The sequence below is a fragment of the Esox lucius genome, chromosome 8 (assembly GCF_011004845.1).
Source record: "Esox lucius isolate fEsoLuc1 chromosome 8, fEsoLuc1.pri, whole genome shotgun sequence".
Classification (NCBI taxonomy): Eukaryota; Metazoa; Chordata; class Actinopteri; order Esociformes; family Esocidae; genus Esox; species Esox lucius.
In genome coordinates, this window is record NC_047576.1 from 33,355,105 (window position 1) to 33,481,849 (window position 126,745).

A 126,745-nucleotide genomic window follows, 5' to 3' on the forward strand; every position below is an offset into this window, starting at 1 on the left:
GACGTTTTTCAGTCTGGATGGAGTAATAACACTGACCAAAAACAATAACTATAAATGTTCTATTATTTCTAATTGAGTATTAATTCTGTATATATATATATTTTTCATACATCGATGATGGAGTGAGGCTGGTGGGCTTTGTTTTGCTACACATTCCACACATTTCTAGTAAGTCGTTCCGATAAGTCACTCCGTGTTTTCCAACATGCTCCATCTACCCCAGCTGACTGGCAGCTACTTGTTTACTGGTGGACAGACACAGAAAGAGACGAAACGGGGGAACCTGAAAGAGGTGCAGTATATGGGGATCGAAGTTTTTACACATGGCCGTTTATCACAACATAAAATTTCTTCAAATTCGTTTTTCAGATTCTTACAGACGTTATTTACTTTATTTAATTGCAAAATTTGAAACGTTTGTTTTTACATTAGCTGGTTTATAGCTAGTGAATCTGAAGAAAGATCGGCGACGGCTCGGAGTTTTACTCACACTTCAAAGCAATTAATGTGCTGAATCAACGGCTGTTGCTGTATATGTAAATACAGTAACATTTGTAAACAAAAATCAACGTTCGCAGTACTGTATCTCTTATGGGTGTTTTCATTTTTTGTGGCGTGGCTGTGGCGACTAAAGGAGTTCAGAGGAAGGTCGTTGAAAAAGCTACCTCCACGTTTTCCTGCACGTATCCAAAGGAGTTTCTGGGATGTTTTCATGTTTCTCGTCGCACGTCCTAAAAAGTGTTCTTTCTGTGATACCGAGAATACTTTGAATATTTTGAAGTGCATGAAATATTGTTCTCAGCGACCTGTGGATTACCTCAAGTAGCTAACGTTAGTTAGCTTCTTGGTTCGATAGAAGTTCGGCGAAATAACTGGATTTTTGGAAAGAAGAGTGAAGTATACAGATTTTTGATTATTATTTTATGATACAGGAAAAACTGTATTTTTGGTGTTTTATCAAATTTACGAGCGGTGATAATTCCCCTCAATTTCGACATTGGAACCTTGTCTATCGTGGAACGAATCCTTGGCTAGTAGTACCTCCTTACTACTAGCTTAGCCAGCGGTGGGGGATTTCGTTTTCTAGATTCGGAAGACTTCTGTCAATCAGATGAAAGTGAACTGTCCCGTACATTTGTGGAAAATGAAGATTATTATTCTTACACGTGTCACCAGAACCAAAGACCACGTTATTTAGTGGTCATTTTTTTTTTTATAAAAGTAAGCAGAGTGGACGGCTACTTTCCAATTTATATTAAGATACAACCACGTTGGACCCCCCAGCCCCTGTTTAGGGGGGGCTAACTGGGCTAGCTAGTTTGCGCTTTTGTTTGTTTCTTGTCTTTTTGGATACGTTTTAATTGTATAGTTTATATTGCATTTCTTGAACACATTTTAACAAACTTTGGATACCTTCAGAACAACACCACAGTTTTGGATAACTAAAAACACAAAATCGAAGCCACAATGCGGCGTGGGACCTCAGAGGTGGTTGTTTTGGTTACTTTTATCTACATTGTATGCCAGAGTGGGCTAAATGGAGAAAGTAAGTAGATATGTCGATTATTATTTTTTCATGCACTTTTATGTGGCTTGTGATGAATGTCACACTCTCTACACACAATTCTACAATTATTAGCTGCAAATGTATTTATTTGCTTTATTTTAAACCACACTTTATTTCATTACTTTTTTAATTGATTGTGAAGGATTATGTGCAGTGGTCACTGGAATGTGATTGTTTTGCCAGGAGATGGCTTTACCTTAATGGTGGGAAATGCATTTACTTCGCATTGTTCTACAAATATTTAGCAAGTTATTATTGAATACCCACCGCCCCGCCCCTTCATAAAAAATATATTACTGGGGCCTGGTTTGGATGCGTCAGCCCGAAGGCCAGATTAGCTCCTGTTACTGGACTAGGGTGGTCTGTTGCAGCGAATCTAAACTGGAAGTTGCAGGATTTGCCTGCACGCGCAGGCCTCTTCATAGCGACTGACTACACTTCACGTAACTGAACATGTAAACAAGTGTAGCCAACGTCAAAGGCCCCTGAAATACACATAAGTACAAGATAAGACTGCATTGTAGCTTTGCTCGAACTAGGAAGTGATGTAATAATGGGGGTTAGTAGTACGATGCTTGCAAGGTAATTAACTTAAGCGAGTTGGATGTTGAGCGTTCCATAGAATTGTTTACGGGAGTGTTTTGCGCCTCTCCCATGTACGTTCTAATGCAACGATAGCTAGCATCAGATGTTCATAATATAGCATATATAAATCACACTGCGCCCAAATTATCAAACAACTGACAAAATGGCGAGTTATATGATAATACGTAAGCTTGCCCATCCCTCAAAATAAATGCCTCAAATAATCTTGACATTAAGATGTTCAAATTGCACCAATATTCAGACAATTACTGTGAGGATGTTTTCCACAGTCAGAATTTCATGCTCAAATTAGGGAAACTGAAAATATTCCCGTTTGTTTTGTGTGCTTTTCGTTATGTTGTTAGGCATTTTATTTTATTTCTTGTGTTATGCTTGGCCGTTTTGTTGAATAACAAGGCAAATGTGGAATTTGTTAGGCATTATATCCTATAGGTTCAATATCGACTATATATATCTTGTTGCGCTATCCATCTCAGTCTAGCTAGTGCGGTTATAGTTTTTAGGGTGTTTTTTTTCTTTAGTTCTAACACCAAGATTGTCAGCCCATGATTAAATAATTTCACAATTTATGTTGATATTATCTCCTCATGGTCTCTTCAGCTTTAGTCTACTTACTACATTGCCCACACATCAAACTCTAGCTTTTGAATGAAAAAAGAAGCAACCTTTTGTTACATTAAACAAAAAAAAAAGTATCTTATTTACCCTGCGTCCTCATCCACTGCATCAAATCCGTTAGATGGACATACACGCAGCATTTTATTTTTATAGTGCTTTTAGAATACTCTCATTAAACTTCCCAACTGTGTGAACCTGTAGTCTATTTTTATTTCCCCTTTATTTAACCAGGTAAGTGGACAAAGACATAACGATATCAAGACAATGTAGTTACAATATGAAACTAACAATTAAAGACAGTAAAAAAACATGTGCGGTGGAATTGTATGTAAACTCAGTAAGAAACAACATATTGTAAGAATAAATGGTATAAGGTGCAAAGTTGTTCAATATATGTGGTGATCAGTACAAGTGGGCAAGGTTCTAACCAGTTGCATTGATCAGTTTGCAGCTCAGACCGTTTGAGTTTGAATGAATAATTGCTAATGAAACTGTCAAGTTTGAGAGACTTGCAGGTTCTGCCTGTATTTCGCAGCAGAGAATTAGGAACAAAATGACAACCAAGGGATGACAAGGTTGAGGTACAAGAGGAACTTATTAATGAGCTGGTAATGGGGAATCTGGCGCCACCATTACCAGAATGTAAAGATCCCATTGGTGGGTTTTGAAAAAGGAGGCTTTGGTGAAAACGTAAATGGCATTGTAATGGACTACATATTGAAATGAAAGTCAACAGCGAGTCTGTAAATGACCATAGTTTGTGGCTAGCAGATTTCACAATCATGTTTTCTAGCATGGTTTAGGGGTGCTTTATTGCGGAGTTTGAAACCAATTCTGGATATAATTTTAGTCTGGGGATGGCTAATGTGCATCTGCAAATAAATTGGGTGGTCTGACCTAATACATTTTCTCAGAATAGATGTACTCTTAACTCAGATCCATCTAAAGTCAATGTTTGTGGGCAGGTAAGTAGAGGTAGTTGGAGATCAAGGAAAACGTATGTTACCAAAGCTAAGCTTAAAGAAGGTCAACACAGAGTTGAATGTGGTGCCAGATGTGTATGAAATAGTAAAAATAGAGTTGTCATTGAAGAAGTGGATAAGAGACAACAGCAGCAAATGCAACATTATTTATGTACATAAAATAAGGTCGCCCCAAAAATCTAACCCTGATGAACACCCATTGAAACAGCCACTCGTTTAGATAACAGGCCCTCACATTTTACACATTGCACACAATGCCAGAGAAGTTGTTTTCAAACCTGGCTAGGCTGTTCTCAAAGATACCAAGGTCCTGAAGTCCATGGATAAGGATGCTGTGATATAGTCAAAAACTTAGGCTCGCTCAATAAAAACAACTGCACAGTACTGTTTGGTGTCCATAGATTGATGTGATGTAATTTAGGACCTTGAATGTTTGGTTGAGCTTATCACCCCTTTGAAGAGGGGAATTACTGCAACAGCTTTCCAGTCTCGTAGGATTTTGTAGGACAATTGAAGTGAAAAGTTGAGTAGGCAGTTGATGGGGACGGCAATGGTACAGGAAACTGGCTTTAAAAGAAAGGGTCTAGGTCAGATAAGGCCCCCGGGCCGGATCCGGGCCGTTGAGTCATTCTATCCAGCCCGCGATAAATCCCCAAAAATTTAAATAATAAAAAATACATGACGAGTCCGCAGATTACATTACTTTATTTACTGTTGCATATTTATTTTATAACCAAAAGTCCTGTGGCACTCCCAGTAATAAGTACAGCAGTCTCATACTGTCTGTTTAAAATACCTTTAAGTTGAAACAAGGTATTTGCGTTGCTATGATACGTAGGGACCAGCAACACTATCCACGCGCGGAAGTTATCATTTGTGCGTACTATGCGCAATTGATGGCTAGCAATCTCTGTAAATGAGCCTAAGAAAAGTTGATAACGAAAGCAGGGTATTTAAAAAACTATTGACAGGAAAGTATTTATTTGCAGATGTTGCAGGTGAAGCAACTTGCTTAATATGTTAAGCTAACATCACAGTTTTTAAAGAGTACAATTTGCAGAGGCACTTCCAGAGCAAGCATGCAGCGAAATACAAAAACTGTCAACCGATGCTACAATTCAACAAGTCCAAGCACAGATGCAGACTCACTGATGATCATCTTGCAGCAGTACCGCACTTTTCTTCAATAGAACCGCACACTTCTTCAAAAGAAATGACTCCTGACTTCACCTCACTTGTCAATGCCCATACGAGGCTCTCCTGTTCATATTGAGTGAGAAGCCCTAAAAGTTGATATCTTGGGTCTGGGCTGCTGGAATCGCTCTCATTAAAAGCACGTAGTACAAAAAATATACTGTATGAACTTAAATGATGGCAATTATACCAACATTTGCTTTGAGTGAAAATCTTCAGAAGTGATTTCATAGAGCTCTGCCCTAATAACTATTATACCTAATATAACTGTTATACACTATACCTTATACACTGTAGCTTACTCTGTTGAGTTGAAAATGCAGTTTTAAGGCAAATATGTGTTGCCACATTTCTGTTGAGTAATAACCCTCTAAAGGGATTTTTTTTAGGTCTTTGCTGGCCATAATAACAGTTGTTAACAGAAAATAATAATAAAAAACATTGTTAAAATAAATGTAAGTTCAATTATGAAAATAAATATGCATAAATAAAATATGCAAGTTAACAGAGTTAGCTATGTTGTGTGTGTGTTTTTTTTGTCATGTTGGTTAAAAAAGTAATCTGGCCCACAATGCTCTCTGGCATTTTCAGTGTGGCCCCTCAGTGAAAAATATTGCCCACCCCTGGTCTAGATCCTTCTGTCCAGCAGATTTGTAAGGATCTAAATGTTGGACATCCTTCTGAACCTGTTTAGCCGGAACTGGATGAATGAAGCGGGAGAGTTCCGGGGGAAAGCTCTACATGGACTAGGTGCAGCAGTGATAAGGCATAGCAAACTGGTTACTGAACTTCTCTCATTAGGGCTTTATCATACGGGACAGTGCTGTGAATTATTATTATTTATTTTTTTATAACTTGCCCTGGCTTTTCCAATTGTCCCCCACGGATGAAATCTGATGGGGGGCAAGGTAACAGGTTTGTTTGTTCGTGTGTGTAATAGGCGATTTCTCTGGCTGTACTTGACACCTTGGGTGAATTATGTCTTACTGTTGATTGGCACTTCAACATTGACCCAGTGACAATGGATTATCTAGTTGCAACATAAAAACAAACATGAATTGGCTTATCTTTTTATAATGACAAAGTCTGTATTGTGGCCTTATCATGCATTTTATTGTTTTGTCTTGACCATCTGGGCATACTATTTGCTGCATTTGGCAAATGTGCCTGATCTTACTGTACAACAAGCAATCTGTTTGAACTTTTGTTCAGTATAGTCAGCCGTATTGTCACCAGACTGCACAATGTTTTTGAACCAGACAAGATACAATTCTGGTGTTCCTTGCCAATAAGGTTTAGATGGGCCAATGCATAATATTTTGTTAAATAGCTACCAGATGTAATGTTCCTTATTGCCAAAAATTGTTAAACCTATCCCGATGCATGTCTTTCTGAAGGCATAGCATAAATTCAAAAGTTATAAAGATCTTATAAGCGATTATTTGTTTTGATAGCCAAGAGGCGTATAAGGAATTGGGGTGGGACGATATGAGAATTTCATGCCACGATTATCCTGGCCAAAATTATCCTGATTTACGATTTTATCCCGATTTTAATAACAATCCCAAAAAAAACGGCTGATCGGATATTCTTCCTTTACTTAAATATTGTTCTTGTGCATTTAAAAAGCCATTACAATAAAATGATATCAAAAGGTTTTTAATAATTAACTAATACTATAATAACATGTAAATCTCTAAATGTATGTGGTTGCCAGCTTCATTGACAATACATGTTTTTAAAATTAACTTTTCTTAGCAACAGTGCCGAAGGAAAACACTGATCATCATGACTAGACAAATGCCAATTAAATTAAACTTTTCACCTGTATAAAATCTGGTTTCTTTCTAAACAGAGTACCTAGTAAAATAAACAATGTATTTTTCACAACTGTAGAATAATATATAGTAAATCTAAATTCTGTTCAAATATAAAACTTGACTTTAAGCGTGTATACATTGCTCACTCAAACCTGAAGGTTTTTGGCCAAGAATACCAGTCTATTCACCATTACAGACTTGAGACATGACGGTAGGCAAGTGTCAAGCGTCTCTAAGGGGGAACTTGTAGTGAGAATGGATAGATACTTGCGGGCAAGCTTGGCGAGATGTGGAAAGCTTACTCTGTTTCCCCACCATGCAAGTGGATCTTCCTCTTTGTCTATGGAAGGTGTTAGCAGGTAGTTATTTAATTCTGCTTTCACAGCATCCTTGTGGGTCAGAGAGGAATCACCCTTTGCTGCAGCTCCGCTCTGTTTAAAGAAACTTCCCAAAGACTTCTTGGCTTTCTTTGCCCCGGATGTATCAGCAACTTCGGGCTCTACTTCAGTGCTGCTGCTTGACGTCTCCTCCTGGCATTCCATAATTTCTGATGCCACTCTGGCCTTGACTTGGGGCTTGTTGTCTTCACTGATGAAGTCCATCTTGAACCAGGGGGCCAAACAAGAAGCCGCAACTAGCAGCTCCTGAGTAGCTTCATCTCTATATTTCTCGATGTACTGCAACATCTGTTTTCAAGGTCTTGGTCAACTCTGTGTCTCCCTCTTGTGTTAGCAGCGTTGAAGAGGTGAAGAACTGGCTTCACATATGAGACACTAACATAGTCTTCTCCTGATAGTGCACCTGTGAAGTCCAGCAGTGGGCCCGGTGACTTACTGACAGACTCAGGACATCCATATCTTGCTAGGTTAGAATTAGATGCAGTGTCTTCCTGTCCTCAGACAGGACCTGAGTTATAGCCTTCTGCTCCTCTAGTATCCTGCTGATCATCTTCTGTCTGAAACCCCATCTTGTTTGGCATTCTGATATGAGGGAATGTGAAGGTAGATTGAGTTCCTTCTGGGTTCTTTCAAGAGCACTTCTGGCCTTCCAGCTGTGAGCGAAATGAACCACCAGCTTCTTGCAGACACCTGCAGCACGGTCAATGCGTCCATCCTTTTTCACTGCATTTTTTAAGGGACAAAAGACAAAATAAAGTATTTATTATACACATTTAATACATTTACTTTAATAAATGATTTATAAAAATAAATTGCTCAAACTGTTATGCAAATGATTACACAATTAGTTATTTACTGATACAATTTTGAGTTTCAGCATGCTTTCTTTGTTTTAAAGACCTATAATAAAACACATTCTCATATAACTTATATCTCATGAGTTAAGCACTAACTATTTTACTTAATAATAACCCAAAATATAAGGGCATTTAATTCCATTGTTTGTTATTGTAAACAAATGCACCATTTAAACAGAAAAAAGATAGCAGAGATGTATAGACATGAAAAATGTATGCCATAGGATATCAGCCCTGGCATTCAGAGCTTTGGCTATCAACCTGACAGTCTGTATCCTTCATTCTTCCCCAGCCCCATCCTCTACAATTAAAAATATATGAAACTTATGAAAATTATATTTCAGAACAGGTTGCTAGGTAATAATCTGTAACAGTAATAGTATAACAATAGCAACAGTAGTAAAATAGAATGCGCAATTGGGCAAGATGCAGTCTGTGGCCAAAGCACTGCGATCTGGTCCTCTTGTTCAGGGCGGCAGCCTTCACCATGTTCGCGGCAGTGTCTGTTATACAAACTAGACGACTCTCATCTAGGCCCCAATCGGCTAAAGCGTCACTCATCCCTTTTGCGATGTTCTCACTTGTATGATCCTCTGGGGAAAATGCAGTTTGCAAACAGCAACTTTTCAGGTGGAAGTCCTCATTAATAAAGTGTATGGTCAGACTTATTTAGGGCTCCGTTGTCCGGCTGGACCACAATTCCAGTGTTGCTGTATAATATTCCACTTGTGACAGCTCTGTTTCAACTTGTGCCTTGCATTTCTCGTACAACTCTGGGATGGCAACTTGAGAAAAATAGTTGCGTGATGGCATTACATACCAAGTCAGTCCTCTGTGGATCAGAGGTGAAAATAGATTTTATTTCTTACTTGTACTGATGTGGGTGCATGCACTTCCGTGCACATTTTATTTGCTTTATTAGCTAACGATAGGCCTATTTGATGTGTCGATTCTTCATAATAACTTTATAATTCATTATAATTAATTTTTTGCCGACTACTAAGTGTAATGGTCAGACTAGTACTGTTGCAAAGGAATTGGAAAGTATCTTTTATTCTTTAGATCATTACAATACAGACTCAACTAATGACTACATTTTAAGAATTTAATTTAGATTTTTACTGTAATTGACAATTCTATTTACGCTAGCAGAGCCATTCGGCTTCATTGACTATACATTGCAGAGGATGTTTGGTGGCGTAGTAAAACATAAGATGTGCGCTCTACTTGTAAAATAAAACAAGCAGTCAGGGAAACTTAAGCGACTGGCAGAACTTTTTCAAGTCACTTGTGAGGATTTTCCCGATTTACGATTATCCCGATTATGGAATTTCTCCACAATTTCATAATCGTGAGTTTTTTTCCATCGCGATTAGTACTAAAATCATCTATCGTCCCATCCCAAATTAGGTATATAGAATGTTACACTAGTTCATCAATTTTCATGTGTAATAAAGAATAAATTAATACTGTAATTGTTTGTGTGATCTCATTGTTTTTTAAATGTATTATATGCACTGTATGTTTCTCACCTCTAACGAAGTTGTGTATGAGAACCATAAAAAGGGCTATGGTCTTTTTCTTCTCCTATTTGTTGAGAGTGCAGGAGGCGGGATCTTACGCCTGTTGCCCAATATTACAGTTCTATTAGAAATAGCCAAATCAGTTTAGACTTTTCACTGTAACTTAATTTCTTTGTTATGGTATTTTGTTTGCATGAAAAAGATTTGCAAAAGATTTCTAGAGTAATAAAAAGTAAGTTTGTCCAGTAGCCAATTTTAGTCTTTGCTTTGGCATGTTTTTGCGAAAGGAACCTCCATTTACATGGAGAGAAAAAATCAGCATACTAATACACCAACATCAGTATAATGTAGCTCAAAATAATTAACATTTAACTGTGTATATATTAAAATTTTCTGTGACCTACTGTTGTGCCAGATATTGGGCTTGCGTATGTCCTGTTAAGCGACCTAAAGGATGAAAACTGGCCTTTTCTCTAATTAGCTTACAATCTCTGCAGAGGGAAAGAAAATGCCTGTCTCTATTCTTTGCACAATTTGGATGGGCATTCTGAAAGAATGGGTTGGATGAACACATTTAGAAAATATAATTGGGGCTTCACCGATATATCAGCCCGCAATTGGTATCAGCAGATTATAGGCAAAAAAATTTAATAATTGGTATTGGCCATAGGCGGAACTCCCAGGAGGGGATGTGGGGGACACGACCCCCCCCCCCCCCCCCCACAATATTTCACTGTAAACATAACTGTAATTTCAGTAATATTAATAATACGCGGTGTACGCACTTGTGCTGATTATAGACACTTAATAGCATGTTTTTAAGTTTCTAGCCTCTCCACTGCTTTTAATTTTCCATGGCATTCCAGCATGGCACACCAATTTTTTGTTAGATTCATGAATTGCCTTGTCTTGGTATACCGAATCTGTTGAGTTACAACACTGTTCTTATGGTTATTGAGCTTCTAGTAATGTTGTATTAATGTGTGACTTGAAATGCAGGGCAGTCAATCAATGAATAAAGACGTAAGTGAGGGCTGAACACAAAAAAATAGTAAAATTCAACAAGGATGGCATTTATTGACTAGTTAATCATATTTTTGAAAGTTACAAAAAGAATCTGTACTACATATTGACTCACTTATAGACTAAACAAATCTGGCTAATGGCCAAGTACAGGAAATTATCATGGCTAGCAAAAGCATACCTGTGCATCCAGGCAACATCTGTACCAGCTGAAAGGGTTTTCTTGGCTGTGGGCCTGATAGTCAACAGACTACATTAGCCTACTTGTCTGCTCCCGGAGCATGTGGACATGCACATTTTTTAAACAAGAATAAATGATCATAATAATATGGACATTGCTTAATGTTTCTTTACACATTTTTGCTAAGATCTTGCATCTTATGAAGTGCTAGTCAGATTTTGTTTGGTTTTTGTTCATACGTTTTATATAATTCATTCCTATTAAGCTTCTATCCAAGGATATTTTTTATTCACTGGAACTGGGACGCATTGGTAGATATGTTGGAATTAATGCCGACTGTAAGGTAACTCGGTTAGTCTATAGGCCTATTACGTGTAGTTTTGTTTGGATAGTTTTAAGGGACTGTATATATAAAAAAAATAGCTGGCTATTGTATAATACATTTTGTAGTTTGTTGCTATAACCAGAAAACATTGCAACAAAGACGTAAGGCAATTCATACATATCTCTGCGCTAATTAATGTGAGACAATGCATGTTTGTGATGACGTTTATACTTAATTAGCAATTGTAATTAATGGAAAAGCTGGTGACAATTTGAAATAAATCACTTATAATAAAATACTTGATTTGACATGCCTATGCATTAGGTTATTTGCTGCTGTTATGGCATTTCTGAATCTGAATGTCTCCCGAGAAAAGGTAGGTTATATCTAGCCTTATTATTTATACTAAAAGTTAATGAGGTTAACTTCAGTTTTAAATATTTTTTTTTATTGCATAACGTATTACAATTTACATTAATTTCATTTCGTACCTCTGTTTTTGCCTGAGTGTGTGTGGGTGTCAACTATTCGACGACAAAAGCTGAGGAATTATTGATAAATATATTTGTTATGCACATCCCTAATGTGAGCCACTTCCGAGTGTGAATGGTTTACAGTTAAAGAGTGGAAGAAAGTGTGCACCTACAACGTGTGGACTACTGTAACCTACAGGAGTGAATTGTTGAAAGGTTAATAACCAGCAACATACTTCTAACGCTTACATGTTATAGGTATATTTTAGTTTGTTCGCCCGCGTGGTGCATTTAAATGTTAGTTTGAATTTATACTGCAACAACAACGTCAAATTACAACAGCACAGATTCTAGTCAGCTAGTAAGTGGTGGCAGGCAGATGCTCGCAAGTGCTATTGCCCCTGTTTACACAGTAATCTTGAGCAAAGTAAATTGAGCAACAGTATACTGCGTTCCAAGCATGTTTGGAGGAAAAGGGTTGGGGGTTAGGGCTGAATGATTTAGGAAAAATATTTATTGCGATTTGATTTGCGATTTAATATATTTGAGTCAAGCTTCAGTTCAGTATTCACTGTGTAATAGATTTAAACGTGATTGAGAATTACCAAATGATACCATCAAAATATGAACTGCTCAATATATTCTAATTCAAGAATGAAAAAAGATATGAATTGCTTCCAACATTGAACAATCAAACAAAAATAAAACAATTCCAACAAGAAAGTATTAGGACTTTTCTCTAATCACAAATATTATTTACTGATATCCAGCGTATAGCTTATAAATTGACTAACCAGAGAATAATTATCAAAAAAAGTGATAAATAATTATAGAAATATGAATTTAAATGTTGCACAAGATATCTAAATATTGCTCATTCAACAAAAAGTATTTTCTGAGCATTTCACTTGTGAACTTTTTTCCCCATTAAGGCTGCTACTATAGGATGAAGTGCAGAACAAATAAAATCTTAATTACTCCAAACAACAGAAGTATTTTATACTTGCTTTCCTTACATACAGTTGTGCTCATAAGTTTGCATACCCTGCAGAAACTGTGAAATTATGACATTGATTTTGAAAACTATTACTGATCATGCAAAAAAAAAAATGTAAGGGTTAGTGATCATTTGAAGTAATTTATTATCACATAGTTGTTTGGTTCCTTTTTAAATCCTAATGATAACAGAAATCACCCAAATGGCCCTGATCAAAAGTTTACATATCCTTGCATGTTTGGCCTTGTTACAGACACCCAAGTTGACACATGCAGGTGAAAATGGCAATTAAAGGTGAATTTCCCACACCTGTGGCTTTTTAAATTGCAATTAGTGTCTGTGTATAAATAGTCAATTAGTTTGTTAGCTCTTAATTGGATGCACTGAGCAGGCTAGATAGTGAGCCATGAAATAACTGTCAAAAGACCTGTGTAACAAGGAAATGGATCTTTATAAAGATTGAAAAGGATATAAAAATATGTTCAAAGCCTTGCAAATGCCAGTCAGTGCTTTTCAATCACTTATTAAGAATTGGGAAATTCTGGTCAGTTAGACCAAGAAAGAATTCAGCAAAAATTGCTAGGAGGATTGTTTGGGATACAAAGAAAAACCCACAGGTAACCTCAGAAGAAATACAGGCTGCTCTGGGAAAAGATAGTGTGGTTGGTTGAGAACACAATACAACAATACTTAAACAAAAAAGAGCTGCATCGAGTTGCCAGAACGAAGACTTTACTGTGCCAATGCCACAAAAAAGCCCAGTTGCAATATGCCTGAACAATGCCTTGACACACCTAACAGCTTTTGGCGCACTAATTGGGAGTGACAAGACAAATGGAGCGTTATGGTCACTACCATAAGTGCTCTGTGTGGAGAGGGGTCAACAAGGCCTATAGTGAACAGAATACCATCCCCACTGTGATGTATGGTGGAGGCTCACTGATGTTTTTGGGGTGTGTGAGCTCTGAAGAATCTTGTGAAAATTGATGGCAAGATGAATGCAGCATGTTATCAGAAAATACTGGCAGACAATTTGCAATCTTCTGCACGAATGCTGCGCATGGGACACTCTTGGACTTTCCAGCACGACAATGACCCTACGCACAAGTTGACCCTTCAGTGGTTACAGCAGAAAAAGATGAAGGTTCTCCTGTCTCATCGAGCCACTCTCCTGGCCATCACAGTCTCATCGAGCCACTCTGGGGAGATCTCAAACGTGCAGTCCATGCAATATGACCAAAGACTTTGCATGACCTGGAGGCATTTTCACAAGACGAATGGGCAGCTATACCACCTGCAAGAATTCGGGGCATCATAGACAACTATTACAAAAGATTGCATGCTTTCATTGACGGTAAAGGGTACACAGTATTAAGAACTACGGGTATGCAGACTTTTGAACAGCGGTCAGTTCATTTTCTTTCTTTTTTGCCATGTTTTGTTTTGTGATTGTGCCATTCTGTTATGACCTACAGTTGAATGTGAATCCCATAAGAAATAAGACATGTTTCCCCGCTCTAATGGTATGCAAACCTTTAAGGCCAACTATATCTACAAACCCGATTCCAAAAAAGTTGTGAGTAAAAAGTAAAAAAGGAATGGAATAATTTACAAATCTCAAACTTATATTTAATTCACAACAGAATATAGATAACATATCAAATGTTGAAAGTGAGACATTTTGTAATGTCATGCCAAATATTGGCTCATTTTGGATTTCATGAGAGCTACACATTCCAAAAAAGTTGGGACAGGTAGCAGGAAGAGCCCGGAAAAGTTAAATGTACAGATAAGGAACAGCTGGAGGACCAGTTTACAACTTATGTCAATTGGCAACAAGATTGGTTATAAAAAGAGCCTCTCAGAGTGGCAGTGTCTCTCAGAAGTCAAGATGGGCAGAGGATCACAAATTCCCCCAATGCTGCGGCGAAAAATAGTGGAGCAATATCAGAAAGGAGTTTCTCAGAGAAAAATTGCAAAGAGACGCCATGTCCCGGACTAAAGAGGACAAGGACAATCCAAGTTGTTATCAGCGCTCAGTTCAGAAGCCTGCATCTCTGATGGTATGGGGTTGCATGAGTGCGTGTGGCATGGGCAGCCTACACATCTGGAAAGGCACCATCAATGCTGATAGTTATATCCAAGTTCTAGAACAACATATGCTCCCATCCAGATGTCGTCTCTTTCAGGGAAGACCTTGCATTTTCCAACATGACAATGCCAGACCACATACTGCATCAATTACAATGTCATGGTTGCATAGAAAAAGGATCCGGGTACTGAAATGGCCTGCATGCAGTGCAGATATTTCACCCATAAAAAACATTTGGTGCATCATAAAGAGGAAGGTTTGACAATGAAGACCTAAGACAGTTGTGAAACTAGAAGCCTGTGTTAGACAAGAATGGGACAACATTCCTATTCATAAAATTGAGCAACTTGTCTCCTCAGTCCCCAGATGTTTGCCGTCTGTTATAAAAAGAAGAGGGGATGCCACACAGTGGTAAACATGGCCTTGTCCCAACTTTTTTGAGATGTGTTGATGCCATGAAATTTAAAAGCAACTTATTTTCCCCTAAAAGTGATACATTTTCTCAGTTTAAACATTTGATATGTCATCTATGTTGTATTCTGAATAAAATATTGAAATTTGAAACTTCCACATCATTGCATTCTGTTTTTATTCACAATTGTACAGTGTCCCAACTTTTTCAGAATCAGGTTTGTACTTCTCAACACTCATTGTGATCTTTACAGAATATTTTGTCAAGAAAACCAACATGTCAACGTTCGCTGGTTTCAGACATGAACGCTGAAATTAACTACATTACCCTCTGCACTAAACACACTCACTGATGGCCAACTTGTGGCTGGAATGCACAGGAATTTGCGAGCCAGTTTGCTCAGCATCGGAAAGTTAACATTGTGGAACTTCCACCAGGCCAGGGGATCTTCCTCTCTATCAATTGTAGGAGTCATCAGCTTATCCAACTGCACAGAGGATAAAGCAGGGGGCACTGCGCTGCTTTTAAAGAAGCTGCCCAATGACTGATTTCCTACTTCACAGTGGATGCTCTGCCTCTGCTGCACGTTGAAGCACGGCATCTGTGGGGCTGACACCAGCCTTTTCTTGCATTGTGATGTCGTTTTGAGCAATTGGGCATTTTATGTAAACGTAAAAACATTGCCAATCCATAATCAAATAAAAAAACAAACTTATATTGCATGTGGCATCTTGTATTCACTCAAGTGCTCAAGTTCCCTTTTGTGCTACCTGTTCCATTTCAATCTTCCCTCTTGATTTCTGGGATATTGCGCTTATGTAGGGTTAATCTTGAACCTTGGAACAAGGAACAAAGTAATGTCCATAAGCTACTGTATGGCTGGGTCCCTCTATTTATCCCCTGTGTTGCTACGGGCTCTTGACTATATTTCCTTGGTGAAGGGGTGTGTCCTTGACTTTGAAATAGTTGCATTCTCTCCTCAGACTGGGTTAGAACATGACTATTTGAGGTTTTGGCTGTACACTTGTTGAAACAGCTACCTGTGGTGCTTTTAAGTGTTGATAAATGTTAGTGATTTTGCGACTGTTTCACGACAGGTTTTGCACAATACTTAATTTTGTTGCACATCTGTAGTCTCAAATCCAAAGTACTGCCACACCCCCAAAGTGCTGCATTTTTTCAGGACTAAATCCAACTCAGCGGATGGTTCAGCGAATGCCATTTTTCCGCACCTCAAATGTAATGTTTTTCTTGTATTTCTTGTGTTTGTTGTTGGTGGGTATATACGCAGTCACCTTGGCCTACTTCTGATTGGTGAGCATGACTGGTACACGAGGAGCACACTTGGTGAACATGACTTTCACACAAGAAGGAATTTGTCAAACCATTGACATGACAGTTAAACCCTGGGCCAAATGTGTCGATTTGCTTATTGCGTTGTTTCAAATCACAGTTTTAATTTGAAGTTGATTAATTGTTCAGCCCTAATGGGGGTTGGCCCTTATAATGAGTGGTTTGTAGATTTGGAATTGACCTTGCACATGTGCTGGTGAATCAGAAAGTTTACTTGATGCCATGCCTTGAGAATTGTGTGTTTTTAAGGCTGCAAACTGTCAGTGCAATTAATGATTTTCAAAAACAGCTTTTTAAACAAATTACTCTTTAGCCAATTTCAACCTATTCAAAGACCAACATTGGACCTACATTGATATCCAGGTATTGTATAATGTACATTTACAGAAAGGAAATATGTACAGGTGCTGGTCATAAAATTAGAATATCATCAAAAAGTTGATTTATTTCAGTAATTCCATTCAAAAAGTGAAACTTGTATACGTTCATTCCACACAGACTGATATATTTCAAGTGTTTATTTCTTTACATTTTTATGATTATAACTGACAACTAATGAAAACCCCAGATTCAGTATCTCAGAAAATTTGAATATTGTGAAAAGGTTCAATATTGAAGACACCTGGTGCCACACTCTAATCAGCTAATTAACCCAAAACACCTGCAAAGGCCTTTAAATGGTCTCTCAGTCTAGTTCTGTAGGCAACACAATCATGGGGAAGACTGCTGACTTGACATGTCTAAAAGACGACCATTGTCACCACGCACAGACGTATGCAAGACATGTTGTTGTTTCAGCTGTCGCATTCCTTGTGTCAAGCCACTCTTGAACAAGACACAGCATCAGAAGCGTCTCGCCTGGACTAAAGACAAAAAGGACTGGACTTCTGCTGAGTAATGTTTTCTGATTAAAGTAAATTTTGCATTTCCTTTGGAAATCAAGGTCCCAGAGTCTGGAGGAAAAGAGGAGAGGCACAGAAACCATGTTGCTTGAAGTCCAGTGTAAAGTTTCCACAGTCAGTGATGGTTTGGGGTGCCATGTCATCTGCTGGTGTTGGTCCACTGTGAGGTCCAAGGTCAACGCAGCCGTCTACCAGGAAGTTTTAGAACACTTCATGCTTCCTGCTGCTGACCAACTTTATGGAGATGCAGATTTCATTTTCCAACAGGACTTGGCACCTGCACAAAGCTATCAGTCCCTGGTTTAAGGACCATGGTATCCCTGTTCTTAATTGGCCAGCAAACTCGCCTGACCTTAACCCTATAGAAAATCCCTATAGGGTTTTGTGAAGAGGAAGATGCGATACGCCAGGCCCAACAATCCAGAAGAGCTGAAGGCCACTATCGGAGCAACCTGGGGTCTCATAACACCTGAGCAGTGCCACAGACTGATCGACTCCATGCCACGCCGCATTGCTGCAGTAATTCAGGCAAAAGGAGCCCCAACTAAGTATTGAGTGCTGTACATGCTCATACTTTTCATGTTGTTACTTCTCAGTTGGCCAACATTTCAAAAAATCCTTTTTATGTATTGGTCTTAAGTAATATTCAAATTTTCTGAGATACTGAATTTGGGATTTTCATTTGTTGTGAGTTATAATAATCACAATTAAAATAAAAATACATTTGAAATTAATGAGTCTGTGTGTGTCATGAATGAATATAATATACAAGTTTCACTTTTTGAATGGAATTACTGACATAAATCAACTTTTTGATGATATTTGAATTTTATGACCAGCACCTGTATATCATATAATTTATACTTTTTTTAAAATACTTTTTTAATTTATATTTTTAATTTATCAGGCGAGATAAATTAGTCTTTTATTATAATATAAAGATGTCTTTTGTATGATTGAATAAAAATTAAAAAAAAGCTTTTGTAAAAATAAAATAAAAATGGTTCTGCCATTACTGGTATCAGCATCTGGCAATTGTGGTATTTGAATATTGGCTATCGGTATCGGCCAATCATTTTCTTATAGATGCATGCCTAACTATATATTTTTTCCTGCATAAGTGGAGCCGGCCAAGATGACCGAATGTCTCCTACTGAGTGACTGACTGCCCCTTGTTAAATAGTGTAGTGGTTAGAGACACAGACTGCCATGTGGGTGACCAGTGTTCGATCCTCGTCATAGACAGAACAAAGTATGCATTAGGATTTGTTCAGGCTAGAAAAAAACGTTGCTGGCAGCATTATAGTAAGCCTAAAATAAAACCAGATTTTTGATATACGTATCCGAGCATGCTTTAGGGGGTAATATAGACCACAACCCCTTGCACAGTAAAATAGGAGGGGTTTCCACAATTAATCTTTTCACTTGACGACAAATCGGTTATCGTCACTTTATATTGATAGTTATTGTATCAATGCCAATTTTCTCATGAGGTAGTATGTCCCAATTGGTCCCAATTACTATGTACAAGAAGTACACTTTAGTTCCATTAATAACGTCCTGTTGTCCAAGTTATTTCAGCAAAAATACAACAGCCGAGGTAAAAGTTGCATTCTTGCTGTTTAAATAGCATAATGGTTAAAGACGTAGAAAACCACAGATCGAAACCAGCCAGGGACAACAACATTCATCCCTTCTAAGCACGGTCTGGCTGAACTAGGCATGCCTGGTTCCTTTTCTGGTTATTAACCGCAAGCAAAAAACAAGTATGGGTGTTTTGTTCTCTATTGTGAATGTTTACAGGTTATAAGCTTGACTCTGATGGTTAAAAAAAAAAATGTGCATGCATCACAAGTGTGGGCAACGAATAGGCTGGTTTTCAGGATATTTTTCACATGATAAACATTTCATAAATACCAGCCAACTATCATTATACATAGTGTCATGTTTTGTTTGCCCCGTTCTCCTGGACACATGTTGCTATGTTTGATAAATTCTGTTTATGTGCCACACAACAACCTGTCACAGATACTCCAGTCCTATTTTCACATGGACATTTACTTCACACTTATATACACTGTAGGCTACTGCTGACAAATTCATACAAGTTCATATCCAAAGCTCTACCTGTGATTTGGCAGAAATAAAACCGTAAGAGAATGCATTTGATTGTGGCAGTAAATAGGATAAATTAGTTTTCCTATAACTTAACACAATTTCCCTGCCTCACACACCCTCTTAGCTACTCCCTCTCTCACACACATTTGATGTTGTACACAAACACGACACTCTTTGACACATACAGCACCCACTCTCCCTTTCTCTCGTATACAGGCACAAACACAAGTCTACTAGAGCCCAGGTTGACGTTTGGCTAGATTTATTTACCTGCTAGATATTAGGGAAAGTTAAACAACAACAAACAAAAGGATCTAGTTAATTTAAAATAGCCCCAGAAATGGTTGATTTAACTACATGCATGTGCAGAGATGGTCTTTTTGTATGCATGTTCTTTTTTCTAATGTACCTTTCAATGAGTTCATACAGCTGTTAAATCAGCTGCAATGTTACGTAATTACATGAAATGTGCACAAATCTGTGGCATAAGGTGCATGACTTGACTACAGACATGGTTGAATTCTTTAGCAATTAGCCTAGAAGCTGTGCAACAGCAAATCCTACACCACTAACCAGTGCAAAAAGTTCTATCAGTTGAATTGATGTTCTCTCTTGCTGTCATCTATACACTATTGAGCGTGCAAATCAAGCATGTTATCGGGATGAGATTAAAGGATGACTGTCAAAAGAAAATAACTTAATTGTGGTGTTAGCATGTCTTAAAGGGCCATTTAAACGTAGCACAACTACTTAAGGTACTGATTACTAATGCCATCTCGAGATTCGAACACGGGTTGCCCACATGAAAGGCTGTGTCCTTAATCACTACACCACAGAGCTGTACATTTCCCGGCTGTCAGTATAGCCTCTTGTTTATACTGACACCCGGCATCTGTGTATCCTGAACAAAACCTCTTTCGCCACTGGCCGTTTTAATAGTTAATTGGCCATTTGTGAATTACATTGATACAGTTAAACTGACAAACGTTTCTTACTAAGTTTACCTCCACCACAAATAGCGGCTATGTATTGCGTTTGCCACTGGCCGTTTTAACAGCATATTAGCCAGTAATAAGCTTTACCTGTATCTACCATAGACTGTAAAAAAAATGGACGACGCCCTTTCGCTCTTTTCCATTGGGGAAAACTGAAGCCGCCAGTGTCCCGATACGGCGCTGACATCTTGGACTTGCGTCTGCGCAGATAGCGATCTTGGGACCAGTTCTGCGCAGTAGTTATGCGCAGTAGCGAGCAGGAAGTAAAGCCGTAAAGCCGCGAAATCAACGGCCCCACCCCTGTGCCCCGCCCTCACTCTCCCTCGCAGAATGCGCATACCGTAATCAATCGCAAGTCCAAGTACATTACAACCTTTGCTTGTTAAACCTAGACGATATGTTATAGCCTTACTTACATCATGTTTAACCTTCATTTAGAATAGGCCTAATACAAAAATAATTGGTAACTTCTAGCTAACGATCACCTGCTAGCTATTAACATGGCTATTAACGAGGCTTGTTGTCTTTTAGCTAACGTTAGCTAGCCCATTACATTTATTTACTAATTAAATAGCTTATAAATTTTACTTACCGAAAAAAATTCAAAGATCGATTGGAAATGCCAGATCGGTTAGCACAATGTACTGCAGAACAACCCATTATGTCCGTGTGAAATTATATAAATTATATAAATTTAGAGATTAAATGTAAAGTTCCAATCTCCTCAGTCCTCCGAAGATTCAGTGGCTCCTCGGCTCAGATAGCTGTCAATCACAGCTGTGAATCACGACGTCACACCACCGTTTTTAGAGCATTAAATAACTAACTAAAAACCAACTTATTTTAAAAACAAACTCTTGAATTTACATTAGCGTGATACAAACTACAGTAAATGACAGAAACCAGCTTCGGAAAAAAGATATTTGAAGGGTAATTTAATTGTTTAGTTGGTCTCGCGTCCCATTGAATAACATGGGGAGGGCGGGGTTTATGACCTATACTGGGACCACTCACCAGGGGGCGATCGAGACGTTTTGGCTTCACTTTTCAGGGCTTGTGCGGCACGCTTGGTATCTACTAACTTACTGAAATAGTCATAAGAATTGAGCAATTACTAGCAAGTCTGCCAAAGCTGTTTTATGGCTATTTCATGGCATAAGAACATTTTTATTTTATTCGTGAAGGACATTTATACAGAAACTATCAATGAAGGTGACGATAATTAACTTTTTAATCAAGTGAAAAGACGAGAATCTTGGAATCTACCAGAAATAATTAATAAATCTTGTTGCTCTCAGTAGATTCGAACTAAGGTTTTCCACATGAGGCACTGTCTTTAACCACTACACCACGGCATTGCACATTTCAGTAGTCGCTATACTCCATTGACTAACGTTTCTTATTAAGTTTATCTCCACCATAGCATATGGCTTGTTATCCTGTAATTGGTTTACTAGTATCTACTTACTTCCTAGGAATAATCATAAGAATTTAGCAATTGCTAGGGAGACTGAAGATGAACTTTTCCATGCCAGAAACAGTCGTAATATAATTGTATACAGTTTGGGTTAAGGCTTACTATAATGTTAAGCCAGCAAATGTGTTTGTCTATCCTGACCCAAAACGTATGCACGGATGCGTTCTTCAAAAAGCCACAAGGAATAGTCGCAATATAACCGTTAATTGCTTAATATCAGTCTTTCTATAATGTGGATACTAATGGTTTTTGCCAGCGAAGTTATCGTATATACGGTTCTATAGTTCACAAGCCCGCTTCTCTAACCACTACGCAATTTAACAAGGCTCACTCACTCACTAAGAGACATTCGCTCTTAGCCGGCTCCGCTTACGCGATCCGGCAAAAAGGACTCAAATCAAATACTGTTATGATGACAGTATCTACTGAAAGCATTAGGCGTTATATTTTGCAGTAGAATGCAGACCACAGAGCTCAATAGTTTTTTTTTCTTCTTTGGTCCTGTTTCAAACATGTATGGCTCAAAATTATCATGTAAGATCACTGCCAAAAAGGAATCCTTTAAATCATGAGGACAAGCCAATGTGTTGGTTATTGTAAAGTTAGCTAGCTTGCAGTATCCAGTCTACCAGGGTGATGTTTAAAATACCCACTAAGAAGAGGGACTATGTCAGAGCAATAAGTAATGCCCTTAGAGTTGTAGTCTCTTAGAAAGAGGAAAATAGTTGACACCTTTACACCTGTAGCTTTTATCAATGCAACTGCTAATTGGAACATTGCTGAAAGCCATCCAATGGTTCTATCAATCAAGCATAACTACACAACGATAACCTTGTGATCGGTATAACATGAAACAAATCATTGCTAAATTTTTCAGATCTTGCCCGCTCATCCGTCCACACTGTGATGTAATACAGTGACGTTTTTGGTGCCACAGAAAAATTCCTTGTTCCGTCTTGCCAATTTTGTGTAAACAAACCTGACTGCCCTAGAGAACTCTCAGACATGATACACACTATCTAGTGTCCCCCAGAGTGAAGTTCCCCTTCAACAGATTTAACAGATTTAACAGGTTGTGTGCCCATAAAACATACCAATTAACTTGACACTAGCAAAACAACCAACACTAGCAAATGGTGATATGGTTATATCAGCTAATTAGTCTAATCTAGTCAGACATTGTTTGAACGGGTTGTGTCTAGGGGTGTGCATTGGACCATATTTTACTATCCGAATAGTATGTGTTATTTGAGTAGTATTCGGTTAACCGAAATACATGTTTTTAAACTACCGGCTCAGTGACCGTTTGTGTGACTAAAAAGCGACTGCGTGCATGGAGGAAGCTGTGTGGTTGACACGCAAAACTACAGAACTAGAAGACTATATATATTAATCAGCACACAAAATTTAGGTTATTGGATGGAAGAGTCTAGAGAAGCTAGTTTGCTAAGCCAGCCAGCTATGTGCCATTTGCTTAACTCACCGTTCTCTGCCCTCTCAATCGCCTTTCTATTCCACAGCTGAACTTTACGTAGTGTTCTGTGGCCAAATATTCTTTCTTGGAGATCACATTAATTCATTGAATTAGTTTACTTTCATCTACTTGCTAACAGTAGGCTAAGAAGTATATTTTGCATCATTCTGAATGACTGGGCCGGACCACACTTCTTTCGCTTTGATTGAGGAATGTAAACAAACACTTGTGAAGGAGCGCATGTTTAAAAAACTACTTAAAACAGTATACTTTTAAAAAATGTAATGGTATATTGTCATATGTGAAAATGTTAGATTGGAATTCTAAAAGTATTTAGAAAAATAACATTCAAGTCTATTTGTTTCAACCAAAAAAATACATATACTTAAACTAAATTGGGGTTAATTGAATACACACAAATATTTAAATACTTAATAAATTTAGGGTATTCGAATATTCGACCATCCGTGCCCGTCCCTAGTTGTGTCCCAACATGACCAACAACACCAATCTAATGCAAGGGGTGTTGAGTTTTTCATAGTTTGACTCCATTTTCTAGTTATCTTTTTTCAGACCAGCAGTCCCAGATTGCAAATAAGTCATGTAAGATGTGATCTAGCTGTTGATTCAGCGGCAGGTGCTGGAGACAACCTTTCCTGTATCAATGTGAATCACTGTGACATATTCTGCATTACAACATGGTTACACTAACACTTGCAAAGAAATCATGTACATATGATATTATTACATAACATGCAGTTATATTAAGCCCTGATTGGTCAATAAGCTAATTTAATTTAAATGTATCTTTTTAAACATGCAGAGACCCAAAAGTTCCTTAACAGGATGCTTTTGTTTCAAGGGCTCAAGCATAGTGGATGTACCCATGGTGAAATCTAATTCGGACTTACATAGCCCACATTGCATGTAAGATTATCATTATTTTCCTTTATGACATAGTCACTCACATTTTGTATTCTTTCATTTGTGGTCTCGCTGTGTTGGCTTGCTACTGCATGCATGCTTGGAAATTAAGGCATGTGAGATTGTTGTGCTCACATTCAAGCCAAGCAAATTTTTGGATTATAGGGTGAACATATATTAATGACAATTCAATGGATGTAACGCCTCTGTCTAGACTAACTAGTAATATTTTTCCACTGTAAATTGACATTTTCTTCCAAATTCTCTTTTCAAAAAAAAATTTTAACCTCCCATTTGTTGCTGGATGTGGATATGTTGTTTATATGGGCATAATTGATTAGGAGAATCACTACTATACTTCAGTTAACCATTACTGTTTATTCCAAGTTGGTAAGCTAATGGTTTTCATGACATAGGGTAAGAATGGTATTTGTATGACCCAGTACAACATTTTCTGGGGACTGTTGGCTCAATAGTGCCACTTTTACAACCAGTATAAAACAATTGCCCACCCCATCTTTTAAAAGGGGTTTTATGCAGAATTGTTGCATATCAATATAATGACACAATATATCTGGAGTAATAGTGGAATGACAGTGTTTCACAACATTTACTCACCAGGATGCCTACAAAAGCACATTGTAAAGTGAAGAATATAAGGAAAATAAAGGAAAAGGACTGGCATTTGCATCACTAAGAATGCAGTGGCTCTGTTGTTTTGGTTCTCTCCATCACTTTCTCTCACCCCCCCCCCCACCCCCCTCTCTCTCCTCCCTCCCTACATGGCCTCTGTTTAGAAGCCTCAGACACTGCACTGAAGCGTGCAGTGACATTTTCCCACAATGTCTGTGTGTGGAATGTGTTTGAACTGGCCCACCCTGTAGGTGCTGTTGAATTTCAGGGGGGTAGGTCACAGCTTGCTGTCTTCAGCTTGGTTCTCTGCTGACCTCTCCTCTTCCGGGCCACGAGTTTCTACATTGACGATCTGACACAGGAACAGCATGAATTTGCAGGGGAGTCTCAGAGTTGTGCCTTCTTTGGCTTTTCTGCCCTTTGGGTGGCCAGTCTCTATCTAATCCAGTCTTCCATGTTAATGGATAACAGAATATCGGCTACCCATAAAGGAATGTACATTATTAGGAAATTAGTTAGAAATCTGGCCCAGGATTTCCTTTGTTTCTTAGATTATAGTGGGAGGAAATGGGTAGCTGTGAAAACCATTAGTAGTGATAGTGATGACAAGGGCAATAAGTGTTTCAGCAGCCTATGGACTGGATGTGGGAAGGAAGTGAGGTTCAGCTGTTCCGCAAGTGAAACTTTAAATCATTGCCATTCATTTGTTGGACACTCATGGTCAATGTTGCGTTGCCAACCTCGCTGGAGTGGATGCACATAATGGTGGAGTGGGGGCTATACCTAGTCCGGGGTAAGATGTCCATTTTTGTGTCTATGCAATAATATTACTCAATATTGCAATAATAAAATATTGCACTGCATTTGGAAAGCTTTCACATGCCTTTTCCATGCTTTCTTACACTACAGCCTTATTTTAGAATTTATTAAAGATCTACATACAATACCCCAATGACCGAGCAAAAACAGGTTTTTGTATACACATTTATTCCAAAAATATTTAAAGATATACGTTATCATCACTTATGTATGTATTCAGACCCCTTCAATCAATATTCTCTTGAAGCTCCTCTGGCAGTGATAAATACCTTGAGTCTTCTTGGGTATGACTCTGCATTCTCCCATTCATCGCTGCAGATCCTTCAAGCTCTGTCAGGTTGGGTAGGGAACGTCGCTGCACTGCCATCTCAAGGTCTCTCCATAGGTGTTCGATCAGGTTAAAGGCCGGCTTTAGCTGGACCATTCAAAAACTTGGCCCAAAGCCACTCCTGCGATGTCTTGGCTGTGTGCTTTGAGTTGTTGTCCGGTTGGAAGGTGAACCTTTGCCCCAGTCTGAGGTCCTTAGTGGAGGTTTTCATCAAGTATGTCTCTACTTGGCTTTGTCCATGTTTTCCTCAGTCCTGACTAGTCTCCCAGTCACTGCCTTTGAAAAACATCTCTACAGCGAAATGCTTCCCTCATCATGCTTCACCGTAGGGATGATATTGTTGGGTCCTATGCAATTGGTTTTATATTATTTATAATATTAAATATTAACCCTCCATATAAACAGCCTTGGCAGAGGTGGAAATTGAATGAGTGCAATGGGTGTGCACCACTACTTTTTATTTAGAGTATGGTCTTAAGTCGATTTTACCTGGCTATATCTTAGACGTGGGAGATCAGATAGCTATAGTACGTTTTCACAGAGGCAGTGGCTATGCCTCGCACCATAGTAGTGAAAGCTAAGCTCTGCCCCTGACCCAAGGCAGTGTTAGTCCGTAGGTCATATATGTGTTTGTGTGTATATATGTTATTATTTTTCACCAACACAATCCCATAATTGCAAATAACACATCCGCAACCACCAAACTATATGGATGAAGTGAAATTCTGAAGCCTGCACCGGACCCTAAACCCTGAACTATAGAAAATGCTGCTGTAACATACAGTTTGCTGCTGTAACAGACAGAAAGGCGTGGTCCTACTGCGCAGAAAAAATTCAATAAGACTCACTGTCCCTGCATCACACACACAACTCCCCCTCTCACACACACTAATAAAGCCCATATTGACACTCCCCAACACACACTCAATGGTCTCCCAAAAGCTAAAGTGCCATAGCTTAACAATACATTGAATTGACATGTATACATGACTGAAAACCTTTGTGGCCTGTGCATTGAGTATCCTAAACATCCGTTATCCAACTGCTATACTTATGCGTGAATATCTTGTTGCACTATATTTCACTGATTAACCTTGATAACCTTCTAGGCAACATGTTAAGTCTTGTTTGCTATCAAGGGAAAAAAAGCATTTTGTCTATTTGAAACAGCCCCGAAAATGGTTTATCAAACCGTGTGCAGAGACAATGCACCGAGGGCCTTTTTTTCATTTGATCTGAGATTAGAGGAAGACTGCCAAAATACGTGTTGTTTATGGGCACTGTAGTTTATTATAGTAGATTTGTCAGTATTTTTGGCAATAAAAAAAGTTGTTCATGTATGCTCTTTAGCTACCCACCAAAGTTTGACAGATTTACCCATGGCTAGCTACATTGACCCACATTTGACCGGTGTGTATTTTATTCTCTGTTCGAAACCCTCATTCTTACAAATATTGTTTGTTTGCTTATTTTCATGCCAACCTCCTTTTGCCATTAATGTAGATTCAGTGGAAGGGAACTTTGGCAAAAATAGATTCAAGCGTGGAAAAAGTGTATGCTAAAATCATAAAATGGATTCCCGCGTCCGATCTTAATGTCTTTGTTCAAACACGTTTTTCCACTTTCGCGTCTTCTTACGATTACAATTTCTTCCCAACTTCGTTCGCGTCATATGTTTTCTAAACCAAGTATTGAGCCTCTATTGGCGTGGAGGTGGGGCTTTATCTGGGCATTGAATTCTTGCTGTCGATTAGCCATGAATCACACCATTTTTAAGGTGAATATCATAGCCTTTCCATGCACTGCTTTCCCAATGCAATATATGGAGAGAAGAATAATCATAAGAATTGAGCAATTTCTAGCACGACTGAAGATGAACTTTTCCATGCCAGAAACCGAGTGAGTGACTGACTGACTGACTACCCCTTGGTAAATAGTGTAGTGGTTAGAGAAGCAGCCTTGTGAACTATCGGTCCTGAATTTGTATCTCCTCGCAGTCGAAGCGAAGTACGCATTATGAATGATTCCGTGTAGACGAAAGCTTCGCTGGCTAAAACTGTTAGTATCTACATTATAGTAAGCCTGAAATAAAACCGTTTACGATTATATTGTGATTTTCGAAGTACGCATCCGTGCATGTGTTTTGGGTCAGAATAGACAAACACATTTGCTTGCTTAACATACAGTAGTTAGGTTATAGTAAACCTTAACTGAAACTGTATGCGCATATATTGCGACTGTTTCTGACATGGAAAAGTTAATCTTCAGTCTCCCTAGAAATTACTCAATTCTTATGATTATTCTTAGGAAGTTAGTAGATACTAGGAAGCCTAACACAATCTGTTTAACACAATCCTCAATGGAGTCTAGTGACTGCTGAAACGTGTTATGCTGTGGTTGCAGACAGTGCCTCTCATGTGGAAAACCTAATTTCAAATCTAGTGAGAGCAACGACATCTGCTAGATTCCATGATTCTCTCGTCTTTTCACTTGATGAAAAAGTTAGTTATCGTCGCCTTTATTGATCGTTATTGTGTAAATGTCATTCACGAATGAAAGATAAAAGTATGTTGTTTTGCCATGAAAGAAAAAAATACATTCTTATGCCATGAAATGAAATAGCTTTTGCAGATTTGCTAGTAATTGCTCAATTCTTATGACTATTCCAGTAAGTTAGTAGATACCGGTAAAGCTTATTACTGGCTAAAACGCTGTTAAAACGGCCAGTGGCAAATGCCATACATAGAGGCTATATGTGGTGGAAGCAAACTTAGTAAAAATGTTAGTCAGTTTAACTGTATCAATGTCATTCACGAATAGCAACACTTTCTATTGCGGGCTGGCTGAACTAGGCTTGCCTGGTTTCTTGTTTTATACGATTAAATTTAGTTTTTTCCTACTATGAAATATTTCAGTTACATTTTTCTTTTCTTACATTTAAGCTCAGTTTGGCTCCATACATCAAGTTCAACATAGAGATCCATTGACACTGCCACTAACTAATGAGGATGATATACACTATGATCTTCCAGAATTGTGACACTTTTAGAACTTAAGTTGGTGTTGATTTTCTTTTTTTACGGGGTTATTAGAAATATAGTTTTATATGAAATAATTTTTTTAAATTCTGGATTTGTCAGGATTTTCCAATTCCATCCTCTGCGACATGGAATTCATAGGGCGCTAGCATTGGCATGTGACATTTGGCATTCAATCTTAGTTTCATCAAACCAGAGAATCTTGTTTCTGATAGTCTGAGAGTCCTTTCGGTTTCTCTTGACATACTCAACCTCAAGGACTCTTGTGCCTTTTACTTAATCTTCTGTGTGGTCACTTTACCATAGAGGCCTGATTGGTGAAAAGCTGCAAAAGTGGTTGACATGGAAGGGTCTCCCAATCTCCACACCGGCACTGTCAGAGGGACTATCAGGTTCTTGGTCACCTCCCCCATTACCAAGGCCCTTTTCCCCGATTAATGAGTTTGGCTGGACGGACAGCTCTAGGAAGAGTCTTGGTAGTTCCAAACTTCATCAATTGAAGCATGTGTTCTGTGTTCTTGGGGACCTTCAATGTAGATATTTTATTTTTATTTTTTAACCCTTCACCAGATCGGTGCCTTGACAAAAACCTGCCTCTGACCTCTATGGACAACTCATACCGCACAGCTTGATTTTATATCGAAAATGCCCGTGTGGTGTGATCCAACAGACGAGCTACTGGAGCTCAAATTGCTGAGAAAGTTAATGCTGATACTGATAGAAAAGTGTCAGAACACACAGTGCATCACAGTTTGTTGTATATGGGGCTGCGTAGCTGCAGACCAGTCAGGGTGCTCATGCTGACCCCTGTCACCGCCGAAAGTGCCTACAATGCACGTGAGCATCAGAACTGGACTACGGAGCAATGGAGCAAAGTGGCCTGGTCTGATGAATCACGTGTTCTTTTACATCACGTGGATGGCCGGGTGCATGTGCGTTGCTTACCTGGAGAACTCATGGCACCAGGATGCATTATGGGAAGAAGGTAAGCAGGCTTGAGGCTGTGTGATGCTTTGGGCAATGTTCTGCTGGGAAAGCTTGAGTCCTGCCATTCATGTGGATGTTACTTTGACACGTACCACCTACCTAAGCATTGTTGCAGACCATGTGTACCCTTTCATGGAAATGGTATTCCCTGATGGCATTGGCCTCTTTCAGCCGGATAATGCGCCCTGCCACCAAGCAAAAATGCTTCAGGAAAGGTTTGAGGAACCCAACAACGAGTTCAAGGTGTTAACTTGGCCTCCAAATTACCCAGATCTCAATCCAATCGATCTGTGGGATTTGCTGGACAAACAGGTAAGATCCATGGAGGCCCCACCTCGCAACTTACAAGACTTAAAGGATATACTGCTAACGTCTTGGTGCCAGATACCACAGCACACCTTCAGAGGTCTAGTGGAGTCCATGCCTCGAAGGGTCAGGGCGGTCTTCGCGGCAAAAGGGGGACCTACACAATATTAGGCATGTGGAGATAATGTTATGGTTGATCGGTGTACATAGACAGGTGTTATTATTTTTAATATAGTGTTATATGACTTAACTATTCCTTATTTATCAACCTATTGAAGTATTTATCATACTCAGCTGTTTACCAATCCTTTGCTGTACCGCTTACAAATGGCTATAAAGCCCCATGGGAGCTGCAAACTGGATCAAAATTGCCCAGAGAAGCTTGAGGGTTTGTCCGCTGGGTTTTTCTTTTCTTGTTGAATGAGTGTACCCCCCATGTGGCTTAAAGAGTAATACAAATTTAAAAAAAGCTTGGTGCACATACCTAGGAGGAAGGCTTGCAATTATCTTCAACTCTTCTGAGTTGAATTAACTGTTAACAGTTTAACAGGTGATTTTTCTTGATTTGGTGAGCTTAGTGTTGTCGGACTCTGTCAAACAGATGGCTGGTTGTTGTAGACCACAGCATGACAAAAGAGGTGGCAGATTTGCCAATGGAAGAAAGGAAGGATCCCGACTTTTCCATTTGATAACAGAAGCTGATGCACCTTCTGCCAACTAATTGAAATTCAGCATTTCAGGGTACAGTTTTGTTTACACCCAAATCAATTCTGCTCAGTAAATGTTGTGTAAAATGTAACTATTGCAGATATTATGAACATGTTCTTACAATACAGTGCAAGAAATTCAGCATTCTGTTTTTTGTGTAAAACATGAATGTTGTAATTCATAATGGGGCATGTCTTATCAATCTTAACAATTATTTCTGTCAGTTACAACAGAAGTAAAGGTCCATGTAAGGGTCCTTACAGAAGTAAGGGTCCATGCGAATGGATCATAACAGCCTTCTGAACCTTCTAGGCTAGCAGGACCCTTCTGACCCATATCTATGAGGCTGATAACCACTGATAACTCCCATTCAATCCACTGATAACATTCAAATCGCCTGACCTGTTAATGGTTGACAGTCACAAGTAAAATAGATAGAAATGTTCTTCCTTCATTATGAGTCTGCTTATTCCTGGATAGAAAAGATTACCTTTGTGGGGCCATAGTTACTGCATTGAAATCCGTCTTGATATGGGAGTTGCAATGAGCCCCAATAGGCCATTCTAGGACATTCTGTTTTGTGCTTTTTACCGTTTGTATGTGCCCATTTTAACTGTCATTGACTTCGCACTGTATACGATCCAAATGAAGCCTTTCTTGTAGTGGTGGGATTAGCCTGTCAGTTATGAAGCTGTTTTGGCAGAGGGTGACGTCAACCCGAGGCTGCTGTTGGAGCAGCAGTTGGGGCCATGGAGGCCAGGGTAGTGGGGCTGTGGACCGGTGTAGCCTTGTAACTGTACCTGATGGGTTAAATATATTTTGAGGTCCGTCATATGACTGAAAATTGGACCTTTGACTCACAGCCCACTCTCCGCTGTTAATCACTGCTGGTCTGCCTGGTGTACGTTGCTTCTGGTCATGCTCAAGGCTGCTTGACTCAAGACTGCTGATGAGCATTTTGATTATTAATACAGCTATTGTAGAAGGCATTTGTTTCAGTGGGCTATGCGAGGACGTTGTGATTCAAATTACCTGGATTTAATTGTCCCCCACAATAAAAAAACTAAACTCTGATGGTACTGTGGATGTCTCATTCCATATGTATGTCACATGTGATATCTCGGACATCTGTCCCAATTTCGAATGAACATTGAGTAAATGCATTCTGCCACCAAGATCCTATGTTCACAAAATTATCCAGATTGCAGATGGAGATGATATTACAAGTTCATATGAATCTAAATCTAAGTTCTGCCTCTCGACCACTTTGAAATAAAATTGTATGATTGAATAAAACTGTTATACTACAGATGCATAATCATGTGAAAATAGGGCTGTCTCGAATAAAAAAATGGGGGCTCCGAAGCTTCGCTAGTGATCAGCAGCAAATACTCTGAGCTTCGGTTTGGGGGAGGGGGGTTGTTGCGCTGCAACATTTCTCTGGTGTCGGCTGAGATGGACTGTAGTACTACCATGATTTTTTTTAGCATTTTGATCTACAATTTCGCATATCACAAATATAGACTGACAGAAATGCTCATAATAATAGCCTCTGAATCCGAGGCAAATACTTCTGTGAAACAAGTTGAGACACAGCATAGTCATAGTTGATCCAAGAATATTAACATGTATTTCTAAGATGTATAATTCTTTGTCATTTCCCATCCATACACAGCAGTGCGCAGTTGCAGTGCTGCGAACTGTAATAAATAGAACAAAGTAAGTAGTGCAATTAGCGCAGTTATAATAACAGCAGCAACACACACATTTCAGTAAACAAATAATATCTTTTCATTCTTGCAAATAAGCAAATGAATCCCAATGTTACATGCGGAAGGATGGAGAGCCAAGGAGCCGCAGGAGGTTGCACAAATGCCATTTTATTGCTGAATAAAAACCTCGCACACTGCATAAAACAAAAGGAAGGTACTGCATAATGCAGTTAATCCCAAATAATAATAATAAAAATGTTCATGTTAAATGTTATTTGTTTAAGAGTGAGGTTCACTGCTGTGAGTGAGAGGGATGTCAGGTGCTCTCACAAAATATATTCGGCGGTTCTTTGACAGCCTATGAAAAAAAATTAAATGAAGACCAAATATCTACCCGTTGAACGAATATCTGAATATTAGAATATTCGGGTCCAGCCCTATGCGAAAAGTACACCCCCTCTTTTTTTAATGTGTACAGCTCCGGAAACAATTAAGAGACAACTGCACCTTTTTCTTTCCTTTCCAAAAAAGTCAAACGTTAAGATTTTGAGTGAGGCACAGAAGCGTTCAATTTGCAGTGGTCTCCTAATTTTAACCCTTCTGTTCCTCACTCAAAACCTTTCTTTTTGACTTTTTTGGAAAGGAAAGAGAGGTGCAGTGGTCTTAATTTTTTCTGGAGCTGTATTTGGACACATTAATCTTTGCACAAAATTCCAACCACATTCATTGGTAATGGGAACCCAATGTAACAAGTGTAAAGCAAAAATATTTGAAGAAGAATATAAAGAAAAAGTTAGTAAACACCTACCATCACATAAAATGGCAAACATTTGAATCTGGTGCACAAATACAGGTGTATCAATTAGCGTGATTTGGGAGGATCCAACCTTCTATGTGGTTTAGAAACTTAGTCTGGGGAAACAATGTGCTCTGGACAGAGTTCTTTGGCTGCAATTCCAGACACCACATGTGTAGAGATCATGTGAATGGAGTCCAGTGCATTTTGTTGGAGGAGATGCACTGTAATTTTGTTTCTGTTGTATCAATGGTGTGTCAACTAATCGAGACAGTTGCGATAGTAAGGAATTTGAATATTGCAAATGTGAATATCACAGCTTTGATAAAAAAATATTTAATTATGCAGCTCTAGCACTTATTTTAATTAAGTTGTATACATTTTTTAAATGTGCTGTGATTGTGTTTTAGAACCATGCTACCTGTTTCTCTACCATAAAATATTTTACCGTAATATATCTCTACCGTAATATAACAAGCAAATTGGTTTTGAATACTCTCTTCTTTACTGTCCTGTGTGGTTCTATTTGTAACATGGCACTTGTTTTCAGTGTCCAATGCTGTATATTTTTTCTGAAATCCTGAAATCCACAGGCCCGGACTGTATTTAATGGCTATTAAAATATATTTTACAAAAATAATTTGTATGTTTTCGTGAAAATACATGCTTATTTGATGGCATAAATGCATGAAAATAACAATTGGGGTAATATATTTATGGTTATAAATATGGCGCACAGTGCTTGCAGTAGTTGGTTGATTGGCTTCTTTTTTGTCACTGCTAGCAAGTGCTTATTCAGGCATAGTTAACATGACACTCACTGTCCACAAGCCATGTCTGTATGGTTTATCTATCCGTATTCACGGACTATGTCTTGGACGTTGTCGACTGTTGGTTTTTCCGATAGGCGGTCGTAATTAGTTTTTCAATTTGGCTACTCGCCACCTCATTCATTCGGAGCAGGCAGACATTCATTGGTGCAGCCACAGGGTAGTCTTCAGCCCGTTTGGCCACAGTACATGTGACATGCTGCAGGGTCTTAAGAGCAGGTTTTCGGTAGTTGTTCGTTCCCTTGATAAATGACCCTGCCTTATTGGCTTTCATTGGGAACGCACGACATGTACAGCAGTACGTGTCCCTTGCATTATTGCTTTCAACACACAGAACCTGTTCTTTCCACAAAAACTAAAATTACCCTGTCTGCTTTACCTTGTACGACGCCATGTTTGGGTTCCTGTTCTAGAATGTGCTATGAAATATGATTGTACAAAACAGACGAGCCATCAAATATCATTGGACAGAAAGACGGCACCGGTACTGTACCACATCGAGGGTGGAGATGAAGCGCTACAGACTCATTTTAATGTGAGAACAGGCGAAAAATGAAGTGGAAAGAGTGACAAAGATGACAAGCAATAGGATACTATTCATTTAAAAGGGGAAATTGAGCACTGGCCTGTATATATCTTTTCTTACTGGCCTGATGTTAGGTCTTACTAGCCCCGGGCCAGCGGGCCATGTTAATGTTGAACCCTGAACTTGCATTGCCAGGGTTTTGTGTTCAATTCCCACAGTGAGTACAGTACAGGAAAGTATGAAAATGTGTGCACGCTGTACTTTAAGTGGCTCTGGATAGGAGTTACATTTAAGTAATTTAGCAGTATCCCTCTTCCTCTTTCCCCACAAATATTTTCCACTACCTTCCTTTGCCCCTCTCCCCTTCCCTCCTGTCTATCTCACTTTCTTCCTCCCCTCCCTCACTCCCCCTCTTTCCCTCCCTTTCTACCATATCACCATTCCATTTCTGGCCCTCTCTTTCCACCGCCCTCCCGTCCTACCTTTCTCTTGCTCTGCGTTTTTATGTAGGGTGAGAGGGTTCACTTTTGTCCAGTGCTTTGTTTTTCTCACACACTGCAGACACACACAGGCTGCTCAAATCTGTTAATCCCCCTCTGTATGGGGTCGGAAAGCCTACTCTTTCATAGTGCTTAAAGGTGTGAAAACTGACCATCTCTTTTTTTTTTTTTTTTCACTTGTTTTTTTTGTCTTTCATTAGACTGTCTGGCTGTCATGTGATGCTCAGTCTGTGAATTTGCATGCAATGAAGGAACGGACAACTACCCAGAGTCCCACATGCACATGATTACATAATGTCTGTGTTAGGTGCAGGGCTGGATGTTGGAGCTGATGTCCTAAGGTCCCGATTCGATTCCGATTTGATTTAATTTGTATATAGTGATAATTACAATAGCCAAATTGCTTTGCCAACTGCACAGGGAACTCTCACTTTGTATAACAATGCTAAAGATAAAATATTAAACATGGACGATCAGGTCCAGAAACCTCTTTGTATGTCTTCATGTCAGTATGTTTATCATTACAATCAATGATCAATTATCTCCATTAACTATTGCAACCTGTGTCCAATTATTACTTATTAACATTTATTTCTAATTCTGTCTAGTTTACTCTATTTTTCTCTGCGAACATAAACAGCTGTTGGTCGGGGCAGTTAACTGGAAGACCACATGAAAACAATCATGTTGTTGAAATCCACTGCAAACAGTTCAATTGAAGAATCATCCAAGTTGAATTAATCACTAAAAACAAACTAAAAAGGAGTCATTACACTCAAGTCAGTAAAGTCATTCAAAAGAATGTCCACCACTAATGCCTGCAGAGCTGCCAAGATTGCTGGCTGCTGCTCCAGAAACCTTTCTAGAAACTCCAGCACACTAGTCCACCGGTCAAACAGCAGCTTGTGTAAAGCCAGGTCTTGCAACTTCTGCTTCTCTTCAAGCACATGGCTGGCCGTAGTGCTACTGTGAATAAAGGTTGTAATATGCCTCACCAGACAAAGCAAGTGTGCTATCGCTGAAAGTTTAAGGGCAGCCTGTGAGGGTAAGTTGAATGTGTTTGCTAAAACAGGCAATGCGAATCAGCTCCATCAATTTGTGTGTCATATTAGCAGCATCTTCCATCACAATGCTGATTCTTTCTCTAGAAAATGCATAGATTTATAAAATTTATTTCTGGATTTTAAGAATCTACTTCAGATTGTCCAAACAAGAATCCCAATTAATCAGATGCAGTTTTTTTTTTTTTTATCTAGCCCTTGTTAGGTGAGCAGGACGACCACACAGACTCACGCACAAACAAACTCCCACCTTTTGGTGTTTTAGGTGTCTGCAAGCTAATTGTGGTCATTAGGCAGAGGAGTGTTTCATCCAAATGCATTTGGTCCTGTGTAACTTACTGGTTGTGTAAGCAGTTTGGATAGAGGGAAAATGGCTTATCAGGTATGTGTCTAAATACCTATTGAATCTATTTACATGCTTAGGCAGATAACCTGTCATTGTACTATTATTACCTTTTATTGTTATGTTGTATGGGCCAAAAGTTCCATCCCTTCTGAATAAGTAGATATTTCAGGCATTTTTTCCAAACAGCACTTAAAAAGACTTTATTATAGTTCTCATAACTTCCGAATGTTATTTTGAGGTCTACACTGTCCCCTCTAAGGCTTTGACTGGAAGTAGAAAGAGATGACACCCATCTGTTTTCTGACTGGGCTAGGCAGAAGTGTGTAAAATCACCAGCATACTTCTGGTTTGTGGGGTGGCTGTGTGTCCGGGCCCTAAGGGGAACTGCAGCTGCTCTGTGGCTGAATTGGGGGGAAATGGTTCCTGTGTTTCTCTGGTCATTCCTTTGTTTTGAGGCTGTTTGGAAAAATAAAAGATCTTCACCTCTTTCTGTGTTGTAGTTCGCTTCTTTGCATGTCTATGCACAGGCCCATATTTTTGGGCAGCCCTAGTCTGCCCTTGAATACTCTTTCACAGGCTTTTTGAGTCCAAACTATCCTGATTTTTTGAGGAATGCACTTTCCTGGAGTTAGTTTGGAGTAATAGCTGGTTTGGGAGTTTTGTGAGCAAAGTCCAGAAGTATTTTATTCTCAATAGAATTAAGGGGGCACTTTTTCAAGTTGGATTTCGACATTGTTATACAACAGGGCTCAACAATAACGATGGCCCCGGGCCAGTAAAAAGTAAAGTCAGGACTAATCAAATTAGCAAGTAACTGTCCCGATCGAGCCACTGCAAAGAAATTAGATTGTAAAATAATTATCGCATTATAAACTCGATGTCCTCCAGTTGCTTCGTAATCTGGCATGCGCACAAAACTGCCTTGCAGCTCCTTTTGCTCGCTGTTGACCTGCCGAGTTGAGCAGTGATGTAACGCATGGCAGTCTGGTATTTTTCAATAAAACAAGTCACTCAATTGAAGAAGGCAAAGAAGGATAACTGCGAGCTCAAATGGGAGCAACATTTTTTTACCTCAGTGCAAAAATAATTGACCTGTTCGACGTCATTGGAACTGCTCTGTCGTAAGTTCCCGGCTAGAGCGGACAAATGTGGGTCTTTTTACAAAGGCACTGACAACTTTTGCAAACAGTCCCTGACCAGCCATGCCAATAGCAAACAGCAACTGGTCAGCATTACAGCCAAGTTGTATGGCTTGGTTGTATCAGGAATTTAAATGCAGATGCCCAATGGGTGATTGCCTAACATAACAACCGCAAACCTAGTAACTGATGGACCAGCTGGTCGCCTTGTTCCCTGGGGTGAATAAGTTAGTTTTTTTGAAAGTCAAATGCTTTTTTTTTTACTTATCTTTTCATTCATTTTTATTATTAGAAATGTCATGAAAGAAATATACAAATATATTTCTCTATGTATACATTTTTTTTTTTTTTATATCCAAAATGCATTTCATAAATGATTAATCGTTTTAAGTAACAAATGTATTTTGTTCAATGTTGTAACACTGATAAATTAGAACTTTTGGAACGAGGGACAGGAAAAATATTTTTTTAAGTTTGAAACCCAGTGGGGCAAGTGGCAAAGCATTGCAAAGAATTTTAACGTTGAGCCCTGTACAATCAGGAAAATATTGTCAATTTCCTGCCTGTTGAAGACAGCTGAGAATAAAGAATGTTATTTAGATTTTAACCTAAGGAATTCAGAATACAAGCAGTTCATTTCTTATTTTGGAAGAAATCATTGGGTCAGTCCAGGGATGGTCACCCTAGGAGATGCTAAATGCAATTAAATGAAACCTTTTTTTTGTTCTAACTGCTATTGTGTGGTTTATGAGCATCCAATTACAGAATGATGCATATACATTGTTGTTAGTCTCAGCTTGTCATAGATATGTTTGAATAGTTTTGCATTTGATTACAAAATTTGGGCTCCAGAGATTTGTTCAATAAATCAATATATAAAAAAAACCCTGCCCAAGGCCCTTCTGGAATTATCCCTTGTCTTACAAAGCCACAAACTTGGCGCAAACTAATGGTTGGTACCTACAAATATGGATAAACTTTCAATGGTAGCACTCCGTAGCACAACCAGTGTTTTAAATGGGTTTGACTTGCGGTTGTCTCTGCCAAAACATGAGGAAATAGAATACAGTGGCTGTTCCCCTTATGGTAGATGAACTTGCATTGTAGGGTACCATTTTCCATTTTCCTGAGCAGTCGAACTATGCTAGCTGTCACTAAAGGCAATGTTGTGGTGTCACCATCACTGGTACTGTGGTCTGTGAATTAGTAGTGTCTTTATGATTTGAATAATGAGTGTGTTTCTGTAAGATGACTAGGCAGTTAGGCATAAACTAAGATTGTGAACCCACAAATATATGCCATATGGCAATTGAGTGGGCATTCATTTTCTTGTATTTTTGCTGCGACCAAGTTGCATCCTTCCATCGGTTTCCTTATTCCACAAGGTTTTACCTAGTGTTCAGTTAGGGGGCAGCAGCTGACGTGACATGAGTCTCAAAGTGCTATGTGTGGCACATACCTATCACCTACCCATGCCTCAAGACATACCATCCATATATTGTACGGTGGTGGCAGCATCATGCTGTGGGTGTTTGTAATCAGCAGGAACTGGGCATCAAAGTGAATAATAGATGGAGGAGCAATAACAGGGAAATACTACAAGAGAACCTGGTTCTGACTGCTTGGGAGGAAAACAGAAGCTTGGGAGGAAATTCAGCTTTAAGCTGGACAATGATCCTGGGCACAAGGCCAAAGCTACATTGGTTTGGCTCAAGAACACAAAGTTAATTTCTTTAAGGGGCCCAATCTTAACTTTCACCTTAACAATAATTGATTTTAATTCAAAGTATTTAACAGAAATACATTTTGGTGAACTCTTTGCAAAAAATTTTATTAAAGAATTGGTCACAGTTCTGAATGCTTTGCAAGGTGCTTTGTATAGAAATTGCCTCCAACATGCATTTGCCAAGCAGTGTTCTGACTTTTGGAGGATGAAACACAATTCTGGTTCTTGGAACACAAAGCAATTCAGAGCCAAAGTCACCACTGTGATTTAATTTAGGCCTTCTCTTGGCCACCCATCTGACAGTATGGCTCTTCAATGTTGCTCTTTTCTCAGTGCTGCAATCTGCCATGCCTTGGCACATAGTCTGTACACTAACCAGACACTCATTATAAATAGGCTCTGTCCCTCTCATTTTTAATGATGCTGAGGCCATCACTGTTCAACAGAACAGTTGCTCTGAGTGGTACCTGATGCCCTCACCATTATGCTACAGCAGTCAGCCATCCAGGAATGCTAAAGATAGAACACTGTTTGAATGTTGTACTAGGCAATTTTCTTGTCTGCAATTTGACTTGATTTCCCTAATGTAGCTGTCAATTGGCTAGTTGGGTAGATCATTTGTTTTATGCAGCTTTCTTGCAGTAGTCATTCCAGTGTTTCCCTTGCAATCCAGAATTGTTGTCGACACTTAACTTTTATATGTAGCAGGTTGCATTTTGTTTTATATATAATTTTCACTCATTGTGTGATGTCCTGTACATTATTACTTGGAACCATCTTGGTTCATTGATGTCAGTTATCAACTTGTGAAGCGTTTGAAGTGTTTTTCAGAAATTTAAAATGTTGGAGGTAATGGGTCCCGAAGGCAAATATGGTCCTTGTGAGGAGAGGACTTATTTACTTGTTTTTAAGAGTCTAGGTCAAACTAGGTCGTGTGAGCTTGTAAACTTGGCCTGTCCAGAGACACCACTGTGGTCATTTGTAACGTGCTTGTAATCCTTGTAATGTCTTTATTTGAGATGTCTACCAAGTTGTATTGTAATATGATTATTGGTGTCAGATTTCTATGCATTTTCTTTCAAAACCATGCTTAATTGAATGTTTAATGGTACTGAAGGAGTACTATTTAAAGCATTTTTTTCATCTTGAAAGTGGCTAAGGTATAATGGTGGTGGTAATTGGTCCCATTGGTCAATAGATGGATGTTGTGAGATGGGCCATGTACCAGTTGTGAAGACTGTATGTCTCATGAGCTAAGCTACCTTTGTCGCATTAGCTTGATTTACATTTTTTATTTATTTTTAAATAGCTCTCTCTCGTGTTCAATTGGGAAGGCTTTGCAAGCATTACACCTTGGCATTATTCTGAACATGTGTACCAAGATGTTTTATAATACAGTTATGCATGTTGGTGTTTGCAAATGTGTGAAAACCATACCCACTCAAATGTTATTTGTCAGTAGCTGTCAAGTTTTTAGACCTATTAACTTGAATTGAAAGACCTTTGTCAATATATGCCAAATGTCAACGTTTGTGAAGATTGCTTATTTGGTACTACAGGAGAAGGCTTTGAAGCTTTAGTCAAAATGTAACTTTGACCAACTTCAGTCCTGAAGATTCCTGATATGTGCATGTCCAGGCCTGTTGTATTCCAGTAACTATTGCTGGAACAAGCAGATAAAAATTATACACGGAATGCATTGCGAAATGTACACTGTGTTGGATTTTTGTATGATATTTGTAAGGGTGATGCTCATGTAACACTAGGCTATAGGGGCCTCCATTCACGCATGTCATCACAAACTCTCCTGCGGGCCTTACATCAGCCTTCTGGGGTTCAGGTTACACAGGAGTCCTCCTCTCATCACTTCCCTTCTCTCCCAGGATTTCAGTGCACCGCCTCCCAGGACTTTTCCTCACCAACTTCACACCAGTTAGCTGGAAGTTGTTTTAAAGTTACAGTGCCCCCTTCAGTTTCCTCAACTGCAAAACATTTTAACCCTCCTGCTCTCTCCCTTCCCTCTGCGCTCCCCCCACTCGTCCTCTCCTCCACTTCCCTGGGACTGTCAGTTGAAAACGACTCCATTTTGAAGTGCTCATTCAGTCACAGCAGAGCTGCAGCCCCTCTTGGTTCTGTGTTGATGTTCCTTTCAGGACTTAGTAACATGTAGCCTATTTTAGCTATCTTCTGCCCCTTCCTCCCATCCCACGTAACCTGTGAATGATTTTTCCCCGATTTTTGTCCTGTTTGTGATTGGAATGCAGGTGGGGGGTTGGCCACCATTTGGCAGCAGGGAGCCTTAGGGGTTAATATTGGACCAGCAACCGACATTCAAATTTCAAAGAACTCAGATAACAAGGTGAAAAATCTGTCATTGTGTTTTTGAGCAAGGCACGTTTTTTGGTACCGTATGGTACCAGGAGCTCTATACAGTTGCTTGTGAACATGAATGAATACATTTTAAATACAACATTTTAGTTTTGTGAGCTTTACTTAGTTTTGTGAGCTTGAATTGTTCTACAATGTTGAGTGGTGGTATAGATTAACCAACATTGTAGAATCCTCCAGCTTGTTTTAAATCTTAGGTGTTCTGTTGATAGCATTAGTTGTTTTGGCTATTGCTTGACGCAAGTAGCCTAAGCAGCAGCTAACACCTTAAATATTGTAGCGTGTGGCAGGCAGGGTCTGCATAGAAAGACAAAAAAACAGCAACAATTTGGTCTCCCCAGTGCATTCATGCGGCACTTCTCATTAGTTCAGCTGAGCTAAAGAAATGGATTTGTGCTCGTACTCAATACATTTTTGCGTTTCGGAACCGTTCCGAACCCTGATCCTAAAACCACAACACATACTGCATGGCAGGTTGGGTACAGTGAGCGATTGTTTTTATTTTTTTTTATCCCATGCTGATTTTGTACGTTTGCCAACTGACAAAGAAATGATCAGTCTATAGTTTTAATCGTAGGTTTATTTGAACAGTGAGACAGAATAACAACAACAAAATCCAGAAAAAGCAATGTCATGTTATGAATTGATTTGCATTTTAATGAGTGAAATAAGTATTTGATCCCCTCTCAATCAGAAAGATTTTATACAGGTAACGAGCACCCTCTTAAAGGGAGTGCTCGTAATCTCAGCTTGTTACCTGTATAAAAGACACCTGTCCACAGAAGCAATCAATCAGATTCCAAACTGTCCACCATGGCCAAGACCAAAGAGCTGTCCAAGGATGTCAAGGACAAGATTGTAGACCTACACTAGGCTGTAATTGGCTACAAGACCATCGCCAAGCAGCTTGGTGAGAAGGTGACAACAGTTGGTGCGATTATTCGCAAATGGAAGAAACACAAAAGAACTGTCAATCTCCCTCATTCTGGGGCTCCATGCAAGATCTCACCTCGTGGAACGGTGAGGAATCAGCCCAGAAGTACATGGGATATTTTTTAATGATCTAAAGGCAGCTGGGAGCATAGTCACCAAGAAAACAGTTGGTAACACACTTTGCCGTGAAGGACTGAAATCTTGCAGCGCCCACAAAGTCCCCGTGCTCAAGAAAGCACATGTGCAGGCCTGTCTGAAGATTGCCAACGAACATCTGAATGATTCAGAAGAGAACTGGGTAAAAGTGTTGTGGTCAGATGCGACCAAAATCTAGCTCTTTGGCATCAACTCAACTCGCCGTGTTTGGAGGAGGAGGAATGCTGCCCATGACCCTAAGGACACCATCCCCACCGTCAAACATGGAGGTGGAAACATTATGCTTTGGGGGTGTTTTTCTGCTAAGGGGTCAGGACAACTTCAAGCTCATCAAAGGGACAAATCTTGGGTGAGAACCTCCTTCCGTCAGCCAGGGCATTGAAAATGGGTCGTGGATGGGTATTTCAGCATGACAATGACCCAAAGCACAAGGCCAAGGCAACAAAGGAGTGGCTCAAGAAGTGCGTTAAGGTCCTGGAGTGGCCTAGCCAGTCTCCAGACCATAATCCCATAGAAAATCTGTGGAGGGAGCTGAAGGTTCGAGTTGCCAAACGTCAGCCTTGAAACCTTAATGACTTAGAGAAGATCTGCAAAGAGGAGTGGGACAAAATCCCTCCTGAGATGTGTGCAAACCTGGTGACCAACTACAAGAAACATCTGTGATTGCCAAAAAGGGTTTTACCACCAATCAGTCATGTTTTGCAGATGGGTAGCATACTTACTTCACTCATTAAAATGCAAATCAATTTATAACATTTTTGACATGCGTTTTTCTGGATTTATTTTTGTTATTCTGTCTCTCACTGTTCGAATAAACCTACCATTCTTTGTCAGTTGGCAAATATTTTTTTTCCCTCTCTGTATACTGTTGCACACCTATTTCAAATGTAAATATAGTTTGTTTTATTAAACTTAGTCAGCGGAAAGTGTGTGTGTGTGTGTGTGTTTAGCCTTAATTTAACTACCAACAACATCTCCTTTGTTATGGCCTGTTTGTTTTGTGGAGACCCCCCCCCCCCCCCACCTCTGAAATGCATTTTGGTTGTTTAAGAAATATAGTAACATTTTGACATTTTGTCTTTCTCTCTGCTGCTAAATAATTGTGAAAATGTATTCATTGTGTTTTCACTAGTGAAAAGGGTACATCCTAGGACTTGTCTGCATGTCGAACATGGAACAATAGAGAATATTACATCATTTTGAGGCAATTCCTTGGATATGACATTTGCACATCCCCAATGAAAAATAAAATGTCCCCCACCAAATAAAGTGTTGCCAAAGTAGCTTTAGAGTGTGTGTATACAAACTAAAAATGTTGCCTTTTTGTAGAGCAGTGTTGAACAGTATTGAATTTTAGCAACCAGGAAATAACCATGGAAATGAGCAAACCGGTCTCTGGGTTAGTGTAGACAAATCTGGGACACCATTTAGTATGTCATATGTTATATTACAGTGGTTAACATTACATTTGAATTTGCAAAACATTTTATATTTTATGTCTGCTATTGTATGGATGGGATTGAGTTGGATATGATCTTGTTTTTTTGAGTGGGATGTACAACTTCTGTTGACCAAAAGAAATTCAGCATTTTAGGTTGCACTTTTGCAGACAACCAAATTACGGTGGCCCGGAAGTGCTAATCACAACCACTAATAAAATTACACATCCTGAATGAAATACTCCCTACAATAGCGCAAATCACAACCACTAATACAGTTACACACTTCCAATAAAAAATCCACCAAATAACTTTTTTGTTAGGCTCGGCTTGTAGATCATCTCTGCCAAGTTCCGGGAAGATTGGACAACATTTGCGACCGGTTAACATTTAAGGTTTTTCACAAAATCCAAAATGGCGGAAAATCTAGTTAGGTGCAAATTATAATGGCCTCTAGGAAGGTTGTTCAGCATTTGGTCATGCATCATATAACACTGGTTTCATGTCTCTAGGCCAAACACAGCCTGAGTTATGTGTTTGAAAATCGCGACTTTGACCTGATGGTGGCGCTAGAGGCATTGACCTATGGACACTCATTTTTGTGAGTTTGGCATAGCCCTCTATGGATGTGCCAAGTAAAAAAAAAATAAAGTGAGTAGATGTTGGTAAACCTGCAAAAACGGTGGAAGAAAGAAAATAATAATAATCATCATAATAATAATAAAAAAACTAACAATTACAATAGGGTTCCTGCAGCTCCGCTGCTTGGACCCCTAATAATATATAAAAATATGCTCAATATAAATAAATGTTTCATCATTAAAAAGGTCCCCTGAAATAAATAAAAGTAGTCTTTTGAAAAACATAATTTTGAAACAAAACCTATTTATATGTTTATATATTAATATTCACATTTGTTTATAAATGTATTGCCTCATTTCCAAAAAAGTTGGAAAGGAAGGTTTTGAGTGAGGAACAAGGGTTAAAATGAGGAGACCACTGCAAATTGAATGCCTCTGTTCCTCACTCAAAACTTTCCTTTTCAACTTTTTTGGAAAGGAAAGAAAAAGGGGCAGTGGTCTCTTAATTTTTTCCAGAGCTGCATATAACGCTAACATATTTTATGCTGTGATGTGGTGTCTGAACTTAGGCTCTGCGCTTCACCACAATCCTTGGGTTGAACTTGAGAACCATGATAGACAAGATGCCTCCATTCCTTCTGCTTTCTCAGTAAAGGAATAGCTGTATAGTAATTACTGTTATATGTAAAATTACAAGATGCGATGTCTTTATACCTTGGCCTATTTTGAACAGAATGAGAATAAACGTCACCACGGAACACCCACCTGAATTCACTCACTGCTACTATGGTCACAAATGACGAGTAATTTCATGGAATTGCCTTGTGAAAGCCTAACCAGCCTAACAACTGTTGTCATGTCGGCAATAGCAGAGTCTTACAAATACTGCTCACCCTGACCCAGATAGCGTTTTTTTATGGGCTGTTTGTAGATTGCATAAACAGCAACAGTAATTTTGTGTTGAGAGCGATGCAGGCTTGTGTTCCAGACAAAAAAAGTACATGGGTGCTTGCTCTAGTTCCCGCAATGCCTCAGCTTAAGGAGCTCAAAATGAGTGTGACCATTTTGCAGAGGTCTGGGGGCACTTATGCATGGTTTCCACTGGTGCCAAACACTGGAGTTTTACCCTAAAGTCCAGAAATGCTTCTGTTTCCATTCTGTTTCCGTGTAGCCTGGCACTCACTTGGTGCCAAGCCCCGGAATTCAGGACTTAGGGTGGGGTTTGTAAGTTGACGCGTCATGTGCTGTGAAAACTCTGCATGTTGTGTTAATTCGAATAGCGATGTCTATCATTTGCTTTATCTTAGGCATCTTGTAAAGGTTTTCCTCCGATCTAACAAACAGATCCCTGATAAAATAAAGAAAATAAAGCAACAATACAGGGAAACATAGACTCAATGGAGAGAGTTGGAACGACCAAAGCTGGTACTATGCCATTGACTCAATAGTAAAATGTGGCACTGAGATCGAGACGTTGCCTGTAGAACCTATAACAACACAACATTACCTAAGAAATAGATATTTTTGAATAAATACTTGAAACAAAATATTTAATACAATGTCTTATAGTTTCAGTGTTCCATGTAGGTGGAGAAGGAGCCTGTCGCTGGAGTTTGAGGAAGAAATTAGTTTTAAGTTTAAACTCTGTATTATAAACAAACTGAGCATGGCGTTATTGTTAATTTTATTTTACTACTAGTAAGATATTGCCTTTAATTTTTCATAACCAGAAAATCCAATTGCATTGATAGTTTACTTCTCCCTCCCCACCTGAGCCCCTCCTTAAATACTTGGTACCAAATGTGTTGTTGAAACAAAGTCTAGAGCCAACATTAGCACAAATCACTGGTGTAGCCCTGGTACTGGGGTAAAGCACCAGTGGAAATGCTGTATTGGAGACACCACTTTCCCCAGTCACGCACATGTCAATTTTCATCTTATCTTCCACCTACCCCACATTTTCCAGGAATCCGGAGTATTTTATAATTTTATTAACAAATGTACACTCACCTAAAGGATTATTAGGAACACCTGTTCAATTTCTCATTAATGTAATTATCTAATCAACCAATCACATGGCAGTTGCTTCAATGCATTTAGGGGTGTGGTCCTGGTCAAGACAATCTCCTGAACTCCAAACTGAATGTCAGAATGGGAAAGAAAGGTGATTTAAGCAATTTTGAGCGTGGCATGGTTGTTGGTGCCAGACGGGCCGGTCTGAGTATTTCACAATCTGCTCAGTTACTGGGATTTTCACGCACAACCATTTCTAGGGTTTACAAAGAATGGTGTGAAAAGGGAAAAACATCCAGTTTGCGGCAGTCCTGTGGGCGAAAATGCCTTGTTGATGCTAGAGGTCAGAGGAGAATGGGCTGACTGATTCAAGCTGACAGAAGAGCAACTTTGACTAAAATAACCACTCATTACAACCGAGGTAGGCAGTAAAGCATTTGCGCAGCCACAACATGCACAACCTTGAGACGGATGGGCTACAACAGCAGAAGACCCCACCGGGTAACACTCATCTCCACTACAAAAAGGAAAAAGAGGCTACAATTTGCACGAGCTCACCAAAATTGGACAGTTGAAGACTGGAAGAATGTTGCCTGGTCTGATGAGTCTCGATTTCTGTTGAGACATTCCGATGGTAGAGTCAGAATTTGGCGTAAACAGAATGTGAACATGGATCCATCATGCCTTGTTACCACTGTGCAGGCTGGTGTTGGTGGTGTAATGGTGTGGGGGATGTTTTCTTGGCAAACTTTAGGCCCCTTAGTGCCAATTGGGTATTGTTTGCCACGGCCTACCTGAGCATTGTTTCTGACCATGTCCATCCCTTTATGACCACCATGTACCCATCCTCTGATGGCTACTTCCAGCAGGATAATGCACCATGTCACAAAGGCCGAATCATTTCTTGAACATGACAATGAGTTCACTGTACTGAAATGGCCCCCACAGTCACCAGATCTCAACCCAATAGAGCATCTTTGGGATGTGGTGGAACGGGAGCTTCGTACCCTGGATGTGCTTCCCACAAATCTCCAACTGCAAGATGCTATCCTATCAATATGGGCCAACGTTTCTAAAGAATGCTTTTAGCACCTTGTTGAATCAATGCCATGTAGAATTAAGGCAGTTCTGAAGGCAAAAGGGGGTCAAACACAGTATTAGTATGCTGTTCCTAATAATCCTTTAGGTGAGTGTATGTGAAAATAACATACAAGTCAAACGTTTTACCAGGAGAACATTCATAGACCTGTTATCAGGTTTGGTCTAATAATTTCCTAATCTCCTAATTGTTCCCTTTGATTTTCTAATGTGCAATGCATATATGCTTTTATTATTCTCTATTATTCTGTAAGATGATATCACCATGGTGACAACTGTAAATCTTTAGGGAAAGGGAACGATTGGTTTCCCCATTACAACACAGCACAGTGTGTTGAACCAAACACCTACTGCTCCTTTCCATCCATCAGATTTAATGGATTGGTGCTGGGGACAAGGGGAAGTATGCTATGCTAAGCATGCGTGAGAACAAATCGGTGCTAGAGCTCCCACCAGTGCCCACAGGAACTACGGATGGACTACTGACCCTCCCTAAGCACACAGGCTCCGAAACCCAACCCAATCTGCTTCATTTATCCTATAAAATATATATTTGTATTTCTTAATGTCTGTTTTCATTAAAATAAAAGCACAGGAAAAGCACATTAAAATAAATAAAAGAACAGGCCCTTTTCAATTTAGTTTTTTAATTTCTTTGGAGCTTACCCCAATTCTGGATGATTTTCCTAAATCTTTTGATACAAGAAAACAAGTAAAAAAAAAAAAAAGGCCTTTTAGCAATGGAAACACTACATATGCTGCATGTTAGCTTGGAAAGGGTATATTGTGAATGTTTTATACCTATCCAAATTAATGTATGCACTGAATACAGATTACAGTTTAAGGCCATTTTACTCTGCATTGCTTTTACCTTGGGGCTGTCTTAGGGCTTTTAGCCCTGGGCAAAGGTGCGGTGTGAACGTAAAATTATTGCAGTCAGTGAATTAAATGACTAAAAAGCATTGTTTCAGTCTGTTTTCTTCTATATTAGTTCCTCAAACACTTTGGTTATGTTGCCTGCACTCATCTCCTGTAGTAAACCAAAGACAAGTTGATCATTAATTTCTATTGATAGGTCAAGAAAAGTAAAACCATGCATCATCAAGTTATTTACCTGCAAGTTGCCTTTAAAACCAGAAAAGGAACCAGTCAAGCCTAGTTCTTTCAGCCTGCAATTGAAATTGATGTATGGTGTTGCCCGCACTGGATCAGAACCGGGCCTCTGGCCATTTTAACAGGTTATTAGCCATTCGTGAATGACAATGATACAGTATCTGTCAATATAGGTAATCATAACTGACTTTGTCATCAAATTAAAAGACAAGAGAATCGTGTAGCCAGCAAAGTTTTTGTCTATCCTGAACAAATTATAATGCATAATTCAAAAATCCATCAGAACTGTTTTATTTTAGGCTTCCTATAACGTAGCTACTGAAGGTTGTAGCCAGTGAAGTTTTTTCTGACCTGAACAAAAATTCTAAGGCGTAATGAGTTTTGACTGTGACGGGAATCAAACACGGGACCTGTTGTTTCATAGTCCACGTCTCTAACCACTACGCTATTTAAAAAGGGTAGTCTGTCAGTCAGTAAGAGACATTGACTCTTCTAGGCCAGCTCCGCTTATGCGGACAAAACAGGCTGTTGTTAAAGATTCCGAATATTATGTGGAAGGCTGTGCATGTTATGCCATTTTAGTTTTTTTTTTAAATGCGATTGTTCTTTTACCTAAGCTCTTATATAATGTCATAAAGAAAGGGATAACATGTTTATATTGTGTTGTAGAATTTGTCAAGAGAAAATAAGTAATTTGGGATCGTTAGCTAAACATCATTGGTCTACATGCTACATCACAATGAGTGTCTGTCCTGCAGTGTCATTGTGCTTACATAGACCTAGTTCTGTCAACTCATCTCCCTAAACCTTACATTGATGTCTGTCTTTGTCAGAGTTTGTACCTGGATTATTGACATTTGAGGGTTTAAATATTAACACAGTCAGTTAATAAGTGAGTGAGTAAGTACTGTGGGGGAGAGGGGTGGTGGTGTTGTTGATTAAGTTGAGTTGGCAATGCAAGTTTTCCTGGACTGTGTTTCTGTGGGAGAAAATGTAGTAGAGCAGGTCTAATTGGGGTAGTTAGGCAAACAACCTGTGACCAACCTGAACTCTTGTATTTGCTCCTAATAGCTAATCCATAGCATTTAGTGTAGTGGGTTAACACTGTTCTAACCCTTTAGACTATTTACCATGATTGTGCATTAAAAAAACAAGGCCTCTTTGCTTAATCAGCAAATTGTAGTCTGATCTTATATTATCATCTCTAATTGTCTCTGTGCTAATTTATTCTCCCTTCCTGCAAGGATTGTCACAGCCGTGTGCTCTGCACTCAGCATGAATGGGAGTGAACTGGGAGAAGTTTGCTTATATGCATTTGTTTCTGGTACAACTTTGTTTTCTGGTTCTTGGAGTGTCCTTTACTTTCAAGCTGTGGGAGAACCTCTGTAAATTATTTTAGTAAAAAAGGGTATTTTAAAGAGCTATTTATACTTGTTCCTCAAAGAAACATTTAAACAACAAAATCTAAACTTAAAGGCTATTCAACTGATTCTTTGAGGGATCTTTTTTGTTTAAATAATCTTCTGTAAAGGGTTTGTGGACAGTTTCACAGTGAAGAACCCCTAAAGGATATTCCAAGAACCTTTTCTTTTTTGAGTAGTTCTTATATGCCCATTTAAGCTCAATGGATATACAATACACGCAAATCCAGGCACTTAAAAATTTACCTTGGTGCTGTGTGGTAGCTATCTAAGAGACTGCATCAGTTTTATTAATGTGCATGTGATTCATAGTTGAAGGTCATGCTGGATGAGAAAAGCAGTGAATTATGTTCTCTTGCCTCTTTTTGGCACATGTTATTTTATGCTCCTCATGCCTGGTAAAACCCAACCCTAACCCAGCATGATGTCAATGTATTTACATTCTTGTGTTGTATTGGTGAAGTGTTCTTTTTGAAACCATTCATACAATTAAAAAGAAAAGAGCTGAAATGTCCTTATGTAGAAATAGTTATTACACCCCTTCCTTTACTATCGCAAAACAGCAAATTATTAGAAAATCATTATAGAGAAACTTGGTGGGTCCAGCCTTTCATAAAGATAATTACCTTGTTCTCTGTGGGTCCTAATAATATGGGTGTGTTTTAACATATTATGCCAAGATCAAAAGACCTAAGGCCCTCTGAAGAAAGATTATTGATATCCATGAGAATAGGAGGGGATAAAAAGCTATTTCCAAGGAATTCAAAGTACATAATTCCAATGGTCTGAAGGATCATGGGAGAGAAGTCCAGACCACTGGCAAATTACTTAGGACATGTCATCCCAACAAATTAATTGCAAGAGCTGAATAAAAGATGGTCATACAAGTCTATATGCACAGGGCAACATCAGGGAAACACTACTTTAAACAGAAGATCCTCATTCCAACAGTACCACAAACACTACACATACCAAGTGTGGAGTTTGTGGCATTACGGCTTGGGGCTGCCTCAAGGCAACCATGAAGAGAAACTCAAGGACAGTTACAAGAATCAACTGTATCAGTGTCTATCATAGTTATTTCATCCAAACGGGGTCGCAGTAGATATTGAAGCTAGGGGTGTATTCATTATTTTCAGTCCTATGACATTGCATTTCAGTTGATGAATACATGATTGCAAAGTAAAATCTTTCAGTGTCAAATTTTAAATTAGGTTACATTTATCTGTCAATAGTATTGCCGTGAAGATTATATATCCATATGCCCAGGGTGTACTTTTTCACAGTACTCCATACATTTTTTGTTGTGTGGTGGCAGATATGATTTTTCTCAATGAAGAAAGAGGAAATGTAATCTTTATATATTGTAGGTAACAGACATCTTTAGTGGTGTGTGGAATACTGTTTGCAATGGCATGTTCTGAACACAATTCCTTGTTTTGTCATTGAGAAATTGTCATGTAACACTAGTCCAAGGGCCCATTGTGTTCCAGCTATAGAAAGGATATTTCTTAAAATTGTGTTCATAGTTTTCTTGAGGCTTTTGTACAACTTTTTTTTTTATTTTGATAAAGTAAAAAAAAAAATGTTTTACCTTTATGAATATAGGGAATTCAAGCTGAACTCAACCGTTGAGCCCTTTACTACAGTAATAGTAAAATGAAAGGGTCATTTTGTAAACATTTCACCTATGGCTCAGCTCATTGTGAAACCATAAGCAGGTGTCTGTGGCCAAGCCCGGGATGTTTTTTTCCCCAGCAAAATGGAATGATAACCTGTAGCCAAAGCATTTGCATGTTGCAGGTTCTCTTCCTTGACACTTGTTGCGATGTCTTTCTCTATCAAACACAAAATGTTGTGTTTTCTGGCAATATTTCAGCCTTACCATGTCTCTGTAATGGGTGCTAACTTGTCTTCTCTCCTCCCCTCTCCAGTCTGTCAAAGTAAAGACATCCGTAACAACGTGACCAACCTCAAGCTGTTAGAGAACTGCACAGTAATCGAGGGCCATCTGAAGATCCTTCTAATGTTCAAGGCCAAGCCTGAGGACTTTAGGGGCCTCAGCTACCCCAAGCTGACCGTCATCACCGACTTCCTACTCCTGTTCAGGGTCTACGGTCTAGAATCCCTCAGCGACCTGTTCCCCAACCTGACGGTGATCAGAGGCAACAACTTGTTCTTCAACTACGCCCTGGTTCTGTTTGAGATGGTGGATCTGAAGGAGCTGGGGCTTCACAGCCTCATGAACATCACTCGGGGAGCTGTGAGGGTGGAGAAGAACCCAGATCTCTGCTACCTCTCCACCCTGGACTGGTCCAAGATCCTGGACACGGTGGAGGACAACTACATCGTGGCCAATAAGAACGACCGGGAGTGTGGGGACGTATGTCCGGGCACTGCTCAGGGGAAGACAATCTGCCCTCAGACTACCATCAATGGACACTTTGGAGAGCGCTGCTGGAATCAGAACCACTGCCAAAGAAGTAAGTACAGCATAAATATATATTTTTCTATAGGTACTGAAAGAATGCTAAAGGACACACAAAACAGACTAGTCTGTAAATGTGCATATCTCAAGCCATGGTAACCCACACATTATGAATACCTTGTTCTGTTGACAACATGGCTAGATACGTTTTATGACATTTCAACTTAATGTAAGGCTTTTACAATGCAATTTGGCAAAATGTATGTTTAGCAGTGCCATTCTTCACAAACAAGCTTGTTTTGACCAGTGCAAGTCCATGGGCAATTCGAGGGCCGGACCTCTTATGGACAAACCGTTATCTCCGTCTGGGTTGCAGTGGAACAGCATGTTGACGTGCACACTGACACCTCCCTGGCTTGGCTTTGGTCTCAGCCTGGAAGGTTCTCTACAATGTGTTCCATGGGACCAGACCACGCAGGCATTTTCAATAGAGGAGAGAGAGACAAACAGTAACAGGCAGGCCACCTTAGAAGCTGTTCTTTCTCTGGTAGCTACGCAGAGAGTATTGCATGAGTCAGTCCCCAGCCCCAATGTGCTTGTGTGTGCGTGTGTGTGTATGCTAATTCTGTGTACTGTGTGCTCGCAAGTAGTCGTGGTCTGCGTGGGTTTGAGTTCGTGTGTCACAGGGGTCTCCAACCTTTCGGGATTTAAAGCTACTGTGACAAAATGAAAAGTATTCCGAGACACTACTGCTTTTATTTTTTCCCTTTGTTTAGGCTACATTGATTAATCAAATAGAAATTGGAGGCATTGTGATTTACTGTAATTCCAGGATCATGTCTCCCAGTGAGAGGTGCAAGTTGTTTGGACCTGAAATAAGATGCCAACAAGAGACCGGTGCTGTGTATTAATTCAAACAGTTTGTGTATGATACACAAACAGACACACACCCACACAACCTCTGAGATCTGGGTATGCTGGAATAGACGAGGGACCCGTTACTGTGCTTCACACAAAATGGTGTCAACAGTACACTCACACTCAGAAATGAAAATGCCTGAAGACGGGTCTTGGATCCCTGTGGGTCCGTCGTGGAAGGGGTTGGCGCCGGTCAGTACAGTTGCGTCTGGTTGTGTTACTTCATGTAACGGCGGGGGAGAGAAAGTAGGGAAGGGATGGTGGGAAGAAGAGTGGAGTGGTCTCTCCCTGTGGTCTCTCCCTGTTCCTCGCTCTCATATTTTGGTAAATGGTTCATTAGGAGCAGCAGCCCCAGGTCAGTAGGTATTGTGTGTGTTTCAGACATGTAGAACCGGGTATTTTAAGAATATCAGATAAGAAACAGTTTTTGTACCTTTATGTGGCGCACTGAATATTGCTGGAATAGCCCTGTCACTGTAGCCCTGTCTGAAAGTAGTGCATGGTTAGCAGGGGTTTCTTCATCTGTGTGTGCATGTATATTACTTCAGATTCACCCTGGGCCAATCTCTTCGATAATGAGTGGGTTGCAGTCTACATTGTCTGAGGTGTATTTGTCTCTCCCAAGAGTAGTTGGTTGAAAATGTGGTCACTCCACTCAAACCCCACCTGGTGTCTCACTGAAGTCTAGAGGCTGACTGCGGTACTGCAGACATTCATTGGCTGACTACAGGATCCCCCAACGTGAATGGCAAAAGGGAAACTTTGTGGTTAATCTTTGTTTAATCCAGTCACATCTAAGACCAATCTAAGAGCAATACATTTTTGATCAGATTTGACAAGGTGAGTTACATTTTTTGTAATGCTGATGAGTGATACTGTTTTGCTGTTTGGAAACAGTCAGGGTAATGTACACCGATCAGCCATAACATGATGACCACTGACAGGAGAAGTGAATAACACTGATCATCTCGTTATCATGACACCTGTCAGTGGGTGGGATATAATAAGCAGCAAGTGAACATTCTGTCCTCAAAGTTGATGTGTTAGAACCAGGAAAAATGGGCAAGTGTAAGTATCTGAGCAACTTTGACAAGGGCCAAATTATGATGCCTAGATGACTGGGTCAGAGCATCTCCAAAACTGCAGCCCTTGTGGGGTGTTCCCGGTCTGCAGTGGTCAGTACCTATCAAAAGTAGTCCAAGGAAGGAAGAGCGGTGAACCGGCGAGAGGGTCATGGGCGGCCAAGGCTCATTGATGCACGTGGGGAGTGAAGGCTGGCCTGTGTGGTCTGATCCAACAGACTAGCAACTGTAGATCAAACTGCTGAAAAAGTTCATGCTGGTACTGATAGAAAGGTGTCAGAACACACAGTGCATCGCAGTTTGTTGGTTATTGGGCTGCGTAGCTGCAGACCTGTCAGGAGGCCCATGCTGACCCATGTCCACTGCTGAAAGCGCCTACAATGGGCATGTGAGCATCAGAACTGGACCACGGAGCAATAGAAGGTGTCCAGGTCTGATGAATCACGTTTTCTTTTACATCATGTGCATGGCCGGGTGCGTGTGTGTTGCTTACCTGGAGTTCACATGGCACCAGGATGCACTATGATACCTTGGGTCCTGCCATTCATTTGGATGTTACTTTGACACGTACCACCTACTTGAGCATTGTTGCAGACCATGTGCACCCTTTCATGGCAATGGTATTCCCTGATGGCATTGGCCTTGTTTAGCAGGATGATGCGCCCTGCCACAAAGCAAAAATGGTTCAGGAATGGTATAAGGAACACCACAATGCGTTGGCCTCCAAATTCCCCAGATCTCAATCCAATCGAGCATCTGTGTGACGTGCTGGACAAACAAGTCTGATCCATGGAGGCCCTACCTCGCAACTTACAGGACTAAAAGGATATACTGCTTACGTCTTGGTGCCAGATACCACAGCACACCTTCAGAGGTCTAGTGGAGTCCATGCCTTGACGGGTCAGGGCTGTTTTTGCGGCAAAAGGGGGACCAACACAATATTAGGCAGGTGGAGATAATGTTATGGCTGATCGGTGTACAATATACTAGATATCCATACTTTTGGAAATTAGAGTAAAACCTTTAAGATGATTACTTCTCTGAAATACTAAAGAGAATTTAGATTTCTGGTTCCATTCTTCAGACATTTCCTTTTTTTGGTGAACAGGTTCTAACTGCATGTGCCAGCCTGGCAAGTCAGAAGGACAATGTATGTTTACAACTTAAATGTTCCTAGTTTAGCCATTTGTCTAAGTCTAGTTTAGACTTAGCTGTCTTAGCTGGCTTATGTCTTCAATTCAGCCACTGTTAGGTAAATGTTCATGTTGCTAAGTAATCTTAAATGACCTGCAAGGTACTGCTACTATTATTGTAGTCATTTGTTGTCCAATTAATAATCACTCATATTTATGAAGTTATTTCATTTCAAACTTGACATTTCTCTCCATTAGGCTTTTTGTGGTAGTAAACGATATCAGCAAAATGCCAGCAATAGGTGGTTGGTAAGACTGTTTTTGCTCATTTCCACTGCACGGTCCTAGTTCTGATATACATCCCTTTAAAGCGTATGGTCAGTAAACCCAGGCTAGTGTATGGTCATTTGAGAGAACGGAATGACTCTTGGGAATACTTGAGGAGAGAAAAATGGAAGCCGATTGCCAAAATCCAACCAACTACTGTCTGGCCCCTGTAGCCTATCCTTCCTTCCATTCCCACCTGCGATGAATGTCTAGTGGCATGAATGCCAAAGGTTGGCTGGCCTGCCCAGCAGGCGCTGACAGGAATGCTGTGTGTACCTGGGAGCCTCACTTGAAAAGAGCAGGCATGTTTGCTTTTCATTATTTGTTTTGTTTTGGCCCCCACCTCTTCCCAGACTCTTACTCTTTTTCTCCCAGTCTGCCCATTTGCAGGCAGCACTTGTTTGAGGTTTTTCTTCCACCCATTCCTTGTTGTTTTCTTCCCTGCCTCATCTTTTTTTCCCACCCTTGACTGGGATTTTTTTTTACCCCCCTCACAAATGAAAGAAAACCACACTGGGCTACAAATTTCAGCGGCTGAGAGTGAGATGGCAGCTGCTCAGGGAAACAGGGTTCATCAGTGTAAATAACGCGGAGATGTCCTGTGGTGAGTTTGCAGGCCGACACTTGAAAGAAAGAATGATTAAGAGGTGCTGACGTGTGAGTTTTAGCGGGACAGAGAGGGTTGTGTGGGGGAAATCTAAAGCAGTCTCCCATCACTAGACTACATCCAGAAACTGTAGGCCCAGGGGGAGATAATGGTGCTTTGGGCGTCAGGCGGGCAATGCGACTGAAAAGCAGTTAGAGGCAACAAAGGAGCACAGCCCTCCATAGCCTACGAACTTTGACCTGGAAAGCTCCCTCGGTTGTGCAAGAGGAGACTGCCTAACAACATTCACAATAACAGAACACTGTGTGCCAGAGAACAGATATCGCTATCTAAACAGGAGATGTGCTGTTTGTACTCTCTCTGACCTCTCTCCCTCCCTGTCTCTGTCTCTCTCTGTCAGTCTGTTTGTCTCTCTCTGTCTCTCTCTCTGTCTTTATTCCATGTCTTTCATCTGTCTAGCCACTCACAATGATAAGCTGATAGGAAGATACTCTAGATCACTGTTTTCTGTCTAAGAGGAGAAAGAATAACTGCATTTACTTCAGAGATCAATTCATTCGTGAATATTTATCTTTGCCTATAATTTACCTAGAAAGCAGTTAGTTCAGGCAGTTGCACTACAAGTGAAGTATAAATGTGTGGCAACCTGGAAGAAGCTGTCCAATTTTGGTACTTAATATTTGTAACCCTCAAACTTACTTTATGTTAAAAAAATTGTAATTACTAAAAGGAAATGGTTAATGTCCAAGGAATTCTGACAAATTCTGGAAAACTTCAAAACCTCTGTAAAACAGTGCCTCAATCTCTCTACGACAACAGATCCTTTTTGACTCAGGAACTATTACTGATATTCTTGTGTAGATGTCTGCAATCACCCACAAATAGATGAAAATAGAGAAATCCTTGAAGAACCCTCTGTTAATATGCCACATTTTTCACTTGTTCAGGAAAATATACCTCAGGGCTTGATAAACTTGATCGTTGTCTGCTGGTTAGTGCTGCTCCTTTCATCCCTAGATCTGTAACACACATTTAAGACTACATACTTATTTAAGGGGTCTTTCCTAATGTTTGGAAAACTGCTTGTGCTGCCACTACCTAAGGGTAGGGATTGGCATTGTTAGTTAGTATTCATGTACTGGTGTGTGGATAAATTTTTGCCCCCCCAAATATTCCTTACATTTATATGTATTTTTCTGGTTTAAATAAATAGATCTGAAAATATTTGTTCACTACTATAATCCCCCCCCCCCACTACTATTAGATGAGATTAAACTTTATTGTCATTGAACAAGTACAGTACAACAAAATGTTGTTTGCATTTGACAAGTAGTGCAAATAGAGGATGGAAGGAAATGTACAAGTATTAAGAATATGTATGTACAAGTGTAATGTTTAGATGTGCAATAAATGCATTTCATATGGCAATGCTAAATGTGGAATGGAAGTAAAGTATGTAAGGAGTAAGTAAGGAGTAAGGTAGCATTTGCAACAGAAATGTACATATCATGACATTTAAAACATATACAAAGTTTCTAAGGGGTTTTTATGACCAGGCGGTCCTTCAAACGTGTGTGTTGTTTATGTCTGTTAGTCAAAGTGGGGAGGCACTCAGTCAGAATGCTGCGTTATACAGCTCTGGAAAAAATTAAGTGACCACTACAAATGTTTCTTAAATCTGCATCTCTACATTTATGGCAGCCATTCCATTCCAGTGTCTGTTAAATTCCAACACAGGCACATCTCATTTTAATTAATGAGGTACTGGTTAGGTGATTACCTGAACCAAATCTAATTTAACACTATTAAAAACCACTGCTGTGGTTATCGCTATCCTCTTGCAATAGGACCAGCTGGATGTCAAAATCAGTGCAAGTAGTACCTCAAAGGTAATTTGAATAAAGAAATAGCTATTCAGCATGACAAAAGAGTTGAAAAGAAAAGCTTTGAGTGAGGAAAAGAAGGGTTCAATTCTGGCTTTACTGGCAGAGGGATACAGTGAGCATCCGGTTGCTTCCATCCTGAATATTTCAAAGACGTCGGTTCATAAGGACAAGGTCAAGCAACAAAGCTACCAACTGGCAGAGGGCGAAAACAGCTGTCCACTGACCGAGATGACCGTCAACTCATTCAAATGTCACTCAACAACCGCAGGATGACATCAAGTGACCTACAAAAATAATGGCATACAGAAGCTGGGGTGAAGTGCACGGCAAGGACGTTTCGAAAAAGGCTCCTAAGGCTCCTAAAAAAACGTAATCAATGAGAAGCAAAGAAGACCATAAAGATTGGGCCGTAGAGGAATAGATTAAGTTAATCTTCTCTGACGAGTCAAATTTTCAGGTTTGCCCAAAACCTGATCGTCTAATGGTTAGACGGAGACCTGGAGAGGCCTACTAGCCACAAGGTCTAGCACCCACTGTGAAATTTGATGGATGGTCGGTGATGATCTGGGGATGCTTCAGCAAGGCTGGAATCGAGCAGATTTGTCTTTGTGAAGGACGCATGAATCAAGCCAAATAAAAGGTTATCCTGGAAGAACACTTCCTTCTGCTCTGATGATGTTCCCCAACTGAAAATAGTTTTTTGAAGCAAATCAGTTTCCAGCAAATCTTGATCAAATTCCAGAATATCGTTTTTTCCATCAAGGTGTGGATGGAGGACCACCAGATCAAGACCCTGTCATGGCCAGCCCCATCTCCAGACCTGAACCCCATTGAAAACCTGTGGAATTTGATCAAGAGGAAGATGGATGGTCACAAGCCATCAAACAAAGCCAAGCTACTTACATTTTTGTGCCAGGAGTGGCATAAAATCACCCAACAGCAATGTGACAGACTGGTGGAGAGCATGCCAATACGCATGAAAGCTGTGGTTACAAATCTGGATTATTCCACCAAATATTGATTTCTGAACTCTTCCTAAGTTAAAACATTAGTATTTGGTTGTTGAAAAATGTATATCAATTTGTTTTCTTTGCATTATTTGAGGTCGGAAAACCATGCATCTTTTTTTGGTTGTTTTGACCAGTTATTTTCTACAAATAAATACTCTAAATGACAATATTTTTATATGGAATTTTGGAGTAATTGTTGTCAGTAGTTTATAGAATAAAACAAAACTGTTCATTTTACTCAAACACATACATATGAATAGTAAAACCAGAGAAACTGAGTTTTGCAGTGATCTCTTAATTTTTTCCAGAGCTGTATGTAGCATAGCCTACTGCAAGTGGATGAAAGTAAACTTATTTCAGGGTAGATGGGATATATTTACTGAAGTGATGTTACCTGTGAATGAATGATTTGAATAAGTGAATTTAAGCTGTGGAATCTAAAGGCAGTTGAGAATGCAGAAAACGGGGAGTAAAGCAAGAAATCATGGCATCTCTCATCTTAGCATAGAAAGGTGTTCAAGCCGTTTATGTCAGTATTGGATTATGGTGATGTGCAATATATGCATGATTCTGGTTCTGTATTGAGATCTCTGGATTCAGTCTATATGCAGCTTTTTTTTATTATTGGTGCTAACTTTCATACACATTGTCTTCTATATACTTCTATTGGCTATAAATCACTCAACTGGCACATTGAATGACTTCTAGCATACACCCATCTAAAGATATTTGGAAGCTAGATATATGGATAACATTTATATTCCAGGTTAATCAGGCCATCATGTCAACACTTGGAAATGTGCCTAAATAAGAGTACACGAATGATCCAAATGTATTTGAATGTGAAGACACTTAATAACTCTAATGTATTTTTTTATTAAAGGTAGGCTATTATAACTGTTATCATGAGTATTTGGATGTACCAGAGGTTCTGTATACTTATATTTTTTCTGTGTTGTTGTTGTAGTCATTTGAATGTTTTTGATCATCCTTTCCCCATCACAACAACTGACCTCTGCCGCTTTTTTAAATCACCCATGACCTTATGGTAATATCCCTTAACATTTTTCTTCCTGATCGGCTGCTCAGTTCAGAAGGACGTCTTTATCGTTTGTGTCTTGTGGTTTAATCCTCCAGAACATAATTATAAACTTGACCTTGTTTAAACACATACTATTTCATTTAATGTTTGGATTTTTTCTAATGCAACCTCTGAAGCAGAAAATCTAGGAAAACCAACAGATATTTTAGACCTTTTATCCTAATGACCATTTTGATTTTAGGTATAATCAGTATCCTTACACAACAGAACATTTATGGTTACATTTACTTGAAAAGAGAAACACACCACACCAGTTTCATTCAGTCAACTACAAAACCCACAATGACTTTTAGCAGCTTTTAAAACTAGAGGAAATTACAGCCTGAACACAACCTACTGAATAGCACACATGACCACCTACATGTCTGCTAGCTACCTGTTCCTCACTGTACAGTGACACAGAGAGCTGAGCTAAAAACTAGGTTAATGTGACTTTTGTTGCCTTAGGCAGGCAAAAGGCTGGTAAATTGTTTCCTTTGTCCTGGGTGTGGGCAAGTGCTCTTTTTGATACGAAAGGAGGAGGAAGCATGGATCACTCATAGTACTGATGTTCACCTACAGTGTAGTCGAGGAATCAAACTTTGTGTTTGATCCCATATTCTAAGCAAACAAGTTTATTATTTTTTTTATTATTATTATTATGTTTAGCTCTATGCGCCAACATTTTACATTTGATATCTTATTGGTTAAACTTAATCTCAAACACGACCAAACCAAACTGCAAATGCATTCATGTTTCTAGAGTCTGGATGCTAGTTATCTGGGGACCAAATAATAAACTTTGGGCAACTTTTTAAACCACATTAATGTAATTAATTTGGTACCCCAGGCAGGGAACTGATTGAACAGAACACAGTCAAATAATGATGACCACTAGTCACCCCAGAGTTTCCACTTGGCCATTAAAGGCTTTATCATAAGTCCATGTGTGAAGTCTTCATTCACTAAGCCACAATATAATCAATTCCATGCTCAGCCCGAGGCGGGGTAGTGGGAGGGGAGGGCAAGCAGAGGTGGTACATTACACAATCACTCAGGTAACTAACATGTCCCCCACTCCATTAGTTACATGAGGTTCATTTCAGAACTCTGAAATGTGTGTTTCATTTTGACTCCCAGGGAAGTGGGCTATGGCAGACTACTGTAGTTGAGAGAACAGGTGTCAGAAGAAAGAAGGTAACTGGAATTCTCACTCTCTCATTGCCTGAAAGACTAGTATGCACACTCGCCAAAACACCCACAGCTCTCACTGTGTGCACAAGAAGCATTGCATCATGTTCTAGAAATGGCTCCTGCTGTGGCACACCACTTGACTAAACTAGTGCCTATCACATGACAGGGAGAGGGCTGTCATACCTGCTCCGCTGCCCTTTACCTAGTAAAGAACACAAACATCCCAACCTCTTCAGTTGCTTACCTTTTGAGCTACTTTTTTTTTTTTTAAACCCAGCAAACACACAGAACACACACAATAATTTGAGTATTTCACACAGCAATTTCTATGTTTTCAGAGACATTGATTTATTTAGTGGGTTGGGGCAGAGACAACAGAGATGTAATTGTGAAGGAATGTAAAACATGTGGCTGGTGGCACCTTCAATTGGGGATCACAGTCTCTAGTAATGGCTGAAATGGAATTAACGGAATGGGATCAAAAAGGTTTTCTGTTTTAATTCCATTTACTTAATTCCAGCAATTATTTTAAGCTATCCTGCCCTCCATGCCTCCTGGGATGTTAATGTAGACAGGAGCAGAGGTTTTTAAAGACTTTGAATGTTAGTCCAGAAATGACAGCAGAAGCTATAAACAAGGTTTTACCAAAAATATCTTCTGTGGGTATATTAGAACCAATATTTGATTGCATATGTGATAGAAAATGTAGGTGTTCGAAGTTATAAGATGAGGATTTCGCACAAGTGCTATGAAAAGCAATGCCCAGAATTAGGGAGTCTGTAGTTATAATCACACACAACTACAGATTTGATTATGCACAACTCAACAAGCCAATCATGGCGTTGCTTAGCTCGAGGCTGGAACTACCGCAAGGAGATGGATTCAACAGAACTTCGATCATTGATTAAAAATACTAAAGAGCCCAAGAAGACAATTCACACTAAAGGCCTAATCTGTAAAGGCCTAATCTGCTCTTGTTGCACGCGCTTCGTTTACTCTGTCCCAGCTGCGGAAAATATCTTGTAATGTAGCTCACAAATACATTCTGATGTAAATGCAGTTTACCGGCAAAAGTCTCATGAACATATTTCACACGTATCATACACTGCAGTCTCTCAGCTACTATATAATCAAAGCATAATTTAAAATTTCCCAAACCTGTTTTGCCATTATTTGCTGAAATGCAAAACCTAACATGATTTTTCTGCCTGTTGCTTGCTCTGTCTGTACTCCATGGGTTTGATTATCAGCTAATACGATCTACAGGGCTTGTCTGTGTCCAATCCTTAAACGTCACCTTATTGCACCCCAGTCCGGCGTCTCAACGCTACGCCAGTGTCTCGTACAGTAAGGCTCTAGGGAAAGGTTGCAGGGGAATGATTGTTGCAGGTGGAAAGTTACATTTTTCAGCATTAGATTTTTTAAAACTAGCTCTCCTACTCGAAAAAGGTTGGATACCCCTTTAAATACACATTTATACTATGTTTTACAGTTGACCCCATTCAGTCGAATTTTTTGGTCAGTAGGCTGTTGGTCGGCTTTATTTACTGTATTCAAGATATATTTAGTCAAGCATTGGCATGGCCAGTGACACCTATCAGACTCCTCCCTCTACCAGTCCACTGCTGAGGGCATAGGGATGGCCTAATCCATCCCTCAAAGAAAAGTATGCTGAAATTGTATATGGTTATATTCATAAGAATAAATGGTGCAACACTAATAGAAAATATAGCCTCTTAAATCAGGTCTGTCTTGTCACTAAGCCTGGGGAATACATATAGGGTTTTTGTTGCAAAGGGGTAGGAAAAACATTTTTTACAGTAAAGTCTCAAAACAGGTTAACCAAAATCAAATTCATTGATCAGGCTAACGCCTCAAAACACTTTAACCCAGTCAAATGCATTGCTTGTGTGGGCTTATACAGGCGCTCACGAAAATAATGCCTTCAGTGCAACAGTGGCTAGTAAAGTGAAGATGGCAGCAAAATTGCCAAATAAAACCCCATTGAAATCTGTGGATGTCGCGTTTGTGGTGAACCATACCAGTCATTGAGAAACAAACAACCTTTTCCTAGGTACATCACTGTTATTGTGCCCGGACTACACACTCATGTTAGAAGATGTAATAGGACTTGTAACGCTGAATGATGGGTTTTCTAAAATGGTATGTGGCTTTATTGACATTTTCCATTTCAGTAAATCACAGACTGACGCCCATTTTTGTTAAATTAAACTTTTACCATAGCCTGTAGGAAGGCAGGCCAACATAATTTTTTTTCAGAACAGCATTTCAGCAGAGAAACAGAATTACATTTTTCTTCCATTTTTGCTTCTTTTCTGATATGTGGCAACCTAGGTAGGAACTAAAAACTTTCAGGAAATGTGTTCTATCCAGTTCAAAGAAATAGTGAAATCATGCTAAGCCCCCCTTCAACAAGCCTGTGAGTGATGGTTTATTTAAAAACTAACATCCAATAGAAATCTTGCTGTCATCGGTTCTGATATTATTTTCTATTGTGTGCCTTTTAATTGACACACTCCGATGTGGTGATGTTAAACAATACTTTTTTATTTGTACTTGGATTTCAGTTCTGAAATAGTTCCAACATGGTAGTTGTTTTAGCCTATCGTCATCAGGACAAACATGAAGGGTCACGTTATAGTGGCTGAATCTGGAAGCCCAGCAGCTTCAGTGAGTCTGTTTGATGTCTATTATACTTCTGGTTAACTTGTCACTTACCCTCTTAGTTAATTATTTGTACCATTTTATTTAATCCTGTTAAAAAAATAATTACAGTGCATTATAGCATCAAACTATTTTATTTTATTAAAGGGGAATAACATTGGTCTTAAGTTCATATATCAATTTAAGTAATTGTTGGACTGTTATTCCTATGCACGTGACTCTCACTCAGGATCGAGCAATTGCAAGTGTGGCAAGTGTGGCATCAAAAGTTTGTGAAATAACGATTGTCTATGTGAAAAATATAGTGTTCTGTCACAATAAAAGTACTAAATTGGGAAACCCCAATTGATTGTGATAGATACCATTTTAATTCAAGGTGATCAATGTCAGTTGTTTGTTTTCAAGTTGACGTTTTCTGACATGACTTCCATAGGTTGTGGGCTTATGATAAATATTTTTTGATTTTGAACAGTCGATTAGGCAGAGAAATCGATCAAATCACAGTCGACCAAAACAATATTGGTCAAAGCAGCCAGAGTATGTCCTAAGCACTGTTATTGTCCAGACAACTACAGGCTACACAGTTACGTTTTTATGGTACAGCAGTTTTTAAAACACTTCAGATAGGTTCAGATTAGGCAACTGCCGAGGGCGGCACTTGAATTTGAGGCGGCATTTTGACAATTGGCTGATGTCCTTCCGTCGCCCCAGCCACCAGCTCGTAGTGTTGCTGCAGTTCCCACCCTCACTCCATTCACTCTTCTCCCGTAGCAAACTCCAACCATCCTTGGTAGCTAGAGGCCACTCTAGGCAGAGACTAAATAAATAAATGCTCAAACTGATGTTGGACAATCAAATTCGATATGTAAATTTCGAGCTTTTTGTCATAAAACTTGACATAAAGCTTATTTTACACCGTTCCAGTGAAACGAGCCCTGCCATGCATTTATGAAAGCAGTTGTTTCTAAATATTTTTATTGTAACTAACAATTATAGGATTGTGCCATGTCGGATAACAGGTGGCGTATTATTAAAAAGAAATGTGGTTTCCTGTAGGTAGTTGGCTGCAAAGTGATGGCAACATTGAAACTCTGAAGCAGGAGTTCAAGTGAAATTCACTTTTGCCTGGTATGGGACTTCCCTTATATATACATGCGTGCACCAAGATTTTCTATGGGCATAATCATAGAATTACATACATAACTGGAGCATATGACTTCCTATTCCAAACAATAGTGCATGGTGGTCTATCTGTTTGACAGACAGTTATGCTCTCCATAGATGTCTGTATAGCCAAATACTCCAATACTGTCTGAAACACTGATTAAATGCCTCTGTATCTGGGAAGGGCTTGGGTGTGTTTGGTTAAAACCAGGACTCAAATTGAGTCAGGATATCATATTCCCTTTCTTAAAGAAAAGGGCAAAAGGGATGTCTAACAAGCTCTAAAATGCCTGCGAAAGACTGGACATTGATGCATATGGGAATGTATTGATTCTTCTCTATGATATTCTGAAGCTGAGCAGTTACCTATACTATTTGAGGAGATAATATATTATTAATAGGGACATTTGGTCTGTCTGTCAGAATATTTAAGATGTTTGTTTAAACCCAGGTGGCTTTTTAGGGACGCACTTCTGTTGTTGGGTTATACAACGGATGAGTTGCCAGAAGTTCAAGCTTCCATTTTCTGCTTCGGTTAATCCTCTGTCAGGGTGGCAAGGTGACTGTTGCAAGTGCCATAGTTAGATTAATCAGAATATCTATGATGAACAGCGTTGCAAACAAGACACTGAGAATGTGTGTGTGCGTGTGTGATCAGGGTGTCAGTTTTTTGTCTTGCCTAGGGCTACAGAACATCCTTGGCTGGCCCTGAATGGGTTAGTGTACGACAGGCTCTGCCGTGGGACCTGTGTCAAAGAGTAGGAAGCACTGGCACCATGTCAGTTTTGGCCAGGAACTACTACTGTTTGAAAAGTTCACAGAACGTGCTTCCTGATAATTTCCTCCATTGTGACTCAGCTTCCAACTGCAGATCTATGAATGGGACCCGGGGGCAGAGTGTGTGTGTGGCCTCAATGTAATGAGACAGAGAATTACACAGTGTTTCCGCTGCTATCATTTCACAGTGGCCCTCCCCCATGGCAAAATCATTGCCGCCACGGCAAGGAAGAAGAAATGTGTGAGTCGAAGTGCTGTAATTAACTATTTGTTATGCACATTAATCATCTTTGCTCTGTAAATATATCATCCATCCGTGTATAACACTGTTTTAAAGGTTATATTGGCGTTTTCATTTTGAAAATTAATGTGTACAGTCTTCAGTCACGAAACGCCAACTGTTTTGTTGTGGGACGCGAGGCAAATTATTTATCAAGATGCTTTTTACACCAACAGTTTCTACAATCTACATTTTTATTTTTTTTAGGTAGTCTTACTTCCACTATGTTTTGAACAGCTGGGCTATTGCAAATAAGCAATAATAAGCCATTAAAAACGTTGACCTAAGAGTTGCTTTAGTCAAGCTCAAATGAAAACTAAGCAATTGCATTTGACGTTGTGAAAAATAGAGGTGTTGTAGCATCTCCTGCCCTACTTGCAGGTAATTCACTGGATTTATGGTGCTATATTCTGGCTACCCACTTGACTCCAGGAGGCATTGCTTGTACTTCTTAATCACCACTTGTCCTTAGTAGTATAGTGGAGCTATACGCCGTATCAATTAACAGCTGAGGGCACATGTCAGACCGTTATCTTACAGTGTTGATAAGCTTGTATTCATTCACATTTTAACGTGTGAACGCAGTGTAACAAAATGTACTGCTGGTTGCCTGTCCTGTGAACCTTCCCCTCATTCAAAACATACAGGTGGTCTGTAGTAATCATGGGTTAGGTTATCGTTTCAGTTGCTGTCCAGTGTTTTGTCAACAGGCTTGACCATCTGGCTTTTAACAGATGAGCATCAGTTGCTTACTTGGCCTCTGCCTTTATGTTGGCATCACAAACACTATAGTACCTGCATGACAGGCCCCTTCCCCACACACGAGTAAAGATCTCTGGAAAACAACACTTTGTGTTAGAGCCTTGCTGAAGCGTATTGTCCGACCTATTTGCTTTCCTGTTGTAGCTGTCACCAACTTTCTGGTTTGATGTGCTAATGTCCTCCATGTATAGCGATGGTATCACACAGCCACACATCTGTCTATCCTATCTTTAGCTTCATTATTCACGCAGCCCCACCTGGGTGTGTATCTCTATGTTCAGGCCAAAAATGGATCCACCCCAACCAGTGGGTCTCCTTTAAAACACAGCATTTCCTGCCAACTTATTTTATTCTGTTTCTGTCACATGCACTGCACTCACAAAACCCAAATCCTGTTTGGTAAAGCTAAGCCCTCCCCCCACAACCAATATTTTTTTTCATTCTTGTGTGTATGTAGTACAGTATATCCCTTTTAAAAAAACTAAGTAGTCAAGGTGGTGAAATACCAGTTAAATACATGCAGCAACAACAACTGCATGAATGAGGGTTTCCTGTTCTACTGTAAATCAAAAAAGGTGTGATTTTAAGTGCTAAGTACTACTAAATACCTAATTTGAATCATTTCCATATGTCATATTATTTGCGAGTGTTCATTAAACTAAAAAGATTTTTCAGTTATTCTGATAAGCGGTGTCACACTTCACCATCAGAAAACATCAACCACACAGTGATATTAAAATACCTGAGTCAATTAATTGGAATCGATGACAAGTCAGGATGTAAATAACATTATTTTACTGTTGGGACAGACTGCATGGCCAGAACAAAGTGATCAAGATGCTGTCGTACTTGTAATGTTCGCTTTTTGCCAGATTCTCTCATCTTTTCACTTGACAAAAAGTCAGTTATCGTTAGTGATGGCCATTCGAGGCTTCATTACCATTCTTCTAACAGCAGGATATTATGCTAGCAGTGCTAACTCAGATAAAATTTTTCAAAATAGAAGCCATAATTGAACTATATAAGTTAATATAGCTAACAATCTTGTCTGTACATTTTATGTTTAATGTCCATTCCAATGTTATTCTTTTCTTTTTCACAGAGTCGATTGTTAACTATATTGCCATATACATTTCAATTATGGCTTTTATTGTGATACAGCAAATCTGAGTGCTGCCAGCATAATATCCTGCTGCTAAAATAATGCGAATGAAGCCTTGAATGGCCATCACTAGTTATTGTATATTGATAGATACGGTATCTATGTCATTCACAAATTGCTTATTAGCTGTTTAAACGGCCAGTGGCAAAAGAGGATTTGTTCAGGATAGACAAAAACCTCGCTGGCTACAACCTTGAGTAGATACGTTAAGGGAAGCCAAAAATTAAACTGTTTACTATGTTGTGACTATTTCTGGTGGATTTTCAATGATGTCTAAGGATTTTTTTCAGGATAGACAAACACTTCGCTGTCTACACGATTCTCTCATATTTTCACTTGACAAAAAAGTAAGTTATCGTCACCTATATTGATACAGTAGTTGTTGTATCAATGTCATTCACGAATGGCTAATAAGATGTTAAAACGGCAAATGGCCAAAGCCGTACAGTTCATAGATTATATTTGTGGTGGAGGTAAACTTAAAAAGAAACGATACTCAGTTTAACACAATATAATGTTGTCTAGCGACATATTACTTGCTACTAAGTTTTTAAAACGCCCTGTGACAAAAGTCATACAGTTCATAGATACTATTTGTGGTGGATATAACTTAATAAGAAACGTTACTCTGTTTAACGCTACTTAATGGTGTCTAACAAAAATATTCAAACTTGACGTGATGTTAGTAAGTGAAAATAATAGAATGTGAAGAGGCTATACTAAATCCCAGTATGTGTGCAGTTCGGTGGCATGGGCGGGCAGCCACGATTAACACATTTTATTGCGGGCCGGCTGAATTAGGCTTGCCTGGTTTCTTGTTTTTAGGCCATGTAGAGATTCAAATGATTCACAATATTGGAACAAATATACTGGGATGCTGAGCTTTAGTTTAATTAGTAAGTGCAAGAAATGTGGAGATTAACTAGTTTTATTAAGATTAATGCAAAAATCTGTCAGGCTTCATAAATGTGTAGACAACTGTGACTGGGCGGAAAAAGCTGTACATTGATGCTGCAGGTTTTCATTGATGGGATTGTGCTCTGTTTGTATTCAGGTAGCACAAATATTAAGGCAAAATGACGCTGATGCCAGGTGCCAGTGTAGCTCCACATTTAGCCTTCCCAACTGTCAAAGTGATTCTGGGTCCTTTGCCAGAGAAACAAACCCTTTTATACCTTTCCTCAGAGGCTTAGACCATGTTGCCAGTAAGCATGTCTAGAATGTACAGTATTTGGAACATCTGATGCTTATACTGTTCTGTAAATACCAGAAAATTCATTGGCTGCTTTGAAGTGGGGTGACACGGGCAGGATATTGGTCAGCATTTGTTGAGGAATTATTGAATCTGTTCCTACACCCTGCTGAGTCTGGTCATGGAGACATTGTAATGTGTAAAATGTATGTTTGAAACATTTTCAAGATTTCATGAGAAAATGTTTAAAGCTGTTTTTCTGTACATGTTTGTGTTTATTTCCATATAAAAAGTATTCCAATGTTAACTTCCTGATAAGAACAAGAACTGCATTGGATGTGCTTTGGAAGACACATACAGTGTCATTATTGCTGACACTAACTGGCTTCACCTGCACCAAAACAACATTTTCCTTTTCCATTATTAACTTTCTCTTGATATCAATTTTGTAATTAAGGCCCTGCTTCAATGCAGCTACTCCTGATAGTTAATGTTGTAATATAGTAGTCACCTAATGGGTAAAGGAGGTTTATTCCATTAATGGCATATAGGCTATTCCAGAAAACCTCTGAGGCTGAGAAATAGTGTTGCACTTTGCCACCCCTGTCAATCCAGTTAATGGGGTCATTTTTATTGTGTGAGTTTCTGCCACTCATTTCTCTCTGTCTCCCTCTTCTATTCTTTTTCCTTGCTTTGAGCGCTCACACTGCTGTGGTATGCAGACATGGTGGAATTTCTGCTCCTCAAAATGATAGACCAAACTTGTCAGCCCTGGCTCGAGTTACTGCAAAGATGGCCGACGCGTTACTTGTGTGTGTATGTGTGTGTGTGCGTGTGTGCGTGCGCGTGTTGGTGGGGTTATGAGGTTCAGTCTGTGACTGGTGGGACAGTGGGTTTGTTTGTATGTGCCTTATGTTGTCAGTGTGAGTTTTTTTGTGTGTTAGGGGTGTTTGAACATACGTTCGTGTTTTTAAGTGGCTATTTTTTTGCACGTTTTTTTTTGTTGCTGCAGGGTAATGCAGGTTGATGCATGTTGTTGTCTGTGTGATTGAGGGGTGTGTCTTCCCTGCTAGCAGTTATGACCTGCCCCCTTCTACATTCACACAGACACGCAGAGTGAAGAGAGGACTACCTGACACGTTCAAAGCGGCTGTGCTGTTAAACTGGTAATGGGTGTTCTTTTTAGGTCCTGATCATATTACAGTGCATTTGGAAAGTCCTCATGCCCCTTTACTTTGTCCTTTAGGTGCCTTTTGGTAAACTCCAAGCGAGCTGTCATACACCTTTTACTGAGGAGTGGCTTCCATCTGGCCACTCTGCTGTCCTTTAGGTTCTGGAAGGTGCTGCAAGCCTTTCATGCTAATAATAAAAATGTATTGCATTTGTAGAGCGCTTTTCATTATAGAGGAAGAATCTCAAAGTGCATGAAAAAGGAAATAAGAAAATAATAATATTAAATAAATAAAATAACTATCAGATAAGACACTTTAGATTGCGGAAGGTTCTCCCTTCTCCACACACAAACTCTAGAGTTTTTTCAGAGTGGCCATTGGGTTCTTGGTCACACTCCTCACATTTTTCCGTTTGGCTGGGTGGCCAGGTCTCTGAAAACTGATGAAGGTTCCAAATATTTATTTAATGTATTTGCAGGAATTTTTGAAAAGCATTTTTTTTCTTGGTAATTTGGGGTATTGTGGGTAAAACAAAATTAATTTTAGAATAATGCTGTAAAGTAAGATAATGTGGTGTATGTGAAGGGGTCTGAATACTCTGAATGCACGGTATTCATTCAGAATAATTTCTAGTTTATATACCGTCAATGATATACACAGTCAGAATCATTTAACAGGGATAAAGACTGTCAGCATAATTTACCTGGATAAAAACAGAGTAATTGTTTTATTGTTCCTTACTCTCTGCTCTCCTCCATCCAAACATGTTGACGGGGTGAAGTTAATAGAAGTCAAAGACAGTTACAATGCCAGAGCCTCTTCCTGAGTGTTGAACAATCAGTGTCGTTTTCAGCTGTTATGTAGCCCTTTTACACAATGAGAGAGAAGCTGGAGAGAAGGTCTCTTATTCTACAGAATAATGAACATGAAATTTCAGTTTGCTCAGCTAAGTGACTGGTTATGGGCTGAAGTTGTGACATAACTGTGCTAAAGAGGGCAAAGACTGATGGGAGTAGATCAGGTGTGCCAGGCTGATTGAAATGCTCACATAGAGGGCCCTTTTTTAGCCACATCTGACTGGTTTAACAAGAGGGGCCATCTCTTAACGGGCCCCACTCTTCAACTGTGCCCAACGGTTTAAGCGCTTAGGGCTGTTTTACTGAACGTTAAAATAGATTTTTTTCCACCATATTTATGTTTAAATGGTAAGAAAATCATAGAATAACACACAAATTGGCACTTGTAGTTTGTTTTCCTCCAATTTGAATGTTACCAAACCGGCAGTAAACGGAAGATGGAAATGAAGTTCAAATGAGGACAGGCAACAGCACCAAAAGGGTAGGCTTGATGTTTAGCTAATTTTGTGAATGGAGTTGGGAGGGCAGAAAATGCAGTTTAAAGTTTAGTATTCTTGACTCGCCTAGCATTCACTAGCTAGCTTCTCTCAAGTTTGATATTGTCCATACCGTTGTTATGTAATCTGACGACATAATAAATAATATGGTTTTGAACTAATGTCCTGTATTTATAGGCTTGTAACTGTGACACATGAATGGGCTACATAAAGTGTTAGTAACACTTTTATTAAACACCTTTTTTAATTAATGTTTGATATCATTTGTAGGTTGAGAAATGTTCCAGTATCATTTAGATCAACCTATATCCCTATAAGCCTGGCGAGGCTACCCCTGCCCACTCTGACAGCCACATTCACTTCCTATGACCTCAGACTGCTGGGTAAAACCACTGATGTAGTATGTATCGCATGGCTGGAAAAGTATTCATTAACCACCCCAAGGGCCCCATCTGTTTCTTCTGCCTCATGCTAGCTCTCTCTCGCTCTCTCATATCCCTCTGTGTCTCTCTCCACACTCTTCTCTTCTGGGACTAATCAGTTATTCATCAGCAACTAAGGAATTCCTTGTCATGATCTTGGAATTTTAATTGCTAACCAGCGCTCCGCCCCATTCTGCTTGGCATTTGTAAGTCTTATGTGATCTTGACGCAGGCAAAAAATGCCTCAGTGTAACACTATCAAGCTGTGCCAATGGGACTTTGCTCATATGAACAGGCCAACTTGGCCCTCTAATATCTGGGTAACCAATAGGCATAACATGAAACTGATCCAGACAGGTATGTAGGTTACTAGAGAGTGATTAATACCCAGCTCCAAAAGCATGTCCAAAACAGCATAATACAATTTTGAAATGCTAGGGACCATAAAAGTACTTGAACTTGACCTGTCGTTTTCAGTTTCAAAGCGTGAATGTTTTTCGTCTAGTTAGTATGGCCCAGCCAGGTTTGGAGTGGAAGATGTAGGCAGAGTTAAGCCACCAGCCAGGGCTTGATCTTCTCTTTTTTTATATTTCTCTGCTCCAGAAACAAACTCTTACCCAGTGGCTGAGGTATTCACAGGCCGTGTGGACGGCTGTCTGGGAGGAAGGGCCAGCGTGTGTACATCCGGCCAGTTTGACGTCCTAGCCCTGCTAATGTTTGCATACTTGGCCTGGCCTGTGCAGGGCGGGCGCCTCTCTTAACGCCACTAAGTGTTCTTGTGATGGCATTGTTGTGGCTAAAAAAAGGTCCCTCTACGTAAGCAGTCATATCAGCGTGGCGCACCCAATCTACTCTCATCAGTTTCTGTTTTCGGACCGTACTCTTACAGAACTGCCTCATATTTCTAATTGTCACGCCTACTATTTTTAGATGCGTATCTGTCTCACGTGTTGTCCATTAAAAATCTAGTTGTGTTTAAGGCTGAGTTGAGGAGAGGGGGCCATTGATGAGGGTTGAGGACAAGGCGTAGTGGTCAGGGATGAGTTGATGAGAGGGGGTAGGGGTGAGGGCTGAGTTGATGAGGGGGTTGAGTTTATGGCTGAGTTAAGGTGTTTGGGCTGAGTTGATGAGGGGGTTGAGTTTATGGCTGAGTTGAGGTGATTGGGCTGAGTTAATGAGGGGGTTGAGTTTATGGCTGAGTTGAGGTGATTGGGCTGAGTTGATGAGGGGGTTGAGTTTATGGCTGAGTTGAGGTGATTGGGCTGAATTGATGAGGGGGTTGAGTTTATGGCTGAGTTGAGGTGATTGGGCTGAGTTGATAAACACTGGCAAAGGAATACGTTGACTATGTACAGAAAAGTAATTTTTGGGGGGTGTCTTGCTGTGGGGATGCTTGTACATTCTGTCCCCTAACTTGGGCCTTAATTTTGTGGTTTGCTGCATTCTGTGTGTGCTTGCTAGTAGTAGACCCGCTATAATCACAGACGCTTCAACACTGCTGAAAGCAGCATGACCAGATAACAAAATTACAAAGCAGATGCTCTCGAGATGCTCCCAGTTTTCATGCTTGCGCCTAATCAGAATACTACAACAACTGACTGGACCTCTTTGGATGTATGAAAAAATATGTCTACTTTCAGTTGAACAGGGCAGGTGGATTCCAGGTCAATAATATTTCCTCCTGGATACAGTCAGATCAGATCAGTGTAGCAGTGCTAGTATGCACAGCTTGTTGGTCTGACTACAGCCACGACTGGTCACACCTTTCTGTCTTTCTGCAACTATTGCTGTGTGTCTGTGTCTGAGATAACGCATGGAATGGAAGAGAAAGTGAAATGTAACTCAGACCTCTCAAGGCATGTTTATACTCTCGTGTTGTTCCTTGGTCAGCTAAAGCCTGCTGCATCCTTGTGTTTGGAATGCTAGCATTGAATAGTGACTGGCGTGGCTGTTGTACACAGGGGATAAAACCCTTTGGGAGATGAAGCATCGTCTTGTTCGTGAGGTGGATTTTTAATTCAAAAGCTAGTTTAATCTGGTTTCTTTTCTACACATTGTTTCATTCTGGCTGCCTTTGTCCTTCATTTTCCTCACAATTAAATTAGCATGGAATACAATGATGCGTCACTGTCATCATTGCTGTTGGCAGAGAAAAAAAAGAATCCCATTCATAATTGGCCTTGACAGACCACAATGTTTCTCAGTGATTGACCCCCGATGAAAGCCAGATAGTCCAAGATCCCTGAGTCTCTTACCCTTTATTGCATTGGAACCGCATTAGTTCTGAAGCGCTCTAAGGAGGCGTATCGGTTGAAAGAGGCCTGGTTTTCATTGACATTTTTCATTGAAGAAAATCCTGATGATGACATGTGAGCTAGAGGAAACAGGCTTTCCGCCCTGTTGTCCTGAAGCGAAAACAACTGAGTCTGTTGACGACGCACGTCCCAGGGCAGTCTGTGAAAAAGGGTGGTTGCTGTATGGCAACTTGACAAACAGTTTTTATGACATACCTCCCTCTTGTCTCATTAGCTTTGAGGAGACATGGTACCAGTACAGTATTCTATAAAACTTGGAGGAGGATAAGAGACTGATGAATAAGAGACACTTATGGTGTCTCTTATGGTGTTAATCCTACTTATGGAGTCGGCGCGGGAAGACAGAGGTTTTTTGGATGGTTGATAACATCGGCCCCACTACAATTTTCCAATTTCCTCCAGACACTCCAACTCCTGTGCTGACCACATTCTTTTTTTATTACAGCCAGGATAAAACAATCTATGTCAATCTTAAAAATAGCTGTTTAAATGTGGGATTCCTTTGTCAACTTGGTTAAATGATTTGGTGATTTGGTGAATTGAAATGTTATTCATTTAAATATTTTAAAATTCTAATTCATTTATACCTGGCTCAGTGATCAATTAATAGTCATATGGAATATGTCACGTTTCTGCTTGCTGCTTTGTAGAAGTTGATTCTCCATCTGCTTTGTGTTCTCTGAGGAGTACAATTTCTAAATGCAGTGGCAGGAAAAAATGCTGGCTTTCATCCACTGCTAGAGAGCATATGGTGGTAGGTGTAGCGGTTAAGTGCAATGCAGTTGCTTGGTGACGGTGACAGGAATATGCACTTGCATTTAATACATGACTCCTCCCAGTGGTCGCGAATGCATGGGAAATAAGAGGGAGCTATACAGAGGATTTTATTTAATTATTTTCGTATTTTCATTGTAACTGCTATCATAAATAATTTGGTTTATTCTAAATTAATGAAAATAATTTAGTGTTTTAAGATCATTTACTTGATCTCCATTTTTCTGTCATTGTCTTCTGTGTTTTCATTCTGGTTTGGAGGATGGTAAGATGTTTTGAAAAATCGAAGCATGTCTGTTGGCACTTAAAATGTAATGTCATGGTCATAGGCCCACAACTTTCACAACGCAACTTGACAGTACACTTTTTTTAAAGTCATACATAACAAACAAGACAAACTACACAACAGCAGGATCCTTGACAATCCAAAAAACAGATATAGGTGAAATATACAACTAAAGCAGCGCAATGGTAGTAATCTGGCCACCCCTCACTCGTTGGTTCTTCTCTAGGTTGCTTCCTAATTTCTGACCCTACAAGGAATCACTGTGCATAAATTTTTCTTGATGCTCTCAATCTAGGTCCCCAGTTTGGTTAGATGCTTTTGAGCATTATAATGTTTTCAGCAAATGTCTGGGTGAATAGAAACTAATCTAAAAGTACTGTAATTGCCTTACTCTTTATGAGTAATCCAAAAGATTATGTTAAAATTCATCACTTATGTATCTGTAATCACTAACAGATTTCATTTGTCATGTAATCCCTCAGTCTGTGTGTGTGCTGTAGAGGGCCAAGTCTGGTCGACTAGATGTATTATATGTGTCTCTGCCAGTAAGCCTGTCCTGATGGGGGGTGAGTGTGTTTTCATTAGAGCAGCACTAGCATGGAACATCCCAAGTATCACAATACAGCCTCCTGCCAACTGTCCAAAGAAAGGAAACAATGCCTTTTTATGAGGCTGAAAAATCTGAACTAAATCAGAAAGATTTCCAAAATCGTAAGCTTACCAACAACAACAGCATTAAAAAAATTTATGTCTTTGGAAAAACATAAATTGTAATGAGGTGCATAGCTGACGCCATGTTTAAAGGTATTATAATCACAAGTAAAAAAAATTACACTCTGAAAATGTGAATGTTTCTATAAAATGGGTGTGAAATAAATTCTTCTGTAGGAATGTCAAATAAGTGGAATGGAATTTTTTGGACTGCCAGCTGACATTATCTGGTAATATTTACTTAATAGACCAGTAAGAAAGACATTGCTATCATGTGCAAATGTCTGTTCATTGTCCTACTCTCCTCATTATCCTGTTTTTGTAATCTTTTGAAGATTCCTAGAAAAACAAAAATAGGGGGAGTGTGTGCCTGTTTTGAGTAGGGCTGCAAGAGCGGAGAGTCAGCACTCCTGTGTGGTCTTACTAATGGTTTTCAACGAAGAGTCAATGTGGACACAATCAGTCTCCCTCCTTATCTCCCTCTCTTTCCCAACATATTTTCTTTTTGCACACCTCAACCATAATGGTATATGATGTATGGACATGAGTTTTAATTTTGTCTACAAAAAGAGTTTATTAATGATGAGACTAACTAAATAGATCCAGAAAAATCTGCCTAAAAAAACATTGTTCACTTTGGTTGAATTGTTTCTGTCATAAAAATATTGACTAACGTTACCAGATAAAATCATTTTGGAATTTTTTATTTAATTGTATTCCCTGAAGTGAGTATTCCCTAAGTTAATGAGAAAATACAATTGATCCGTCTAAAATATAAGGACATTTTCTTGACCAAAATGGCACCCTATTTTTGTCATGTTGATTAAACTAGACTAAGTCAATATTGAAACAACAACAATTTGACTAAAACATCAAGATCTTTCAGACTCAGTGACTAAGACCAGACTAAATAAAATTTAAAAAATGCTAAAATTAACACTGGTGGGCAGGTAATGGGGGCCTATACTTCTTGTGTCATAATGAAATATAGTCAGACATACACACCGACAAATATCCCTGGTTTTCCCTCGCCCACACAATTAATAGTCTATCTGGATGGGAAATCTCTATTTCAGCAGTTATTGGAACTAACATTTTAATTAGTGGACATTTCAGATAGCTCCATGCTGAATTACGATCCCAACTGTAGCACATTTGGTGGGTGGACAGGGCAAGGCAAGAAGGCAATGCGCTGCTTCTAACAGGGAAGTGGACGGGGAGGAGAAGTGGAAGAGGAGGGTATGAGGAGATGAAAAAAGAGGAAGATGGAAAGATGATAATGTAAAGACAGCTGTCTGGTGCTGGGTTGGCTCAGTGGCCCAGAGAGTCTTGTGTTTTAATAGGTAGACATTATGGTTATTTGTTGAATAATTTAGCTGAAATGCACTTTAGGAGCTGAGCCCAAAGAAAGCCAGAGGCTGATTTGTATCCTAAATGCACACATCATGGTGCTAGTCAGGAGAATATGGAGGGTGGGAAGTTCTACCTTCTCCACAGCGCTCCCAGTATCTACAGCCTTTATTTGTTCCACTTGTTGCACATTATTCTCCCTGTGTATGGAGGCTACACACAAGGAATACATATACATACACTGAGACAGTCTCTCTCTTATGGAACAAATGTATCTTACTCTGTCCTCCAATGTGACACCAGTGTTGTAGTCACAAGCACTTATTGCTGCTTAAACCCCCAGTAATCATCTCCTGGGCTTCCATTCTCTATCCCCTTTTGTCTTTCCCCTTTCATTTTCTTCTTCCTTTGCACTTTTCTTCTAGGTCTTGTTCCTTCTCTCATCTTCTCTCCTCCCTCATCTCTGTTTTATGTCCTCTCCTCTCACCTAGGCAGTGCGATTACCGTCCATGGTACTGGAACCAGCAGCCACAAACACCTCTGCCATTGTTAATGTCAGCTCCATCAAAACTGCACCCAACTAAGGTTTCTAACCCAAGAGCTTCCTTGAGGTATATTCAATGAACACATGCAGTTAGGTCTGGAAATATTTGGACACTGATACAATTTCATAATTTGGGCTCTGTACGCAACCACAATGGATTTGAAATGAAACAACTGAGATGCAATTGAAGTGCAGACTTTCAGCTTTAATTCAAGGGGATGAACAAAAATATTGTATGAAACGTTTAGGAGTTGCAAACATTTCCATACACAGTCCCCTTATTTCAGGTCCTGGAATGTAATTGGACAAATTAACACAATCATAAATAAAACGTTCATTTTTAATACTTTGTCGAGAATCCTTTGCAGGCAATGACTGCTTGAAGTCTGGAACGCATGGACATCACCAAACACTGGGTTTCCTCATTTTTGAATGCTTTGTCAGGCCTTAACTGCAACTGTCTTCAGTTGTTGTTTGTTCGTTGGTCTTTTGCCTTATGTTTTGTCTTCGGCAAGTGAAATACCACTTCTTTGCCTTAAACTCCTGGGTTACTTCGCTGAATTTGGCTGAATCTTAGCAGACAATATATCCCTATACACTTCAGAATTCATGCGACTGCTTCTGTCTTCTGTCACATCATCAATAAACACTAATGACCCAGTGCTATTGGAAGCCATGCATGCCCATGCCAAAACACTGCCTCCACCATGTTTTACAGATGATGTGGTATGCTTCAGGTAATGAGCTGTTCCAAGCCTTCTCCATACTACTTCCCATCATTCTGGTACAGGTTGATCTTAGTTTTATCTGTCTGGAATAGCCCACACCTGTCCATGAAACAGCTTTTGAGTCAATTGTCTAATTACTTTTGGTCCCTTGAAAAAGAGGGGGCTACATATTAAATAGCTATAATTGCTAAACTCCTCCTCCAATTTGGATGTGAATACCCTCAAATTAAAGCTGAGCACTTTAAGCCCATATTAATTACAGTACATCCCCCATATCCCCCGATGTGGAAAATCGCGGATAAGTGACACAAATCGTGGATAAATATGAATTAAACACAATCGCATCTAGGAAAACCACATATCGTGGGTGTGTCCATTTATTTGCATAATTGTTATGTAATGGACAGTTTACTTTATATTTTCTTTATATTTGAACTTCATGCAATTAACCGGATTGACGCTTGGATGGCTGAAATAAGCGCATTTTTTGAATTTCTGAGTTCTTGAAAAAAATTTGTGGATACTTGAGTTCACGAATGTGGAACCGCGGATAGCTGGGGGTTTACTGTATTTAACATTAACTTGAATATATTTTGGTAAGCAGCCAAAAGGACAAAACTTGTGTCAGTGTCTAATTACATCCAGACCTAACTGTATAGATTTGATCTGCACAACAAAGTTTTGCAATGTTTGAATGTGTATGATTACAAATGGGGGGAAAAATGTCAAAGAATCGCAATATTATCTTATTGTTACCCAAGTGTGGTGGTAATATTTTATTATGAGGTCCCAGGCAATTCCCACCCTTAATGGGGAGTCAATAGTCTGTCTGTGGCTGATGCCAACCTGGCAGCCCGTGTTATTAGGCTAGTGTCAAGGCTGCTTTGAGCTGTGCTGCTGTGAATATGAAACAGGTTATCCAGCCAGCCTCTGCACTGCAGCCAACACATCCCTGTCTGCTGTCTGCCGCAGCATCACAGACCTGCCTGCCAGCGGCCCCACCAGTCACACCAGGGACCAGCTATTTGTGTACATCTGTCTGCAAATTTTTTTTATGGCTTTGTCTGTGTCTGCATCTGTGTTTAGTGTTCTCTCTACCTGTATTGCAGGCACAAAGACAAATAGAATGTCTGTTTGGGTCATGGTAGTCAATGCTGCTGGATGTCAAACATAAAAACTTGTCAAACAAGACAAATCTCTTTCTTAGTCTCACTTTTTTCAAATATTTTTTCTCTTTCACCTTTTCTCCCTGTCCTTTTCGCTCTCTTTCTTTCTCCTTCTTTGCTCTTCATCAGTTTATTTGTGCTTTACTCTGAGCCCTGAAACAGGAGGCAGATAGACACGAGCAGAGGAATGACAGAAACCATGACAATTGGCCATTCGATTCCTGTGTCACTTCAGGACAGGGAGGCTGGGTCAGTGGGACCAACAAGTTTGGTCTGGCTGACTCGGTATCCAGGCTCCCAGTCACTTTCTGTTGCTACCATGAAAAGATAATGGCCCATTCAGACCATGGCAGTGGCTTATAAATGCCTTACTCATGACTGGGCCTTCTTTCAGCTGAAGTGATTGAATTTCCCAGATTAAACTTTTATTTATCTTGCAAACTGCAGCCCATAAAGTGTATTAAGATGGTGGGAGTTAAGCCATGGAATCAGTGTCTGAGATCAGTCCTAAGTAAGAGGGAATGGACGCTACCAGCGACGATATAATCTTTGGGAACGTCCTGAAAGGAAACTACCAAAATACCACATTCTAATTTAGTCATATTAGAAAAATAGCTAACTGTTCCTAGTTTAGGGTTTTCTGCTCCCTGTGAAATATGGATTGTGGTTTGTTGTGAAATCCTCCGGTTTCATTTATGCTTTCAGCCCGCGCAGCACGGGCTGTGCACTTGGCCGATTTATATGAATTCAGAAAGTACATGGAAATATGGAAGGTTTGAAACCCCCTTATGCATGCCAATTCCTTTTTGTGTGCATTAGTGGTGGGGTGTCTGGCTTTGGGCTCGTGGATGTGTGCAAACCTACCATCTCTCTTCACTGCATAATGACATCTATGTCAATAAGTGTCTTAAGTCCGGGGTTGAGTAGGGCCAGGCTGGGTCATGTGGATGAATTTGGTGTGTGGAGGTTCTGTCCACTCAGCACATCAGAAGGGGGGGGGGGGGTTGCGGGGCCGACAACGACACGAAAATCTTGCTGAAACCTCCTCCCTGTACCCCAGTCTCTCTTGATTGTCAACTATTATTTTCTTAACATTACTTGACAATACTTTCTTAACATCGTTGTTGCACACCAAATTAACAACAATAATATAAAAACAGGCTTTATTTATATTTATTTATTTATATTAGATATGTTCTCTACATTAATTTAAGCTCTAACCATTTCTCATTGTGTTCCACCTTACAAAATACCAAACCCGGAGGTCTTATTGTTGCTGCAGAATCTCTAATGTTGCCTGCATGATGCTATTCTATTGCTGCTGATTGTAGCTACAGTATCAAGTTTTGACAGTTAGTTTGCAAGCTTGTTTCTTACCTTTGGTTGATGATGGCTACCTGCTTAAAATCAATGTGTCAGCCACTTACTAACAGTTCAACACAAACGTGCGTGTGCACAAGCGCAGCCAGTTATGTTTCTTTGACTTCATTCACTAGCTTGATACTCTGAACTTCTGGTGAAGGCCGGATGTTGTTACTCTGCTCTGATACTTGTGCCGAGGGTTGGGCAGGTTACATTTTAAATGTAATCAGTTACAGTTACAAGTTACCTGTCCACATTTGTAATCAGTAACGTAACTTTTAGATTACTCAAAATCAGTAACGAAATCATTAATCTGATTACTTTGAATTACATTTAGATTACTTTCATATTCAGAGGCATTATAAAAACAAATAGGAATAGCCTATAACCAAATGAACACACTTTGTGGGATCAGTCATTGTTAGAGTTTACATAGCTGGCCAAAAACTGATTTTTCATTTTAACTTATGGGTTTTGTACAGCGCCTTTGGAAAGGGTTTCAAAACCATTGCTTTTTACTTCAATGTGATTGGGCTACATCTCTACATTACACGCTCAAGTTCTGTCAGATATTCAGTCGTTCAAATTAATCCAATATCCTTTGATCTTCCCGAATCTGTCTGTTTATCTGAACATAACCCAAAATCGAAGGTTGTGTTAACCTTTTCTGTTATTTGTTTTATTAATGTTTCTAGTTGCTTCAAAACATTGTTCAAAAATAAATGGCAATTTCTTAAAAAGGGTATTGGCATTGTTGTATATAAGAATTCTGATATCCATAGCTTTTCGCGGGTACATAAATATACAGTAGTCTGATGTTTTACTCCAAAACCACCAACATTGTCAAAACTTTGCAGAAACCCTAGGCACACGAACGCACGTTTGCAATCTTGAACACCCGCACACAAATACGTTTTACCCATGCGAACGTAAAATGATTATTAGGGCCATCAGTAATTGATTTTCAAAATCGCAAATGATAGAAATAAACTTTATTATATAATACACCTGCACTCTTAGCTTGAAGTCAATGTCGTCAGCAGCCAATGATAACCAATGGATGCAATATTCTGAGATGCAAAGCAAGCAGAGTCACATGACCTACCTGTATGAATGGAATTGAGGTGGTTGCGTCAAATGCATATCATCATCCTTCGGCAGATTGCTTTCCAACACACCTTTTCTCTTTAAATATCGTGATTAATTCCATATCATGTTTTATCTTGAAGGCAGCCCATGTTATAGCCATCTAAAAAATGGTTGCCTAATCTTGAAAAACATTTCCTGTCTTCAGTGCAAAACTATCGTCTATCATTGTTTTGAGAAAGATGCGTTGAGTAGATAACGAAATCACCTTTAAATGAGTTGGCTAATATAGATACACCCAGTTTTTAACCAATTCAACTAGCGCTTCATCAGTCACTAAACTGCTTATGCACGTCCACATTTGCGCACATTATGATCGCACACACAACAACTGAAGTGCTCAATTGTTATTTTGGTTCAAATAACGATGTTTTTAAAACATTAAATAAAAAAAAAAGCATGCAGCCTGTCATAACTATTTTGCGCGCATATTATTTTTCAATTGAAGTAATACAAAAGTAATCTTATTTTTTCCCCAAAAGTATCTGTAATCTGATTACAATATTTTAGTTGGTACAGTTACTGTTTTTTTGTAACTCTCCAACTCTGCTTGTGCGAGAGTAAACTGCACTAATCTTGGGAGAAAAAAACATATTTCCTAAATTTATTTTGCTTTTCCTGTTGCGGCACATCACCATTTTGCAGAGGCGGGGTGCCACTGTTATTACAGTAAGAGGGAAACACTGATTGTTATTTCAGCCTTCTGAGTGTGACCGAACTGGTACATAGAAATAAAATCTTAAAAATATCAAAATTCTGTGGAGCTTGCAGGTGACTACCTATTTTACAATCCAAGGCCAATAAGTGAGTGAGTAGACATTCTCTATTGGTAAACCAACTGTATTAGAAATATTCAACATTTGATATTGGTAGCCTAAGTCAATTTCATTTGACAAAACTTTGGGCAAGTAAAATAAATGTATACAATTTTGTTTTAACATTTTAATTTGTCAATCTCTGAATAGTTTCTGTGTCATTATTAGGCCTATTAAGGTTTAATCTAGGCTATTCCCGAACAGCAACTTTCTGAGATTCTGCCTCTAGATTAATTTGAGGAATGATTATGAAAGATTACATTATTGAACGCTTAGCCTTGTGAACCTCCGATATTATCGATTTTACAAACCTGTTAAGTCACAAACTGTTGGATAGGGGTGTGCGGTTTGAGTAGGCTATAGCCTGATGATGCAAGCACCATGGCCTGTATTGGAAACAATCTTCAACTGGAAGCAGGTGCAGTGAGCGGAGGATCAGGCTGACATGAGAACCTTTACGGGTACACATGTAATAACGGTGGCCAACAAACAGTCTTTCTGTCTCATTACTATTGACTGACATAACAGAAAGGCTGGGATGAATCCTAAATGGTGCTCTATTCTTAATAGAGGGCAGTAATTGTGGCCATAGCCCTGTTCTGCGGGGACCCCAGAGAGTGGACATTTGGACATCGTTGTCTTGGTTACCGGTTAGATGTCAAACCTTTTATAAGTAGACTTAACACTGAGAACAATAGTGTATATAGTGAAACACTGCGATAAGCTTGTATTATGGTTGGCTAAGTAAAACATAGCTGTCCTTGAAAAAAACTGATCCATTGAGCACAGGACCTCAGACTAGGCTCATCTTTCTGCAGACAACAACCCAAAGTACACAGTCAAGACAATGCGGGAGTGACTTCAGGACAAGTTTAAAAATATCCTTGAGTGGCAAAGTCTAAGCCCGGAACTCAATCCATTTGATAATATGTGGAAAGATTAGACAATTACTGTTCACCCAAGTCCCCATTCACATTGACTGAGCTTGAACAAATTTGCAAAGAACAATGGGAAACAATTGATGTGTACAGATGTGCAAAGCTGGTAGAGACTTATCCAAATACACTCTGGTTTTCTGTAATTGCTGCTGAAGTTGTCTCTACAAAATACTGAATAAAGGGGATGAATAATTATGCAATTCATTAGTTTTAAATTTGAACAATTTGTAGATTGAATTTTTCATTTTGACATTTTGGAATATTTTTTGTTGATCAGTGTCAGTAATTCCTAAATAAATGTATTTGGATTTGATCATTTCACACCATTAAATCTTGGAAATTAGTTTTGTCCAGTTTATGATAAAGCTTTGTGATAAATTCCATCTAATTTATTAAGGTGAATATTAGTGGCGCCCTTGTAAATGATGTTACAAAGACTGGTGGGATGGTCATTTTTACAAGACTGTTTTGGCAGCATTGGTAACGGAGGCATTGTTGCAAAACAGGAAACCAATTTGGATTTAGATTTTATACTGGAGTTGGCGGGTGTCTTTCTCTGTGTTTTTTAGACTAGGGAGCTTGTCCTTATTCTGACTATGGTCACACTCCAACCTAGTCTACCCTCATTCTCCCTGCCTACAGGGATATGCGTCTTGATGGGTTTGTTTATGCTCTCATCTTTCTCCTCTCCTTCTCTGTAAGTCAGATTACTGGAAGCATTTATAAGTAAAGCTTTCGCAGCATAGCCCTCCAAGAAAGTCCAAACTCTAAAAGTGCATCTGTGTGGATGTTTTCCCTGTTAGTTTGTGTGCCTTACTGTGTATGCATCCTTTGAGAAAGTGCCTCCGGGATAAAACTTGTTTGTTATTGTTTCCTACGCTTTGCCCTCAGACAGCACTGCCAATTAGAGCAGTGGTTTGTGTAAAAGCAAGAAGTATGTTCTGTTCCTGTGCTGCAGTTGGCTGAGACCCAGCACGGATCTTCCCAGGGTCTCTCTTTGCAAGGGGGGTTTGCAGGCTTAGGCTCATGAAAGAGAAACAAACACAGCACACCTTTGATCACATATTAAGCAGTACGGTGCAGTGAGGGATGGAAAGCTGGGCTAAGGTCAGTGGACCAGCCATGAGGTTTATCTTGGGGGCGGTGTAATCATTCCTCCTCGCCTTTCCTCCCTCATCCCTTCATCTAGCGTCAAAACAAAGCGTATGAATGAAAGTGGGAGGGACTGTGGCCTAGAAACGCAGCAGAAAGAGGAGGGAGCTACTGGCGCAGGCTGAGTCAGGGCTGTGGATGGGAATGAGGGAAATGAATGAATGCACTGTTTTTGTAGCGTAACCTAGCGTTAGTGTGAAAAGAATGGGCATGCTGTAGGCCAGTGTTAGCCGCAGGGTTAGCATTGCACTAGTTAGTAGTAGGTAGCCTCCGGCCCAAAAGGGGGGATAGAGTTTCCCCTCAGCAGAGAGGTGGCCTTATATTTCCCCAATGTGCCACTGTCTGCTCCATGTCTGTTCCGGCCGTTTAGGGGTTAACCCAGGACAACTTTCCTCCCTGACATGGAAGAGGCCATTGAATGGCTGCTTTCCATGGCCAGCAAACACATTGGTTAAGGTTGAGGGCGGATCTCTGGTGTGAGCTGTACTCCGTAACAGACTTTTCCGGGGGGATCAGGAGTCAGGCTGACAAAACGGCACAGGGAAGGAGGAGAGGGGAGGTATGTTTACTGCTCATTGTAAAATGTAAATATTTCATTGCAGACACCCACTTTTGTGAATGTTTTAGGCATCAGTGTTTTTCAGTTGTTTGGTTTACTTCGCGTTTATGTTCATTCGCCCCTCTACAAGTCTGCTGTCCATCCCCCACTTTTATCTCTCCACCCCTCTCTGAGCTGACACTAACCTGCCCCCTCCCTCCATCTCCACCCCTCTCTGAGCTGACACTAACCTGCCCCCTCCCTCCATCTCCACCCCTCTCTGAGCTGACACTAACCAGCCCCCTCCCTCCCTCTCCACCCCTCTCTGGCCCCTTCTTTCAGACAGGCTGCGAGTAGAGGCCTGGCCTGTCTGCTGTTTGAGAGACAGAGGTCTGTCCTTGTTCTTCTGGCAATAAGCGTGCAATGTCCTCATGGTGCGGTCATCCCTCGAAGGCTGGCCAGTTCTTTCCAGCTCCTCTTCTTTCCCAATCCTTTTTTGCCTGATCTGTCGAAGAATAGCGAGCTCAGTCGGCATCATTCGTCTTTCATGTAGTACTAAATTTGAAGCATCGGATGGGCGGAAACAAGGGCGAGGATTTCATGCAGAAGTCTGTTTCAGTTACATTGATATTTACTTAACCTATGACCTAACCCATTGGCTTATCACTACTCAGTGGAAATCACATCTGTAAACCTGCCTAACACCAGAGCTGTCCACTTCCTGTCAGTTTTGTGGAGTAAGAAAACTTTTAATTCAACTCAGGATGAACATTTTCATGTTTGGCTCACCTTATGGTCATGTAGTCATCTCAAAATTGATTGCCCCTCCTGTATAAAATAACACAGGTAACTTCATCCAACTTAGGGGCACAGCAAGAAAGGAAAAGGTTAGCTTCTTGAAAATGAACATAAACTAGCTATATTTCCAAATAAAAATTAAAATAAATGAAAACTGAAATAAATATAAATCACAAATCTAGAAAATCCTTGCTGAAGCCATGTTTCCAGCCATATGAAATGAGAAGCAGTCCTGGAAAGTTTTCCGTTGGGATTTGCACATCGGCAGACATTTTGGAATTGTCCAGAATTGTGTGTGTGCCGTCTTAGCCTTTGTAGGAATATTTTGACTGCCAGTCTGGTATATGTCTGTGTGTCCTCACACCCGGCATTCATTTTAGTCATTTAGCAGACCCTCTTGTCCAGAGCGACTTAACAGTGGCCCCAGACGGCCCCACACTGTACTGGATCACTCACACTCCTACACCATCTAACCAGAAATGACTTGCGTCTGTTTAGAGTCATACTTTCCCTTACATCACCATATTGTGTTACTATAAAAAAACAAATCTAACCGGGGTGTTTTATTTCAAGACGTGTTGGTTTTATGGTCAGAAGTTCATGTTGCTGTGGTGGGACACAATGGCTCAGACCTGAGCCACAGATGATGTTGTCATGTATCACTCCATTACCGTAATGGGCCTGCCAGTGATACCTTAACGTCTGTGATGAAGATCAGGAAGGCATTAAAGGATATCCACGGATCCAATTCGGCCGTTACAATCAGGTGGGAGGGGGAGTTTAGTTGAATGTTTACTGTCTAAAACCCTTGTAAAGGAAACCTAAAGGAAAGGTGCTTGAGTCAAAGGCGACAGAGAGCTGAATGTCCTGCGGATATATTTCTATGTAATGTGGTTGTTGGAACCCAGTCTCTGTTTATGAGCTGGTCCTGTTATGTTGCAGTGAGCCCAGGGAGCTCTGACTGAACTGGCTTGTTATTGACATAAAGGGGTGACAAGGGGTCACCCCGAGAGAGAAGTAGATCGTTTTTGGTGTCAGGCTGGACACATTGATGTCTCATCTGCCAAATGTTATCCCTGCCCAGTCCAGCCAGCCCAGCTTGTTAGAAGCTGTGGTTAGTGTGCAGATGGCTGTTACCAAGGTCCCATGTATTGTTGTGACTGTTTTGGACTTTGGTGGGTCGGTATGTTATACATATCGCACTGTGCCCTCTTCCAGGCCTCCTAAAGCTCCTACTCTCCGTCCACAGAACTGTCTTAACAGGGCTGCTGGCGTCCAGTTTTAAACCACCTCACGATGGTGGTCAACAAGCAGATCTGTAAATAGGTGGAGTAACGTTGATTACGGGAATGACGAAGTTAGCTTCCTCACACCTCACATCCTTTCCTCGTTTTTGTGGTGACTGGGCACCTGTTCTGCGGTCTGGCCTTGGTGTAGTAGGAGTCAGGATGCATAATGTCTGCCAGACCTACTGAACCCTGAGTTTTGCCATTAAATCCCTCCTGCCCATAATGTTTGGTGAGGTGTTGAGGCACAGACTTACCAGCTGATTAAAACAAAGTGTTTTAATCAGAAATCCCTCCCTCCCTCCCTCAGTCCAGCCTGTCCTCCTTTCCTTGTTATCCATTTTTGGGTTTAGGCTTTTGTTGCCATGGTCGTTTGAGCCAGCTCTCCTCTCTCTCTCCAAACACAGTGGACAGACATAACAACATCTCATATCTCTTCTCTTTGTTTTGCCTGTGGGTTTCAGCATGGAGACTGTGGAGAATTTTTGAGTAAATATAACTGTTTTTGTTTGTTTGACCACACTTAACTCTTCATTAGAGAATGTTGTTGTACTGTTATGTGATTTGGGACAGAATGGCAAGGTGTCCCTGTGTTTACATTATCTAACCAGTCGTCAAAAGATCTCTGTATTTAGTCCTTGTGACAACAAAGTGACAAATCTGCTCTTCTGTCCCTGAGCAAGACAGCTAACTTAATTTTATCCTGGGTCATTGCTGAAAATGACAATATATTCTTAGTAATACTTGCCTTAGTATATTGTTTCTCATTCTTACATGGTAAAATAATGGTTACAATAAAATAAGGAATTGTCACCTTTCCGGCTTGGGGATTACAACATGCATGCCACGTTTTGTTTGAGACCCGGGATCAGTGAGACCTGGTAGCATACAGTGGGGAGAACAAGTATTTGATACACTGCCGATTTTGCAGGTTTTCCCACTTACAAAGCATGTAGACGTCTGTCATTTTTATCATAGTTACTCTTCAACTGTGAGTGACAGAATCTAAAACAAAAATCCAGAAAATCACATTGTATGATTTTTTTATAATGAATTTGCATTTTATTGCATGACATAAGTATTCGATACATCAGAAAAGCAGAACTTAATATTTGGTACAGAAACCTTTATTTGCAATTACAGAGATCATACGTTTCCTGTACTTCTTGACAAGGTTTGCACACACTGCAGCAGGGATTTTGGCCCACTCCTCCATACACACCTTCTCCAGATCCTTCAGGTTTCGGGGCTGTCGCTGGGCAATACGGACTTTCAGCTCCTTCCAAAGATTTTCTATTGGGTTCAGGTCTGGAGACTGGCTAGGCCACTCCAGGACCTTGAGATGCTTCTTACGGAGCCACTCCTTAGTTGCCCTGGCTGTGTGTTTCTGGTCGTTGTAATGCTGGAAGACCCAGCCACGACCCATCTTCAATGCTCTTACTGAGGGAAGGAGGTTGTTGGCCAAGATCTCACGATACATGACCCCATCCATCCTCCCCTCAATACGGTGCAGTCGTCCTGTCCCCTTTGCAAAAAAGCATCCCCAAAGAATGATGTTTCCACCTCCATGCTTCACGGTTGGAATGGTGTTCTTGGGGTTGTACCTTCTTCTTCCTCCAAACACAGCGAGTGGAGTTTAGACCAAAAAGCTCTATTTTTGTCTCATCAGACCAAATGACCTTCTCCCATTCCTCCTCTGGATCATCCAGATGGTCATTGACAAACTTCAGACGGGCCTGGACATGCACTGGCTTGAGCAGGGGGATCTTGCGTGCGCTGCAGGATTTTAATCCATGATGACTTAGTGTGTTACTAATGGTTTTCTTTGAGATTGTGGTCCCAGCTCTCTTCAGGTCAGGTCCTGCTGTGTAGTTCTGGGTTGATCCCTCACCTTCCTCATGATCATTGATGCCCCACGAGGTGAGATCTTGCATGGAGGCCCAGACCGAGGGAGATTGACCGTCATCTAGAACTTCTTCCATTTTCTTATAATTGCGCCAACAGTTGTTGCCTTCTCACCAAGCTGCTTGCCTATTGTCCTGTAGCCCATCCCAGCCTTGTGCAGGTCTACAATTCTATCCCTGATGTCTTTACACAGCTCTCTGGTCTTGGCCATTGTGGAGAGGTTGGAGTATGTTTGATTGAGTGTGTGGACAGGTGTCTTTTATACAGATAAGGAGTTCAAAAATGTGCAGTTAATACAGGTAATAATTGGAGAACAGGAGGGCTTCTTAAAGAAAAACTAACAGGTCTGTGAGAGCTGGAATTCTTACTGGTTGGTAGGTGATCAAATCCTTATGTCATGCAATAATATGCAAATAAATTATTTAAAAATCATACAATGTGATTTTCAGGATTTTTGTTTTAGATTACGTCTCTCACAGTTGAAGTGTAACTATGATTAAAAAAAACAGACCTCTACATGCTTTGTAAGAAGGAAAACCTGCAAAATCAGCAGTGTATCAAATACTTGTTCTCCCCACTGTATTTGATCCAGAGGTTTTTCACCCTGACAGTCAATACAAAACCCTATTCAGATAGCTCCCTTTACTGAGTCTAAACATAAAATATGAACAATCTCCCTCTCCACAGTGTGTCCCTCCTCCTGCAAGCACCGGGCCTGTACCCCGCATGGCCACTGCTGCCACGACCAGTGCCTGGGAGGCTGCTGGGAAGCCGGCAATGCCAGTAGCTGCGTGGCCTGCCAGAACCTCCGGCACAAGGACACCTGTGTGGAGAAGTGTCCCCGCGGATACTACACCTTCAAGGGCTGGCGGTGCATCTCTCACTCGTTCTGCCAGGACCTCCACAACCAGTGCAAGAGCGGGAAGGGCAGCGACTGCCACGAGTATGTCATCCACAACGGGGCGTGCATCGCAGAGTGCCCCTCGGGATACACTACTATCAACTCGACCACGTAAGTTAGCCGTGGATTCTTCTGGTGTTGGCTGCAGGTCACATGTCATACGAGTGAGTTTCACACTTACAGCTACTGGTTAAATTGAACAAAAAATATTTTTTAAGTCTTAAATATTTGTCATGAGAACCATGTACAAGTATCCCTTCTGTCATGCATGTTTGTCCCTCATGGGTGGTCTCACCGGGTGTTATGGTGGACTCTTATTGGCAAACTCTAAACGCCAAAATACACCAACTGATTAGCATACTGTACCATCAAAGAACCATTTAAAAGCGTCTAAGAGCCATAATAAACATACCTATTACCATACTGTGCCATCTAAGAGCCATAATAAACATACCTATTACCATACGGTGCCAACTAAGAGCCATTATAAACATACCTATTACCATACTGTGCCCACTAAGAGCCATAATAAACATATCTATTACCATACGGTGCCATCTAAGAGCCATAATAAACATACCTATTACCATACGGTGCCAACTAAGAGCCATAATAAACATATCTATTACCATACGGTGCCATCTAAGAGCCATAATAAACATACCTATTACCATACGGTGCCAACTAAGAGCCATAATAAACATATCTATTACCATACGGTGCCATCTAAGAGCCATAATAAACATACCTATTACCATACGGTGCCATCTAAGAGCCATAATAAACATACCTATTACCATACGGTGCCAACTAAGAGCCATAATAAACATATCTATTACCATACGGTGCCATCTAAGAGCCATAATAAACATACCTATTACCATACTGTGCCCACTAAGAGCCATAATAAACATACCTATTACCATACTGTGCCCACTATGAGCCATAATAAACATACCTATTACCATACTGTGCCCACTAAGAGCCATAATAAACATACCTATTACCATACTGTGCCCACTATGAGCCATAATAAACATACCTATTACCATACTGTGCCAACTAAGAGCCATAATAAACATACCTATTACCATACTGTGCCCACTAAGAGCCATAATAAACATACCTATTACCATACTGTGCCCACTATGAGCCATAATAAACATACCTATTACCATACTATGCCCACTAAGAGCCATAATAAACATACCTATTACCATACTGTGCCCACTAAGAGCCATAATAAACATACCTATTACCATACTGTGCCATCTAAGAGCCATAATAAACATACCTATTACCATACTGTGCCATCTAAGAGCCATAATAAACATACCTATTACCATACTGTGCCATCTAAGAGCCATAATAAACATACCTATTACCATACTGTGCCCACTAAGAGCCATAATAAACATACCTATTACCATACTGTGCCCACTAAGAGCCATAATAAACATACCTATTACCATACTGTGCCCACTATGAGCCATAATAAACATACCTATTACCATACTGTGCCCACTAAGAGCCATAACAAACACGGTTGGTGGGAGTGGTGTTGATATGGTGGATGTCAGTAAGCGCTCTTCGTGGTGTGCGGTGTCATATTTGGTTCTGAAGCCCTTCACTACACTGGTGTCAGTTACCTCACACCTTTGTTACCGGTAACGTCATCATTCCCTACAGCGTTCAATGAGCCCATTCACTGTCTTGTCCCCCCTACACACAGCACAGTCCACAGAGCACATAACTCGTAGGCTCCGTTAATGTGGGTCACATCTTTTTTTTCCTCTCCTCAGTTTTCCATACATGAAGTAGATCTGGATTTAGAGGAGGGCAAAACACAAAAACAGTCCTGACTGTGCGCTCCACTTTGGGGACTGAATGTAGAGGCTCTGGGGGTCTTCTAATGGGCTGGTGCAGAATGACTACACCATCCGTGCGCTGTGTCCCCACGGCCTCTCCCTGCCTGCCGACCTCTCGCTTGGAGTCACCTGACACTTTGACAGTGAACAGCTGGCAGGGGAACAGAAAGGGCACGGCCCCTCTGTGTTTCATCGGGCAGCGTCTCAAACGAAACCCTACTCCCTACGTGGCCCGCATCTTAACCAGGTCCCATATGACTGGTTATAAGTAGTGCACTGGTCTGTGTGGGGAATACGGTGTCACTTGGGACGCATCCTCAGGCGTTTGGCTTAGTTTAGTCAACTTCTAACAGGCTGGTTCTGTTTAAACATGCGGGTCTACTGGCCTCTGTGGACTGAACGCGTTGCTGAATGCTTTAGCCATTGCCTCCAGCGGGATCTTGTCTTCGCATTGGCTACGTTGGGGAATTACCTTTTGTCCAGATGGGGAAATGTATGTGCAGTATTTAGAATGGAAGCGCAACACACACATAAACACACATACACTAATGAGACCTCCTGGAGTGTACACCCAGCAAAATAAATATTTTGTTAGACAAATGGTCCCCTAAAGGCCATGGGGGGGAATTAGTGTGGAAAAGACATGAATTGCTTTTAATCGCGGTGTCTGCAGTCTCTTTTAACATGTCCCACACATACATCTGAAAAGCATCACAAATGGAAACAGGAGTCGTACTTTTAATTGAAGGGGGTCGTAAGAGCTCAAACCATTCGAAATTACTAAACCACCGACTTTGCCAATGCAATCAATGGAACTGTTTCATGAGGGATAAGCCACAATTTGGCTGGCATTCCTCCAGGGTCTGGAGCCAGTCCACGGAACTAGGTTTAAGAAATGCTGTGCTCGGAGACCCGTTTCTCCTCTCACTCATGAGTTTCTCAGTAGACTGTAGAACTCTAACCACCTGAAGTGGAAATCTAGGGTACCTAAATTCCCTCCCCACTGTAGATTGCCAACAAATACAGATTATCTGGAGCATTAACCAAAGACCATTTTTACACTAAGTGACTATTCACTTGTTTTTGGGACCAAACTGGCGGCTTTCATGTTCGACAGTTTCAACATGGAGTAACGGTTTGTTACTTCAAGCGCTTCGTTCGGTGTAAAGTTCTGCTTCACAATTCTACTGGTGTCCCTGTGCCTTAAACCTATAGATAACATTGCTTTTAGAGAAGGAAGAGATCAACACCGCCTTCTGAGTGGGACATTTCTTAGGGTCTCGTAGTTGAGTACGTTCTCAGATAGGTTGACACACGCTGTCCAGTATGTATCCAGGATGTCAATAGGTTATAATTCTCCATTCTGTGGCCATTGCGACATAGACTGTTTTGAGTCCTCAGCTGCTGGGCAGAATGAGGGAGCGTCCACAGCCAGACATAAATCACCCTCGCCGACAGGGCTGTGACCGGGGAGCAGATGGGGCTCAAGGGCTAGGGTTGTGACTGAGCTAGCCTGGTGCTCTCGGGGGTTTGCTTTCAGGCTGTGACTCAGTCTGGGTCCCACAGTGTTGGAGCATACCTTTTATTGAGCCAGGCTTGAAATGAGCCATGTCCAGTTATAATAGTGACATCCCTGTGTGTTCCTTCAGGCTTTCTTTGTTGCTTCTTTCCCTCTTCCCGTTCCTTCCCATGAACCTTAGCGTGGCTGTGAGGCCGCCGTGCTTTCCATACATTTTGTGGCATTTGCTAGGCCTTTTCGTCCCTAATATCCACAAGCAGGCATGAGACATGTTCGTCTTCCCTCAGGGTACTGCAGAGGGCCGAGGTTCTTATGCCTGCAGCCCAAGTGCTGTCTCTGAAAATATCTTCAAACTGATTCTGACTGGCACCTGAACTTCACTTTTTGGTGTTTGAGAAGTGGTGAACATGTGGTGGGGTCAGATTATTTATTCCATTCCCGAACAGAAAATGACGTAAGCCACAGGATGGAGGTCCATTCTGCTACAGGATACTAGCCCCTTTGACGGGGAATAACAGACTTTCTTGATGCCGGCTGTGGACTGTTCCTGTGGACGCTACCAAGTGTGAATTACTTCAAACGTGTGCCTGTTAAGAGGGCTATTTACTGCCGGATTAGAAAAAGGGAACATGACACAACATTGACTTGTTTATCTGGAGGGTCCCCACCTTGAAATGGCCTGCTTGAGGCAATAAGTCATTTCATAATATCCCGGCTCGCACACCCCCAGCTCCGCCCCCTCCACCATGTCACGTTCTCTCCCTTGACCCCCCCCCCCCATTTGTTTCCATATGTGTGGCTAACGGACAGAAAAAGGCATTTCCTAGCATGCAGTAGGGCGATGGTGAGTTAACGATGGGTTGAGGTGCTGGCTCACGACCGCTGCCGCGTAGAGCACGGGCGGACTATGGCCTTTTAGCCAACGTCTAAAATGGATAAGTGTGGTCAGGAATGCCTGGAACTACAGTTAAACAGTGGAATATGTTCTTTTTGAGGGGATGAGAGCAAAACAAAGTGTGAATGAACTGAGTCCCTATTCACTGGGCCTCTGGCAGTGTGGTGGATGTTTTGTGATTTAAGGTCTCAGCAGCTCTGCTGCGTTTGTCTCCGCCTGAGGAGAGGAAGGTACTTACTGAGGCGCTCACCGCAGGAACATTTGCACCACACAACTACTTCCTCTCTTTGTCACTTTTCACCATTGCTTTCCCTTTTGTGCATACTGTTTCTTTTTGCCCCCCCCCCCCCACCACCACCAAATAATTAACTTCCTGTTTTTCTTTTCTTCACTCTTCTTTCATCTGATCACTCTTCAAGTCTTTATTGTCAAAATGATGATGTTGTCTTTCATCCTGCATAACGGAGAGAGACAGACAGAACAAAGTGAGAGGGAAAGGGAGTTTTTTTAGGGCTACTAGGACACTTTGTGGTGTTGTCCAATGAGGGAGGAGAAGCCAGGTAAGGGGTCCCCTCCCAGGTCCCCTAATAACTGTAGATAAGGAACATCTCTAATTTCCCCCAAAATCCTAGTGCATTCAGTAAATTAAGTAATTAATTTAAATTATTATACAAATCATTGCATCTGCACACATTCAATATTTTATGTTTTATTTCAAGTCTTGTTGGATAGTTTTCTTTATTGGGCAATCTAACTGAATGTATACTTTCGATGTACATGAAGCTAAATAACCTCTTATTATTTTTCGGCTTCTAAGAAATCAGACCCATAATGAGATATGATGGGGGATATGAAGTATATTTAAATTTTCTGTGGTCACAGCAGCATTGGATGTCAATAAAACGAATTGGACACCAATTGTAATTGGTGTTTGCCAGAGAGATTCGGTAGCTGATCCATATACTGCTTGGTCATAGTGAAAGGCTCTTAAAGACATGATCAATTCCTTTTATTTGAGCTGTGGTGTAATTTCCAAAGCTGGTTGTGCTGCCTGGAAAACTGGCCTGTTTATTCATCGTGATAAATTCAGTTCCAGTGTGTGTAGCAGTCTGGAATGTGTGACACTACTTAAATGCTTGCAATCAATTTGCATTGTTTCTAAATTCTACTTCATTTGAAATGCTGTACTAATACAAGACAATCAAATATTATAGGTACATATTATATTGTAGATACACTATTATTATTTAGGGACTTATATTTACTTATATTTCATAGTGTAAAATTGTTACATTATTATTTTAAATCAGTTTTCATTTTAATACAACACGTTCTGTCTTGCAGAATCTTTTACCTCCTGGCAGAGGAAACCTGGTTTCAACCAGTTTTTTTCCTTGGAATAGTTGATCATGCTGGTGACATTTGTGTGCCTGATTCAAGTTTCAGGGTTTATTTGTCAAATGCACCCCACAACAAAGTGTCATCCTGCACAATTAAATTCCTGTGACATGTCACCCGACAACTACGTAGTGAGAGTTAAGAAGAAAAATATATAAGCAAAAATATTTCCTCTGGCCATACATATCTTTTGTGGCATTTTGTGCTTCATTGACAGAGGAGAAAATCTAGGAAAGACAGTGCTGGAATACCTGGAATCCAACCCATGCTGAAACCGTTCATGTGCGCCAAGGCCGTGGCATAGACTGCTGGACCACCCTAGGCCACCGCAAACAGTTTGATTTATCATTTGTTTTCATTTAGAAAAACAGATGTTAGATCATCAATACTTCCAACACATTTTGGTAAGGGTTTGTATTCAATGGCAAATGATTGGGAGAAAACACTTTCTGGGGTGTCAGCTACAAGCAATGAAAGAGTTCCTGTAAACTGGCGACTTCCCGCAGGATTGGGCTGACACAAAACATCACTCAAATCGCCCTTGTTCTCTGTCTACCTCGGTGGTGGCACCTGATAGACATTTCTCTTGACTTGGTAGCCAACATGTGTTGGCACTCCTCATGTGAGAATGTGTTACAGTGTCAGTATACAGTGCAAACATTTTCCTATTCTGGGGACATGGTTCACAGGTTGGGTAATGACGTGAGGCTCAAAGATATATACATTCCTGAAAGGGTTTTGGCATATCTTGAGGAATGTCTCAAATTTTACAAACCTAATTTTAATCTCTACGACAACCGTTTCTTTGCTCGGATAAAAATGTATTTCCTTATTCGCTGGCTTGTTGTGACCCAATTTCTTTTTTTTCTGAGATTGTGATCGTTGGCCGTAACCACGTTTTAAAGGTGTCTTTGTCTTTGCAGGTTGAACTGTTCTCCATGTGCAGGCTTGTGTCCTAAAATGTGTACGGGGGTGAAGACTGTGGACTCGGTCACAGCAGCCCAGGCCCTGAGAGGATGCACTGTTCTCAACGGCAGCCTGATCATCAAGATCCGCGGAGGCAGTATGTACTGCATACTGTCGCTTTCCTCTTCTTCTCTCAGCCTTTTCCTTCCTACCAACCTCCCACTTACTTAGCCACCTAACAGGGTGTATAGGTTTTTCAAAATGCTTTACATTGAAAGCAACTGAAACTAACCTTAACCACTTCTAATCTGAATTGGCTGACCGTTACCCCGATTTCTCTCAGACAGCTTTCAGCAAATGCGCACTGACTGACCAGTGTTCTGTTTGTCAGATTCTTTAGTCTGACTTAGTTTGAGTTTATTGGTATACTATTACTCTGGACAATAGACCTAATGTAGTTTGACAACACTTTCTGATTCTTTATATGATAGGAGGTGAGAGAGAGCCTAGATATGCATTAGTTTCAAGATCAAAATGGCCTGTCATTTAAGTCAAAACATTTTGTCATAGCTTTTTTTTATGAAATAATAAATATTCAAGCTACCTCTTCTTTTTATGATGGGCACAATCCGATGGTCTTGTCCAACTGCACTAGACCTGTTGTCCAGAGTTATTATAGTAGACTAGTAGAAACTAAAATGACGAAAAAGCAGCCAAAGTGAACCTTGTGACAGACTGACTTTCCCCTCCCTCCATTAGACAACATAGCAGCAGAGCTGGAGGCTAACCTGGGTCAGCTGGAGGAGATTACAGGCTATCTGACCATCAAGAGAGCCTATGCCCTTGTTTCCCTCTCTTTCCTCCGCAAGCTGCACCTCATCCGAGGAGAAACCCTGACCCAAGAGGGGTAGGTCTCACATGTGCTGCACTAAATAACGAGTGCTGATTTTAGAATTGCACTTGAAACAACGTCCTAATTGACATTTGACTTTGAAGCGTAGACCAGTATGCTTTCTTGAGATTGACTCTCGATGTCTCTATTCATGTGTTTTCCCAGGAACTACTCATTCTTCGCATTGGACAACCAGAACCTTCGTCAGCTGTGGGACTGGAACAAACACAACCTGACCATCCTCCAGGGCCGCATGTTGTTCCTTCACAACTCCAAACTGTGCATGTCTGAGATCCGCAAGATGGAGGAAGTGACAGGAACCAAGGGAAGAGACATCAAGAATGAAATCGTCGGCAGGACCAATGGAGACCAGGCGTCCTGTAAGACCAGCCTGGAACGTAAAACTGTAGACAGCGTTGATAATAATATGCTCATGTAGCAGGTTCATTTTACACAGAGTGGCAGTTAACATTTACTTCCAAGTATTTAGTGGTCCTTGGCATTGACAGAGCAACACCCAACAATATTGTTATTCCTCTCACCTTTAATCTCTCACTGATCACTTTTCTTGGTCTTTTCTGTTGGCGTCCAGGTGAATCCCAGGTTTTGAAATTCACCACGATGCGCACACAGTCAGACAAGATCCTCATCAAGTGGGAAGCCTTCTGGCCGCCAGACTTTAGAGACCTATTAGGCTTCATGGTCCTCTACAAAGAGGCGTAAGTTTTTTTTTTTAAAGTACATGAATACATACTAGAATGTACTGAAAGTAAAGTGCATAAGTACATACTGGAATGTACTGAAAGTCAAGTGCGTAAATACATTGTAGAATGTACTGAAAGTAAAGTGCATAAATACATTATAGAATGTACTGAAAGTCAAGTGCGTAAATACATTGTAGAATGTACTGAAAGTAAAGTGCATAAATACATTATAGAATGTACTGAAAGTAAAGTGCATAAATACATTGTAGAATGTACTGAAAGTAAATGAGTGGTGTCCCCAAATGGTGCAGTGTTAAAGTCACTGCCTTGCTGTTAGCTGTGTCAGTTAGCAGCGTCATTGAGAGACCAGGTTCAAATTTTGCTTGCGGATTAGCACCATCCCGGTTTTTACGGTTAGTAATCAGATTGGGTTGCAATGCCTCGTTGCACTCTAATGACTTCTTGTGGTGGCTTCGGCGCCTGTAAGCTCACAGTATCAGATGTGCTTCAGAAGAAATATATCTCAACATTGACTGAGGTAATGCTGAGATACATGTTGACTGGCCGTTGCTGTGATTAAGCAGGACCTTATTTATGAATTCGCTTGGAATTCACTGCTACAATTTGTCAACTAGTCTGGGAAAGAAAAAAATACAACAGTTGAACACATCAAATAAGCTTATTGACCAATCAAGACTCAAATCTAACTGGACATTACTTAAAAATGTAATGGACTTTTTTAATATGGTTATGTAAATATAAATATATGTTTTAATATGTTTACACTATCACTGTCACAGTGATTCAGTAATATGTGTAAACCTGTTTGTAGGCACCACTGAAAACAAATTCAAATCTAAATTGTGAAACGTCTGTACTGTATAGTAGGCATCACAGCGTAGGCCATTCTGAATAACTGTTTTCCTCTTGTTTATTCTTTCTACCTTTTCTTCTGGTAAACTGGACAAAACCTAAAAAGCAAGAATTTCTAAGATTTTTATGAGTTACAGTTCATTAAAAGAGATCAGTCAGCTGACATGAATTGATTAGGTCCTAATCTATGGATTTCACATGACTGGGAATACATGTATGCATGTATGAGTGGGATCTTTTATTTCAGCTCATGGAACAAAGGAACATTTTCTGTATACATTTGTTCTGGGTAAAAATAAATACCACATAGGCTAAACCATGGATTTTTTTGCATAGAGTAATCAATTAGGAAAATAATCAATAGATTATTAAAATCACCCTTAAAATCACAGAGTGATGGAGAAAAACTGGATCTTTGTTACTAGAGTGGGGGTTTATAGTGGGACATTGGTGGGACATTGGCTGTCCCTTGGTCACTAGAGAAGGGGCTGGTTACGGGACATTCATTGGCTGTCCCTTGGTCACTAGAGAAGGGGCTGGTTATGGGACATTCATTGGCTGTCCCTTGGTCACTAGAGAAGGGGCTGGTTACGGGACATTCATTGGCTGTCCCTTGGTCACTAGAGAAGGGGCTGGTTACGGGACATTCATTGGCTGTCCCTTGGTCACTAGAGAAGGGGCTGGTTACGGGACATTCATTGGCTGTCCCTTGGTCACTAGAGAAGGGGCTGGTTACGGGACATTCATTGGCTGTCCCTTGGTCACTAGAGAAGGGGCTGGTTACGGGACATTCATTGGCTGTCCCTTGGTCACTAGAGAAGGGGCTGGTTACGGGACATTCATTGGCTGTCCCTTGGTCACTAGAGAAGGGGCTGGTTACGGGACATTCATTGGCTGTCCCTTGGTCACTAGAGAAGGGGCTGGTTATGGGACATTCATTGGCTGTCCCTTGGTCACTAGAGAAGGGGACATTTCTTAGCAGATGCATCGTCTATGAATAGGAGCTGGTACTTTTGGATGTGCATAATAAGATTGCTCTCCTTTCATCATTCCTCCAAAACCCTGTCAAGAATGTGACAAAATGTGACGTGGCTTACAGTGCTTCTCTAATACGTCTTCGTCCCTGCCCCCCAGGCCTTATAAGAACGTGACCGAGTTTGACGGCCAGGACGCGTGTGGCTCTAACAGCTGGGTGATAGCTGATGTAGACCCTCCTCCCCGGGCCTCAGATGGGAAAGAGCAGGTGGAGCCTGGCTACCTCATCCATACGTTAAAGCCCTATACCCAGTACGCCATCATGGTCAAGACCCAGCTCTCTGCCTCGGATGAACACCAGGTCCTCGGGGCCAAGAGTGAGATAATCTACCTGAGCACCAATGCCACCAGTGAGTAAATCTTGTTTGGGACCTGGCACCCCTAGAAAACCACGTCTCTTGGTCTATCAATAGCTGAAGCCTAGAGAAACTGGCCGCAATCCATAAAGCTGCCTGCTTCCTGAGTGTGCTGCTCAACGGTGTGTTTCAGAGCCTTCAGTACCACTGGACCCCATCTCCTCATCGAATTCATCGTCTCAGATCATCCTGAAGTGGAAACCCCCCACGGACCCCAACGGAAACATCACTCACTACCTGGTGTACTGTCAGAAGCAGCCAGAGGACAGTGACCTCTACAAGTTTGACTACTGTCAGAAAGGTGAGACGCTGGTCATTATTATTCAAATTATTACTTAGTATCGCAGATGAGAAAAGAACAGACAGTTGAGGGATTTCGGTTCTGTGCTCTGTTAACCGACTCGCTACGGTCTCTTTTCGTCTGTCTGTCTTTCTGGGTGTAGGAATGAAATTACCTTTGCGGGCTCCAACCCACCTGGATACTGAAGAGGAGCAAAAGTGGAACCAGACCGACGAGTCCGGGCCGGGGAGTCGTTGTTGCGCCTGCCCCAAAACAGACATCCAACTGAAGAAGGAGGCAGAGGAGTCGGAATACCGCAAGACCTTTGAGAACTACATCCACAACGAGGTGTTTGAGATCAGGTATGTTGTCTGCGGAGTGACCTCCACAACGAGGTGTTTGAGATCAGGTATGATGTCCGCGGAGTGACCTCCACAATGAAGTGTTTGAGATCAGGTATGATGTCCGTGGAGTGACCTCCACAATGAAGTGTTTGAGATCAGGTATGATGTCCGCGGAGTGACCTCCACAATGAAGTGTTTGAGATCAGGTATGATGTCTGCGGAGTGACCTCCACAACGAGGTGTTTGAGATCAGGTATGATGTCCGCGGAGTGACCTCCACAACGAGGTGTTTGAGATCAGGTATGATGTCCGCGGAGTGACCTCCACAACGAGGTGTTTGAGATCAGGTATGATGTCCGCGGAGTGACCTCCACAACAAGGTGTTTGAGATCAGGTATGATGTCCGCGGAGTGACCTCCACAATGAAGTGTTTGAGATCAGGTATGATGTCCGTGGAGTGACCTCCACAATGAAGTGTTTGAGATCAGGTATGATGTCCGCGGAGTGACCTCCACAATGAAGTGTTTGAGATCAGGTATGATGTCCGTGGAGTGACCTCCACAATGAAGTGTTTGAGATCAGGTATGATGTCCGTGGAGTGACCTCCACAATGAAGTGTTTGAGATCAGGTATGATGTCCGTGGAGTGACCTCCACAATGAAGTGTTTGAGATCAGGTGTGAAGATCGCGTAGTGATCTCCGCGATAAATTGTTGGAGATCAGGTATGAAGATTGTGGATTGACCTCCATGATGAAGTGTTTGAGATCAGGTATGATGAGTAGTATGTTGTAAAAAATGACAGCTCATAAATGACGCTATAACTCAGGGAACCCTTGTAGAAATGGAGTGCTACCTGCAACACTCCTTAGCAGTCTATTTGCTGAATATTTGAGGAGTCTATGAGGAAGTCTAAAAATAGGTAGACCCTAAACACAGCTGATCTCTCATTCTTCCAGAACCACACCTGCTGTAACCAACTACTCTGACTATAGGTAAGCCAATGGCAAGTCACTGGTGTTAATGGCCAGCAAATCTTGTCTTGTCAGCCAATCAGACCACAACAGCCAGCAGTGGTATATGTAATTTAATGACCTAATTCCTGGGACAGTGGGGTGGGGTGACTGCTAGCTGGCCCCAACATTTCTCTCTGCTTTCAGCTGTGTTTTTTTGTGTTAATTAAAGCCAATCAGTGTTATCTCTCCTGGGTTGAAAGAAAATGCCTGCTCAAGCCAAGCGTGACAATCAGAGCATCAGAGCTGTTGAGGAGCTGTGAAGAAGGCTGTGGAAGTTTAATTAGCAAAAGCCTCTACAAGTTTTGTTCTGTTTTTGATTGAGATTTGACATGTGAGGCAAGATTCTCTGTGTAGCGTCCTGTGCGTGCTGGAGGCTTTTTGTCAGGTGGCTAGTAAACAAAGCAGTCTTTTAGACTGACATGACAGCACTGCGGGCTAACCCTCACTGTGACACTGACTGTCCCCTTTTCACCACTTCATGGCACATGACCAAAAGCAAATTGGCTGTCCTACACGGTCTGTGTTGCCACAGTTCCAAGCAGCAGAGGTCCGCTTGGGCGGTTAGCTCTGTGCGGACGCAACCAGAGGGCCCGGCTAGAGGGGCTCCAGTAGCTGTCATACACATTTGTAATCTTAGGAACACAGTTCTCCTCCCCACAGCCTCAAAGGCAGGTGCCCTGCTTTCCATGTTTGTCCTGCGATGGTGTGCCATCAGGGCAATACCTGACCATGCATTGTGTCATCAAACTCTGTGTAAATGTGGGGGTCTGATGTCTCCAGGAAGATAGTCAAACCTGAAATATTTTTTTAGGTGGTTGCCCATAAGGAGAAATGCGATTTCCAACTCCGAATTTGGGGGAAACATACAATTGGGCGTTGTGTAAGGAATTGGGGTTACTTTTAGGTTTAAAATGACATGTTACAGTTAAGGGCTAAGGGAGAGGGAACATGTATTTTGGGGTTTCAAGTCTTGACAAGGATGGGAAAACCATTGCACCTGGGTTGGTAGCTGAGGGCCCTATTTGTGCATTGTTGCAGTCCCCAGCTGCAGAGCAGGATAATGACATGTGGCCCATCCTGCCACCTCTCTACCTGTGGGAGTTATTATCGTGCCCATTATCACCCATGCCAGTCTAAGGGGCGGTCTTGTAGACAATCCTCTTGTGAATTTAAAATAAAATGTCTAGTCTGTATCTGCAAATATGTTTTCATGTTAGCTGTGTGCAGCAGTCTGTGGACTAGGTTGTATGGATAAAAGGGTTGATATGTTATGCTCGACCCACTCAATTTTCCACCACAAAACACCAGAAAACTGCCAAAAAGCATAGAACCAGCTCAACTGATTTAAGGATGCGTTCCAGCACTTTTGGCCATTGGTTGTAAAAGTGATGCTTTCGGGCCAAAAAGGGTCCCTGAAAATTGTGTGCCGTCATGTATGTGCCAATTTGTGCCGCATGTCATCAAAACCACTCGCTTTCAGACATTCATGGCTAACTGAGGTATGATTGGGATTCTACTTATAGACTGTATGCATGGTAACAGCATATTACATATCCAGACCGAAATATCAGGTTAGAAAAAATTATTTGAAAAGGTCTCAGTCTGCATCTTTAACATATGTGTTAACTATTAGATGTTTCTTTTTCATATATGCAAGAATAGTTGACTTCACCCTTAGGCAAACGTTTTGTCTGTGACATATAGATGATGTCATTGCTAAAGAAGTCACCTCAGTCTGATAGCCCATTGAAGCTAAAACAGTTGTCGTGGCAGCAGTTCAAATGAAACAACGTACATAATATGGAAATACGATTTCCTGTTCACACTACCAACAAGAAACACTTGCTGTGCCACACATGCAGCGCAGTTCTTTTGGCCTGACCCCTGACCCAGAAGGAGTATAAACATTCTATGTTGTTTACCTGGTAACTAACATGGGTCCTGTTGCTTGTGATAATAGATGTTTTTGGTGCCAGTGTGACATGTTAATAGTTGCTTCCCAACAACAAATTGACTTTTTCTGGTTCTGTTTATGGGTCTGGAAGGACATCAGAACCAGACTGCAGAAGGTGACAGGCGTCAGTTGATAAATTCACCCATTTACACTGTAAAAACATCTGGCAACACTTATCTAAATAAAACCAATTGTAGTTATAATACTCTAACTACTGAATCAGATGAAGGTAAGATTATACCATCCTTCAGTTTGAAACTCAAGTATAAGGAGTAAAATAAAACACTGAGGTGACTTTGGGCACAGGTGGTTGCTATTGCTTAGTTACTCTGTCTGCTTAGTTACTCTGAGCACTGCTCAGTCTGTACATAATGAAACCTAAATGAACCCAGTGGCTGGCCGCTAGGCTGGCTGCAGGCTCCTGGGCTCCATCTGGTGGTGTATGGGGGAGCAGCAGCCCCCCTCTCCCACTGTGAAGGAAGAGATTGTTGCGGTTGCTGTAAATGGTTCGGCAGCCTGCTTGTGGTTAGGGCTGCTGTGACCAGAGGGCAGGACTCCCTATCCTGGACTCTTAACTCATAGTGTATTTCTCTTTCAACTAACTCTGCGTAGAGGAATAAGAGGACCTGTAATTGGTCAGACGTCTGTAATGCTTGACATTGAGTTGAATGGGTTTCTGGGTTGGATACATTTATATTCACGTTCAACAAAGATGTATACTGTTGGTTGGTACAGCGTGCCGCAATATATATTGAACAACCAGTTTGTTTCCAATTGCGTGAGCTTAAATCTTTGTCGTTTTAGCTCTTTGTTACTATTATATGTCTAATTTCATCTGGCTACTGGTTCTCCCTTAGACCATCTCGTCGGCGCCGCTCATTGGGTGTGGCCAACTCCACCCTGCTGCCCTTCCTGACCACTACCCCCACCCTCCCGAACACGTCCGCCACGCCCATCGCCGAGGGCGACGGGGCTGAGGGCTCCAAGGTGACGCAGGTGGTGTACGCCAAGGAGTCGACGGTCATCTCAGGCCTGCAGCACTTCACCAGTTACCAGATAGAGATCCACGCCTGCAACCACCCCACGGATTCCCAGCGCTGCAGCATGGCCACCTACGTCAGTGCCCGCACCTTGCCCGAAGGTAAGACACGGCTGGACGTGAGCCGTGACAACGTGTCCGCAGAGTGACGTCACGCATGGCCGTACACTTACAGGCACACTTCTTTTTCCCTCATGATAACTGAGAACTGTTCTCCTCTGCTCCCCGCAGAGAAGGCTGATGACATTGTGGGCCTGGTGACCCATGATGTGATGACAGAGCACCCAGACTCAGTCCTCATCAAGTGGCAGGAGCCCGTTGCCCCCAACGGCTTGATCATCCTGTACGAGGTCAACTACAAGAGGATCGGAGACATTGACGTAAGTCAACCTTTTAAACAGTCAAAAATGTTGTCATGATTAAACACATGATCTCGAGATTAATCACAATTTTAGAATTTGTTCAGTAGCTATAGTAGCTTTTGGAAGTTACGCCTAAATAGTTTTCTGTTTAAAAAGTATTGTATTATGTTAAATCAAAAAAACTTTTGGTTTGGTCTTGACTCATCCTGTCAGCCATGTTGTCTGGGCTAATGACCGTGGTCTTACACACCATGTTGTCTGGGCTAATGACCGTGGTCTTACACACCATGTTGTCTGGGCTAATGACCGTGGTCTTACACACCATGTTGTCTGGGCTAATGACCGTGGTCTTACACACCATGTTGTCTGGGCTAATGACCGTGGTCTTACACACCATGTTGTCTGGGCTAATGACCGTGGTCTTACACACCATGTTGAAGGGCAGTCATAACAATTTAAGTACATGATCTGCTTATATAGTCCAGACTGTCACTTGGTAAACCTTGGTCTGTATTCATTGCTGTGGTGAATTTGTAGACTCATCACTCATTGCTATTCACAACTGCACCGCATGACCCGCGGAGCCTGTCGTAGCTCTGTTACCATGGAGATAGGAACAGGGACAGACCAGAGCGAGGTGGAGAGATGGTGTGCTCCCCCTCGCAATCTGAGAGCCGGAAGCTCCCTGGGAAACAAATAGACTTCACAGCAACCAAGGAACGAAGAGCTTTTATTGCTTTGTATTAACAGTGCATCTGTCCTTTGACTTTTTTAATGCTATTGAGTAATTGCCTCATTATGAACATTACATTTGCATTCAAAATAAACAGAATAGACAAGCAAAACGTGATATCTATAGTACCATCACGGGTACTATATACCTGAAAAGTTATTAAGTATTGGTATGTCTAGAAGCTTATTAGAAGCGTTATGTACGAGTCAAGGTCAAGCTTTTTGGGGAGACTTATTAGCAACAGTCGGAGATGGTACTAGGTCCAAACATGGATGGCCATTTTAAAGTAATGGCTTAGCTGAACACCAATTATAATTGTGTCAAGATTGTATTTTTTGTGTTTCAACAATTCTATTCTTGTTCTGAGAAAGGATGGCTATTCCATGTACAATTTTCTGTGTAGTTCTCCCTTCACAGAACAGCACAAACTGAATCTAACCAGAATAGAAAGAGGAGTGGGAGGCCCCAGTGCACAACTGAATAAGAGGACAAATATGTTAGCGTCTAGTTTGAGAAACAAACGCTTCACAGGTCCTCAACTGGCAGTTTCACTAAATAGTACCCACAAAACACCAGTCTCAACATCAACAGGGAAGAGGCGACTCCAAGATCCTGGACCTTTTTTTATCCTCTTTCCAGTGTCTGTGTTCCTTTGGCCATCTTAATCTTTTATTTTTTTGGCCAATCTGAGATCGCCTCTTCACTTTTGACAAGAGGCGACTCCAGTAGTGTATATCATGATGTAATTTTTGGGCCATATTCCCCAGCCCTACCATGAGGTAACTGTCTAATAAAATATATTACCACATATTACATGTTTAGGAGCTGCACCATTGCGTGTCCAGGAAGACATACGTCCAGACTGGTGGCTGCAGGCTGAGAGTGGTGCATCCTGGGAACTACACAGTAAGGATCCGTGCCACCTCACTGTCAGGAAACGGCTCCTGGACTGAACCCACCTTCTTCTATATGCCTGACAGTAAGTCACGTCTTTGGATTCCGGCAGGCATATAGGTTCTGCTCTGTCTGAAGACCATTTGAACAGTTTAAATTGCTAAGAGACTAACTGACCCCAATGGCTCCTGTTTTTTTGTTTCAGAAGACAACAATTCACTGAAAATCATAATCGGCCCAGTCATCTGCTTTATCCTGCTGCTGGTCGTAGGAAGTGCTGTCTTCCTGTTTTTGAAAAAGAAGTAATACTTCATTGAGTTCGATTTCTGATGCTACTTTCTATGTATTAATTTATCTCACCATTATTTTACCATGCAGTTAAGGAAATGTATGTTTAGAGAGATTGCCTGGCAAGTCAAAAAGACAAATATGCAAAGATACATTTGACTAATCTGTGTGCTTCAGACAAACTGAGGGGCCCACGGGTCCTCTGATCGCCTCATCCAACCCAGAGTATCTGAGTGCCAACGACGGTGAGGACAACTCATAACAAACACAAAGCCTTTTTTTTATCCACGAGTTGGCATGCGTGGTTAATAGAATCCATTGCGAAACAATGGTGGGGTGCTCAAAGGCTTTCTTACTCCTGTGTTTCAGTGTACGTGCCGGATGACTGGGAGGTGGCGAGGGAGAAGATCACCATCCTGAAGGAGCTGGGTCAGGGCTCGTTCGGCATGGTCTACGAGGGCGTCGCCAAAGACATCGTGAAGGGCGAGCCGGACACGCGCGTGGCGGTGAAGACCGTTAACGAGTCGGCCAGTTTGAGAGAAAGGATAGAGTTCCTCAACGAGGCTTCTGTCATGAAGGCCTTCAGCTGCCACCATGTGGTAAGAAGCAGTACTTACCTTTGTCTGTTACCACCTGGTTATCTGTCTGAGGACAAATGCCTCATCTCAGAAGAGGGATGACAGGCGGATACGCTGTACTGGAGATGGGATGTATAATGTGTCCCTGACCTACTATCTCTGTCTGTCTGGATATGTCTGTGGGGTGGTGGGTTCCTGTAAGGACATCTTGCCCCCAGGCACGGAGTCACCACGCTACGCCAGTGTAGTGTCCTGACTGTCTGGATGTGCACAGACTGTCTGTCTGGATGTGCCTGTAGTTTCCTAACTCTGTCTGGATGTGTCTGTAGTGTAGCCGACTCTCTGTCTGGAATTGTCTGGAATGTAACTGTCTGTCTTTCTAGGTGCGTCTGTAGTTAACGTTCTCTGGATGTGTCTGTAGTGTAACGACTATGTCTCTCTAAATGTGTCTGTAGTGTACTGGATGTTCATAAGTTTGTCTGGAGTTGTCTGTAATGTAACTGTCTGTCTTTCTAGGTACGTCTGTAGTTAACGTTCTCTGGATGTGTCTGTAGTGTAACGACTATGTCTCTCTAAATGTGTCTGTAGTGTACTGGATGTTCATAAGTTTGTCTGGAGTTGTCTGTAATGTAACTGTCTGTCTTTCTAGGTACGTCTGCTGGGGGTGGTGTCTAAAGGCCAGCCAACTCTGGTGGTGATGGAGCTGATGACCCACGGTGATCTGAAGAGCTTCTTGCGATGCCTCCGGCCAGATTCTGAGAACAACCCCACTGGAAAGCCCCCTCCGACACTGAAGGAGATGATTCAGATGGCGGGAGAAATAGCAGACGGAATGGCCTACCTCAACGCCAAAAAGTTTGTTCACAGAGATCTGGCTGCCAGGAACTGCATGGTGGCTGAGGACAACACGGTCAAGATTGGAGGTACATAACGGTAGAATACTAGTGTAACACATAGATGTGTTTCTCTGCAGTATTAGTTACCAAAATAGCGTGACTGTGCAGAAGCTTTGGGTGATGTGGCTTGATGTCCACTGTATCACTTCTGTGTGCTCGTGGTCGTCGTATGACCTGACCACTGAGACGGATTATGATGGGGTTGATAATGGAAGTCAACGTAGACTGTGTTCTAACTTTTTCTCACCTCAGACTTTGGCATGACCAGAGACATCTATGAGACCGACTACTACAGGAAGGGAGGGAAAGGTCTGCTTCCTGTCAGATGGATGGCTCCAGAGTCTCTAAAGGACGGAGTGTTTACCGCCCATTCAGACTGCTGGTGAGCACTCTAGATCACACCTGGCTGCCACAAATGTCAGATGGGCATTTCTGCTTGACATTTTAGTTCCTCTGAATTCATTCACCTTAAATCAAGATCCTATTTTGTTTTTGTTAATGTCCACTTCTCTTCAATATCAGCTTATCTTTTATTTAATCCCTGCTCAGTAGAAATCCGCCAGGCATGTTATTTTACTTGTCTTTGCTCTCCCTAGCTAGATTAGTAATAAAACTGAATTAAATTAAGTAAAATGAGACTAGGAGTATTAGCTGTTAATTTAGCTGACTAGTTTTAGTAGCTTGCAGCCTAATGCTGTAAAAATACTTTTTGGAGTTGTTTGTCAAAGCCAGATTGCTTTCAAGATTGCTGATTAACTACTTTCTTTTAACTATCAATTGAGCTTCCATACTCATCATTCTTGTTGCTGTGTCCAGTTCTCACTAAATGTTTTCTCTGTCTGTGTAACCAATGAATTATAATCAATATACCATCCTTTTTGTGCTTTTGATAATACCATCTCGTCTCTGTCTGTCCTCAGGTCATTTGGCGTGGTGTTGTGGGAGATCAGCACCCTAGCAGAGCAGCCATACCAGGGGCTGTCCAACGAACAGGTCCTTAAATTTGTCATGGATGGAGGATACCTGGACAGACCAGAGAACTGTGCTGAGAGGATGTAAGTGTCTCAAACAATATAGTCTTCTAGCTGATCACAGGAACATCTTTACATTAACTTGCTTTACCAACAATATGCGGCTTCCTTCTGCATGTCTTAGGTTCATTTGTCTTCACAGACAAGGTAATGTTTGTGGAAAGAACTAGTTGACTATTTCCCAGTCTTTTATCACTCCCCCCTTTTCCTCCCTCAGCCACAACCTGATGACGATGTGCTGGCAGTACAACCCCAAGATGCGTCCCACCTTTCAAGAGATCATTGAGATGTTAAAGGATGACCTTCATCCCAGCTTCCAGGAGGTCTCCTTCTTCTACAGCGAGGAGAACAAAATCCCGGAGACAGAGGACTTTGACTTGGACCTGGAGAACATGGAGAGCATCCCCCTGGACCCGTCGTCCTACTCCCAGAGAGAGGACAGAGACAGTCTGTCCAGAGACAATGGACCCAGCCAGTGCCTAAGGGGCAATTACGAGGAACACATGCCCTACACACACATGAACGGGGGCAAGAAAAATGGACGAATCCTATCGTTGCCCAGATCCAGCCCTTCCTAACAATTCCTAATGTTTTCCCCTCCTCCTAATCCCCAATGCCTTATACGCACCCCCCCCCCTCGTATCTTTTCAATTTATTGCTCTTGCAGAAAGCCCTTCAAAAAAACAGATCTCAGGACTTTTCTTCCTCACAGCTGCCAAGCATGGCAGCACACAGGATGCAAATGTTTTGGTACATGTTGAGAAATTTTTCAGAATCATCTTCTACAACTTTCTGCTATCTTTATTTTGTTTTGACTATTGCCAAGTTTCCAGGTTAATGAGGAAAAGTATAAAAAAACACACAAAAAAAAACTGTGAACACAGCTTAAACAACCAGACGGCTGCTTATGCTCCAAACCTCTCTCTTTCCCTCCCTCTGTCATTCTTTCTTTCTGTCTCTCTAAGATGTCCCTTATCTTCTCCATTATTCTATTTTGTTCTGTTTTTCAAGTGAAAACTTTTTTTCAGATAGTGGCCTTTTTATATGTGGCCTGTAAACAAAGAGAAGCATCTATCAATGCGTGTATTCATTTCTGTTGAACAGTGACTTAACAGTTTGGAACCGTGGGGTGGCATGGACTCTATCCTAGAACAAATGTCTATTCGTTGAGGAATACCTTTTTTTGGTTCTGCAGAATTCCAAACATCACAGATTATTTTGGTGTTTGGTGAATAGTTTAATTTATTTGCTTTTTATTTTGTCTCTCAGTTTTATCTTTGTGTCCTCACATTATGGCTGAAGGATATTTAAACAGTTAAAAGTTGGACAAAAGAGTTCCTCAGACTGACCAATAGCTGCTGCTTTGATATATTTTAGTGGGTATAGAATATATATAAAGTGAGTACACCCCTCAAATTTTTGCAAATATTTGATTGTCTTTTCATGTGACAACATTGAAGAAATGACACTTTGCTACAATGTAAAGTAGTGAGTGTACAACTTGTATAACAGTGTAAATTTGCTGGGCCCAATTTGGACATTTTCACTTAGGGGTGTACTCACTTTTGTTGCCAGCGGTTTAGACATTAATGGCTGTGTGTTGTGTTATTTTGAGGGGACAGCAAATTTACACTGTATTACAAGCTGTACACTCACTACTTTATATTGTAGCAAAGTGTCATTTCTTTAATGTTGTCACATGAAAAGATATAATCAAATATTTGCAAAAATGTGAGGAGTGTACTCACTTTTGTGAGATACTGTGTGTGTGTATATATATATATATATATATATATATACACACACACACACACACACACACACACACACACACACACACACACACACACACACACATATAGAATATTGGTACTTCAATCAATATTTTATATAATATAAACAATATTGATGTTTCTGTACATACTGATCATATTTGTAATTCTTTCCTCTGAGGCTTAGCTGGTAAAATGTCTTTTTAATTCTTTTTTATTCTTAAAAATATTATAATCCCCATTTTCACAGTATTTGGCCATCAATGCTCATTGTTGTCATAGACCTTACCTTTTTAGTACTCTGTCAAACCCCTCAGGAGAAGTCTGTTCTCTTCAGCTATTTTTATTTTTTTCACGGCATCTAATAAATGGTGTTCTTCCTGTCAGTGGAAGCGCGTGGGAGCCCTTTATGCTAAAACAATAAGAACCAAAAACTGAAAGGGGAATGAATGGCACCTTGGTTGCCAGCTGATGTTTCTTTGTTCTGATGTTTGATGTAGCAGTCTTGGAGACCTTAATGTTATCTATTGTTTTAACTTGTTTTTGATTGTGTTAGAATTTGTCTCATAGTTGATCATTAGCTCTCTGTTGATTGATTTATGTTATTGTGGGGCTTGAGATGGCACGTATGCTTGTTTGGGCAGACAGCATGTCTCAGCCTGCTTGATTGTACTTCACTGTCTCAGCTTGAGCTGTTGGTAATGGTGTTTATAGGGTTATGGTAGGGTCATCCATGTATGTCCTCTACTGGAGACCAGGCCAGAAGCCCATATCGGTGGATGCATTGCACGACCCCATAGCTTCAGGACATCGAGCGATCCTGCAGTACTTTACCTGAATGGATAGCTAGCATCAGCTTTACTCCATAACAACCCCCCTGCCCTCATTCAACTGGGTTTGTTTTGACCCTACCACCTGCCTTTGCTTCCCCCCAGCCCCTCCCCACATAGTGCTTCCTGACACAAGAAGGCAGTCCGAATCAGACTGCTGTTGGAATGTTCCATGTTACCGTGGTTGAATGCTTTTGATTGGAGTGTTCTGGAACGCTCCTATTGCATTCAGAGTCCACAGTAGGTGGCTGCCACGGCCACTAATCCCATCAGACTCCCTCAATGACCTGTACTGTGTGTGTCGGGACATATTGAATATGTGCTGTAGCTCCCCCAGGACTGGGCCAACACTCCCCTGCTGGTGCTGTGTGCCTAATATTCCTTCTCCCTTCCACTCTTAAGACAAATATTTTGGACATATGTGCCCCCCTCCTTTGATTAGGGTTTCTTTCAATCCTACAGCCTCTAGGTTGGATTGTGGTGTACCCCTCTTCACACATTGCTCCAATATCTGAAGATGGTCATGAAGATGGTAACCTCAGTTTATTTTATTATAATACATGCAGACATTAAACAATCCCATGTACTTCCCAAGTTCACTACGCGTGCACATACATTCGGGCATTCAAGTCACAAATTGGTGTTAAATACTTAAATGGATTGAGAAGTGTCTGCATGGCATTCCCATTGAGAAGCACAACAAGCCATGTCATATAATTAATGTTTCCCCCACACACGCTTTATTTGTGACCCCTCCTTCTTGAACAACACAGCAATAACCTCATTGTCTGTTGTCAGAACCATTACTAACAGACTGAGAATCACAGTCACATAGCAGTTTGAGCCATTGTGGCTAGAGTAATGGGCCTAGTATTATTAACCATAACTCTTTCATTGTTCATCATCGCCCAGTTAGAACTGTCTGTCTGTGTCAGTCTCCACCCTGTGCCTTCTCAGACATCTGCATACCAGAGTGATGGATGTACGCTGTACATGCTGGTTACTATTTGTTGGTTAGCGCACAAATCTATGCTAGTGCATGTAGCTACTCAGTTTTTGTGTATTTGTACTTGGTAGACAGATGGAGAGAAACACTGTGTTAATGTGAGTCAAATCCATACCGTGAATCTCAAGTGCTATTTTGAGATGTTGAATAAGGTACGACAGTTGTTACTGTTGCTATAGGGAATGACAGTATGGCTAGCTTTTGGACTCAGGTAAGGTTTGAGTAGCAAGTCCGCTTACCAAGGTTTTCACATTTCAAACACTTTAACTACCTTTTTGATTCTTGCCGAATCTTGAGAATTAGATTTACTCTGTTTCTTGATGTTAATCAATTGCCCAAAATACAAGAAAGAAATGTCAATTAATTGAAACCTCCAACTTTTTAACTTTGTAAATAACTAGAGGTACATGGTGTCTGGTAAAAACTATATATTTTTTGCTGGGGAAAACCTTCATCACAACTGTGCATACATGCCAGCAATGAGAGGTACACATGGATCTTTATCTCTACATATGACTATTCTCTCTTCATGGTGTTGTATACAATGTATGTTGTTTTAAATTCCTCACCATAATCTTAAAAAAACTATACAGATTGAATATTTTATTTATTTTATTATGATCGTTGTCATTGTACAAAGAAACTAGTTTGCTTTTTAGTCCATTTTTTAAATGTTGAAAGTCAGGTGAAAAAATACTAGTTTGTTAAAGAGTAGAGCTATAAACGTTAGGCGTTGGTAGTTGTATTGTCTGTGTGTTGGGCCACAGTCTACCTCACTGTGTTTGTAGAAAGCAGTTCCAGTCTACAGCATCTCTCTCCGTGGATCTGTTTTCTGTGTGGGCCAATCAGAGAACAGGGACTCTGCCCACCAATGCTGTGACATCATGATACTATCAGAATATAGTTCTAACCGTGACCCTCTAAATAGGTTAAAAATACTATTTCTGTAACGATCAGAACAAGCACAAAGTAAATAAGCTTGTTTTGACACAGTCATTACCCTGAATATTTTTCCCATAATCAGATAGGTATCACTTTTTCACTCCCTATCAGTCAGTTGTCTTCACTGCCATGTGTACCCCCAATGCAGTGTGAAGCATAACCTAAAGTAGCAATTTAGAAAAACTCCTGAGCGGAGCCTGGAAGAAACAGAAGCATACAATTTTCAGGCTTTGCTGCTGCTTTCAGAAAGCAGATGTTTCCCCTATCATCCCCTGTGCTGTTCAACTCTGCCCACAGACCTGAACAGCACAACTTCAGCTCTTTTAAACATTTCCAAAAACTCATTTAATTCTCCATTTATTATAACAGGTTAATTAGGCAAGAATGGTAACATGACAGCTTTTAACTGGTGATTCTTATTAAATATTTTTCCCTTGATTTTAATATGCTCAGATTTTCCAAGCTTACGGTTTGGTTGGATTTCCTACTGAAAGAAAAGGTTTAACATACAAGTTAATGTACTAACTGTTGTTGAGTAGACCTACCCACCCGCTACCTGATTGTTGTCAGTGAACCAGATAGCTCTGCTTTTGTGTGTACATTTTTCTAGGGAAGACATGATATTAGTTTTTTATGGAAATTCCGCATCAAGAAAGAGTAGTTCATATCATTAATGCATATATCTCTTGATCACACAGCCAAAATCTGCAATAGCTTGGCTATGCCTTTGTCATACTTTTAACAAGTGATTCACAGGTTTGGCGATACGTATCTCCTTGAGTCCTGGGCCTGCTTAGTCAATCAAATACAGCATTACAGCATTTAGCCTCAAGGCCTTTTAATGTATCCTCTAGAAGCGTGTTTATTTCTCTGTTGTTGTTTTCCATTAATGTTGTGTTTTTTCTACTGTGAATATCAAGAAATAACCTTATTATATCAATGCCATGGATTGGGTCTGTCTGGACAATGCATGCCTCCGCTGGTCAAAGGACTTTTTCCTAAGAAAGCTAGACTAGGACAATCCTGTGTGCCATAATAAACAGTAAAATGAACTCTAGATTGTAACTTCTCAGGGAGGCATGAGCTTGGGGGTAAAAGGAGCTACCTACCAGTCTCTGACTAAAATGCAAGTTCTCTTGGCATCCTAGAAAACAATCTTTTTGGAGATGTAGCTTACACGACCCTTTGACAAACAGATGTTCAGCCGGTCAAGATAATCAGCGTGATGACTCGTGATACGTGGTGTTCACTGCCCCCTGGTGGCTGGATGTGGAAATACAGATGCAGGACAGGAGTGCGGAGCCAGGGTTCTGTCCTATAGTGCCTTGCTCAGACTGACCGCCCTCCTGACTGCACAGACCCTCTGTGACCTGGACTAGTCAGCTGTGGTCTGCACTGTTGTCTCTTCTCACTCTCCACCACTAGTGGAGAACCAACCCACACACACATCACAGCAGGACAAGACTGGATTATTAATGTATTATGCATTCTAACCAGAAAAGGGGTGTCTTCTGAACTCGTAGCTGCCACACAGCAAGGAAGGAGGCAACAAACCCTGTCTTCGCTTACCTGGATGATTCATAATACAACTGTTTGGGGATAATTACGTGAACGATATTCGTGATTTTGGCGTAATATCAAAATCTTGTTGTCTCTTCTAGGGGTGAAGCTCTGGCTTGCTTTGTGCATGAGCCCAACCATCCCCAGCTGATAATTAATTTGATGCTTATAGAATATCTCGACCATCTCTCTTTGTTAATTAGAGCCTAACACCCAAAGCACATGGGATCATGTATAATTAGCAACAGTTAATTGCATGACATGGGGAGAATAGAACTCCCATTTAAAATGCATAATATACATGTTTTATTAAAAGAAATCAAAACTTCAAGACCTGTAAATAGTGGGAGATATTCCCTGAAAAATGTAAGCACTTGATTTAGGGAAGTTTATGTTTAGTTTAAAACTCTGATAACCTAATTATGGGGTTTGACAGAGCATGCTAGAGAACAGGTTGAGAACAAAGAATTGTATGTATTGTTTTGTTTTAAAAAGAAAAAAGTATTATGTTTAGAGATGTTGATTTCCATTTTTATTTTATTTTTGCCATAATAGGGAGGGCAAATTTTCTGACTGTAAACTTTTACTACTCTTGTACATTATTGAATTTAACATTGTTATCAATGTATATAACTTTTTCTAAATAAAATTAAAAAGTTAGATGTTTTTGCTCATGACACTATCCCACTACACAGTGCAGAGCAGGTAACATTTCTGTAGATGTACTATGGAGCAGCACAACTCTGGCCAGATTGGCTTCCTGTGTATAATGACATATGTGGCCTGAAACCTTCACTTCATCATGTTCTATGCCATTTTAAATGCATGTTGCAGTTTGTGTGAACAACTGACCCCTACTCCCCCACCAACAGAAAATACATATTTTTATGTAGCTGACATTTGCTTTTTGAAGCTAAAAACTGGAAAAGACCACTGCATGTTTGTTGAGGAAAAGACTAGATTAAATAAGCTATAAATTGTATCAGAAATGATGGTTACTTCCCAATCTAATGTGGGGGTGGTTCTGGTAGTGTTAATAACACTGCCATGTTAAGTAAACATTGCCATGGGTCAGTATGAAGGAAAACTCCTACAGCTATGTGGTATGTACAATGTCTGTTAACAGTGTAATCATATTTCAACATTACTTATGTACTGTTGTTGTTAACAAAATACTAGTAGTGACATTTACATAATTGTTTATGCAATAACAATATACATTGCCCTTGCTCATTTGTTTGTTGTTCATTGTCAAAGTCAACGGTCATTGAAGCGTTCCAGTTTGGCAGATGGATGAGAGGCAGTTACTGGTTGTTTAGTGTGGGTGGCTGTAATAATGAGGGTTAAGGGTAAAATGGAGTCCCAGTCTTGCGGTCTGGTCAGTGGTCTGCTCCAGTTTATTCAGTTCACTACGTTAAGGTCTCTAGCCCTGTGCTTTTCTATAGGTGGAGTTGTAGGTGTCTGTGTCGTCCTTGGTTGAAGTCTCTCTTGCCATGGGTTTTGTCTCTGTTATAATTGCTGCTCCTCCCTCTGTGCACATACAGTAGATGGCCTCAGAGGGCCCTATGTATAGGCTTAGAGGATACCTCTTTATGAACCTCTGTCATGTTATTGTTAGAGGATCTGCTGATGTATTAATCATTAATACATTATGTATAGATTATCTGTCACAGATGCATATACTGGTGTCGTATATGTCACACCCCTGTACAACCACAAAGATGGCTACATCCCCACACTGGATCAAAATGTGCCATTAACTTCATGTATATCACATATATAAATATCACTCACTTTCTCTTCACATCCACACACATGTACAGGATCAAAATGTGCCATGACTAAATAATGCTTGACAATTTATTTTTTCTATGTTTTAAACGGAGAGCCAAGCAATGACATGTACAGAAAACATTGGAATGATATGAAAATAAAATCTTGCTGTGTGTAAATTATTCTACAATTAATTGTTTATATTAAAATATGAATAAAATTATTGGAGAATACTTTTCTGGTCGTGCTCCTTAATGTGTATTTGAGGAATGTATTTCCATGGTTATGGGACTGAGGAGCCGTATGACCTGCTTCTCATCATTCCACTGTTGATGTAGTATGGTTGCAATAAGCGCAATAAACAATGTTTTGTATGCTAGGTGAAAAGGTCAAATAAAACAGCAATGTAGTAATCTGTCTCTAGATGCTACTGTGACATCATTGCCATTTTACACGGATCCAATTGAGTGCAGAAAGCTAGTGTCAGCCAACATATACAGAACTGGGAAAGAGCAAGGCAGTTAGTTTTCGATTTCCAATGCTTACTCAAAAGGAATTCTACGTCAATGGAAACTGAGATGCATGCCTTCTGGGAAGATGTCCACCCGATAGGCTGTTGAAGTCCCCGTGTACAATTGAATTTGCTTGACTGATGCGGAGGAATAGGTGGAGTTGCTTAAACATCAGCCTGTGAGCAAAACAGTGTATCACAGGTAAAATCCAGGGCACCTTTGTCATTTGTGAGTGGTAGTCCCATTGTTATCACATCACTATGAAGGTGATTTTCATAATTAGACGTCAAAGATACAATCATCCTTCTGACCTGAGCTGGGGGACAGGTAGGAAATAGTTCAGGGATGTCACCATAATGCTGGGCTCTTCACCTAGAGCCCTGAAGGGTTGAAACAGTTTTAGTTGAAGATGCATTCTGGGATTTTTGGAAACTCTTTGAAAAAGTGGCGATGATGAGGCAAAATGGGTCATCAAGGCAAAGGGTGGCTACTTTACAACAAGAAATGTATTTTGGATTTTTTTTACGATTTTTGGTTACTATATGTTTCCGTGTGTAATTTCCTAATTTTGATTCCTTAACAATTTTTCTACAATGTGGGAAATAATAAAAATAAAGAAATACCCTTGAATGAGTAGGTGTGTCCAAACATTTGACTGGTACTGTATATAGCTCCGGAAAAAATGAAGAGACCAATACAACTTTTTCTTTCCATTCCCAAAAAGTTGAAAAGGAAAGTTTTGAGTGAGGAACAGAAGCATTCAATTTGCAATGGTCTCTTGATAATAACCCTTCCTCACTCAAAACCTTCCTTTTCGACTTTTTTGGAAAGGAAAGAAAAAGGTGCAGTGGTCTCTTAATTTTTTCCAGAGCTGTATACACCGCTCAAAAAAATTAAGGGAACACAATCATCACAGTATAACACCAAATCAATTAAAGTTCAGGGATATCAATCTGTCCAGTTAGGAAGCATAAGCGATTGTGAATCAATGTCACCTGTTGTGTTGCAAGTGAAAGTGACAACAGGTGCACTGGAGGATCAACAGCAAGATGTTATCCTTCCTGACTGATTCTTTTGTAGTTGTGCATTTTGCTAGTGTCCTTGTCACTACTGGTAGCATGAGGCGATACCTGCAGCCCAATCAGGTTGCACAGGCAGTCCAGCTCCTCCAGGATGACACAGTCATACATGCCGTTGTAAGGTTTGCTGTGTCTCCCAGTACAGTCTCAAGAGCATGGAGGAGATACCAGGAGATGGCCGTTACATGAGGAGAGCTGGACAAGGCCGTAGAAGGGCATCAATCCAGCAGCAGGACCGGTATTTGCTACATCATGCGATGAGGAACAGGAGGAACACTGCCAGAAACCTATAAAATGACCTTCAGCTGGCTACTGGTGTGCATGTTTCTGACCAAACTGTCAGAAACAGACTCCATGAGGGTGGCATAAAGGCCCGACATCCTCTACCGGGACCTGTGCTCACAGCCCAGCACTGTACACCTCGACTGGCATTCACCAGAGAACACCAGATTTAGCAGGTCCGGCATTGGCGCCCCGTTCTCTTCACAGATGAGAGCAGGTTCACACTGGGCACGTGACAGACGTGTGTTAGAGTCTGGAGATGGGGTGGTGAACGTTACGCTGCCTGCAACTCCATCCAGCATGACTGGATCGGTGGTGGGTCAGTAATGGTCTGGGGAGGCCTATCCTTGGAGGGTCGCACAGACCTCCATGTGCTAGCCAACGGTAACCTGACTGCTGTTATGTACCGGGTTGAAATCCTCAGATCCATCGTTAGATCTTACGCTGGTGCAGTGGGCCCTGGGTTCCTCCTGGTGCAGGACAATGCCCTGCCTCATGTGGCCAGAGTGAGTATGCCGTTCCTGGATGACAAAGGCATTGATGCCATTGACTGGCCCTGAATCCAATTGAGAACATACAGAATGTTAAGTATCGGTGCATCCGATGCTGCCAAGTAGCACCACAGACTGTTCAGGAGTTACCTGATGCCCTGATCCAGGTTTGGGAGGAGATCCCCTAGGATACAATCCGCCGTCTCATCAGAAGCCTTGTTCTATGTACATTCATGTACATTAGCACATTTTAATGTATCCATCTATAGGCACTATAAAACGTATATTTATAATATTTCATATTTCCATTTGAAATTGCTTCTATTCACTATTGTTATGTATATTTGATATTTTCTGTAAATATTTTTGCATTATAAATTTCTTATTTACTACGTAGATGTTGCGTGCCATGTCACAAGAATTTCATTGCCCAGAATGACACAAGTTATTTGGTGCACTTGACAAATAAAATACTTTGACTTTGAGCATGCCCAGATATTGTCAGGAGTGCATACAGGTACGTGGGGGCCATACACACAACTAAGTCACATTATGAGTTGCTGTGATGAAATTCACAGTTGGAACTGCCTGTGATTTCATTTTACTTTTCAGTGTTTGTTTGAATCCAGCCCTTAATTGGTTGGTGATATTGGTTTCCAGTGACCGTTATTAAGTCATTTTGTTCTCAACGAATAACACAATATACAGTAAAGATTTTGATCTTTAATATATTTCCTCCATAAAGACCTGTTATTTAAGTGCTCCCTTCATTTTTTTGAGCAGTGTTGTTTGATATACCCTGATGGGTGGAAACATTATGACCACTCACAGGTGAAGTAATTAACATTGATCATCTGCTAGGCACATGTCATGGTCTGGGTCAATTAAATGGTAAGTGATAATGAAAATCAGTTCTCGTAGTCGATGTGTTGGATGCATTATGAGGGACTCGATTACTGTGTATGACAAAACTGAAATGCTAAATAGTTTTAACAAACATTTTGTATCATCTGGTAAATTGTTTGATTCCATTACTGTTTCTGATCTACCTTGTATTGAGGAACCTGTGACATCTGTTTTCAGCAATTCTCAGTCCAGGAAATCTTTAAAGCCCTGAAGTCACTAGATCAAAAAAATAAATGAAATAAAAAACCTGCAGGTCCTGATCTTCTTGATCCCTGCAGGTCCTGATCTTCTTGATCCCTGCAGGTCCTGATCTTCTTGATCCCTGCAGGTCCTGATCTTCTAGATCCCTGCTTTCTGAAGTTGGCAGCTGATTTTATAGCTGAACCATTGACGTATTAGTTCAGTCTGGAATGTAATGAAATAACAGAGGTATTGAAGTCAGCATTTGTTTTACCATTGATTAAAGGGGGTGATCCCTCTCATTTAAAGAACTATAGGCCAATTTCAAAGCTGTCACCCTTGGCTAAAACCCTTGAAACCTTTATTAGGGAACAATTAAAGGAGTTTTTATATACTCATACACTTACACTTATCTATTTTTCAATCTGGCTTCCAGAAAAAACATAGCACCATTACAGCAGCCATGAAGGTCTTTAATGACATCACTACTGCTCTGGATAAGAAACAACATTGTGTCTCCCTTTTTATCAATCTCTCAAAGGCTTTTGATACAGTAGATCACAGTATACTGAAGCAAAGGCTACCAAGCATAGGTCTTTCTCAGCATGCTGTTTCATGGTTCGCCAACTATCAAATCGAACACAGTGCATGCAATTTAATGGGCTTGCATCTGATTCATTGTTTGTTCTAAATGGTGTACCCCAGAGCTCTGTACTGGGTCCACTCTTGTTCACTATTCATATAAATGATCTAGATAAAAATTTACAAAATGCCGAACTCCATTTTTATGCAGATGACACTGTTATTTATTGTAGTGGTTTGACCTTAGAGAAAGCTTTCAGCTTTTACTAACTGCTTTTAATGCTGTTCAACATACCTTGTGTCAATTGAAGCTTGTACTCAATGTGGACAAAACCAGACAAAAAAGAAACCTCTAAATCTTCCATGTATTACTACCTACCAGGGTAATGTGATTGAGACAGTAACTTCATATAAATATCTTGGAATTTTAATTGATGATGACTTGTCCATCAAACTGCACATACTTCAACTTGCTTAAAAACTTAAGTTGAAGTTGGGATTTTATTTTAGCAACAAGGCTTGTTTCTCTTTTAAAGCCAGAATTTTTTTTATTTCAGGATCCTTTATGCCTATAAGGTGATATGGTGATATTTTATATATCAATGCCTCTGCTCAGTGTTTGAAATCTATTGAAACCCTTTATCATGGAACATTGAGATTTATCTTAAACTGTCCAGCACTTACACACGATTGCACTTTATATGCTGGAGTTGGATGGTCTTCCCTAGCATCCCGTAGACTTAGCCACTGGGATACCTTCGTTTACAAAGCCATATTGGCTCAAACCATGTCAACTTTGTGCACAGCCATGTCAAAACAGGAAAGGACCTTCCCCAAACTGTTGTCGCAAAGATGAAACACCCAACTGACTTAACATTTTTTTGTGTCCTATAGTATTAAGATGACCCTTCACCAGAACTAAGGGGCCTAGCCCAAACCATGAAACACAGGCCCATACCATTATCCCTTCGCATTGCACATATTGATGTGAGGCATGCGTACAGCTGTTTGGCCATGGAAACCCATTTCATGAAGCTTGTGATTTACAGTTCTTGTGCTGATGTTGCTTCCAGAGGCAGTTTGGAACTCATGGTGAGTGATGCAACACATTATAGGCAAACATTTTAGAAAAGGCTAATTAATGCCACATGCGTTATAGTAAAAAAAAGAGTTAGGTTTCCGGGGGAACTATGAGAGCACTGCCTTCACAAATTTTGGGTATTGTGTGGAGCTTCTGCAGGTGTTGACCAGAGGTTGGCCACACATCTGGTATCGGCCATCGTGTTTGCTGGTACAGACACGATTGTTTTGAATCCTAACAGGATTCAAAACAATTTATTAGAGGTCATCGCAAATGGTTCACAGTGACACAAAAGATGACATTCACTCCACATCATTTGTTGCCATAGAAGTGGAGGAAACCATGGACATAAACTTGAAGCACAAATATCAGAAACCTAGTGTTAACTCTGGTGATGTCAGAGAAGCATTTTTAGGATTTGATTACATGAGCAACAATAGGCGAGCACACGTGATATCAGATAGTTTTTCGGTATTTTATACAAATTCCAATGTCTAAACAAATTAGTAGCCCTAACAATAGGACCAGCTGGATGGCAAAAACAGTGCAAGTAGTACCTCAAAGGTAATTTAAATAAAAAATAACTATTCAGCATGACAAAAGAGTTGAAAAGAAGGGTTCAATTCTGGCTTTACTAATGAGGGATACAGTGCGCGTTAAGTTGCTTCCATCCTGAAAAAGACGGTGGTTCATAAGAACAAGGTCAAGCAACAGACATTGGGGACAACAAAGCTACAGAGTGGCAAGTCAAATTTTCAGCTTTGCACAACACCTGGTCGTCTAATGGTTAGACAGACACCTGCAGAGGCCTACGAGCCACAGTGTCTCGCACCCACTATGAAATTTGGTGGAGGATCGGTGATTATCTGGCGATGCTTCAGCAAGGCTGGAATCGGACAGATTTGTCTTTGTGAAGTACGCATGAATCAAGCCAAGTACAAGGTTATCCTGGAAGAACACCTGCTTCCTTCTGCTCTGATGATGTTCCCCAACTCTGAGAATTGTTTTTCCAGCAGGACAATGCTCCATGCCACACAGCCAGGTCAATCAAGGTGTGGATGGAGGACTACCAGATCAAGACCCTGTCATGGCCAGCCCAATCACCAGACCTGAAGCCCATTGAAAACCTCTGGAATTTGATCAAGAGGAAGATGGATGGTCATAAGCCGTCAAACGAAGCCAAGCTACTTACATTTTTGTGCCATGAGTGGCATAAAGTCACCCAACAGAAATGTGACAGACTGGTGGAGAGCATGCCAAGATGCATGAAAGCTGTGATTAATAATCAGGGTTATTCCACCAAATATTGATTTCAAAACTCTTCAGTTAGTATTTTGTTGTTGAAAAATGAATATCAATTTGTTTTCTTTGCATTATTTGAGGTCTGAAAACAATGCATCTTTTTTTTGTTATTTTGACCAGTTGTTGTTTTCTCCAAATAAATACTCTAAATGACAATATTTTTATTTTGAATTTTGGGGTCAGTAGTTTATAGAATAAAACTTTTTTTTTACTCAAATACATACCTATGAATAGTAAAACCAGAGAAATTGATAATTTTGCAGTGGTCTCTTTATTTTTTCCAGAGCTGTATGTTCAACATGACTGATGCACTCTTTCGGATTCTTCA

The 126,745-nt window shown here is 40.6% G+C and overlaps 1 protein-coding gene across 2 annotated transcripts; it reads left to right on the plus strand.

Annotated features, from left to right (window-relative positions):
- Positions 1–242: 242 nt before the first annotated feature.
- Positions 243–113,304, plus strand: LOC105005877 (insulin receptor). Of its 2 annotated transcripts, XM_010864099.4 has the most exons (21): positions 243–1,546; positions 52,844–53,392; positions 92,047–92,371; positions 98,864–99,003; positions 99,606–99,753; positions 99,904–100,118; positions 100,331–100,457; positions 102,450–102,700; positions 102,840–103,007; positions 103,150–103,348; positions 104,288–104,323; positions 107,156–107,439; positions 107,569–107,717; positions 109,255–109,411; positions 109,532–109,628; positions 109,792–109,859; positions 109,984–110,213; positions 110,842–111,115; positions 111,341–111,470; positions 112,009–112,143; positions 112,337–113,304. In XM_010864099.4, exons 1-21 carry the CDS (start codon positions 1,468–1,470, stop codon positions 112,695–112,697), a joined length of 4,122 nt encoding a protein of 1,373 aa, XP_010862401.1. In that variant the 5' UTR covers positions 243–1,467; the 3' UTR covers positions 112,698–113,304. The 2 variants fall into 2 exon arrangements, with proteins under 2 accessions (XP_010862401.1, XP_010862402.1); XM_010864100.5 differs by lacking the exon at positions 104,288–104,323 and having other exon boundaries at positions 244–1,546.
- Positions 113,305–126,745: the final 13,441 nt, after the last annotated feature.

Bases quoted from the DNA above. Each gene is read 5' to 3' on its own strand.
- LOC105005877 (XM_010864099.4), top strand. From the start codon at position 1,468: ATGCGGCGTGGGACCTCAGAGGTGGTTGTTTTGGTTACTTTTATCTAC. The intron at 100,119-100,330 runs GTAAGACCAGCC...GTTGGCGTCCAG, and splicing joins CAATGGAGACCAGGCGTCCT to GTGAATCCCAGGTTTTGAAA. The intron at 112,144-112,336 runs GTAAGTGTCTCA...TTCCTCCCTCAG, and splicing joins GAGAACTGTGCTGAGAGGAT to CCACAACCTGATGACGATGT.